Here is a 144,179-nt window from a genome sequence, read left to right as displayed (position 1 = left end):
TTGTGCACTTTATTATTATAATAAATTCAACTTTTGGACTTTTATCTGGTGTCTGGCGTCTAGTCTGAGGGTTCAAGGGAGCGATAATGCCCCCTATCTGTCACAGTACTCAGAAGGAAACTGAAGAGAAAGTGAAGACCTGAATTTACTCATTACTCATCCATTTTAGGCTTCAAGTCACTTGAATGTTACATGTATCAATAGAAAGAGAAAAAAACTATAATTTATGAATGAACTGACATGGCAGAGTTAAAACACTAACAAGCCATGAAATTAAATACAATCTGCTAGTGGTGAGGATTGGCTTCTAATTAAGCAGTTAGGCTGGAAGAAAAACCTGCAGCCACTGTGGCTCTCCAGGATAGGAGTTGGACACCCCTGACATATACGCTCACGGACATATTGGTCTTGTTACTTATCAGTTTGCTTTGCTGTTCCTTTTGAAGAACCAGCATTCGTTTCATGCTTCCAAATTGAAGCCAGTTCTGCTCAGTAAAAACAAAACTGTTTTGAATGGTAAGCAACACTTTCAGATACAGGGAATTCAGGATTCTTGTCCTAAGGAATCTACAGTTTCTATTTAAACTAGTTATGATCATGAGAATTATTTGTGGGCACATTTTCAGGATATTTATGCTCTTAAGTTTCTGAGACGGTTTCGATTACTCCACTCTAGGAAGCTCTAAGGATGTGTTTATAATCCATATCTTAGGAGGGCCATTTTTTTTATTTTTAATACTTGGGAATTAATTTCACCATGTTATTTTTCACATACTGTAAATGATTTTTAGTTAATATGTGAATTGTTTTCCATTTAAGTTATGTCATTCGATGCCATCATTTTGAGTTTTGTTTTTGGTCATGGTCATCCCCATTTTGTGTTGCAATGGCATTTTATTGTTATTTTTTTCAGCATAAAGGTGTCATTAGCAGCATGAGTTTGTCTGTTGTGCCACTATGGGGTGTCATTTTCTGGTGACTATCTAAGAATTTTTCAAAGTTCACAAATAAATATCTGTAGCAAAAGACTAGCAATCGAGACTTTCACTTGGTTTCCAATTTCAGAAGCTTAGCTTTGCATTTTAGAGTAGATCATGTTGTTCTGTTGTCTTACTGGTTCAGATACAATACAATACAATACAGTTTATTTTTGTATAGCCCAAAATCACACAGTAAGTGCCGCAATGGGCTTTAACAGACCCTGCCTCTTGACAGCCTCCCAGCCTTGACTCTCTGAGAAGACAAGGAAAAACTCCCAAAAAAAAAACCTGGTAGGGAAAAATGGAAGAAACTTTGGGAAAGGCATTTCAAAGAGAGACCCCTTTCCAGGCAGGTTGGGCGTGCCGTGGGTGTCAAAAGTAGGAGGTCAATACAATACAATACACAGAACAGAACAAATCCTTAATACAGCATAATAATAAAAATTTTAGAAGTACGGAGCAGAATTTAACAGTAGATGATATCACATAATAAGATTTGGATATTTTTTGAGTCCTGGAGACCTCATCCATCAAGCTGCCTCCCCATTTGGCCATTCCATTGCTGAAACATTGCTCGGCCAGCCAGCCATGAAAGGACCCCTTTTTCCCATGATTCCTGTAATCCTCCATCAGGGATGACTTTACCACAGGCAGGCAAACAACTTGGCAGGTGGGCCGTGGCACCAAGTGCCACATTTGACTACCGAGAACAGAAACAGAATAGGTGAGGGTTATTAACAAATTATAACAATCATGTTACTTATTTTTCCCTAATCAATATTCCATTTTATTCTCTGGTGCTTTAGTTTCATTAGTGGTGTTTTCAATACTAGTAAGCTCACACTCATAACACATACTGAGTTCTCCAGATAGAGGTCTTGTTACAATTTAATGGATAATGTAGCAGGTTGAACCTAAACTAAGACTATGTGGACATTACAAGACCAAAGTGACTCACAACTGCTTTTCTGACTTAATGTGACACAAACATGACGTTTTCAGGGTCATGTGGAAACAGAAATCTGATCTTTTCAAAACAGATTTGAGTGATTGTCATATGTGATCATAGATAAGATACATGGCCATGCAATCAGGATTCATGTGTTTTGTTGCCTGTACACAAGGGCTGAGTGATGTCATCATTAGCCAGCACTAGCAGCAAGGTAAAACAACAGTGTCCCACTATTGCCAGACCCCTTCTTGTACTCACACATCTTTTAGTGCAGCAGTACCAGCATGGCTGCGAAAACAGCAAAAGCTAGCCATGTGTCATTTTTTTTTATCTTCTTAGCCTAATCATGTACAGCTGACGAAATGTTTGCTCTCCTATAGTGCTAAATACTTTCCCTTTACTAGTGCATCCATTTTGTTGGTTTTAATACCACAAGTTGTCCTGTAAATATTTTTTTGTTGGTGGCACAAACATATCAATTAGTGCTGTTTTGGGTGAACAGATGCATTCACACTAATGTTAGCTACATGTCCCTTGTACTTATGGATGTGAACTGTCAAGATAGACTAATCCATCCATCCATTTTCTAACCTGCTGAATCCGAATACAGGGTCATGGGGGTCTGCTGGAGCCAATCCCAGCCAACACAGGGCAGGAACAAATCCTGGGCAGGGTGCCAACCCACCACAGGACACACACAAACACCAATTTAGAATCACCAGTCCACCTAACCTGCATGTCTTTGGATTGTGGGAGGAAACCGGAGCGCCCGGAGGAAACCCACGCAGACACAGGGAGAACGTGCAAACTCCACACAGGGAGGACCTGGGAAGCGAACCCGGGTCTCCTAACTGCAAAGCAGCAACCCTACCACTGCGCTACCATGCCACCCTAAAAAAATCCAATATAAGTAAACAATTAAAATTAAGCAATGAGGTTTGTAATGTGAATGTAGCGTAAAATGGTGGTCAGCATGATAGCTGTCTTATGTTATGTTTAACTTTTTCTCATTTAATGTTTTATTATTGCCATGTTGACCTTAACCAACTTATTACCTCAGGACAAGGAACAAGACATGCAAGTTGTTGATCATTTCTTGCCCTTAATGGTAGCAGACGCTACACACTGACATGTACTGTATTAAACTGAATGCTGAGCAATAGCAAATGGGTGGGCAGTTGGCTTGAGAGGAAGACTTGAGACTTAGTTCAAAATGTGCAAAGGCGTAACCCAGCGGTTCTCAAACTGAGGGGGGCGCTGAAGCTGTACAAGGGGAGCGTCAAACAAATGAACAAGACATCAAAATTAGTTTTTTACATTTTTATTTCAAGTTTAAATTTGCAAGCATATAATCACAACAAATGCATTATAACTAAAATTAAAATAAAACATTTCTTAGGCATAGATCAAATGACTGATGAGCGGCGCAGCGGCTGCTGCTTTTATAGTCGCGTATTTTCAATCCAGAAAGTTTGAGACGTATTGGTATCTGTCGCGAACATTCGCGTAACAGTAGATCAGGTCATAACGCGGTGCGACTGCACCATATTGCCAGCGTAGGCAATATTGCCAAATTGAGTTAAATAGTTTACTGCATGGGCAGCGCAGTGGTAGCGCTGCTGCCTCGCAGTTAGGAGACCTGGGTTCGCTTCCCGGCGTGGAGTTTGTATGTTCTCCCTGTGTCTGCATGGGTTTCCTCCCACAGTCCAAAGACATGCTGGTTAGGTGGACTGGCGATTCTAAATTGGCCCTATTGTGTGCTTTGTGTGTTTGTGTGTGTCCTGTGGTGGGTTGGCACCCTGCCCAGGATTGGTTCGTGCCCTGGGATTGGCTCCAGCAGACCCCTGTGTTCGGATTCAGCGGGTAGGAATATGGATGGAATTTACTGCATATTGGGTTATTTTCATGATACAACTAACAATGGTATAATATTTGTCGGGCGAAAGTACGTTCGTCTCGCGCAGACTGACTTCATCGGTGTCCTCATTTACGAGATTTTTAAAAATTAAAACATATTTCATCGTTTCTTTGCACAAAAAAATAATTAAATAAGAATAAATAATTTATTCTTTGTTTTTGGGATTAGAATTACTACCAAAAATGACACAAGGCATTTTAACAGTTATTAAAGCACTTAAAAAAAATAAATTGCAAATATTTAATCGAAGTTAGCTGAAAACATGCAAATCTTATGGAAGTAAACATGATAGGATACTGTGACACCGCACGAGTATCACACCTTTGTTAGTTGTATCAGGGGTTATTCTCATCTATTTTATATTATGCAGGGGACGCAGAATTATTCCAGGTGGAAAAGGGGAGCGCGAAATGCAAAAGTTTGAGAACTGCTGGCCTAACCTAACAGACTAAGTGGTTATAGTTGTTTATGTAATCATTTGTAATCAATACATAATAGATATAATTACTAATTATACTTTTGACACATTAAAAAAATCACAGTTTACTGGGAAAATGCCTACAGATTGGAAACTAGGTCAATCAAGACTGAGGGTAACAGAACCTTTTCCAATAGAGACGCTATAGTGGAAGTCATACCTTGGTAAAGTCTGAAGTAGTAGTCTAGGGAGCAAGTGTGTTACAACTGTGACCTTTATATTCCTCAAAGTTGATAAGCGTAAGAACAGGCAAATAAGAGTAGCAACAAAGATACAGTAACTGTGGGCCTACAAAAAAAGGATCTGATCAGAGGGATTTACGTTTTAAAGATAGGATGCTTACAAAGCTTTTCCATGATAAAACAAGTAGCATTTATAATTTCTTTATTGGATAATAAGTCAGTTGAATGAATATCAGCATGTTTTACTTCAAACCATCCATGCTCCTTCCTGTTAAGAGCCATTTGCTAAAAGGTTTTGTCAAGTATTTGATCTACCTGTTCCTTTGTTTTCTGCACACTCAATTTAAGACTCAATTTGAATGTGCAGAAAACAATGTCAAGGTTGTATGTCTGTCAAAACAAGATTACCATCAATATCAAAAAGGACATTGGATCAAATTATTTCACAGTTATAAATACCTTGGAAGGATGGTTGATGACTACTTTGAAATGAAGTTTGAAGTAACAGCGAGAACAGAACAGGAATGTTCTACACATATACAAGTGAAAAACACCCTTTGTTGAAGAAAATGAAGTCAAAAATTGAAGCTTTTGGATTCCAAAATGTTATATTTGGTCAATACTTGTTTGAGCCATGGATTCTTAAATCAGACACCCTATGCAAGAGAAATGCATTTGAGATGTGGACTTACATGTAGAAAAGGTTCTGTATAAATTGAATGACACAGTCGAGGTGGCAAACATAATAAAAAGCAGAAAACTGAAATACCACATACACAGAGAAAGACACAAAAAGTACAAGTACAATACATTATACAAGGAACGATTAAAGGAAAACATGCAAGAGAAGGAGAAGGACAACCTAGATGACTCATATAAGAAGCAGGACAGGACTTAACAAAGAACTACTGACACACACACAGAGACAGATGGAGATATGCCATGGTATTAGCTAACCCCAGTCCCTGAGAAAGCACCAAAAGAGTTTGAGTTCCACCAGGAGTTGTTATTATTTGACTTCTAGATTTTAACTGAGACTTGCTTACTTTGTTCTTCTCCTGATCTGTTGTCCTCACTTTTCCTAGCTGCCTTTTTGCTACCAGCTGATCAATGTAAGAGCTTGAGGCATCTAGTTCACTTACAAGTATCACCACAGAGGAAAATGTTCATTTACTTGATCTGGATATATACAATCAAGACAACTTCCTATAGGCTATCATAGTGGTCATTATTTGCTGCTATGCAATGCTTATTTCACAGCAGTCACATGATGGAAGGACATAAATAACAGGCAATTTTATGGTGCCATGCGTCAGAATTGTGTTTCATATTGCTGCCAAAGATCACTTTGAAGTCTCTTTTATCCGTTTGTACTTTTTTCCTGGTGTCCTCCTGTTTTTCAACATTTTTGAGATTCTTCACATTTTATCTAGTGTTTTTGGTTTGAACTTGCTCTTTTAGTTTTTGTCTTTGACCTCTTGTCTGTCTTTGTTATGATCTGTTGATGTAGCAGACTTGATTAATCAAAATGGTTGCTTGATTTCTGGTTTACCTGAGATCTCTGAGCATGGTCGGCAGTGCTTTGCAAGGGCATATCCAGTCTGCTCTTGTGTGATAACCTATTATAAGATTGATAATCACCTTCAACTTATTTTCTTTTTGCTGGGTAGGGTGCTCATCTGCAGTCACCCAGTGTATTGATGAACATGACAAAGAAGATACCACACGCCAAGGCCTTTAAATACTTGATGCAGGCGACATTCACTCTTGGTCACAACTCAGTGCAGTCAGCCTCTTCTAGTAGTATGTGGTGTTCCAGCACCCTAGGTAAATGTCATTATATTGACAATATTTATATTAATGCTTCCTCCTATTATATCATCAACAGCATTTCAATTTTCACCAGAAACTGAGTAAAAACTTAGGGACTTTCTTATTACAAAATGTATAATCTTAGCCTTGAACATCAGCCAATTAACCCTTTCCTTCCTCCTTGCCAGCATAATAACACCTATCGCTTTGTGTAATCAGAGCTGATAACAACAGTCTGGCTGTCTGGATTTGTTTTATCGCATTACGTCTGCCCTTCTGACAGCGTGGAATGATTGTACCTTACTCTGTAGAAATGGCAAAAGAAACAAGTGTTATTTTTTTTCCTCATTTTTAATTTTATTGGTTATTTGTCAGTTGTAAAATTTAAGCAATTCAAAAAGTATCAAAATTAACATTTCACAAATGTATGTCTCTTCCTTTGAGCTATTAATTATAAAACTTAATCTACTAATACAGAAAACAAAATAATAAAAGGAACATGATGGGTGGAGGGTGAATATTGTGAAAGACTTCTTTGCTTTCTAAAAACAAACATTTAGCAGCTTGCAGTCCCCCCACCCAGAGTGGACTGGGCAGTCTAATGGTCTGGAATCCCGGCAGATTTTATTTTTTTTCTCCAGCATCTGAATTTTTTTTTGTTTTTTTCTGTCCAACCTGGCCATCGGACCTTACTTATTCTATGTTAATTAATGTTGTGTTATGTTTATTTTTTATTGTTGTGTCTTCTATTTTTCTATTCTTCATTTTGTAAAGCACTTTGAGCTACATTTTTTGTATGAATATGTGCTATATAAATAAATGTTGTTGTTGCATATGTTGTATAATATTTACTTCCCTAAGCAGCTAGTATTTTTGATGAAATTTGTGTGTAAATGTTTTCAAAACAATTATTTCCAAATTTCACATTTTTCACATTAAGTATGGGAAAAACAAGTGTGGCTAGCCACATTCCTAGATAAGGTTATGTTCAGTCTTTGAGTAAAGTGCAGTTTCAGGTATTTCTCAAGGTTGCTTTTGCTATATGCTACTGCTCAGGCAGTCAATATTTTTTTAACCAAATAGGATGGGCAAAACTAAGAAATCTTTCTGAAATCATAAAATCCATTAAAGAAATCACTAATTGATTAATTATATTTTAGATCAAACAAAGAAACTCAAAAGAACTAAACAACTTAAAAATACACATAAAAAGAAAGAAAAATTCAAGTAATAAAAGACAAGAATAATAAATTAATAATTTGTAGTAAAGAAATCAAACTAGACGCCCAGGAGGACCAGAGGAGGGCTTGTACCTCCTCCAGACCGCGAGGGGGCGTCCGTCCTGGTTACGCTGGTGGCCTCGGCCTCTGCTCAGACCCAGACCGTCAGGCCGTCCAAGAGGAGAAGAAGGAGCCGAAGGGTGAATGCCGGTTCCTCCGACAGGAGGGGACGCTGCGCTGGGTGCGCGCGTCCGGAGGAAGGCCGTCCTCGGCGGTGGCAGAAGGAAACCCCTGGGCGGCTGGGCGAGCTGCCTGTGAGAGCGGACCTGCTGACATCAGAAGGACAGGCAGGGAACCTGCGGCGGAGGACCCAAACAGGCAAGTTGTGGGCTGTCGATAGGGGGGCGGAGCGCTGCCGGTACAGGGACCGACAGGATGCTCGGGGCAAGTATCCAGGCAGTACTTCTGGCCCTCCCTTTGCTTATTTCACAGGTTCGAAGCCATGACAAGCCCTGGACCCGACGTCGTCTGGGACTTGCTCTCCTGGAACAGGCCGGGAGGGTGATGGCGCCCCAGCTGGCAGGGACGATGGAGACAGGAGCGGCGCAAACCAGAGGGGCACGTGGGCGCCGGAGGGGGTGCAAAGACGAATGTCCCAGGGTGCCGTGTTGGACCCTGGGGACAGAGTAGGACCCTCTCTGGGGACGTGTTGCCCTTTCGGGGAGTGTCGCTCGGACCCACGTGTCTTCGCTAGTGGTGGGGCACTGTGATGCCCAGGAGGATCAGAGGAGGGCTTGTACCTCCTTCAGACAGCGAGTGGGTGTCCGTCCTGGTTACACTGGTGGCCTCAGGTAGAGGGCATGGAAGCCCAGCCCTGTAGGGGTCCGTGGTAACCGCCAGGCAGCGCCCCACTTCCAGACCATCATCTGCCACATCCAGCCGAGGCAGGAGCCCGGCCGGGACGCTCAGGAGGACCGGAGGAGGACCTGTACCTCCACCAGACCACGAGGGGGTGCCCGCCCTGGTTACGTTGGTGGCCTCGGGTAGGGGGCATGGAAGCCCAGCCCTGTAGGGGCCCATGGCCACCGCCAGGCGGCGCCCCGATGCCTGAACAGCCCTGGAGCCCAGCACTTCCGCCACACCAGGAAGTGCTGGGGGGAAGACGACAGGGAACTGCAGTGTCTGCGGAGGAGTGCCGGGAAGCAGCTGGAGCCCATCCGGGTTCCCATAAAAGGGGCCGCCTCCCTCCAGTCATTGGTGAGAGTCGGGAGGAAGCAAGACGGAGCTGGAGTGAGGACTGGAGGCGGCCAGGAAAGAAAGGCAAAAGGACTGTGTGGCCTGGACTTTGGGGGATCGGTGCTGGAGGCACTGGGGTGTAATTGCACGGTAATCTTGTAAATATTAGTGTAAATAAACGGTGTGTGGTGAAACTATGATGTCCGTCTGTCTGTGTCTGGGCCAGCATTCACAGCAGTTACCTAAAAAACAAAAAGGAACCTTCTTCAGCTTAGTCCAAAAGAGTCACTGAAGTTAACAACTAACCAAAGTATCAGCCAATAATGTCCTATGAGACAAACTGTACAAAACTGCAATAATACGACTAAAATGTTGATAAGTCTGAGAGGGGCAGAGACAAAGGAACTGAAAACACAGCAGCTAACACATGTTAATCCTACAGCAACTTGCTAAGGCAAGTCTTAAATAGTCCTCTCTGTATTACCCTCAAACGAGGGAAGAAATGTTTAAAAGACAAAGAAATGAGTTCTGGAGTAAAAACAAATTCCACATGGTGGAAGGCACTTCTGTTTTTTTATCAGTCATCCATTGAACTGAGAAAGGGATTCTTGATTATTCAAAAGGGGATACAAAACTTCAGAGATGGTGAACCAATAGAATGACATCTGAACCAACTGCTAAACAGAGTAAAAGATCCCTCATTAGAATAGTCCTGAAGATCCTACAAAATCCCCAACATTAAAGAGAAAAAAAATAGTTCCTTCCTTTAATTCTTTAACTTCCTTTATTTTCTGAGAACAAAATGGGAAACATTGCTATAAAATGCCCATTTTGTGCTTGTGCATTGTGCCTAGTAACAAGAACTGAGTGTTAAGATCAAGTCTAAAGAAAATGTGTAAGCCTCACCACTTCCAAGAATCCTAGTCCCAAACTGAAGATGTATACTTACAGCTTGCACAGACCCAATAGTGGGTGTGGTGGATGGTCGGGCCCTTACCTGGCCAGGACACCTTGATTAAGGAAGGACTCGGGGAGAGAGTACTTCCAGGACAGTTTTTCCCCTGGATTGACAGAAGGCAGTCCCCTTGGTTTCCAGCTGGCTTATGAGTCATGAGTATGGGGCCTGTGGCCACCGCCAGGGAGCACATGGACTCTTTCAAGGCCTTATTTGACCGCACCCGGAAGTGCATTCCGGAAGAAGCTCTTTGGGCACCTGGAGTCTTTCCAGCTGCCCTATGAAGAGGGGCCAGTTACCACCACTTGATGGCCAGAGTTGGGAGGAAGAGGACAAAGCCTGAGGAGGACTGGCGGTAAAAGGGATTGTGTTGGGCTGTGGTGATTTGTTTGCTGTGAACTGTAAATAAATCATGTGCTGGGTGCTAAACCTGTCTCCTATCTGTCTGTGTCAGGGTTAGGGCGCTGGGCTTTCACATGGGGTAAAGCCTCTAATGTTAAAAATATCCACAAAGGGAGGGAGCAAAAAATCATAAAATCCTTTGCCCCATGAAAACAAAACAAAACAAAGTACCAATAATGCTTAAGGAATTGTTAAGAATACAAAACTTTCACAGGCAAAAATAAATGAAAAGGAAAAAAAGGTAAAAATGTAAACCTGATAGCAACCAAATTCAAGACACAATTCAGGAAATCCAAAAGATGTTGTTATCCAGGGAAGCCATTTTCAAAATGCAAAATTAGAAGCCAAATAAAAGAAGGTAAATATGATGCTGTATGTGCCATTACCTGGGCTGCTTGCTCTTAAAGATCACTGGGGCCAACTCTCCAGTCGAATGGTCAGGAGGCCCCACCCCTCCTGGCTCACCATAAAAACTACAAGGAACAGAATTTAAAAGAATAAACACAGCAAAACTAACATCACACGTAAATACCAAATCAATATAAAAAAGTTACGTTTTTTTTGTCTGTCTGACTGTCCAAGGATCACTTGAGAATAACTCAACCAATTTAAATGAAACTTGATGTGCATATTTGTCCTGTTCCCTGTCACGGTTTAGGCTATTTATTTCTTAGCCAAGTCTATTGTGGTTATAGGAGGTGGGTCTTGGTGGCAGTTTGTCTGAGAAATTTTGGTATGCAACATATTTTTTCTTACATTTTCTATTCAAAATCAAGGATGTATACAGACATATTGTCGTGAAAGTTTAAAGATAAATTTAAGGAAGAACCGCTAAAAAGGTAGTGCATACATCACCTTGGCACCGGGGCAAACTTACAGAACTAAACATTTTACCTGAGGGTACATCCTGTCAGATTGAGCCATTCATTCTATAGAATAGAGAATATATTTTGCTACTTTTATTTACTTTTTTTAAAATTTTCAAATAATATGCCAATTGAACTCCAAGATCTCCCGAATACTAAAACAAAATGTCTAATACGGAATTTTAAAAGCCAAGAACAGCAAGCCAACTGTTTGAAACCATGCATTGAAAGGTATAGCTCTTTGCAGCACACATAATACAGTCTGAAATATTGACAAGTGACAGAACAGGACAACTCGTTTTCATCCCAACAATACCACTGATTCCCAATACTTTTATGTTTTCTTTTAAATAACTCCAATTTCTTATTTATATCTACTTTGCCATTACCATAAACAAATAAAAGAGTGAGACTGCAACTGAATATTGCACGCATTAATTTTAGACAAGCTTCTTTCATGCGTAACTAAGCTGTATGTTGCTTGCTCACAAGTGACGTCAGATTTGTGCTTAGATACACTCCACAAACTGCAACAAGAAATATTGCTTATACAGGTGCAATTGCTTGACATCTGACGTTTATTCTACCCATCATAGATTGGTAACTCAGCTAGTAATTAATAAACGTGATATTCACCAATACATAAAACATACATAGGATCACAAAAATCAAAGTAAATTTTTACAAAATAAGAATAAAAAGATTAAAAACAGAAAGCACACTTACATCAGGGATGAAACCAAGGCTATACCATAACACCAAGACATGATAATCAAATGACCTTAAAGATTATGTGTCACTACAAGCAACCATCAGTAAAGCTAGATAACACAAAGAAACCAAAATAAACAAACAAATTATTTTATAACTGGAAAAAAAAACTTCAGAAAATATTGATAAGGCCTCAGAGCCTCAAAACTGCACAATCAGTGTTTCTGCTATCAAGGGCTAAGCAGACTTCTCCCCAACACTATCTACTCCCAATCTTGTAAACCATTCCAGTCACCATCAGGGAATTCTGTTACCATAGGCCTTGTCCACCCTAACACAAAAACTTGTATTTTTTGTTTGTTTTGGCCATCCATCCTCACTTAAATTATATGTTTGACCACCAGAAATTAATCTTTTGAAGAATGCTCTCCATGTGAAAATGACAAGTCTTGTATGACAGTGTGGATAGGAAAAACAGAGCTTTACAGAACCACAGATGTATGACTGTCAGGCAGTGAGGCACATCATTGTCCATTGTCTTGTGATCCACATACAGTTGCAGCCTTTAAGTCTTAAGATAATCACAGCGAATCATGGAAAGTAGGCCACATGACACTAACTGTCAGACCTAAATATGCATTTTCTTCAGGCATCATAACATGGTGAAGAGCCACTTGATTGACATGCTATGAAGCTCATGGCTATTACACTGCCCAAGTCCAATAAGTAAGATTCAAGTGTTTTTGCTGTTTCAGTGTAGATGACCAATGTTTAGAAAATGATATGAAAATACTAGTGTCGACAGACAACGTTTGAAATGAATTCATAATTTTCTGATATATTCATGCTAGTGTAGACTACAACCTAGACTCAGTGTATCTTCAGTATTCCCAAAAAATCACCATGGGTTCAATATTTGTGATATTACCCCCCAAATCTTCAGAATCAGAATCACTTTTATTTAAGAATGGAATTGCATTAATGATTTGGGAATCAGAATCTTCAATGCAATTCCAGTGCTGATCCAGGACTCAAGTGACGCTACAGTTGAATTTAGCTTAATTGCATTAGAACGCTGCCTAGAAGACAATGCTGTACTGCCATTAGGATGGAAAAGGCAGCCATTGGAATAACCAAGGACCAGAAGATGAAACATAGCAGTTGTCAAAAGTAGGAAAACTGAAATGCTACCATTAAAACCAAAACACTAACGGAAACTCATTGACAAAAGAGAAACTGCTAAATGTTAGAACCCTAATTCACGCAAACTTTCTTCTAACGAATCTTACGTTTTAGATGCCACTAAACGTGTGGCACAGGTGACACCACATGGCATGACCCACAAAACCACATTCCAGTAAACATGCCATGAATCACAAGAACAGAACCACCAACTGTCGACACAGTAAAATGAAAACAAAATGGCATGGCAAAGTGAAAACATAATTAAAACATAAAGGTAAGTCCAGAAATTAAATATTTTAAATTAATCATACAGCAAAATTCACTGACATTTCAAACCTTTAAATACAACAAGTATAATGTCATACAGAGAAATCCTTGTGTGAACAATCACAAATGCACACCTTGTGACAATCTAACATGTAATCTTCACTGGCTCCCTGTGTCTTACAGAATCTAATATAAAATTCTACTAATAACCTACAAAGCTTTAAATAACATCGTGCCAAACTACATCAGTGACCTTCTCCATCACTATGTGCCTGCCCGCCCACTAAGGTCCTCTGATTCTGGCAATCTTGTTGTGCCCCACACTAATCTACACTCCATGGGTGACAGCAGGGCCTTCAGCTGTATAGCGAGTGCTCAGACTCTGGAATGACCTACCGAAATTAATCAGGTCAGCTGACTCCATGAATTCTTTAAAAAAACAACTCAAAACTCATCTGTTCAGGAAGGCTTTTAGCTCTGCCTGACTTTACTACCTTTCTCTCAGTTTACCTCCATGTCAAGATGCTCATGTAACCTGTATGTGTGTGCTGGACCATCAATTCTGTTGTCTGCTAGGCTTTCTCTGAATTTACTGTCGTAATCTTCTTTATTTATTTATTTGGTTTGTACTATGCTATATCCTGTATACCCTGCTGTTCTTTCTTATATTCTATAAGTGCCTTGAGCATGGGAAAGGCACTATATAAATAAAATGTATTATTATTACTTTTGCTAATTTGAAGTCTTTAATAAACTTCTTGTTGTTCAGTGCAGGTTCTACTTCAAAAAAAAAAAAGTTCCAAGCAAGCACAACCACTTCAAAATGCAACCACAATTCCAAAAAAGATGGGACAGTAGGAAAAAATGCTAATAGAAACTAAAAGGAGTAACCTGTAAATTTATCTTAACTTGTATTCAAAGAAAAACAGTATAAAGAGAAGATGTTTTATGCTTTACCTACCTTTAATTTAGGAATAATAATGATGTGACAATTTAACATAACAAGGTGATATGCCAATTTGTGAGGCAATAATGTTATGGTAAATAATGAGCTTCCAAATAAGAAGGAGAGTACAAGGCTAACCAAATTGCAAAGTAAATAATCCAGCACTGAGAACAATGTTCTCCAAAGTCAAATCAGTAGGATGTTGGAATTTCACTGTCTACAATGCACAATATAATTAAAAGATTCAATGAATCCTATGACATCTTGGTGCGCAAAGAACAAAGTCAAAAAACACACTTAGGAAGTCAGAAGTTTGAACAGAAGTGGCCAACACTAGGGAGTCAATGTAGTGAAATGAAAATAGGAGTGATATGTGCCCTCCTTGGCTAGTTGAAGAGCAGACATGCCATTGCATTTTGAATCATCTGCAGCGAGTTGGTGACACATGCCGCGAGAGAGCTGAAGTAGTCTAAACATGACAAAACCAAAGCCTGAACCAGGAGTTGTGCTACATACTCTGTCAGATACAGTCTGATCTTGTGGAATGTTGTACAGAGTGAATGTGCAAGACTGAGAGACCATAGTAACATTGTCCTTGAAGGACATCTGGTCATCAATCACCACCCCCAAGGCTGTGCCTGGATTTGTTGCGTGTTTGCAAAAATGAGCCAAGTTGAATAGAGTGCTCAAAAGACAGATGAGCTGGGATAACAAGGTGAATCGATTTTGCCAGATTGAGTTGGAGATGGTGTTCTTTCGTCCAGGTTGCAATATCAGTGAGATACGTAGAGATCTGAGCCAATAATGTGAGGTCCTCAGGAGGGAATCAGAGTTACAGCTTTGTATCATCGGCTAAGAAAAACTGTGGGACATAATGATAGGACCTAGTGCGGATGAGCATAGAGAACAGAGGAGAGGGTCGAGCACTGATCCTTGGGACATTCTTGTGCTTGCCAGGACATGTAGTAGGATTTGCCCAAGAGGTAGGATCCAAACCACCTGAAGGCAGTCCCGGTGATGGAGAGGGCAGCAAGGCTGTTGATTGTATCAAAGGCAGAGGACAGATCAATGAGGTAAAGGTAATTTCAAAAAGTAAACCATCAGATAAGATGCTGTGTTTTAATGCAATTCAGTGTCATCTTTTTCAGTGTAATTGAGTATAAAATGGGGTGAATAGAATTTAGAAATCACTATTTTTTGGTTTTATTAGCATTTTCCATACTACCCCAACTTTTTTTGAATTGTAGTTGCAGTTTGTATAATTGCTCTGAATTCATCCTTGTTTTTTATTGTGGTCCAGAACTACAATTGTAGCACCGTTCCTTCTCTGACTTGAGTGTGGAGACATACTGCATGTTGGTCAAACTCACAAGTAAATACGTTTACTACTAGTGCCACTTCCCAAGACTGGATGCAGGATGATCAAGAGCAGACACAGGATTGTTTCTTTTTGGTTAAGACTGCTACTGTGTACTATTCTTTTCCATTAAGGACAGCATGTCCACAAATTTAGATGAAAAAATATTGCCAGTGTCACAATTTAATCCATGACAAAAAGAAAACTGGAAAAATGTGTGGTGTAATAGCTTAGAGGAAGATTAGGAAAAATATCTAGACACATAAATTACTTACAGATAGAAATGATCTGCTGTTTAGCTGTGACCTGTTAAGAGAAAATGAAATCACACAAGCCTCTATTTTAAGAGGCTGGATGGGCTCCAAAGATATGAAACACAATCCAGTTACAAAACTCTGTATGCCATATAAATAGCAACAGGAAAACGAATGGCTTAGGGGAATTTCATAGGAACTGACTCTTTCTTTCTAGTGAAGTTAACTGAAATCTGTGAGATACAAATAAAACTGAACAAGTGAAAGGACACTCAGTAGTAGACCATCTGTTCAGTTCAGCATTGCTATGACTAGAAAATTATGTCAGACTATATGAAGTTATGTTTAATCAATCTGTAGATTTCACTCTGGAATATTTATGCAGTACTGACAATTTATTTCATTGTGTTCACAGCAAAAAAGGTGATTATAATAAACAATGAATAGCAAGAATTACTTGTGTCTTGTGTACACTTTTAAGTCTTGTACCCCCAGTACAAGAAAACCTTCACATATGATATACCATTTGATTCATCTTGATGTCTAGTGATGCAAGAAGCTGAGGTCTTTGGGGTTCCCCCCTATTTTTGGCCCTCTAGACTAGTGCTGAGAGGTATACTGGTTCATATTGAAGACCGTTTTTTATTTTTGTTATGATATAGTTTTTCCTTATACCGCAGTATCGGTTTAAATAGCCTAAACAACGTTCGGAATGTGGCGCTGCGGGAAAGTGTTTAAGGGGGGACCTTTTTCACTGCTACACCGCTAAACACTCTTGCAAAGGAGTATATGCGTGGAGGTATTGAGCGATGAAAATGAACAGAGAACATTCTGATACTGAAGCTGTAGCAAGCGATAAAGTTGAACATGATGACAAAGAAGAACTTTTGCTGAAAAGTCTGGAGATACTTTGGTTTTAAAAGGTCGGATGTGGACCGACCAACCAACTATTTACTGCAAATGCTGTAGAGCTAAAGTTGTCGCCGGAGGCCGGAGGTTACAACACAAGCAATTTGCTGCAGCACCTTAGCCGCAAACATGCTTTGGAGTACCATGAACGTATGAAACTAAAATTGGCACCCTCCACGTCCTCGGGTAAAACTGAAAAGCTAGAGGACACTCGAGTCAGACGTCACTTGAAGGCGTGTTTGCTAGAGGTGCTGCCTACGACAAAAAGAGAAAGTGGTGGATCAAGATAACCAATGCCATTACAATCCATATAGCTAACATGTCAGTGGACAGAGATTGTTAACATTAACAGAAAGTGTAGTTGGTTTACAAAAAATATTCACTTTTTATTCCTGTTCAGTGCAATACAACTTTTGACAAGCACCTCTGGATATTTTACTAAGTCTAAATGCCTCTTTGGATGGTTGAAAATATGTTGTCAAAATTTTAGTTTAAGTTGTTTGCAAAATTTGTTCAATAAAAAGGCTCAATATTTTGACTGCAACTGTCATGCAATATGATTCCTTCTCTTTATTAGTGCCACCCCCTTGAAAACTATCACTTTATGGGGCCATGCAAACCTGTATTAACACTTGAGTGCATATTAAAATGTTCTTTTTGTACAATATATAATTCTCATGACAGTGGAATTGGTTATTCTTAGCCAGTCTACTGCAGTAATTGCAGTGGAAAATGTGGGTAACATCCACTCATACATGGGAAAAAAAATACCGTCGAATACCATGAAACCGGAATAATTTGGAAAAATACCACGATATAGAATTTTGGTCATACCGCCCAGCACTACTCTAGACTCATAAAATTCTAATTTTTAGGCCAATTTTAGACCATATTTTGTGCAGGAAATTAAACTCTTATGACAAAAAGTAAACTAATAGACACCCAGCAAAAATAACTAGAAGGACTTGAAGTTGAGCAACCCCAAGAGTTCACCCCTTAATTGGATATGAGGGGTTCAAAGTTACTCCTTTACACAAAAGTAAAAAAAAAAATGGGGATCGGTAATACTGGCATGCAGTGTATTTGAACATAAATATGAAAATATTTCATTCTTTACCGGTCCTCCTAGCCCTCTAACAGCCACTTCCAGAAGGTGACAAATGACAAAATGTAAACACGTGTGGTATCATTCTGATTATTTCAAGGTCAGCGATTAAGAACATATTGTTATTTTCGATCCTTTACCAGAGATCTAGTCCTCTACAGACCTCTATCAGAGGGTGAAAAATTATACATTTCTATTACAATCAATAGTATTTAGATTAAACATTTAAACTCAAGCACATATTTTAATGTATCAAATTTGTGATTCAACTATTCTTGATTATTATGTACTTCTACCTTACATTTCTTATAAGCATCCTAAATTAGGGTGGCTTACGCTAGTTCACCCTTTTTTACTTTTCTATTGTTGCACTCACTTGCCATTAACAAGGGTTCCTGTTGATAAGCTAAAATAAAGAACAGCTGGCAATTCACGTAGGGTGTGTTAGTGTTCCTGCCTTATAGCTCCAGCGTCCTGTCTGTAAGGAGCTTGAAAGTTCTGCCCATGTCTGTATGTGTCTTTACTGCATGTGCTTTAGTTTCCACTCACAACCTAAAAACATGTTGGTTATTTAAAGAAACAAAGTAGACTAACCTTCTGTGAGCAAATCGTATGATGGTGCCATACAACAGACTGTTGTCCCATTCAAGCTTGGTCCCTGCCTTGCACCTAATGCTGCTGGGATAAACCCTGCCATCCTATGAGCTCTTGTTGGAATTAAGAGGGGTTAGAAAATCAACTAATGAACTAATTCATGAATTGATTGATTGAAATAAAAATAAATATATCTTCTAATAAATCTTCCTAGGGATGAGTAAAAGCAAATTTCTCTGAGGCACCCACATTTTTAAAGGAATTCCAAAAATCAAAATTATTAAGAAAAGAGTCCACAATGGGGACGTAAAGAATGGCAGAAGCAGCCAAAAATCAAACCTAAAATTAATACCTTTAACTGGCTAGTGTTGAAGGCAATACTGGAATGCTGACAGTACCTAGTCAGGGTTGAATCCCGTAAATGTCAAAAGGGACTCTGCTCTGTTGGGCCCTTGAGCAATGCCCTTAACCTGCAATTGCTGAGTGCTTTGAGTAGTGAGAAAAGCGCTATATAAATGAAAAGAATTATTATTATAATGATCTCAGACTGGGCTGATGGATCACCTTTCAGCATGACAATGACCTAAAGCATAGAGCCAAGACAACACTGGAGTACTTCAGGACAAGCCTCTGACTGTCCCTGAATTGCTCAGTCAAAGCCCAGGATTAAATCCCACAGAACACGTGTGGAGAGATGCTTCCCATCCATTCTAACAGAGCCTGAGAGGATCGGCCAGGAAGAATGGAATAAACTACCCAAATCCATTTGTGCAAAGCTTGTAGAGAATAACCACGAAGACTCATAGTTGTAATTGCTACCAAAAAGGATTATACAAGGTATTAAGTTAAATGTCTAAATACTTATATGAAAGAGAAATTACACTTCTTGATTTTTAATAAACTTGCAAACCTTTCTGAAAACATGTTTTCTCTCGGTCATTATGGGTTATTGAGTGTAGATTCATGGGCAAAAATGGGAAATTACTACTGTGGTAGATAGGGGGCGCTCTCTCTCCCTTGAACCCCTGTCCACGACTCTAGACACCAGGTAAAAGTCCAACAGTTGACTTTATTTATTCTCCACAGTGTACAAAACACACTCTCCACCACTATACTCATAAATCACACCAATACAATCAATAAACAATCCTCCAGCTCCCAGATGCGTTGCCACCCTTCCACCCAGCTCAGCTCGCCGTCTGGGAGCTCCCACAGTCCTTTTATATCTCCTGACCCGGAAGTGTTCCTAATCCCCAGTCCATGTGATTCTCAATCACTTCCGGGTCAGGTAAAAGTTCTTTTCTTCAACCCGGAAGCCTGTCGCTCTTCCTATGACGAACTTCCGGGTCATAGGGCATGAAGAAATCTTCGGTCCTCCCAGCAGCTCCCTCTTGTGGCCCCCATGGCATCCAGCAGGGCTGTGCATAAACTCCATTGTCCATGATGCCCTGCTGGTCTTCTAGGGACCTTCATGCTGCAAGGAGGGCTCCACCTGGCAGCTGGGGGGTATTGGCCGGGATAAACGGCCGGCCATCCTCCACACTACATTTAAAATGAAACACAATCAATTGTTAAGAAAGTGAAGGGGTCTTAATAGATTGTGAATCCATTGTTAGTCTTTCAGAGTTTTGCCAATCTAATTTGCATTAGTGAGGATACACATGGCAAGTGTGCCCATTTTGTTGTTTGCTTAAACTTTTTGAAATATACACAAACAGTAGACAGGACTTGTATGCACCACTTCTCTGGTCATTCACTCCATAGCCCTTGGGTAAATATCATTTAATGAGCCAGCAAGAGTCTTTTCCACTTAGCTGTATGTTCTTCTTCCTCAAATACTTAATTCCCTGAATTTATGCCACTTTACCCACGCACGTACGTTTTTCTTATTCATGTACTGAACTCTCAGACCTTTGAATTTAATAAAGAAAACTGAAAGGACTGCATTGTTACTCAATGTCAGCACTTTTACTGCCAGCTACATATCTCTTCTCTAGCGATACACTATCTTACCACTTCAGTAACAGTAAGTACAACAATTAAGGCCATTGTTTAGATAAATCTTTCACTTTCAGACAGTATGTCAGGGAATTTTCATGACTTTTATATGCTTTTTCCTAACAGGCATTTATGATTATCTTTTATCTACAGCCTGTGGCTTAAGTTCAGAAAAAGTCCACAGTTCAGTTTGCGAGAATACAGAATAAAGGCAGAAGAAACACATTTACCACCTAGGCTGTGACCCTATGCACATGGCAGTTTAAAGCTTAGGTGTCTGATGAATTACTTCAGGGTGTGGTTTAAATCGGGTGGGTGGCTGAACTGAGGCATAATCTGTATGCTCTTTTGTAGCCTTTCATTTTTTATCCTTACAACATTAAGGAATGACGCACTTTATTAAAAGCAATTGTGAAATTGGATGAAATACAAACCCACCACCACATGGGTCAAACAGGGTTGAAAGTCAGAATTTTTTATTAAAAAAATGAGTAGATAGATAGTGTGACAGATAGGGGACACTGTCGTCCCCTTGAACCCTCAGATCAGATGCCAGACACCAGATAAAAGTCCAATAATAATATTTATTAGGACAAAATAGTGCACAAAGCACTCTCCGCTCCACTATACTCATACAATAACCAATAATAATCAATACACAGTAAATCCTCCACTCTCCCAGAAGCGTTGCCATCCTTCCTCCCGACTCAGCTCATCTGTCTAGGATTTCCCAGAGTCCTTTATTGTCCATGACCCGGAAGTGCTTCTGAACCCTCAGCCCATGTGACTTCTTAGTACTTCCGGGTCAGATCAAAACCTCTTCTTTTTTTCATCCCGGAAGTATGTCATTTCCTCTGCCCCTGTGACCAGGACGTACTTCCGGGTTATAGGGCACATAAAAGTCTCTGAGCCTCCCTGCAGCGTCCCCTTGCAGCCCCTATGGTATCCAGCAGGGCTGTGAAGGAAAACTCCAATATCCATGATGCCCTGCTGGAATTTGGGGCACCTACATGCTGCCGGAAGGGCTCCATCTAGCGGCGTGGGGGTATTGGCCGGGATGAACGGTCGGCCATATCCCACAATAGATAGATAGATAGATTATCCCTAGTATGAAATCTAACATGGAGGGGAAGATCTCATGGTGGTGCTAAGTGCCACAGTGTGCAAAATACCTTGTGGTAATCAAGCTGTCTCCTTTTAGTCCTCCAGTGTTAATTGAATACAGAAGTCTTATTTTGTTAAACTGGAACATACTATAAATTGGCTGTGTTCAATGCTGTTATGTAGGATAAGCATATATTAAGCAGATACAAATCACATCATACATGGATACTCACTCAGCAAACCCAAGCCTGGAGTTTTGCTTTTGGTTTAGCTGACTTTAGTAAAATATATTAATTGTTAGTCATTGTCACAAACTCCACTCTGAGTCATAGCAAGGTTTGGGGCAGCCACCCGTATATTTGGTATCCTGGCTGCAAAGTTGCGAAAATGTAAACAGCACTGATGTGCACAAAACTGAGATCAAAACAGAACTGAGGGAATAGGGAAAAGGTGGAGGCTTTTAAAGGGGAACACAGGAAATGAGGTCAAAGGGGTCGGGCTCATGAGGGTCTTCAACCATAGGCTCGTGCTCGGACGTGACATCACAGGGGCCTGAGCCCGCAAGGTCTACTTCCATAGGCTCGGTCCTGGAAGTGATGTCAAGAGGACCAGGTGAGATCTCCCATGAATGGTCTGCAGGAAAGAGAGAAAAAGAGTCAGCGCACTCTGTCACATCCCGGTCTGACTCGGAACTGCCCTTACTCAAGCCCTTTAGCTGCCTCCCATGCGCATGTGTGTGACATCATTTACCTATTTATATTTAAACTGAGTAGCAGTTGCTTTAAGTTCACATGTATAAATACTCATGGCATTGAGAAATGGAACAAAAAAGAAATCCCTGTCCTGTTGTGTGGAATTTTCTAAAGAGTTGTTACCGTCAACAAAAACAAGTCTTGTAGTTTATTCTGTTTAATTAAAAATTAACTATAGTGTAGTAAGCTTGACCACTTTATTAATTATATACAGAACACTATAAAAAAGATTCAGTAAAGACAAAGAATAAAAATTGGGGATTCAGTAAGAGCTTTGTGACAGAGGATGGTGAGCAGAAAGTAGTCAGTGGCCAATATGGTCCACTCCTACACCCTGTAAAGTTATGGCTCTCATTTTGAGTGGAGCCTGTTCTTTCTGCCATTATGGTCATCAGAGTGTCGAGAAGGGGCTGGGAACAGTTGTCAAAGCAGCACTGGAGAGCAGAGTCAGCCACTGGTTAGAGCTATTCTTTTGTCTTGGTGATTACTAGCTATGGATTAAACATATATTTGTCATACCACTGACTTTAGGCATTTCCGTTTATTTTAGTCCCTGAATGGTCACCATCTTGATAGCATCAAGGTTATCATTAGAACAGCAGAAGGTCCCAGAGCTGTAAAAACAAGCCACAGTAATTCCTGTAACTGAAACCTAATCCTCCAAGCGCCTTAAATGACTTCAGACTGGTGGCTCTGACGTCACTGGTTATGAAATCATGCAAGAAACATTTGGAGAGGCGATTGCACAGTAATTACCTGCATGACCACAGTGCAACTAGAAATTATTACGAAAACATTATTGTGCAGCTCATGTAATCACGTAACAGTATAGAGAAGAGCATATCTCTCAATTTTAAATCAGATTTGATTATCTAGTTCCCTATACTGTTACTCAAGTTACACAATGTTCTCTTACTAAAAATAACTAAGGTACACTGCAATGCGGGGCAAATTACTATTACTACTTCTATTAGAATTGTAGTAAACATGTGGAATTTGCATGTTCTTCCTGTGCCTGTGTGGTTTCTCTTCCAGGTACTCCAGTTTTCCTCTAATGTCTCCCATTCAATTCATTAGCCTGAGTGAGAGTGTAAGGTTGAGTGTGAGCAGGTCCTACAGTGAAGCAGTGCCTTGTCTACAGCTCAGTCCTGCTTAGTGTTAGGAACTACCAGGATAGACTATGGCTCCAGAGAACGCTGAATTGAATGAAGCAGGTTTGAGAATGTTATAATAATAATAATAATAATAATAATAATAATAATAATAATAATAATGGACTTGCACCTCATCTGTGATGCAGGGATGGTTTCTGCCTTGTACCCAGTATTTATAAGGCAGGCATTGACCTTTGCAATCCTGATCTGGATCAACAGTGTCCCATAATGAGTTGAATGGAGGATAATAATAGTAATAATAATAAAATTATTATTATTATTTTGACACATTTTGATAATGGATCCATTACTGTGTCACAACTACAAGAAGCTGGTTCAAGATTCCAGCCTGGTCATTACTTTTTTGTATACGAAGTATAGGGAAAGTATTGTAACCGTCCAAAGATTCGATGTTGAGATTTTGATGAATCTCGATGTTCAGACTTCGCTGACTTTCTCGTATACAAAGAATAGAGAAAGTATTGGAATCCTCCAAAAATTCCATTTTGAGATTTTGATGAATCTTGACGTTTTAGACCTCAGTCCAAAAATACCATGTTTGGAATAATGTCTGTGTGTCTGTCTGTGTGTGTGAATGTATGTAAACACGTTAATTTGAGTGCACTTTCACTTAGGCCAACCAAATTTTGCATGAAACTAATAGGTATAAAACATAGATTTTTATCAACTTTTTGGCTATTTCTGCTAACCGGAAATGGTACTTTACCTTTTATTCATGCAGCAGCAGAGTCGGATTTATTCAACTTTACTTTTATAATAATTATTCAATATATTGTTAATTTGATTTGATTTGTTGTTGATGATTCTTTAATGTACATAATATAAAAATATAATCATCATTTTTCAGTTTACTCCTCAAATATCCATCCCCTTATCTGAGTATATGCGAAAGTCTAGGGGAGATGAGACCATTCCTGATTTTTTTTATTATGTAGTGTGTGTTTTCTGCACATTTACATGTGGATCAATATTGGTCTAGTCAGTATGGGTTTGTTGGAATTTGTCCTGTGATTGACTGTTGTCCTATCCAAGGGAGTTTCTGTTTCTTGAATGGTTAATACTGTTGCTTCACAATCTAGTATCCCAAGTTGATTATCTGCCCTGTTGACTGCCTCTGTGGACATTCTTTATTCTCTCCAGGTCTTTTTGGTTTTCTCTCACATTCCCTCTAATGTGAAGGTTTTTTTAACTACCTTAACTGTAAACTAAATAATTAGTTTTGAAGAAGATAGATAATAACTGTGATCTAGGGTTGGTTTCTGCCTTTAGTCAGTATTTCTGGGGCACATACCACCCTCTGCAACCTGATTGGGATCAATGGCATTTCACAATAAAAATAATAAATAAATCAAGCAAATGTGAAACACAAAGGCAAAAACAGTGCCTTGGTAGCCTTGAAAAGGGTATCACTAGCTTACCGTCAACTACGCCCAGGAAGATCAAATGCCAGAAGAGTTCAGAAGATTGCACTCCAAGGCGCAACACAAGTTTCTCATGTGAGATGAGTTATAAGTCTATGATCAAGGCCCACTTATCTAAACTAGCACTGGTGAATAAAGAACATGAATTTTAAATAAAAATAATTATTACAATGTGATTTTATTAGTAACTTGTGCATGCAAAGGTTACTGTCTTTCTGTTCTTTAATTCACAACTAGGAGACGTAATTCCATTGTTTTTGTTAAGTGTGACCTTTAGTTGTCATGAAAAGGTTTCCATACTAAAATTTTTCTGTGAGGCTGTTACAAATAAATACGATAGTGGGAAAGCACAAATGATTTACATACTGATACAGAAATAATTAAATGCAAGATCACAAGGACTGTTCCCTGTTCAAGATGTCACAGAGAAATTGAGCAGACCTTCTGTTCCAGGTGTTTCTGGTACAGGTAGTCCCCAGGTTACGGACATCCGACCTATGACTTACAAACGAGGCCACAGCTGTGACGCATGAGCCTCAGTAACTGCTGCTCCACATTTTCGGCCTGGGGATGCTGGAAGCTGTGGCTGGAGGGCGGCGATTTCTCTGCTCGCCCAGTGTAGTGTCCCTCAGATGGCTCTCAGCAGCAAGCGGTGACCCATTGTCCATAGTCACTGGGGTCACAGCTATCGCTCATGTGCAGGACGATGGTTCGCTGCCTACCCACTACGCAGCTGCAGCTACTGCTCCTGACTGGACGCAGGCTGGATGGAGCAGAGGGGAGCGTTTCACTGCCACACCCAGCACACATGGCTAGTAATGCTGCAAGCGCTGACCTGGTTGTGGCTGAATGAAGGCCATTGAGGGTGAACGGGGCGGCGGGGGTAACATTGTAGTGTGCCTCAGATGGCTGCCTGTTGAATTGGGGTTGGGCGATTCACTACCTGCCTTTGGCTGCACCGTGTTCATTCTTGGTGGGCGGATGCTGCAGACAGCATATTGTAGTGGAGGTGACTGTGTGGTGGGTGATTGATGAACCCCCCATTGCCGCCCCAAGTCATTCTCAATAGCAAGCCTGCTTGTACTGTTACGCACATAGCAGGAAGCTGTCTCTTGTCAGTACATCAGACGTGTTGATGACGGGTGCCTTCCTGCTGTGATAGCATGTACAGTGCTGTGCAGAAGAGCTCATCTTAACCTTTTGTCTTCACCCTTCAAGAATGTCTCTGAAACACAAATCTGATGCAAGTGCTGGTGATACAGTAAAGAAGAGAAAAATCAACACCATTGAAAATAAAGTAGAAATAATAAAAAGGTCAGGGAGAGGTGAAACTCCATCATTCATTGACAGAGCACTTGGTTACAGTCGGTCAACAATAGCATTTATTAAAATAATGTACCTGTTCCGACTTACATACACATTTAACTTAAGTACAAACCTACAGTCCCTATCTTGTACGTAACCCGGGGACTGCCTGTATTTGGTTGGATCATCAAATGCTAATTTTTCTTTTTTTTTTTTGGAATCATTTGACTGTTGCACTTTGAAAATCAGGCTCGTGCTTTCAAAGTAAGCAAAGATTGTAAAATAGCCATTCAGGATATTTGCCTAGTTCCAGATAACGCATTTCTAGGGATTCCGTATACTCAGAAACAGTCATAGGAAGCCAGAGTTGATGATAATTCAGCACCCTGTTGTTTGACAGGGTACACCACTGAGTTAATGACCTGCATGTAAACCAAAATTCATTTGCAGAGAAATTCAGGATCTCATGAATCCATCAGTGAGTCTAAAAGGCACCGTCATGACACAATTACTCCTGGACTTCAAAATGTTCTACTCACAAGCTCCTTCACTACAGGCACAGTCACAGTAGAGATTTTCCTCATTATATGTTTATTTCTAGAACATTCATCATTGATAGTCACAGGAAGATGAAGTTTGTTTCAGCAACACTGGACACAAGCAGAAAGCAAACAATAGGGTATACAAACTCAGTCATGCAAGTCCAATTTAAAGTTGACCATCGACTTAAAATGCGCTTCTTTGGGATGTGGAATCTCCCAAAACCCCCACATGGATACAAGAAGAACACATGAAACACCAAGCAAGCAGACAAGCAAAGCCTGATCCATGGCACTGAAAGGCAGAACCGATATGGCAAAATGCAGCTCTTTAAATCAACCACATATCTCAAATTACTTTATTAAAGACTGTGCACAGAATCAGCATGAAGTGAGCAAAAATGTTAAAATGTTATACAAGTAAGTAAAGTAAAGAGCAGAGTGCCTCTACAGAATATTGAGTGAATCTATGTGTGATCTGTGAAACCTCATGAAAGGGGAAGGACTCTCGTATCCATTCATTTTGCTGCTATATAACAAGCCATGTACTTCCAGTAAAGCCACCGATTAAACGAATGATTGCAATTTGAAGAAACAGTATTTCTACTTTTATCATTGTTGCTTTATACAATTTAGCCTTTACTTGCCCAAATAAACCCTTTTCAACTTTATAATGTACATATTTTTGAGAATTCTTGCCTTTCTAAAAATGTATTTGTCATATATACAAAAGAAAGATAAAATATTAAATAACTTGTTTCCAAGAATATATCACTGTTATAAAAATGTCATTGGATTTTTTATGTTTTGATTTTATTATCAGCAAAATAAGCAACAAATAGCTTTCATGGTACAATACTGTAAAGTAGAAAAGGAAAAACATTTCAATTGAGTTGAGGTGAATTAGACTAAACTGTCTGCAGTTTGTATTACAATATATGCATTTTTAAACAGATAGCCTTGTTTTATTTCATAAAGTATGCAAAGGAATCTTTCAGAATTGCCATCGAATCTGCTTACTGTACTGTATTTAGTGCTCACATTCCTCATTAGAAAATCATTTACTGAAACTGCATATAATCTACCTGATAGATAGATAGATAGATAGATAGATAGATAGATAGATAGATAGATAGATAGATAGATAGATAGATAGATAGATAGATAGATAGAGGGTGGAGACTCTTAAACTACCACCAATAGGTGGCACTGATCTGGATGATGCGATGGCAGCCATTCATGTGCCAGTACACTGTGCCACAAATTAGCTATCAGGGAATGAATAGATGACCAGAATGGACAAGGCTGTTGTGGGCAGTTTAGCCACTGGGGTGCAAAACACAATACAGTTTATTTTCGTATAGCCTAAAATCACACAAGGGCTCCCACAATGGGCTTTAACAGACCCTGCCTTTCAATAGCCCCCCAGCTTTGACTCTCTAAGAAGACAAGGAAAACCTCCCAAAAAAACCCTAGTAGGGAAAAAAATGGAAGAAACCTTTGGAAAGGCAGTTCAAAGAAAGACCCCTTTCCAGGTAGGTTGGACATGCAGTGGGTGTCAAAAAGGGGTAATTGCAATACAATACACAGAACAGAACACAAGTAATCCTCAATACAATATAATGGTGCAATTGAAATATTACAAGTACAGAGCAAAATTCAACAGTTGATGATATTACATAATGTGATTTGTATATGAGTGTCAGGGCATTGGTTTTACATGTCATCCAAAGGAAGGTGGCAATTTTCTCAGCACAGTGTCCCTGTCACTACATTGGGGCTTTGGGATCCATACACACACAGGCCACAGGGTAAGTGCCCTTTGCTGAATTTACCAACAACACTTCCAGAAGCAACCTGAGTTTTTTCTTAGTTAGTTTCCTATTCTGAAGTGTGGATAGTATGGCTGCTGGCACAGGGATACCAGTGTCTTTCAGATATACTCCTTAATTCAAACCAAAGTGGTCACAAAAACTAAACACAATACAAATGAGGATTGCGTTTTTAACATTAAAGCTGCATTTTGAAATATATTGTTTTTCTGTATGACTATGGTGTAATACATTCTAACAATACATTGAAAATAAAATGAATTAGTAAGATGACAAAATTTACACAAAATATTTTAAATTGAAATTTAGGTGCACTGTATAAGGATGTACATAGATGCTGTACATCTATACATTTAAACATAAATGATCTACTCACCATTTATGTGCACTTTTACAAAATGTCAGAGTGGCATAGTGACGCAGTGATTAGTACTGTCACCATCAGTTCAAGTTCAGCCAGCTCTTTGGAGTTTGCACATTTCTGCAGGTTCAGGTATGTTTCCTTCATGTATGTGGAAGGCTGTTCACAACTCCAAATGGGCTTACTAGACTCACACTTTGGTTCCCTGAGAGAATAAACATTAAAATATAATAGTCATAAAATGGAAGATGGAAAGATGAATATTAACCATGCAAAAATGTATACAAGCATATTTAAAAGATTATTACAATAGCATAATATATTCATACTGTTTAATATTTTCAGGTCGATATATATATATATATATATATATATATATATATATATATATATATATATATATATCATTAATGATTAAATGGCCATTTTAGTGCTGCTCACTCTATTACAAATGGGTCCACCGGCAGCAGACCCCAATAGCTGCTTAATCCAATTCTGCACTATGGTGGATGGCTGAAACAAGGTTGAAAACTGCCTGGACCAGGCTACCGTTATATTATGTTATGTATTATTATGTGAAATTATATTACATTACTAGAATCTGGAGCATAACTTACCATGTGATACAGAAGTAAAGGTAAGGGGTACTTCAGGTAAGCTGATTGTTGTTTTCTATATTTAAAAAAAAAATAGCTTTGTACTTCAATACATTCTTGTTTATCATGGCACTCCATATCTAGGTTGGTCAGACATAGATGTTAGAATTTCACTGAACTTTGTGTACATGGCAATTAATAACACAAACATGTTGTGTCTTTGGTTGTAGTGGTAAAGTTTTGACCCTGATCAGTCATTTTTTTGCAGCAGACATTGGGAGACTAGTCAGGATTAAGAGAAAGCTGAAGGGACCAAAGTACAAAGACATCCTTAATGACAATCTGCTCTGGACATCAAATTGGATTGAAAGATCGTGGGAAAATGACCCTAAAAGCAAACCAAAGACAACACAGAAATGGCTTACAGATAACTCTGTGAGTGTCCTTGAGTGGCTCAGCCAGACCTTGGACTTGAACCTCATCAATCATCTCTGGAGAGACCAACAATGGCATCCATCCAAACTGACAGAACTTCAAAGAATCTACAGAATGGCAGAAAATCCCCTAATACAGATGTGTAAAACTTGTCACAAAGCTTGTAGAGACTTATTCAAGAAGACCTGAAACTCTAATTGCTCCTAAAGAGACTTCTACAAATTAAGAAAGTATGGGTCTGAATACTTACGTGAATGAGATATTTCAGTTTTTTGACTTGTAATAAATTACAAACCTCTTTGTCATTATGGGTTATTGAGTATAGATTGATGGGCCAAAATGGCAAATTTATCCATTTAAAATTAAATTCATAATGTAATAAAGTGTGCAGAAAGTGAAAGGGTCTGAATACTTTGTGAACTCACTATACACAGTAATGGGTGGCATAGTTACAGCTGCTTCTTCATGGCTCAGGGTTTGAAACCCTTGCTCACTTATATTCTGTGTGGAGTTTGCATAATCTCTTTGGGTTTCCTCTCACATCTTCAAAGATGTGCTGGAGAGGTTCCAGCTGCTGAGCTGGGGTCCAGTGCCATGTCCAGGGTTGTTTACCGCTGACTCTCAAGCAAATTATGTAAGGAGGTGTTGTGTTCAATTATGATTTTAAATATATACTAATGTAAACAATGTTTAGTATGTAAAGCAACTTTTAACAGTGAACACCATCCAAATCTATATATATATATATATTATGTGTTTGCTTAACATAGATATTTTTTCAGTTGAAGCCCCGGCAGGTAAAGTGACCTAGTCAGGTTCACTCGGTCCAGTGCCTAAGCCCCTAAACCACAGATAACAAAAGACCCCTCCTTATATTTGTGGTGGCTATTTAGCACTTTTGTGCTTCAAGAAAAGAAATTATTTTGCATACAATTATCGTTATGCTCATCTTTGAGTTAGAACTAATCAAGCCAGCCGTCTTGATTTCAATGGACATTTGTTATTTTCTAAAGAAGTAGCCTACATCTTAATTACCTTAATAAATCTTCTAAAGAATATTATGACAGGGTTCTGCAATTGAAAACCTTTGTAAAAGGAAACAGGAAACAGGAAGCTAGTGTTTCAGCCAGTCCTGCCTGCTGACGCAGTCACCACAAGTAGTGTCACTTACCAAAAGTCAATTGCCCAAGTCCAGTATGTCCGGATACGGGGCTTCTCATGAAATGCAGGCTCCTCTTTGAGATCTGTTTAGACTGCATCAGCATTCTGCTTTTATTTAATGTCTCTCTGTGACTGTGTTTATGTGAGTGTATGTATCAATGCCTGCTCATTTACCAGTGTGTGTGTTTGTGTGTGTGAGATCTTAATGTGCATCTCCATTGTGGCTTTTTCTTTTTTTTTTATCTTTAAGGCGGGGGTTTTCCCTGCATCACGTTTTTCATGTACTGAAAGCGATTCAGTGTTCCAGTGGAAAACTTACAACTAGACCTCTAAAAATATTACTGTAAATGTTATTCACTGCGATTACTGTAAGTTTTAGTTCTGTTACTCGAAAGTTTGGTAGGCTTCCAAACTGACGTTCTTCAAGAGCTTGCACAGTGGAACATGAGGCAATTTATTTGTAAGCATTATCGAGAAGATGTTCCTAGAATGCTTCATTCAGGCCCTGATGATTAGCCCAGGTCAGCCTTTTATAATAAGACATGGCTGGTTGGTTCAACTGGACAGGAGTTTATCTGATAATGTATTGTTACTCCCCACAGTACGTTCAAATTTGCATTTATTTGCTTAGCAAATGCTTTTATCCAAAGCAACTTGCAAAAGAGGTCAAATGGGGTACTGTTTGGGAAAAAGTACAACGGGACAAGAGTACAACCTTGATTACCATATATGAAGTGCGCAGAACATAATAAAAGCAAGCTAGAATTCCTAACATTCAGAACTATCAGACAGAAATTCGCCAAACAGAAGAGTGTTCAGAAACTCCCATAACACATTGAGGGTGTCAGAATTTGAAAGGCAGGAAGGCAGCTTGTTTCACTATCTAGGAGCAATACATGAAAAGACTCTGGACAGAGATTTGATAGCATGCAGAGGTGCCATCAGCAGACGTCAGCAGACCTGAGTGGTTAAGAAGGAGAATAGGACCTCACAAGTGTCTTCATATATATATATATATATATATATATATATATACTAACAAAATACGTGCGCTTCGCAGAGGAGAAGTAATGTGTTAAAGAAGTAATGAAAAATAAAAGGAAACATTTTAAAATAATGTAACATGATTGTCAATGTAATTGTTTTGTCACTGTTATGAGTGTTGCTGTAATATATATATATATATATATATATATATATACTGTATATATATATATATATATATATATATATATATATATATATATTAGGCCCCGGCCGGGCTGGAGCCCGCCGGGACGCCAGGAGGACGTGAGGAGGGCTTGTGCCTCCTCCAGACCGCGAGGCGTCCGTCCTGGTTCTGTTGGGGCCACGGGTTGAGGGCATGGAAGCCCTTCCTGTAGGGGCCCGTGGTCACCGCCAGGCGGCGCCCGATGCCGGTTTATCCCGTGCGGTTGCCGGTCGGGCAGGAGCCCGGCCGGACGCTTGAGGACCGGAGGAGGGCGAGTGCCTCCTCCAGACAGAGTGGGGGCGTCCGTCCTGGTTAGGCAAGGGGCCTCAGGTACAGGGCTTTGAAGCCCAGCCCTGTAGGGACCCGTGGCCACCGCCAGGCGGCGCCCCGGTGCCTGATTATCCCGGGAACCCGACACTCCCGCCACACCAGGAAGTGCCGGGGGGAAGACTTTGTGTGGCACCCGGAGAGCTGCCAGGAAGACAGCCGATACTTCCGCCACGCTTGGCGTGGCTAGAGCCGAAACACCTGGGGCTCATCCGGGCCTTATTTAGGGCCGCCTCCCTCCAGTCATTGGTGGAAGTCGGGAGGCAGAAGGACTGAGCTGGAGAGAGGACGGGAGGCGGCCAGGACAAAGGCAAAGAGACTGTGGGCCCTGGACTTTGGGGAAATCAGTGCAAGAGGCACTGGGGTTGTGAGTGCACGTGACTTTGTATATTGGATTATTGTAAATAAACGGTGTGTGGGGAGCAAAATATGATGTCCGTCTGTCTGTGCCGGGGCCAGCGTTCACAATATATATATATATATACACACACATACATAAACATATATACACATATACATTGTGGAGCCGACCCGGACACAGACAGGCGGACATGTTGTTAAATACCACCACACGTTTATTATGTACACTATTTACAAAGATTATGTCACTCAGACACAGTCCCGTGCACACCACAAACCCCAATATACAGTCCTGGCCACTCAATGCCTTTCTTCGGGCCGCCTCCAAACTCCTCTTCTGCCTCGTCCTACTTCCACCCGACTCTAGCCCTGAATGAATGGAGACGGCCCCTTTTATCCAGTTCCCGGATGAGCCCCAGGTGTTCCCGGCATTCCTCCCTTGGCCACGCTCCAGCGTGGCGGAAGTGCCGGCTGTCCTCCCGGCAGCTCTCTGGGTGCCGTCCTAAATCTTCCCCCCAGCACTTCCTGGTGTGGTGGAAGTGCCGGGGTAACAGGTCCCCAAGGCATTGGGGCGCCTCCTAGCGGTGACCACGGGCCCCTGCAGGGTGGAGCTTCCATGCCCTGTGCCCGTGGCTCCCAGAGCAACCAGGAAGGCGGCCCCCACGTGATCCAGGCTGGGCTTTGACCCTCTTCCGGTCCCTCATGGTGTCCCAGCTGGGACGTTGCCCCTGGCATCCCTGACAACATATATACATCCATATCTACATATATACATATACACGTATATATATATATATATGTATACACAAACATATATATATATACACACACACACACACATCCACATATATATATATACATATCTACATATACACACACACATACATCCACATATATATATATACTGTAGAACCTACTTATATCCAAATAGAACTTGAAAAGATATATTTTTTCGAATCTAACCGCGTATTTTAGATCGACTTGACGCGCACTACATCGAGCCCGCGTGGTATGTGCTCTCGCCTAGGATTACACTGAGTATGGCTTTACCAAAACAATCATTGATGGTGAATAAAGTATCCATTATTCATAAAGCTTCAATTGGTGATCTGTTTTTCTGCGTTAACCTCATATTTTTTCATACTTCTCAAACCAAGGGGGTGTGAAATCGGAATTGTTCGTCACAGGGGGTGCGAGGGTAGAATGAATCGGGAAGCGCTGATATATATGTATGTGTGTGTATCTATACTAATAAAAGGCAAAGCCCTCACTGACTCACTCATCACTAATTCTCCAACTTCCCGTGTAGGTAGAAGGCTGAAATTTGGCAGGCTCATTCCTTACAGCTTACTTACAAAAGTTGGGCAGGTTTCATTTCGAAATTCTACGTGTAACGGTCATAACGGTCGACAACGTCTGCCATGTTGAACTTTCTCATTTATGGCCCCATATTCATGAAATTTGGTAGGTGGCTTCCCAACGCTAACTGAATCCTACTTACGTACATATATACGTCCATAGCCTGCAGCTCGATCACCGTGTGAGGCGGCGATGGGTCCCCCATCCCAACGCCTCCCACGTTGTTGGCTGCCTGCCTATATAAGGCCATCCATCTCTCCAGTCTCTACATTCCCTTCCTTGCTTTGCTACGGGATTCACGTCTCCCTGCTGATAACTGCAACCTTTTTATTTAATCCACGGCTGCTCCGTTATTTTATTGTTCATTTATTATGATTATAGTTATTGTGTAGGTATTTTAGACTTACTTTACATTGTTCAGGTACCCATTTCCTTTATCATTCCAACCGTACCCTCATTAACATGTCTATCGAGGTGATCACCATCGATCAAAAACTGTCACTTACCGAGTGGTTTCCATGCCCGGAGTTGGCACCTGCCTTTTCTGTTCTCTTTGTTACATATTGCACGGCCATATCAGGCTCACTCTTGATATCCGGAGGAACATTGTGTCTTATGTATTGAATGACTGGGACAGGTTCAAGGTGTGGACAGATGACGGTACAGGAGATAATTATACTACACAGGAGGACTAGAAGAGTGAAATGCTTAAGCCCTTCACCTATGGATCTGCATGTGAGTTGATGGCTGCCGCTGAATTGTTCGGTTGTCGCTTTCAAGTGTACCGAAATGGCCAAATATTTTACACCTTTCGACAACCACCAATGCCTCTTAAACATTTTAGATTCACAGGTGAAGATTTCAGTAGTGGACACTTTGATGTTTATGAATGTTTAAACTCTCAAAAGTTGGATGTGAAGTTATCGATGAAACCGGTTGTATACTTACAACGCTTGACAGATGCCGAATGTCTCTTCAACACAAGTCCTACAAATACTGTTGGAACTGAAACAAACCATGAAACTCAAACCGATTATGACAGCAGCAATCCAAGCTGTGAGATTTGAAACAAGATTACTGTTCACATGGCCAACTGTAAGTTACATGCTCAAGAGTAAGCTCAGCGCACAGTTCGGTCATGTTACACTTGGAGGGCCGAACTGACAACATGGTATACAAAGAGATCCTTAACAAAAAAATATTGGTATATTTTCCCTCAGTTTAAAAAGATTTAACTTTCTTCTTAATAAAAATTTTAAGGCAGTACTTTGCTGCTGCGAAGCGCGGGTGTTTTGCTAGTATATAATATATGTGTATATATATATAGAATGGTTGAAATAGTTTTTACTGTCAAATAATGCAAAAGAGTATGTGACACGTGTTTCGCCCTAATTCTGGGCTCATCAGGCGTACACACTCACTACACTCCCTCTCAGGAATCGAACCTCAGGGATCAGTGTCAGAGGCGAAGCCTCAATGTTGCGCCACAGCGTGTGGCTCGTTAATTTCATTACATTCAAGGCATTCGTAGTCTGAATCACAATCTGATGGATGGGTTACCTACCAGGTAACGCTTGTGGTTGGTCAGCAAGTCGGCTAATGCCACGGCATGTGGTTCGTTTATTTCACAGTATGTAGATCGGGGTATATATATAGCAAAATATCCACGCTTCGCAGCGGAGAAGTAGTGTGTTAAATAAGTTATGAAAAAGAAAAGGGAACATTTTAAAAATAACGTAACATGATTGTGTATGTAATTGTTTTGTGACTGTTATGAGTGATGCTGTCATCAAGGATTTGATCATCATTATTTCTTTCAATCAGGTTCGTATTTGGAGGATGTGTTGTGTTCAAGTTGCATTCCATGTTAGTCAACCATTGTAAAGATAAGAGGTTTCATTCATCGATTCCTTTCTTATTGCATCAACAAACAGCTCGTCTTCCTCTTTATTTGAGACATCACACACTGCATGCATGGGTTTTTTTTTTTACACTGTGTTCTTTCAGCTGGACATTGACTTCTTCCACCGTGTACTTTGTTTCCGCAGTAGCTGCACTTATGAATATGCTTGTATGTGTCACACGCTTCATATTGTTTTGCTGCCTTCTCAATTGTGTAACACTTTTTTGTTCTGCGCTTTTTGGAGCTCTTTCCACGGCTTTATTTAATGTTAGCTAAGACCCCGGCACTTAAAAGTTTCTCTCGCAGTTTCGCTGAGTTTGTGCCAAACACCACCCTGACCATCTCATCTTCCTTTCCATGAACACAGTCCTTCGCGGCAGAGTGTTTCTATTGGATTGCCACTGACGGATGGCCTTATATGGGCAGGCACTCAATTACGTGGGAGGCGTGATGATGCGAGACGCAATTCGTAACTCCGCCTCACACGGCGACCGAGCTGCCCGCTATGCCCGTATACAGTATATGAAAGTAGGTTAGGTAATCAAACCTAACATCATATTCATAATCACTGACATTGAAACAGTCTACAAAACGTGCTTATACCTGAAATGTGTAATTTTAACCTTCTGGATGAGACTCTTTGAGGGCCAGGAACACCGATAAAGAATCAACTCCAAAAATATTATCATAGCTTTAATCAGTAACCCCAAGATTTCAAAAAACAACACTTCACATGCCTATATTACCAGTCCCACAAGGAGTAATTTTTGACCCCTCATAATCCATTAGGGTGTTCCATTCTTCTCACTGAAGACCCCTATTGATTTATTGTAACCGGTTAAGGGTAACCGAGGGTGGCTCATTCTTCCCCTGGCAGCATTAACAGCACAGGGGAGGCAGCAGTCCTTTGCTGAGCCCACTCATTTACACGCCCACAGGTGGCCTATTTAGAATCTCCAAATAACCTTTGGGGTGTGGAAAGAAAATCCCGAGTAGACAGAGGAAGACCCACAGAGGCAAGGATAACATACAGACTCCATACAAACAACGACCAAGCATGGAATTCAAAGCCAGGGTGCTAGATTCTTGAGGCAGCAGTGCCTATCACTGTGCCACCCTACTTCATTCACTGCTAAACTCTGTATTCAAGCAATCCCATTGTACAATATATGTTAAAGTATAAAGGGTCACCAATGCCAAGAACTATCCTGGCAGCCCCTGGTACAAGGCAGGAACCATGGTTACAAGGTTGATTTCAAAGCTTGATTACAAATAGATGGGAATCAAAGGACAATATTCAGTAGTATCTGTCTGGACTATAGTCTCAGGCTCAGGCTAAGGTTGATAACCTTTAATTGCTTCCTTTGTCTGGAACTATGAGCTAAATAATAAATTTAATACTCTGTGTCCATCATACAGTACAAAATCTGTTTCAATTCATCTATTCATTATCCAACCCACTATATCCTAACTACAGGGTCACGGGGGTCTGCTGGAGCCAATCCCAGCCAACACAGGGCGCAAGGTAGGAAACAAACCCCAGGCAGGGCACAAGCCCACCACAGGGCACGCACACAGACTAGGGACAATTTAGAACCGCCAGTCAACCGATCCTGCATGCCTTTGGACTGTGGGAGGAAACTAGAGCACCAGGAGGAAACTCACACAAACATGGGGAGAACATGCAAACTCCATGCAGGAGGACCCAAGAAGCGAAGCCGGGTCTCCTAACTGCAATGCAGTAGCGCTACCCACTGCGCCACCATGCCACCACCTTTTTCAATTCAATAGCTGGAAAGAAACAAGTGGAGGAATGAGAGCACTAAGAAGCCTTAGAATTACATTAGGTGTTTTATTAATTAGCAAGAACTGGTTTCTAAATAAGACGCTGGCTGGTCTGAAAAAGACGGCCTTTAAGGAATGGAGTATAAGATACGCGATTTAGCTGATAATCTGATGGTTTGCTTTGCAGCACCATTATGGTTTAGTTACTGGTTAAAGAAACAAAATATAAGTGAAAAAGTATTCATAAACCATAAAAAGCAAGTCAAAAGCAAAACATTCCATTAGCAGAAGTAATAATTAAGACAGAGGTGCTGCAGCTTGCCAGGCCTGAAAACCCTGGTTCAGGGGGAGGTCTGGAGTCTGAGAGGTCTGCTATGTTGCACAGTTTTATTACAGCCATTTTTACAATCATCCCATCACATCAACTGAAACTGCTTCTGCCGAGTGATGTGGCAGCAGCAGGCCAAGCAGGCCAGCCCAGACTTCCCTGTCCCCAGAGGCCAGTTTTCCTTTTTTTGTCCTTACTGCCTATGCCTGGCTTCACACCCGACCCTCACCCTTCATCTTGCAGGTACCCTCTAATAAATCTCCTGGCTTAATCAGCTGGCTTTTTTCATCTATCCTGCATACAGAAAAGCAGAGTAGTGTCAAATGTATATTTATAAGAAACATAGAAATATTACTATATTTGCTACAGCTTTAAATGCTTGACTCAATTTTGTTGTTTACCTTTTCGATTGACATTTTTTTATGTAGTTTGCTCCTTTAATTTTACCCTAAAAGTAACAATTAACAATGAACAAGAAAAAGTGTCAGACAATAACACTGAATGCTGAAAAACTGCAACTACTTCAGCGCCAGGCTGATAAATGTGGTCATTATTAAATAAATGATGAATTAAATAACCAGATCAATTAGAAAACTGGAATAAAAACAGTGTGATGATTACAAGGTGAAATCACAGCCAAACAAGTAAGGAAATGTAAGCATGGCGGGACATTCAAGATGTACTGTAGCACTGCCCAGACGTCTGTCCACCACATTAGCTTTTCCTCTTTTCTTCTGACCCTGCAGTGAGTTTTTATGACACTCATTTTGTTAACTACAAGATAAAGGAAGTTTAGCAAAATTAAGTTTTCCACCCGGTTTGAGATTATTTTCCAGAAAGCACTCAGAAATGGATCACTTCAGACTTGCTGATGTGTCCAATTTAATAAATATATTATTGAATTGTATTTATTTTAAAAATTACAACCCATGTGGGTCTTACAGTAGGAGATGCATGACAGTCTACGTGCAAATTCTGCAAGTCAGTTCTTGAAAGGTTTTGTTATCACAATTTTCTTTATTACCTAGTTTTGTAACAGTGAATCACATTCAGAAATAACAATGATAACAGAATTGAATTACATGTTCTAGTAGTGTACCTAAAATGTTTTTAAATTCCATTTTACAATATTATGTGATTGAAAATGCGCTCATAGACTGCAGACTTCAACTCAAGTGATGAAAAGTCTTGTGCTGTTGCCAGTAGGAGATTTACAATCTGTTCCGTAGTCTCAAGCTAAAGTTGTTGTCTGCATCCAAGCATGACAGCGGATCACTTTGGCCGTTCAGATGCTGCAGTCGTGAGGTTGTTTTTAGTGTAATGTGAATACGGTGTAGACGCATAGTCACTGGAGCATAAAGCGTCACCGAGCCGTCTTTCATATATTTCTAAATGAGTTAAGTTGCTTTATTTATTTATTTTTTTACATTTACAGACATGAACAGCACGTCACTTACCAGCTTCGACTTCAAGGTGAAGGAGGCGTTAAGATGCTGCTGTCAGTGAAGTTCGTGCAAGATGCCGCGCAGCCGCAAAGGCGAACGCAGATTGGGTGAAGGCACAAGTAGAATGTTAACATTCTGCATTCTGATATAGTACTGGAATAAAAATAAAACACACATACAATATAATTACTACCGCATTGAATAAACAAAGAATATCAATATTAGTGAATTGAGTAAAAAGATAAACATACCTTCTTTATGTGGTAATCCTCACACCTGGCCCCGCCCCATCACGTGTCCTGTCCCGAGGCTCTTGCGACTGCAAGTCTTTCACTGCTTGGAGTGGCTGCATGATGAGCGAGTTAAAGGAAGAACATTTCAAAACACATTTTTTAGGTTCACCTTGCTAGTACCGGGTTGGAGTCCCCTTTGCCCAAACAACTGTCGTAATTTTACGTGGCATAGATTCAACAATGTGCAGAAAACATTCCGTAGGAAGTTTTTGTCCATGATAACATCACGTAGTTGCTGCAGATTTGATGCAAATCTCCCGTTCCACCACATCCCAAAGGTTCTCAATTGGATTGAGATCTGGTGGCTTTGGAGGCCAGCTGGGTGCAATTAACTCATTGTCACGTTAAAGAAACCAGTTTGAGATGATTTGAGCTTTGTGACATGGCACATTATACCGATGGAAGTAGCCATCAAAAGAAGAGTACACTGTGTCCATTAAAGGGATGGCCATGGTCAACAGCAACACTCAGGTAGGCTGTGGCATTTAAACGATGCTCAGCTGGTACTAAGTGGCCAAAAGTGTGCCAAGAAAATTTCCTTTATACCATTACACCAGCCTGAACCGTTGGTACAAGGCAGGATGGATCCATGTTTTTGTGTTATTAACTCCAAATTCTTACCCTACCATCTGAATGTCGCAACATCTCTCTATTTGTAAATAATCTGCTTTATTAACTGATTTTACTCTTACATTGGATTTTAGGGTGTTAAGAAAGCATGTTAGCTTAAAAGGATTTAAACAAACCGTCCATTACACTAGGTGTGAAAAGAAAACTTTTTTTTGTCATATGACTCAGTGTTGGTGAATCATTTTTGTGCTGAATTCAAATATCAAATCAGTTTTTCTTAATCATGAAATGTTTTAATGCGACACACGATTCAAATTTATAATGAACATATTTACACTATATGTACATGCTGGAAGTGCCTCACCTAAAAGATGGAAATGGTCTTGGCCTCAGGAATATCGCTCTTAAGGGCCTGGCAGTAGTCAGCTAGCACACTGGGACTGCACTTGCCTTGGTTTCGCTTTTCCATTTTAGAAATATCCTGATGGAGACCATTTATCATCAGCTGGTTATTGAAATGCTCATCTTGAATCAATTCTCTAATTTGAGCTACTATAAAAACTCTTTCTTTGATCTTGGCATCACTAATCCTATGAAATTTCTTACTTACATAATTGAAGTTGAGTCCATTTTGATCCATTGCTTTAACAAAGTTCTTTATAAGTACGAGTTTAATGAAGAAAATTACAAATGTTTACAAACTGTAGAAAAAAATAGTTTAATCCTGAATTTAACATAAAAAAAAATCTGTACACCTTAATAATCTATACTAATAAAAGGCAAAGCCCTCACTCACTGACTGACTCACTCACTCACTCACTGACTCACTCATCACTAATTCTCCAACTTCCCGTGTAGGTAGAAAGCTGAAATTTGGCAGGCTTATTCCTTACAGCTTACTTACAAAAGTTAAGCAGGTTTCATTTCGAAATTCTACACGTAAGGGTCATAACGGTTGACAACGTCCGCCATGTTGATCTTTCTTATTCATGGCCCCATCTTCATGAAATTTGGTAGGCGGCTTCCCTGCGCTAACCGAAACCAATGTACGTATTTATTTCAGTGGTATGATGCCACTGTCGGCCGTCATATTGAACATTTCAATGGTCTTTGTTACTTATGGCCCATCTTCAAGAAATTTGGTACGCGGGTTCCCAACGCTAACTGAATCCTACTTACGTACATATATATACGTCCATAGCTTGCAGCTCGGTCACCGTGTGAGGCGGCGTTGGGTCCCCCATCCCAACGCCTCCCACGTCGTTGGCTGTCTGCCTATATAAGGCCGTCTGTCGCTCCAGTCTCTACATTCCCTTCCTTGCTTCGCCACGGGATTCACGTCTCCCTGCTGATAACTACAGCCTTTTTATTTAATCCACGGCTTCTCCGCTGTTTTATTGTTCGTTTATTATGATTATAGTTATTGTGTGGGTATTTTAGACTTACTTTACATTGTTCAGATGCCCATTTCCTTTATCATTCCAACCGTACCCCCATTAACATGTCTATCAAGGTGATCACCATCGATCAAAAACTGTCACTTACCGAGTGGTTTCCATGCCCGGAGATGGCACCTGCCTTTTCCATTCTCTGTGTTACATATTGCACCGCCATATCAGGCTCACTCTTGATATCCGGAGGAACATTGTGTCTTATGTATTGAATGACTGGGACAGGTTCAAGGTGTGGACTGATGACGGTACAGGAGATAATTATACTACACAGGAGCACTAGAAGAGTGAAATGCTTAAGCCCTTCACCTATGGATCTGCATGTGAGTTGATGGCTGCCACTGAATTGTTCGGTTGTTGCTTTCAAGTGTACAGAAATGGCCAAATATTTTACACCTTTCGACAATTGCCAATGCCTCTTAAACATCTTAGATTCACAGGTGACGATTTCAGTAGTGGACACTTTGATGTTTATGAATGTTTAAACTCTCAAAAGCTGGATGTGAAGTTATCAATGAAACCAGTTGTATGCTTACAATGCTTGACAGATGCCGAATGTCTCTTCAACACAAGTCCTACAAATACTGTCGTAATTGAAACAAACCATGAAACCGATTATAACAGCAGCAATCCAAGCTATGAGATTTGAGACAAGATCACTGTTCACATGGCCAACTGTACGTTGCATGCTCAAGAGTAAGCTCAGCGCACAGCTTGGTCATATTACAACCGGAGGGCCGAACTCACAATGTGGTATACAAAGAGATCCTTAACAAATAATTATTTGCATATTTTCCCTGAGTTTAAAAAGGTTTAATTTTCTTCTTAATAAAAATTTTAAGGCAGTACTTCGCCGCTGCGAAGCGCGGATATTTTGCTAGTGGTTTATATAGTAAATATACCACTTAGAAAAGAGGACTCAAAAAACTATGGGTTGTAGAAAAATTCTGAGTACATTTCTAAAATCAGCATGAAAAAGTACTTTTGATACACCTCTAAGTTATTCTGCAACCAAAACTTTGCTGTCCAATGTTATCTAATGATTCTATTTTATCTGTCTATCCATCCAGCCATCCATCCATTTTCTAAACCCGCTTATCTGGAGCAGCATTTCTCAACCTTTAAGTATTTGCGACCCAAGTTTTCATAACAGTTTTAATCGTGCCCCCCTAACTTTTTTTGAAAGGAGCCCACTAATACCAGTTTGTTCTTTTTTAATTAATGATATATCATAGATTCATATTTGATTATACCTACTTAACTTTTATCAACATTTTCTAACTCTATATTTATTTTTCTAGTATCAGGATGTAGTTTAAGTTCATCTGTTTTGGTTTCAATAGATGTATTTTTCATATTTTTGATTCTTGTTTTCTATTTTTCACATCTTCGCACCCCCTTTTTGTTACTTCGTGCCCCCCTAGGGGGGCCTGCCCCACATTTTGAGAACCACTGATCTAGAGCATGGTCGCAGGGAAGATGGAGCCTAACCCAGCAAGCATCAGGCTCGAGACAAGAACAATCATTGGACAGGCCACCAAAAGTAAGTACTTATATGACTCTGAAACTAACATGAACTTTCCAGTTTTTACATTTCTGGATTAACCAAAATGTATATAAACAGCTTGCATAATTATGACAGGGGTCCAATGTAAAGAAGACACTGGCTGAGAAAAGACCTGCTGCCACAATGGGGTCGTACAGAACAGAACGAGATGGCACTACCTGATGAGAGGCTGCCTGACAATCTAAAGCAGAGATCTGTAGCACAGCCCATATGTTTGTCCACTTTCTTCAAGCTCTAACACATTAACTTTTTTTCTGACCCCTTAATGATGTTCCATTACACTAACTGTTAGAAACCAGAAGGTAAATGAAGTTTAGCAAAATTAGTTTTCCACCCAGTTTGAAATTACGTTCCAGAAAGCACTCAGAAATGCATCACTGAGGTGTGTGACACTTCAGCCTTGCTGATGTGCTCATTTGAGGAAATGTTTTACTGACTTGTATTTATTTTTCAAAAGTTATAACTCTGGTGGGTCTTTCAGCAGGAGATAAATGACAGTCTGCATGAAAATCCTGCAACTGGTGTGAAGAATTCTAGAACTCGGGGCTGAGCTCAGCCTCTGCTTCCTTAACAGAAGGCACACGGGAATGGCATGTGCCCCGCAGCTGTTAGCTAAAGGGTTTGAGGCCCTGTAGTTAGACATCCTGTGTTATGTCACCAGGCGGTCTGTGTTCGTTGAGTCAAAGAGTGAGCGGCCCGCATTACCCACACCCCCTACCTTGTCTCTCAGCTCCGACTCTTCAAAGGTAGCTCAGAGCTGATGAGCAGCGTGTGAGGAACGCTATGAACACTACGTGCTTTGCCCTGTAATGTCTATTTATAATGCTCTCATTCACTGAAAGCCAAGATACAGAATCAATCGTCTTACTGACATACTGCTGAAATTGTTGTTAGCGGGTATTCTGCTATTAATTAACACAAAATGCAACTTGAACTGCAGGCATCTGAAATATTGGTCTATGACTAAAGCTGTATCATGGGGTGCGTATGGGTGGGCAATTAAATGGACTGGCGACCTGCCCATAATGGATCTTAACTTGAACTGTGAATAGTATAAAACGGGTGTGTTGAATTTGGAAACATCCCTCATAATTTCTGTAATGAGGAACTGAGGAAGCTCTTTTGTGTATTCATTTTACTTTGAGGGCACTTTTGTGTCTATTTGTTCTTATGAGAATTTTTGGACGAATAGTGCCTTTTTGAGATAAAATGAAATGGAGGTTTCTGTTGCTTATGTGTAATGAACCCCATAAAAACCCCACCAGCTATACCATTAGCTGCATGAGAACTGAAGCTAAAAAAAAAAAAAAAAGAATAAAAAGAGACCAATGTGGGGGCATTTGGCGCATCCCTGGTCCCTGCAAGCCCAAGGTAGAGGTGAGGGGCAATCACACAGATTGATGTACTTCACACTTTTCAGTTTTGGAAAATGGATATCAAAATCAAATGCTTTACATTTCAAGGTACTGTCTACATCACAATGCCAAAACCCAGGCGACACATTCACAGAGTCCTGTGGTTTATTGCGTATGAGACCACCCGCCTAGCAGAAGCTCTGTGACTTCAGGCCATGACAGAATCTTAAGAAGACTTCCTTCAGTTCTTCTCTGTGACCTGCTATGAGGCCACCGAGGCTCATCAAGCAACTGACACCTCAAAAGATCTCCTGAAGCTGAATGTTGGGGAGCTGCAAGCTTTACCACAGTCAAGGAGGGCTGCAGTCTCATTGTGACATTTAGCACTTGGTTATTTTTTTGTCAGACTATCATACAGAAAAAGTTCATCTTACAGTAAAATCAAGAAAACAAAAATTAACAACAGTTACAGGAAGAGCTAAAGGAGAGTGTGTTTTTATGCTCTTTCCACTGCTCTGTCTGCTTAAAAACAAGCAGCGGCTGTAGTTTTCATTTTAAAACCCAATAGCCAGAGCTCAATGTTTAGTCAATTTATCTACTTACTGCAGTAAATTCTCATACCAAAGTCAAGGATTCAAAATGTATGCAGATCAATGCACCTTCTGCACACTGTATTGCCTTGTTGATATCATTTTAAATGGATAAATGAACCATTTTTGTCCATCGATTGACAGTCAAAAACCCATAATGAAGTCTGCAAATCTGTTCAAAATCAAAAACTGAAATCTCTCTTTCCTATATATTTTCAGACCCTTTGCAGTGATGCCCAAAGAGTGGTCAGATGCCTTAATTCTCCTTGTGTTGTGTCTAGACCTTGATTAGAGTCCACGTGTGACAAACTGAATTGACTGGACATTGCTTAGAAAGGCACACCCCTGTGTATAGAAGGTCCCACACTTCACACTGAATGTCAGGGCAAAAAGCAAGGCATGAAGCTCAAAGAACTCTATGTGGACCTCTTTGATCAAACTCTGGTGAGACAAAGATTAAAGCAAGGGGATAAAACTATTTCCAAAGCTTTCAGTTTCTCCAGGACCCCAGTGGCATCAATAGTTGTGAAATGGAAGAAGTTTGAACCCACCAGGAGTTTTCCTCAACCTGACTGTCCAGCCAAACAGAGTAGCCGGGCAAGAAGGGCCTTGGTCAGGGATGTTACCAATCTTAAATAGCTTCAAAAGTACATTTCTGAGATGGAAACACTAGTTGATAGGACAATCATCTCAGCAGCACACCATCAATCAGGCAATTATGGTAGAGTTATAGCCACTTTGAGTAAAAAGCATATGATGGCACTTTTATCCATTTATAATGAAATCTACAACACAATAAAGTGTACAGAAAGTGAAGGGGTGTGAATAATTTCTGAATCCACTATACATAGACTTTGTACCGGAAACAAAAGCCCCTTTTATTGGTCTCAAAGGACAAAAGGATGGACAGACGCTAGCAAGTAAAGCAGGACATAAGAAATCTGACAACCGAGACAAGGCCATTCAGTCCATCGAGCTCGTTTGTTTAGCTAGGATGTCCGAACATCTCATCCAGAAACTTTTCAAAAATAGTGAAGGAGTTCTGGCATAGGGAGAGCCCACCAGAACTGCAGGGCATATTAAATAAAGTAATATTTATTTAATTCAGTGGGTTTCACTGGGCTCTCTGACTCAAAAGTAATTTTTCCGACAATCAAAAACAATAACTGCATTTCATATAGTAATGCTTTGTCCATCGAGGGCTCACTTATGCTGTGAAATGGCTCCATAGTTACTGATGGGTCAAACAACCAGCATGTCTTTGAGTATCTCAATTTCTAGCCTTTTCAGGACACTAAGCAGTACACCTATTTTGTGTGTCTTAGTTCTCTTATACATCAATACAGATCTGTATTTTCAGATATTGTATGATGTTTAGCTGGTCAGGTGTTGGCTCATTTTGTGTTTCATTATTGGTTGGCTGCTAATTAAGGAAAAAAGAAACAATTGAGGGGGTCTGACTTTTAAATAGTGACTCAATTAAAGTCAAGGCAATCAAGTTGGTCACTGATTAAGAAGATGGTTAGAATGAAAACCTGCAGCTGCAGTAGCAATGCAGGATCAGTTTTGTAGGGGTTTATGAGAGCTGTAGTCTGGGAGGACAGCCAGCCCAAGGGGCGACAGGGTGGCGCTGCCCTTTCTCCCCTACTTTATGGGGCTCCTCTGTCTAAACCAAAAGGGCTTCTGAGGTGCAGTGCTGTGGCATTGGAAGAACTCCAGGATTCAGCATAAAAGCAGCCAGTTTACCTCATCCAGGGAGTTGGAGTCTAGAGGAGGGAGACAGGGTTTGCTTAGTAGGTGTAGGTGCATTAGCAGGTAAGCGGCTCTCTTTCTTCTGGAGTTTCGTTTTGCCAACGTGCTCTCCTCGCTTGTATATTAGCGGCGGGAGGAAAAGTGAAAGGGATACCGTTTTGCCAATGCAACAACTTTGTCTTTCTTCTGAGGTTTCATTTTGCTGATTTTGGGACTGTGTTTAGGCTGTGTGGCACGGGGAAGATGTGTCTCACAGCTGAAGAAAAATAAAAGTCATTGTACTTTTTATACGTGCCTCTGTGTCTTTCTGTGTCGGATCAGGCACCTATATAGCGCCTTTGTTACAAGATATATATAGATCTATATAGACTATATTGTAAAACTAGATGGTGCTATACCAGACACACAGACAATGACAACACATTTTAAAAACACCTAGAAGCAATTTAATTTCTACTTTTCAAGTATATAGTGCCCAAAGCACCTCCACCACAATATTTTTTGTATTAATCATACAATTCACTCCTTAAAACCTCCCAGCAAGCTCTGTCCTCTACCTCCCAACTCTGGCTCACTTGCTGGGTCTCCTTGACTCGGAATTGCTTTTGTTCTTCCTCCCACGTGACTTGCCAGCACTTCTGGGTCATTCAGGTTTTAATGACACAGAAGTACTCTGGGGCTTCCGTTGTCATAGTCCATTAGTACTTCCAGGCTAGGGGAGAATTTTTTCAAACTCCAAGTCCCATAGTGCACTGCGGGCATCTTGGGCACTGCTGCAGTCCAGGGAAGCTGCTATCTATTGTCTTGGGGGAGGCAGTGTCCATGATATGCTGCCTTCCCACATTCTTTTATTGCTGGGGGGTCCCGGCCAGGATAAACTGCTGGCCATCCCTCACAATATATATATATATATATATATATATATATATATATATATATATATATATATATATATATATATTGATAGATATTAGGGGGCTTTGTCCCCTGCGTGCTTCACTCGCCAAGCCCCCCTGGCAGGCACTACGCGCTAGCCTTTTTGCGGTTCTGCCGCTCGTGTATGGGGATGTGGATGTACAATTTAAACAGATTTTAATCTTCATGTGAAGTGTTACATTTGCATCCGTGTGATGTATAACTGCCCGTGATTGAATTTCGTTTCTTTCTCTCTATTAAATAAAATGATTTTTTCGAAAGTTTGGCTCTGAGATTTGTTAATTATCTTTGCAAAAGCTATTCTAATGGGAAACTGTTAATATTTTAATACGAATGGCATATCAAGATCTCCTTTGTTGTCTAATGTTATCTGTGGAAGATTTACTACATTACCTTTCCTGGATACAGCCTTCTTTCTACACTAATTTGTGCAGTGGAAGTGGAAGTGGAAGTTGTTGTTTTCATCTTCCACACGATCACCACTAACTGTTTCAGCAGTCTATTGATACACATTTAGCCATTTTGCCTTGTTACTGATCGACTTTTTTGGCATACATTTGTTTGTCTTCCTTGTTTCTAGGTGCTAGTATTGCCCGTGCACTCTTTTTTTCTGTTGATAACCCTTCATGATGAAATTCTTCAATAAGATTTGGGCATAATATGTCTTCTTTAATTGGAAACTTAAAATGAGTAAAACGTTAAAATGAATAAGAGCTGAGAGTTCAGGAAGTGTGTGTATATATATAGATGACAAGTAATACCCAGAAAGTTTGAACCAGAATGGCTTAGGCTAATTTTGTGGGTGAGCATACCCTCTAACGAACGCAATCCCACCCAGGAATGGTTCCTTCCTTGCCCTAATTCTGCTACACCAGACGTGTGTGATCCTAAAATGTGTTTTAAATCGTAACATCATTGAATAATCTGTGCTGCGTTTCCATGATGACACAGCAGATGATGAATGACATGGTGTAGGTGTGCTACTGTAGGGGACCTCAAGTGTACTGCAAGAAGGTGGGGTTGAGATGACCTGTATAACAGGGGACGATGTGTTACCATGGCAGGTCATAATTACAAAACTGGCACACTGAACATGATTCATGTGGTTTTCTAGGTAGTGCTACCATGGCAGAGACTTAAGGGAACAGGAACAGAACAGTCATGCGGCATCAAATTGATAATGCAGCAGTGTAGTGTTTTTTTTACAAATTAAATTACTGGCTGGTGAGGGGGCTATAACTCTGTTGTCTTCTTCCCTGTCCTTACAGCAAGAAGGTGCAGTCCCCCTTGTCTCTATTTATTCACAGCATGTCCCAGGCTTCTCTCGTCTGTGTCTCAGTGAGTCACTAATCAGCTTTAGTGAAGCCTGTTGCTGCAGCTGTTGTCCATTTTTAGCTGTTCAACTAGTCAGCTAGCACTGTTTGATAAAATCTTGTAATATTTATTAAATCTCATTTTTCTCTGTGACATACTAGGCAGGGTCCTGAGCTCTTGATGTTGTCTGTGTTGGGTTTACACATTCTCCCCATGGCGTTCCTCCCATATCCCTAGAGACATGCAGGGTACTTTCACTTCAACTCTAAATTAGCCCATGTGAGCGAGTCCAGTGTTGGACATGGGCCTTCTCTGTGGCTGTTTCCTGCTTTTCACCAGGAAAGACTCTGAATTGGATTAGCAGTGTAGAGAATGCTCTATTAATCTTTTCTTTGTGGTGTTTTGTGCTCCTTGCTCTTTATCAACTAAAATAAAGAATGATTCAAGCCTGTGTTGAAAGAGTTAACCTCAGAAGTACCATCTTGTCAGGACAGACTCTGCTTGGCTCAAAACTTCTGGTTGGCTGGTGTCCACTGACAAGATTTGCATTTTCATCTCTCAGCAGTCCCAGGAGAAAGTTCACAGCAAAAAAACATCAAAAAGAGGATGGGAAAGTGAAAGAGCCTCAGAGGTACTTGGAAACAGGAAGATCCCTAGAATATTAGAATGCAATGATGACTCTTGTGGTGAGCTTAGCTATTTAAAACCAAAACAGCACAGAAAACTGCTTCTCGCTGAGGGGATTTACAAGCACGAGGGACAAATCCGATCGAAATAACACATCAGTCCTGGGACGTTCCTGTGCGTTTGGGAAAAGCACAATTAACTACTTTATGCTTTTACTGTGAAACGTTTTAGGATCCTAATGTCTCAGGTCAACTCCAATCCATCCAAAATAAAGAAATGGCATTGCTTGAGATATCAGATTTAAAAGCTTCAAATATTATGAAGATATTAGTTCAGGTTTTAAGTGGCACAGCAGGTAGCACTGCGGCCTCATAGGTCTTTATCTTGGGTTTGAATTGTTGTCAGTGTGGAGCCTATACATTCATCCTATGTGTTTGTCCCAAAAGATGTGTGGGTCCTGTGGTCGACTGGCGCCCTGTCCAAGGCTGCTGGCACGGGTTATGACCTGAAGTAGATTAAACAGGTTTGAGAATTTCAGGGGTTCTCAGGTTTTGGCCAAGCAATCAGTTTTGACATTGAGTTTAGTTTTGTTGGTTTATCTCATACCTTTAGTGTTTTAAGTCCTGCTTCCATTTGACTACTATTTTTTGGATTGCCCTTAAATCTCATCCAGATTTCACTTCCATCTCATGATGAGGCAGACATGACATAAGTTCAAACATTTGAGACAATGCCCAGTTTTAAGTAGCCCACTACCACAAGTTCAGACACCAGCAGTGCATGGCTCATAGACACTGCTCAGTAGGGCAAACTAGCTGGTAGCCTAGAGCCACAAAGTTTATGTGGAGCGGCATTCAGTGACTGTTTTACTATCAGCGTGTTCTGGGTGTGTATCCAGGGAGCCATGATGGAATCCATTCACCGCCAAAGCCTGATGAAATGATTGTCTATGCTCCAAAATTATCAAAGGCCCCCTCCCCTCACTGAATCGATCAAGGGTCCTCTAGCTGAAATCATCAAAGGGGACCCCATCTCGATCTTCAATATAACCTCCATGTACAACAAAAGCGAAACCTCATCCCACAGCTCCACGATCAGCTAATATGTGCCTAGCAATTGTCTTCAAGACTCTGTGGTTTGGGCGCAATATTTAAACTTTTGCCTAAGGCAGTAAAAAAGTCTGCTCTACTTTTCAGAATGTCTCATAAAAATAAAAACAAGACATTAATAAAATTTAACTTTCTCAAAAATTGTTAATTTAGGAAATAAACCATAAAAACAGAATGCTTACAATAAGCATACAAAATGCACTAAATGTTACAATCACAATAATAAAGAAGCAGTGTAAATTTGGCTTTTCTGCTTGATGTTGGGGCCCATCTCTGTTACAATTCAGATGGAAATCTAAACATTTTGCACATCTTTTTGTTCTTGTTTTATTGATTATTATTATTAATGATGATGCCACTGCTGTGACACTTTGGAATGTGGTTACTATGTGGTCATGTTAGCAGGTCTTGGTATGTGTGTATGTATGCATGACACCATGGTGGCCATCTCCTCAAGTGGTTTTGTTTTGCACCCACCCCCACCATAACTTATCGTCTATGGGGGAGGAGTCAAAGCTTTAAAGTTGTCAAAAATTTCAATCTCCAGTTTTCGATGGATCTCGATGTTTTAGGGTCCCCTGATACATCTTGATGATGGGTGGGTGTCTTTTTGTGTGTGGCTGTGTCTGTGTGTCACAGTTTGTTGAGGACAGTCTAGTGCTAAAACGACTAGACGGAAAAATACTAAACTCAAAACTTAAGCCTGTTATGAGACGACAACGTGCTCATTAGTTTTTGAACCAAATCATGCAAGAGAAAGAGGTGCTCTAGAACCCTCAAATACCACAAGGCTGCAATTAATTATGAATTCTTCTTGTCAGTTGCTAATGTAATTACTTATTTTAGGATCAGACAGATCAGCATCAGAGAGGTAAATAATTACTGAAATGTTATACAGTAGAATAGTTTGGGTAACTTAGTTCCTGGGCTGCAAAGCCTACTGACACTCATGTCTGAATTTTTTAGTTTGGTTTTGACTTTTGCTTGTTTCTGACTCTGATCTTTCTTTGTTGCTTTAGGTTGTTAGTGTTTAGCATTCCTATGTTTCATCTCTGCTTAGTCTTACCTGATCTTCTTCTAACTTTTCACAGACCGAAGTAGTGATTACCAAAATAAGCAAGTCTCTTTTTGCATAGTTTTGCAGCACTAAAATTTGTTTCTTAGTGAATTTTGTAATTGTGAAACTCTGCAACATTTTTTGGGTTGTTTAAAGGTTTTTTTTTTTTATTTGTGGAGAACCTCATTAGGAAATAGTAAGTCAAGGCAGACACTCACTTCTGATCATGTACAGCCAAGTGAGCAAAGATAGTTTCTTGAATGCTCAACCATAAAGTCAAGTCAATTTTATTTATAGAGTGCATTTAAACCAACAGAAGTCAACCAAAGTGCTGTACAGTTTAAATAAATACACCAAAATATATAAATTAATGAAAAACAGTACTCTAATGCAAGTTTAAAAAGTTAAGGCAAAAAGCTAAGTTTCAGGCTTGATTTAAAAGCGACCAAAGCTGGTGCTGACCGAACTAACATAAAAGGGAAGACAACTCCAAAGCATAGCGGCAGCTACTGCAAAGGCCGGCTCCCCTCTCACCTTAAGTTGACGTCTCAAAGCTCATTCATTTTTAGCTTCTTCCACAAGCAAGTGTTTGGAGCCTGGTTTTTTCTTTTCTTTTGTAAATAATTGTCTAGTTTTGCAAAATGCTTTCTGCCTTCACAAAGAATACATTTTTAATTTTTCATGCTAATTAAGTCATGACATGGTGTCACTCATGGTTAATGACTTAGGACCAAAGAAAAAGCTGTGACTGTGTAGCAGAGCTTAAAAAGGAGTTTTACTATTAAAACATAGGGGTGACTGAAACAGCATTTGATTTGCATAATTTTGTGAAGCTGACACAATTGCAAAACACAAAACTCACTGAAGAGTTTTTTAGGCTTTTAAAGTTTTTTTTGCGCTGAAGTACAGGCAGTATTTCTTGATAAAGCCTCATTCACACTTTTCTGTTATATATATTTTACCTGTGTTCTATTCTGCAGCTGCATGAAGCATATAATCCATACCGTACGGGTAAAATCAATTTTATTTATGTCTCTCATTGACATCAACTTGGAGGAGTGCAGCATGTTTTTAAAAAATGTGAAATGCTGCATATTTTCCCACAAAGGCACACTAAAACACACCATTGTACTGTGTTTGCTCCACAGGAATACTAACTACACAAAAAGGAACTACACACCTTGACCAAATCCCTGCCCTATTATATGGAAGCCGCCTTGATTTCCGTTCAGTTCTTAGCATTGCACCACGCAAGCTGTATCAACCGCCTACTGTAACTTGCGTTCATGTTTCTTCGGTTATAGTCTTGAATAAAAGTGCACTTGTTTTGTTATACTTGTACATCAACATCTATATGTTACTTAAATAAAAGCCAGATCGAATGTTATTTATTTGGATTTAGAAACGTACTTCCTACAGCCTAAAGTCACAAGTACACTGCAGAGCTTCGTGTGTTTGAGTGACACGGGCATGCTCCAAAAATACACGTGTAATGCCATGAAAATTGCACGCAGACACTTCAGTTTGCAAGCATTGGTACGAGAATGCAGTCAGACTTCTTTTTAGGGCACACACACCGTCCAGATGTAAACACTAGCGTGGTGAGTCGCTTGCGAACTGAAGAGTCTATAGCTGCAGGTGGAAGCTGCCTTCGCTGTACTTTGTATATAAGAGTCAGATCGAATGGTATTTATTTGGATTTAGTTACTTACTTCCTAACGGCCTAAACTCACAAGTATAGCACGTCTTTATGTGAAAAAAGCAGTGTCAGATGGAGGGGAGGGGTAGGGTAGGGTCATTAACGTGACTGGGAGAATGAAAAAAAAAACAAAGCTAACCTTCACAAGTATCATAAATTACACCGGCTGTTACAGATATCAAATGTATGTTTTTATTCTAAAATAGTAAGAATACAAGCATCTCACTTCTTAAAACAGAATTGTCCAGGAGTGAACCCGTGAAGTTTTAATTACCAGTCAACAGCTGATACCATTGCACCACTGAAGCAGTCGTAATAAATGTGTGTCAATGTTGCACCCTAATGCGTGTTCTTTTTCTGCAGTTATATTTTTTAATAAAAGTGCACTTGTTCTGTTATATTTGTACCTTTTGTGAAAGTGTTTCTTTGATATTCGGACTTTAGGCTTTACACATTATACACTTCATGTCTACATTTTGTCAATTATTACTAAAACATGAAAAACATTTCTTTTTTTACGATGTGTTTACATAGATTGTTGTAAACACGGAACACACATGAAATGCAAGTGTTCCAAATAACGATATAGTATTTATAAAAGGTGTCATTTTGCTTGAATACTCACTCTGTACAACTCTAAGTAACTGACACGCAGGTAAATAGACTTGAGCTAAGAAAACTGTGTGGCGGTGGGGGATGTGATAGCAGACTGCTTGCTGCTTGCTGCTTATCAACACATTTAAAAGGACAAAAGACGCTGACGGAGAGGTGAGAAGCGATTTAAGGTGGGACGGATCCAAGAGTTTTTTCGTAGGCTCTGTAGTACTAGGTTGTTGTACCGTGTTAGCCATTACGAATGTAGAGAAAAGCCAAGCAAAATGACACCTTTTATTGGCTAACTAAAAAGATTACAATATGCAAGCTTTCGAGGCAACTCAGGCCCCTTCTTCAGGCAAGATGTAATACAGAAACTGAAGTTTCCTGTGTTTATATCCACACCCTAGGACAAGAAACAACAATGGTAAATTTTTAAATGAAAAACGGCAACACAGATGTTCCTGTAGCGGCCCAATTCAACAGCCATGGACACTGTGAGAGGGACTTTAAAGTCACAGTGCTTATGGGCAACTTCAAAACGCAGCAAGAGAGAAAAGAATGGGAAGTTAAGCTCATGTTAAAATTTAATACATTACAGCATGGCTTGAACAGAGACAAGAGTTTTATAGCCAGATATGAAGACTGTTTGCATCTCTCAGACTGACACAGACAACCTGACTACAGATCTGCATTGTTTTGAAAAACTCATCACAAACTTCAAAGGACTTTGTTGGACAGTTTTCTTATCTAAAGATCTTGACCATACATTGTTCTTCTATCTCCTGTTAAATTAATCTTAGCCTGAATGAACCTATTAATTTTTTACATTTAAGAGTTTTCATTTAAAAATTTACCATTGTTGTTTCTTGTCCTAGTGTGTGGATATAAACACAGGAAACTTCAGTTTCTGTATTACATCTTGCCTGAAGAAGGGGCCTGAGTTGCCTCGAAAGCTTGCATATTGTAATCTTTTTAGTTAGCCAATAAAAGGTGTCATTTTGCTTGGCTTTTCTCTACATTCGTAGACTCTGGTAATTCTAGTGTTAAAAGATCAGCGTTCCTAGCCAGCCGAATTTTGTAGATTGTGATTTAAGTCTTAGCATTCACAGTATTTACTTCTTTCACGATTCCTGCTTTCAGTTTACTGTTAGATTTCGATCTTTCTTTTTAGCTTTGCATTGCGGTGGGCTGGCACCCTACCCGGGGTTTATTTCCTGCCTTGCGCCCTGTGTTGGCTGGGATTGGCTCCAGCAGATCCCAGTGACCCTGTAGTTAGGATATAGCGGGTTGGGTAATGGATGGATGGATTTTTAGCTTTGGTTGTATCTAAGAATTCTTGGCTTTTGACACCCCTTTGTTTTGTTTTATTGACTTTGATTTCTGGTTCCCATCCTTGGCTTGTTGCTTGGTGTATTTTCCATCTTCCGGTTCTTAATTTTAAAATGAATGACTGGTTTCTTTAAGTTCCCTCATTACGATATTCTTAACTTGAATATACATCAGAATAACCAGTCTGAATGGAAGGTCACTGAAACAATTGCTGCATCAAAAATGTCTGCCTTGACTGTTGTGCAGATTTGTCAAAAGTCAAGGAATCAGTTGTAAGCCATTTATGTTAAAAATAGTTTGTTTGAAATAGTTTCATTTCTCTTTTCAGTTTATTTAGCAAACTTTTATTTTTCAAAGTATTTGCTTCAGACAGCGTAACTTCTGCAAACTGCCCTGCTGACAGATTCCTTCTAGGAGCTTTGTGTTGTTTTTTTTTTGGTTTCTTGAAGTCACTGTCTCTGACGATGCAAGGTTAAGCTCAAAGCTGGCCCGATTTCTTTCAGATTGTGTTCTGCTCTTTTAACGCCTCATGCCATGATTTCCAGTCACACTTTCTCATAATGTATGATTGCTTGACTTCTGCTAATTGCCGGCCAAACTGAAGAAGGCATGGCAGCAGCAGGTCCGCGAGCTCCACACACCTGAGGCAGGCATGTCATTATACTTTCATTTCCCAACTTCAGATTTTTTTCTTGCCCCCCTCGGAAAGCACCACAGATTCTGAAACAGAAGCTGACTTTAAATGAAAGTCGATTCCATGTGCTATTCGATTTTTGCTCTGTTTTTGCCTGCATCTTATGATCCAACCATCCAGTCTCTAGGCCACCTGAACCTGAAGCCTGTACCCGCATCAACAAGTGCATAAAAGGGAAAATCCTGCAGGAGGAGCAATTCTGTCTCCTAGAGTCTGCCACAAAATAACATCTATATTAATGCAGAGATGGGTAGGTGTTTGTGGCCTCTGAATAATTATCAGTTTGATAATTGAGTTGACTCTCCATCCATTAATTGTTTAGCTGTCTTCAAACTGTCACATGCTCGCACATGAGAGACAGCTTAAGGGCTCTGGTGACAGAAATTACCCACCAAACCAGGGGCTGGCGTCGTGGTCTATTGCCTCCTCTCTTCCTCCCTCTGCAGAACAGAAGACTGACAGCCACTCCACCACAGACATTACTTCCGTTGCCTGCCCTCCTGGGTTTGCCCCTTCCTGCTGAGTGACTGTATAACCCATGAACCGATCATCTTGTTCTGAGCTCCTACCTGGAGAGACATAGCTGCAAATTATTGTGTGTTGCATTCTTGTGCAGTCTTTCAAATTATATGTGGTAACCACAGAGGTGCCTCAACTCTTCCACTTTGTTGTGTCTCCTTTTTACAATATACAAGTGAAAAGCACCTACTGTGATTGCTGTGTCTGTCTGTCTGTCCGCATGAAACCACTTGGCTCCCAGTCGACCAGTATTGTTGAAATTTTGCACATTCATTTTTAAGGAAATTCAAGGAAATGTGTTGGGACAGTTTACTTTTCATTGAGATGTCTCAAATAGAGCGTGCTGTATGTATTCTTACATTTTCACAAGCTTCCATTGAACACCTTTGGCTAATTTTCTTACTCATCTATCTTAAGCAGAGAAACCTTCCATGATTTAAGCTGCAAATTACTGTTTCCGTTTTACCTTGAGAGGAGTTACTTTAACTTGTAGATTTGTTATGTGTTTTTCTTCTACTTGTTCAGCTGGACCTGATGGCATAACAGCCTGCAGTCGTGTGCACTGAAGCAAGTACACATGATGGGGCGGGGTCAGATGTGGGCGGGATTGGATGTCCGAGTTTTACTGTATAAGAAAGGCATAACAGTAGATGTTCATTTATTTATTCAGTTTGTTAAAAAAGATATTCTTTATTTATTTAGTTACGATATTATTGGTATGGTTTATTTATTCATCAGCATCCCTAACTGAATGAATGCAGGGGGAGGTCTCGCTAAACTCTAACTGTCTGGCTTCTGCAGCCAGCAGCTCACTTCTTCTGATCCTTGGAATCAAAGACATTAAGCGACATGATGTTCATGTCCAGAAAAGTAAAAAAATAAAAGCTAATTAACTCATGTGGACATGTTTAAAAATTGGATTGCTGATACTTCATGTGGGCGGCACGGTGGTGCAGTGGGTAGTGCCACTGCCTCGCAATTAGGAGACCTGGTTTCGCGTCCCAGGTCCTCCCTGCGTGGAGTCTGCATGTTCTCCATGTGTCTGCGTGGGTTTCCTCCAGGTGCTCAGGTTTCCTGCAAGACATGCAGGTTAGGTGCATTGACAATCCTAAATTGTCCCTAGTGGGTGTGTGTGTGTGTGTGCCCTGTGGTGGGCTGGCACCCTGCCCTGCGGTTTGTTTCCTGCCTTGTGCCCTGTGTTGGCTGGGATTGGCTACAGCAGACCCCTGTGACCCTGTAGTTAGGTTATAGCGGATTGGATAATGGATGGATTGCTGATACTTCATGTTGCAGTGATTAAATGTATACTCGGTATTTATATTTCACAATTAAATACCAAGCTAATGGCTGCTTTATCTAACGATTACAGCGATTCAATATTAATTGTAAACTAACCCCTAGGGGCTGACGGCTGGTTGGGCTTGGGTAGGCTGTGCCTCAGCAGCATCAGCCTGTGCATGTGGATTCTTGTGCATATTTAGTGAGCAGCACTGCATGCAGGACTTTCAAGTTGTTTGTTGATTTTTTTTTTTTAATTAATTTTGAATCACAGTGGGTCAAAACTGCAGAAGCCCACTCTGAGGGTAATGCTGGTGGACTGTATTATTATTAACTAGCCGAAGCCCGCTGTAGCATACGGCGGTGTAAGAATAGGAACGGAAAACTGTGAGAAAGGAATTCAGTATAACAAAGGCTTAGGAAACCACCGTCGCAGTATAACGAAAATAGCAAGGAGCAAAACCAATGCCAATGGTCGAGAGAGTACCTTCCTGTAGCAGGCTACAGAAAACATAGACATATATAAATACACGCCACATTCACTGTGTTGCCCAGTCGACATAATAAGTCAGCACGTCCGCCCTATTGCGAGTGGTAAAAGTGCCATTTAAACTAATACAGGTAGACGTGGAAACCGGGTTTTCTGATGAAAAAACAATAACGTTTTAAACAGTATCATTTACATACAACAGATTTTGGCGAATCGTTTACATGCAATTATTTATATCCATTTATACACTAATAATGGCAATTATTATTATTATTAAATAATTCCTCCCGTATAAGTAAAATTTTTCGGACTGCTTTCTTCAATCTTCAAAACATTTCTAGACTTCGTCCTGTTCTTATGCAACACAGTACTAAAGTATTGGTTAATGCCCCAGTCACCTCACGTATAGATTACTGTAATGCTACTCTATCTGGCATCCCACAAAAACGTATCCATCGCTTACAATTTATTCAAAGTTCTGCTGCCAGGATAATAACCTGCTGTTCTAAATCCACTGAACATACTACAGTACACCTATTCTCTCTCAACTTCACTGGCTCCCTGTTAACTACAGAATACAATATAAAATACCGCTCTTAACATTTAAAGCTCTCCACAACCTCACTGATCTCCTACAGACTGGCACTCGTCTCGCTCAGTCAGATCCTCATCTGCAGCTCCACTTTCTGTACCACACATAAAACTCTGTGCTATGGGAGCTTGAGCGTCTCTCATAGTGCTCCTCAACTCGGGAATTCTCTTCTCTCTCATATACGTCAGCTCGATTCAATAACACATTTTAAAACTACCCTCCAAACTTATCTTTTCAAACTGGCATACCAATTGAGAATTTTGCACTGTTACTGCCAGTTATCTTTGTTTGTTTGCTAATTATTGTTGTTTGATCGAGAGCGACGGTGGACGCGGAAGTAGGATTAGAGATGGCAGGAGGGGCTCTGTTGTGCGTATCCCATGGTCTTAGAGCTAGTGGGCGGGGCTCTGAGTTGGCGAGTGTGGCTCTCTGTCTTGCATGCTCTTAGTTAGAGTTGGAGGGAGGACTTGCGGGCGTGGCTCTCTGTCTTACGTGCACTCTCTGTCTTGCTTGCCCTTAGTTAGAGTTGGCGGGCGGGGTTCTGTGAGTTGCCGATCGTGGCAATCTGTCTTGTGTGGGGTGTAAAGTCAACGTGGCTCAGAGATGCATGTGGACTTATGCACAGACGAAAGCAACTGAGACTGTGTTTGGTGAATTGTTGCGTGCTTCGAGAGTGACGCTGGACTCGGGAGGACGGTTACAGTTGGCGTGCGTGGCTCTGTCATGCGTATCCCATGACGCAGTAGAAGGGTTAGAGTTGGCGGGCGGGGCTCTGTCGTGCGTATCCCGTGGTCTTAGAGTTGGTGGGAGGGGCTCTGTGAGTTGGTGGGCGTGGCTCTCTGTCTTGCGTGTACTCCCTGTCTTGCTTGCCCTTAGTTAAAGTTAGCGGGCAGGCTTTGGCGAGCGTGGCTCTCTGTCTTGCTTACCCTTAGTGAATTATATATATATACTAGCAAAATACCCGCGCTTCGCAGCGGAGAAGTAGTGTGTTAAAGAAGCAATGAAAAAGAAAAGGAAAAATTTTGAAAATAACGTAACATGATTGTTAATGTAATTGTTTTGTCACTGTTGTGAGTGATGAGTGTTGTTGTCATATATATATATATATATATATATATTTACACACACACACAAACATATATATATACATATCTATACATATACACATACACATACATACACACACATATATACACACAAATACATATATATACATACATGCACACACACATATATAAACATATATATACATATACATACATATCTACATATATACACACACAGCTATTTCAGTATCAGTGCAATACGCTGTTTGTTAAAACAGTTGACTCCGCTCTTACGTGCAATAACAAATCAAATCATTCAGTTGTCTTTGCTCATATGTCATTTTAGAGCTGGACGCCTGGCATCTTTTTTTGGCCACAAGTTCGTTTCTGTTTGGTGTGAGGTTCTGTGTTGTGGAGATTCTCAGGATGGATTGCAGGTGCTCATCAGTGAGGCGACTCCTGTGTGCTGTTTTGTTAGTCTTCATGACTGAGAAGAGCTTCTCACACAGATATGTGCTACCAAACATGCACAAGGTTCGAGCCGCATGTAGACGGACTTTTTTTGTTCTTCAAAGTCACCAAAGCGCCGTGCAAACTCAGTGCGCTCAGTTTATCAGCAAAGTGCGTATTTGGGAACACCGTAGTGACGACTTGGTTTAACATTACTTGGTAACAGGGAAAGTGGGGCAAGTGGTTGTGTCTCCCATAAAAGCAGCTCAATTGAAATCACTTTGTGATTGTGCACCGGTAAAAACGTCCGCTGAAGTGTCAGATTCTTATTTAATTCTTCTGCTTTCTGTATCTTCTGCATTGCATTCAGGTCTTTCAGGTTACCCTGATGTTTTGTCTCATAGTGCCGTCTTAGATTAAATTCTGTAATTACAGCCACATTAGCTCCACAAATGAGACACACGGGTTCAGTAAACATATACTCAGCCTCTCATCGAGTTTTAAAGGCTCTATTTTCAGAATCAACTTTTCTCTTCAGCATCGTGTGAGCTAGCTTCGCAATAACTTGCAGCATCTTAAGGTAGACTTGATTAACGCGGTAAGTGTTCGGAAGGCAGCTGAAGCGCTGCATTATGGGATCTGTAGTTTATTGTGTTACCAGCGCTTCATATACCCGGCTTTAATAACAATAATACAGTATATAAAATGATCTCGGGCGGATATAATTACACTGCCGGGCCAGATGTGGCCCGCTGCCCTTGAGTTTGACACATATGGACTAAATAGAACTTGAAAAGATATATTTTTTCAAATGTGATCGCGCAATTCAGATAGAGTTGACGCCACTACAGCCTGCATGCCTCAATAAGTCATCCTCCCCTCGCTCTTACTTTTTTACCGTTCATCTAATGAATACACTGAGTATGGCTTTACCAAAACAATCACTGATGGCGAATAAAGTATCCATTATTGAGTATGTAGATCGGATATATATATATATACATATATATATACCTGCGTATCGCAGTGGAGAAGTAGTGTGTTAAAAAAGCTAGAAAAAGAAAAGGGAACATTTTAAAAATAACGTAACATGACTGTCAATATACAGTATTTGTTTTGTGAGTGTTACTGAGTGTTGCTGTCATCAAGGATTTGATTATCATTATTTCTTTCAATCAGGTTCGTATTTGTAGGATGTGTTGTGTTCAAGTTACATTCCGTGTTTGTCAATCGTTGTAAAGATGACAGGTTTCATTCATCGATTCGTTTCTTACTGCATCAATAAACAGCTCGTCTTCTTCTTTATCTGAGACCTGACACACTGCATGCACGGGTTTTTTTTACACTGTCTTCCTTTAGCGGGACATTGACTTTTTCCAACGTGTGCTTTGTTTCCGCAGTAGTTGGATTTATGAATATGCTTGTATGTATGAGACGCTTCATATTTTTTGCTGCCTTTTCAATTGTGTAATTCGGTTTTGTTCAGCGCTCTTTGGAACTGTTGCTTTTTATCTGTGCACTGCGTCAGTTCACGTGAGCCGCTCGGTGTACATGCATCGAAGGTTCCCAGCTGTGCTGGTGCCATCTGTGCTATGTCCATGGCTGTATTTAATGTTACCTTAGTCCTGGCACTTAAAACTTTCTCTCGCAGTTTCGCTGAGTTTGTGTCAAACACCACCCTGACCATCTCATCTTCCTCTCCATAAGCACAGTCCTTCACCCGTGAATATTTACCCGTGGCAGTTTGCTATTGGATTGTCGCTGATGGACGGCCTTATATGGGCAGGCACTAAATTACAAACGCCAGCGGCAGCCTGTCTATGAACTTAATTTAAAGTGTAGGTTTACATCGTGCTTTGTTTCCGAAGTAGCAGAACTCATGAATATGGTTGTATATGTCACTCACTCGCTTCTTATTGTTTCGCTGCCTTCTCAATTATATAATGCATGTTTTCTTCAGCGCTTTTTGAGGTCTTCCTGGTTTTCTATGTACTGCGTGATTACGTGGGAGGCGTGATGATGTCACACGAAACTCCGCCCCCACGGCTTTGAAGCTCATCTCCATTACAGTAAATGGAGAAAACTGCTTCCAGTTATGACCATTACGCGTAGAATTTCGATATAAAATCTGCCCAACTTTTGTAAGGAAGCTGTAAGGAATGAACCTGCCAAATTTCAGCCTTCCACCCAAATGGGAAGTTGGAGAATTAGTGATGAGTCAGTGAGTGAGTGAGTGAGTGAGTGAGTGAGTGAGTGAGTGAGTGAGTGAGTGAGTGAGGGCTTTGCCTTTTATTAGTATAGATAGATACTGTACTAGCACTATTCATCAAATTCATTAATACCATCATCTTACCAAAACTACTACTAATAATAATGCTAATAATAATTTCAGTTAGTTAATTCTAAGAATAATGTTATTTGTCATGACCATCATCAAACTACAAAAAGTATTTGTGAGAAAGTGAGTGCTGCACAATTTTAAGTTATAGCGTTGTGCCGTCTCATGATGTCTGTTTTGTCCGTGTGCACTTGTCGTACTTTGCGTCATACCGCTCTGCTGTCTTGCTGTGATTTCACTTGTAATGTTTTCCATGTTGTGCCTGTTAATGATTAAATGTAAGTATATATAGTGTTAATAGAAAAAACTTGTTCTAAACAACTGTTTAATGTGAATAAGATGTTTATCACGTTTATCGTTAGGCATATATTGTCTTTCTAGTAAATGCTAGTTTGCCTTAAATACATTATGTGGTATCATTTGGCATGTGGCACTTCTTTGTGTTTAATGAGCATGCTTTTGATGAAGTTCGTTATGCAAATTATTTTCCTTCTGGTTCTGTTACAGTAATTTTTAGATTTGTTTTATATTCCTTTTTCAAAAACAGGCTGCTAACTTTGTTTAAAGCTGTCAGAAGCACTGTAAAGACAGTGTATTTTATTTGCTATTTGGTGAAATTGAATTGCTTTGTTTCATTATTTATTTTAAACCACACCTGCAAATAAATAATGTCAGATTTCAGAACTGCAGTTCTTTATATTGTACCGATACACCGAGATGGAAAGACTGAGACACACACCAAACGGAAGTTAATCCCAATAACAGGCATATTTATTTCACAACAAATAATTTACAGCAGGCTTCTAGCAGAATCAAACTCGCAAATGCCCTGTAAAAATAACAGTCACTTTACTAGGCCGGATATTCCACTCTCGCAGTGTCCCCGATCATCGTCCAGTGTCTCATGTTGTGTCCCTTTTCCTAGTCACCCTGTTATCATCTACAAGGCTGTATTCATAATGCCATGGAAGTCTCTTCCTGTCTTCTTGGGTCTTCTCGGACTTGAAAGGTATGAAGAGAAAGTTCCAGGGGTTCGCAGCGCTCAGCACACCCAGATGTCAATCACATTTACAGAATCTGCCCATCTCTGGAGTGACAATGCTGGCTTTTACAATATCCGGATGATTAGCAGTAAAGAATTAGATATCCTGTCAACCTCTGTGCTCAATTTATGACTCTCAAACTGGGGTCTCTATCTCTGTGGGCTGTCACAATACCACAGCAGAGTGGTCCCACCTCTATTACAGAATGAATTTGTTCATTTTTGGTTATATAACTAACTTTTCTACCTGTTTGAGGCAGGTTGAAATCTAAGTAACCATGACTCTGTTACAAACCAAAAGGTACAGGATTAGTGAAGTGTGATTCCTGAACAATTCATTCTTTTTGAACGACTTTTTTCAGTGAATCATATGAATCGATTCAATGGAGCTCATTGGGACTAGCGCCTACGCGCATGCGTATCCTGCATGACATTGTCATTGTCTTCTGTTGCACTGCCACTGCCTGCTACACAAGAGATGCCTGACTGGTCACTCCTTTGATTCATGACTCCAAGAGTCAGTCTAACAATTCTTGTTGATTTCATTTGTAAATGAATCATTACGAATTGCACAATTCTCATTCACTTGTGATTCTGTAATGTTATGTCTTATTTTAAGTATGCATCTCTGAAACAGAGCAATGGCATTTGGATTATCATGTTAAATATGTAATGAATTACAGTGGTACCTTGAGATACGAGTGCCCCAACGTACGAGTTGTTTGAGGTATGAGCCGTCACTACGTTGATTTTTTGCCTTTAGTTACGAGCCAAAATTCAAAATATGAGCCATCAAAGAGCTTGTCGCCGCACATTCCGAGGAACTGACGACAGAGGAGTTGATGGAACTACAGAAGCAGCAACATACGGAGGTTCTGCAGGAGATTGGTATCGCAGAGGAGCCAGAGGTGGAGGAGGTTATCTCTTCAAGTGAGATAAAGGAAGTGTTGGCAATGTGGGAAAAAGTTTCGGACTTTATTGAAAAGAAACACCCTGAAAAAGTTGCAATTGGTCGTGCAGTGGCGCTATTTAATGACACTTGCCTAACTCGTTTCAGAAACATTCTAAAGGGGAGGAAGAAACAAAGCTCCTTGGACAGGTTTCTATTGAAATGCCCTGTGAATGAAAGTGACAAAAGCGTGGCAAAAAAGAAAAAACTAGTAAAGAAGAAAATTAAGTTAAGCAAAAGAGAAGTGAAAGAAAAAAATAATACAATATGCTAAGAGAAAATACACCAATTTCTTTAGATTCTCTTTTATGTATTAGATTTTATTTTGTTGGTATGCAATATTTGTTCATTACAAATAAATTTTTTTATGTTGAAAACAATTAACAAAAATTGGGGTGTTTTTTGGGGGCTGGCACGAATTAATCTAATTTCAATTAATTTCAATGGGGAAAATTGATTTGAGATACAAGAATTTTGACTTACGAGCTCGGTCACGGAATGAATTAAACTCGGATCTCAAGGTACCACTGTATATGTTCATATATATATCTAATACTAGCAAAATACCTGCGCTTCGCAGTGGCGAAGTACTGCCTTAAAATTTTTATTAAGAAGAAAATTAAACCTTTTTAAACTGAGGGAAAATATACCAATAATTATTTAAGGATCTCTTTGTGTACCACATTGTGAGTTCGTTCATAAACATCAAAGTGTCCACTACTGAAATTGTCACTTGTGAATCTAAGATGTTTAATAGGCATAGGCGGTTGTCGAAAGGTGTAAAATATTTGGCCATTTCGGTACACTTGAAAGCGACAACCGAACAATTCAGCGGCAGCCATCAACTCAAATGCAGAACCATAGGTGAAGGGCTTAAGCATTTCACTCTTCTAGTCCTCCTGTGTAGTATAATTATCTCCTGTACCGTCATCAGTCCACACCTTGAACCTGTCCCAGTCATTCAATACATAAGACAGAATTGTCCTCCGGATATCAAGAGTGAGCCTGATATGGCCGTACAATATGTAACAAAGAGAATGGAAAAGGCAGTTGCCATCTCCGGGCATGGAAACCACTCGGTAAGTGACAGTTTTTTGATCGATGATGATCACCTCGATAGACATGTTAATGGGGGTACGGTTGGAATGATGAAGGAAATGGGTACCTGAACAATGTAAAGTAAGTCTAAAATACCTACACAATAACTATAATCGTAATAAATGAACAATAAAACAGTGGAGAAGCCGTGGATTAAATAAAAAGGCTGTAGTTATCAGCAGGGAGATGTGAATCCCGTGGCGAAGCAAGGAAGGGAATGTAGAGACCAGAACGACGGACGGCCTTATATAGGCAGGCAGCCAACAACGTGGGAGGCGTTGGGATGGGGGACCCAATGCCGCCTCACACGGTGACCGAGCTGCAGGCTATGGACGTATATATGTATGTAAGTAGGATTCAGTTAGCGTTGGGAACCCACGCACCAAATTTCTTGAAGATGGGCCCATAAGTAACAAAGACCGTTGAAAAGTTCAATATGGCGGCCAACAGTGGCATCATACCACCGAAATAAATATGTACATTGGTTTCGGTTAGCGCAGGGAAGCCGCCTACCAAATTCCGTGAAGATGGGGCCATAAATAAGAAAGTTCAACATGACGGACGTTGTTGACCGTTATGACCATTACGCGTAGAATTTTGAAATGAAACCTGCTTAACTTTTGTAAGTAAGCTGTAAGGAATGAGCCTGCCAAATTTCAGCCTTCTACCTACACGGGAAGTTTGGAGAATTAGTGATGAGTGAGTCAGTGAGGGCTTTGCCTTTTATTAGTATAGATATAAAGCAGAGTCGATGTATGTATATGTGTATGTATGTGTGTGTATGTATGTATGTATGTTTGGTTGTCCGCCATACAAATCTGCACCAGGCGTCCGATCTCCAAACTAGGGATGGGGCTCCTTTGTGACCAGGAGGAGGTTATGGGGTACGTTTGTTTGGGAAAAATGTTCATGGTGAAGCACAGGGCACCTTTTCACCAACACAACTTTCGGAACACGTCCCTGTACTTATCATTGCAACAGATGTTCACCGCGGCACCATCTAGTGGCAGCTATGGTCTCTGTGCGTCGCTCTTTACCCATGTTTCTTCAAATTGTCAAGAGATGGCACAAGTGTCCAAGTATCAGAAGGCCACCTGCTTTGATTGGGTGAAGGGGAACTGGCGTATAGATGTAAAAATGTCCAGCTCACACACCCGCTTTTCCGCAAGTCACACTCCCACACGCACTGATAGTGCTGTATTTCATTCGCCAACATCCATTGTATGCAAGCACGTTTGAACAGAGACTTGCCTTAAAAACACAGCATCCTTCACCCACCATTTTCCCCAGATGCAGCACTGGTTGTATATCACTTCTCTCTGTAGTTACCATCGCCAACGTCCGTTAGATGGCAGCATGGTTCAACACAGACAGTCCTTTCAAACACTTTCCGACATATTGTAAATAACGTAAATTCATCTCAATGTGGTCCTTATTCCGTTCATGATACCATATAACACATTATAATTGTCCTGCTTTTCGCTATTATACAGTACCCATGCCACCGAAAAAAAGACGTAGAATTGGAATGGCCACTTCAGATGCCAAAAGAAAGTCTATTTCAAAGTTGTCTAAAACGCCACAGCAGATGCAATCCAGAGTGGAGGAACTTACAATAAAATGTGAATCAGAAAACTGTTTGTTCTATTTCTACGTTCTGTTTCTATCATTTGGGAAATTCACCGGTTATACATTCCCAGGCGACGCGGTGTATTCCTGCTATTATATATATATATATATATATATATATATATATATACAGAGATTGTGGAACATGGCCCGGATACAGACAGGCGAACACGGTTTATCACCCATCACACACATTTATTATATACAATATTTGCAAATTAAGTCCCTGCCCAACCCAGTGCCTCCAGCACCAATCCCCCAAAGTCCAGGCCTCTCTTTCCAGTGCCTTCCTTCTGGCCGCCTCCACTCCTCTCTCTCCAGACTCCAGTCCACTTACACCCAACTCTCGTCTTCGAAGGAAGGGAGGCGGCCCCTTTTATAGCAGCCCGGATGGGCTCCAGCTGCTCCCCGACACTCTTCCGCGGACACTCCACTGTGTGGCGGAAGTGTCGGCTGCGCTCCCAGAAGCCCTCCGGGTGTCCCCAGTCTTCTTCCCCCCAGCACTTCCTGTTGTGGCGTAAGTGCTGAGGACCAGGGCTCTTCAGGCACCGGGGCGCCCCCCTGGTGGGGACCACGGTCCCCTACAGGGTTGAGCTTCCTCTTGCCAAAGCTGGTCTGATGCTCCATGCCACACACTGCCTTTTCACACACCCATCCAAGACCACTTGATAAGTTGAAGTTTTCCAGCTAGGTGGCCTTCCTGTCCTGCAGAGGCACTTCCCCGTATACTGCCATAAATTCCTAAGTCAGTGCTAAAGACTGTGGGTTGGAGTTCTCATGAATATAACACTAATGTTACATTTGATTTATCTGACTTACAAATAAAAACATGCAACTTATATACAAAATGTCAGAGAACAATATATATTAAACTAATGTACATATTATAAAATGATATGTCAGGAGTTCAGATGAAACAAAAAAAAATGGATTCATTTAAATGTGTAGTTTTAATGCAGAATTCATAAAAGCAGTGCTAATGTTTGGGATGCGCCATCTGTTGGATAGCAGAGGCATAGCAACTGAACAAACAAACACACATGCACACGGAGACGCTTGTCCTTTTATTAAGGTGGATAGTAATTAATAATAATCATCATCATAGTCATACTAATATTAATAATCCATTGGTTCATTGTCAGCTATAGAATTTATAGTGATAGCAGAATTCCACTCTGATATTTTCAGAGCCCACAAATAAGACCATTTCATCACCGGCCCGCCACTACACTGCTGCTATTACGTAGTGCCATATCTTGCCACTCAAGAGCTCATTGATGTCACTACAGTCATAACAGCCAAAATGAAACAAACGGACACAAAGAAGCTGACACCTCCACCCTGGCTTGACTAGCAAAGCCCTACGTGAAATTCCCCCATTTTCAGTTCAACAGAATTTAGAGCGACAGGAAATCAAAGTAAAGAATGACTTGTCTGCAAAGGGAAAGAAATAATTCTTCAAAAGATGAGTATCACTTCATTCATGCCCGTGGTATTTCTAGTAAGGTAATGCTGCCTGGTACACCCACAACCCCACTGTGCGGCTGAGACAGACAAAAGTAGGTTAGCTTCTCTTTCGCTGTTTTTTGTGCTTGTGAAAGACACCGATCAGTTAATAGAAGTGACAGCAGTGTGTATGTATGTGTGTGTGGGTGGCCGGCTGGCCTCGCCTGAAGATCAGCAATGGGTTGTATCCATGATTTGCAAAAATTGGCTTTAGTTTCTTAACGTTTTGAGCACATTAATTAGATCTATAGTACTTAACTTTACAAGAGTAGCCATTCACATAAAACAAATGACTTGATTTGTACTGTTAGTTAATCGTAGTTTTCTTTCAGCTTTAACTTCATAAAATTCTTCCACTGTGTGTTTTAATACAGTTTGCTTCTCATGCTTTTATTTTACAAAAATGTGTCATGTATTTGAAATCTGTCTTTTAATTATTTCTGTATGATATAAATAAAATGCTTTGCTTTTACCATTTGAACTGAATCACTAGGGTAGAAGATGGAGGGATGGATGGATAAAGAGAGATGGTTGGCTTGCTTTACTTTTGCTGCTATTCAAGGTTGAAACAACTTCACAAACTGCACGCTCAGATGAGCCAGAAGGTCGGCAAGTTTTCATTAAACTTCATGGACAAGCAGACTTTAATTTTCTCGACTTCTCACTCCTCATTGATATTTCACTATTTTTGTTTATTGACCACTACTAGTAATAACCCTCTTGTTCATTTTCAGTTGTACAATTAGTGAGTTTCCAATTTTTAAAACAACTTACAGCCTCGGCCATGACTGTGAATGAGCTGCTCCATCATCGCTCATCATGATCATCCATCTTATTGACAACTGAAACAAAGGAGAGCTCTGAACAAGAAGGTCAGGAGACCCAATGTACTCCCATGATCGTTGATTAAGCATAACAGCCTCAAACGCAGCTTATCAACAGACATGAGGAAAATGTGCAAACTCCAAAACATAATGCCAGGCTTGGAGTGAAACCCCCCCAACTGGAGCTGTGAGGTATACATCTGATTCAGTGGTCTAATCAAACATCTAATTCTAGACTTAGATTTGAGGATAATCATGGGGCTATTGTGCAGCCACAGTATTAGTATTGTTGTTATTTTCACTCTGTTTGTCCTTCACAGTAGCAACATAATGAGCTGGATAAACCAGTAAACCCTAACCTCCAAAAACTTCCTCCAGGTCCTCGTGGGAAATTTCCAGGTACTCCTTGGGCCTGTTGAGACCTTTATCCCACCAAAGTGTCCTGGGTCAGCTGCTCAGGCTTTTTCCAATGAACCAAACCTCCAAAGAAGTGCCTGTGGGCACCCTAATGACATGTTGCCTCAGCAGGTTCCTCTCGATTTGGAGAAGCTGCAGTTCTATTGCTGAGCTCTTCATGACAGCTCTCCACAAAGAACTCATTTTGCCTGCTTGTACATTTGACCTCTGACATTTTCAGCCACCAACGGAAGCTTAGTGAGGAGGGGTACAAAGACTGACCAATAAATCGACTGCCTCATCAGCTGACTTAACCCTTACTTCATTAAATAATTACCACATTAGGAAATCTGTGGCCTGCTGCATTGATTCATCCATCAACCTCATACTCACGTCCTTCCTCACTTGTGAACCAGACCCTGTGGTTCTTAAGCTGCTACAGTTTGAGGTACAGCTGCTCACCTCTTACCAGCAGGGAACAAGCCTCCTTTTTCTTGGAAGTGCCCACGACCTCAAATTTGGAGGTGCCCATTCTAATCCCAACCATGTTACACTCAGATGTGTACCATTCCAGTGTTTGAAGAAGATCATCGATAAGGGCAAGAAGACAACATCAGCTGCAAAAAACCTTTTGGCTCCTAAACATCAAACCTCACTTCTACGTTGTTATCCTGTCCATGGAAATCTTGAATAGGAGAAGAGACAAGATCCATCTTTGGTGGGGGTGGGATTCCAGCACTCAAAATGAACAACACCACACTCGCTTATTTGGCTGGCGCCTTTTTCCAAGGCGACTTTCAACATCTGAGATACAATTGGTTACATTTTCTTTTGGTTTCCCAACTGGAGCACAGGCAGGTTACGTGACTTGCTAATGTTCACACAGTGTCAGTACCAGGATTTGAACCTATAGCATTATGGTTTGAAGAACAATGCCAAAACCATTACAGCACACTGCCTGCATGTGTGGACAACCATGATATATCACCATGCACTGCAATTATAGGGAATGGAAAGGTTGTAACAGCAGCTCTGGAACCCCATCATCTTAGGAAACATTTCATCAGATATCATGGGGTACAAGGTCATCAGTTACTTACAAAGCACGTGCACACAAATTCCCAAGACCCTGAGTATTAATGCAAGGACAAGGTGTTGGCCCACTGCTCCATGACCAGGATGGAATCATCATTATTTCTCCTAGATCGTAAATTCAACTATCATGCAATCCCTCCATTCCAGCCCTTGGGAGAAACGTCTCCCGGAGACAGCGAGAAGTGTAATGCGTCTCGAATTGGAACAATCCCATTTGTCCACATTTAAAAAAAAAAATCAGAACAGTGTGCCAAACTTGAGATGCTGCCCTCACCTTCCACAGCACACTGAAACACTCTTAAGAGCATTCGTGAATCGTGGCCGTGAAGAGCACAGGCACAAAGAAGGATCCAACCACAGCCTCCTCTGAGGATTATCATCATCATAACTTTATTATTATTGAGGGGGATGCTTCTTGTCATCATTACGAACACTCATAATGGACCCCCAAACACATAGTTTGCAACCACACAAGTAAATCCTTATTAAGACAATACAACAGTTTAAAAATGTTTTAGTAAAGAAGTTGTTTTATTATTTTCTTTATTCTGCTACATATTTTATAAAAATGTATTGAAATCATTTTTGCACATAAAGTTTAGCCAGCATGTAAACATTACATAATCCCATTTCAGGTTATTCTAAATAAAACTGAATGACTACTTAGAGTAAAAGAAAAACATCAACAGCAAAAAATGAAACAATAAGAGAAGCTTTGGTGCCAATCTCTAAAAAAAAAAAAAAACCCAACAAACTAACAAACAAATTTTTATAACTGATCTTTTCACATTTTGTGTTTTTGGTAATTTCCAAGAAATGTGTAAAGCCTAAAGGTCCAGGTCTTTACCTCATCTGTTGTACCCACAAAAAAAAAAAAAAAATACACTGGAAGAAAATCAGATTTAATGAAAAAAAAAAACTCATCATTTATCTTGCATTCTGACAGAAATAAAAATAATAAATAAATAAAAATGTAACTAACATCCCTGAGATTTAATTCTAGCAGCTGGAGAACAGAAGAAGATGCCTAGTTGCCCCTACAAGCGCCTGCTGAGTCGAGTGGCTTTACACTTCTCCGCACTTCTGATGGCGAGCTGCACCACGCACAGGTCTGATCGTTTGTTTTATTCAGAAGCTTTAGTTTGGTGCAGAAAGGGACAGTAAACTGAGAATGAATTTGGGGTCTGCGTTTACTTGTGTTTTGTTATTTCGATTAAGGCAAAAAAGCTGTAAATGCATCCTTTGGAAAAAAAGTGTCAAACCTCCTTAAGAAGGAGGACGCACAGAGGAGGATCGGCAAATCCGCAGAGGTACCCTGGCAGCCTTCATTCTAGAAAATCCTGGAATTGTAAACCATACTGTCTATCTGACAACAGCAACATATGGTGACTGATTGTGTGATCCACATACTGCAAACAAGCTTCCTGAAAGCAAACTCACCCAGCCGATAATGCATACATTAAACATTTCACAAATGTAACTGGTTAAGGATACAAGTTGGTGAAACCAACAGAAAATGGTTTCCATCAAATCTGGTAATATTTAAAAATATATCTATATATAAAAACAGTTCAGAAAACACCTAAAAGTAGGCAGCAGAGTGGAACAGAATGTGTTCTTTTTTGAGAGAGGAAACCAAAAGTGGGACTGAAGTCGCCCCCTTTAGATATTTATGAATTTGAGTTGGTGTGTTTTGAATTCTTTTTCTTATCTTTCTGCTTCTTCTCTGTATCTCTGTGTCGTTGTGATGCAGGACAAGCTTGTCTTGTCATTTTATCTCAAAGAATTACAGAGCCGAAGCCCCCGTGTTCTGCCCTTGTTCTTGTAGGTGGTGTTCAACCTTAACTGCAAACACTCATTTTCCACATTCTCTTTAGAAAAATTCTTACTTAAAGTCCTCTGTAGAAAATGGAAAATGATTGCCACTCATGGATACATTTTGTTGTTTTTTAATCGTTAATAATAAAAGTAGCAGAGAAAAAATACACTTTCGTCTAAATGTATATTGGTCTTAAAACCAATTGTAAGAATATTACAATCCAGTTATAGTTCATGTTTTACATACCCTTATTCTAATACGGGATCTCATAAGGGACTGAGGCTGGAGAGTTGAGTGTAGGCAACAATCAACACCTCTTACGCTGGCATGGCCATTGCAGACTCACCAATGAACGGGTGGGGGTCACAAGAAAAAACATCACACACTCCTGGAGCTGGGCATGGATTGGAGCCTGTGCACACCATGTTGTGAAGCGGCAGTGCACCACCATGCCACCCGTACACTATGTCTGACTCATTTTGTTAAGACTTTGCCCTGCAATCTTTACTAATGCGGAGTGTTTTGATCAAAAGAGTAGGAAAAAATTGTTTTGCTTAATTGACTTTTCATTTTCACTACTATTTTACTAGCGTAAAAGGACTTCTTGATATGAACACAGGAAATGTTTTGCTGAAGTCGGTGATTTGGCTCAAACCAATATTTTGACAGTAAAGTTCAGACTTTTTCCCAACGAATGTAAAACAAATATATACAAATATATTTTTTATTTTTCTTAATGCCTGACCTGAGATTTATCAACAGTTATCCTTAAAATGCTACTGCTGGCAAAAATACATATTAATACCAAACTAACAAAAAAAAAAAAAAAAAGTTTTCAATATATTAGAAAAAAAAGTAGACTTTTGTTCATTAATAAATTAAGTCAAACACACACATACACAAAAATATCACAGTTCATTTCTAGAAACAAAATAAAAGTTCTATTATTTTACAAGGTTATGCTAGCAAAGCATAAGAAAATAAAGCAAGACAGGTTTTAGCACGAGTGCAAAATCCACTTTTTGGAAGATAAGAAAGTCTTTGGGACACTTGCATCTTTTGGTAACACTAAAGTCACAAACATTTAAATAAGTGTAAACACACATGCACGCAAGCACACACACACACACACACATATATATATATATATTTATATATATATATATATATAAACATTTGGTTCATTTAAGTGTCTTTCACTAGTTTTTAAGTTGCCACTTGTCACTTCTGATAAGATCCTCCTGTTCTATCCAAGAAATGAGGAAAAGTTCTTCTTACCAGGAAGCTCCAGTCAATGATTTTGGATGAAACACAATGGTAGTCCTCTCTAAAATCCTTTGGCTATGAATTTTCTTGTTTAACTGTAACAGGCCGATAGGACTGTAGCCTGCACATCCTCAGGACGGTAGTTGGGTTTTTTTCCTGGTAGGTCGGTGGCTGACAGTCTGTCTTGAGGAACGACTCTTCAGTCTCATCCTCCTTTCTTTCCTTCTTTTCTAAACTCCTTGTGATCCACCTTTCCAATTCTGCTAGTGTGGTCTTTTCCTCCATGATGGCGCTGTCAGTACTTGCATCTAGTTTGGCGATGAGCTCATTTACATGACATAGCTTGCTGCAGGTCTGATTGGAAATGTCCGAGGAAGGACAGTAGCCCCTCATGTGGAGCTGCAGACTGACCTGGTGGATGAAGGACTGTGAGCACAGTTGACACTTGTACAGTCGATCTCTGTTGTGCAGTCGCTTGTGCAGCTTGAGGTGGACATATTGGGTGAATTTGAACGGGCAGAGTTTACACTGGTACGGCTTCTCCCCAGAATGCAGTCGCAAGTGTGTTTTAAGGTTGCTGGTGCTGCTGAAGCGCTTATGACAAACCTGAAATGAAAGGATGACACAGAATTTCAGCTGAACTGCTGTGTATGAAGCTTCCATACTTTATATTGACCTGCACCAGCCATGAAATCCTATGCAGTGGTTTAGTCCTATCACTGTAGTTGAATAAATACTGAACTGAAACAATGCAGTAAATCCAGAAAATGTAAACCTCGCTTTTAAACACTTGTCCGATGCCTTTACAGAATGCTAGATAAGTTTAGGATACACTATGGCTTCTTACAGATCATTTGTACAGCTGGAGTTGATTGATTTACAACAACAACAACAACATTTATTTATAAGGCACATTTTCATACAAAAAATGTAGCTCAAAGTGCTTTACATAATTAAGAATAGAAAAATAAAAGACACAGTAAGAAAAGAAAATAAGTCAACAATAATTAACATCGAATAAGAGTAAGGTCCGATGGCCAGGGTGGACAGAAAAAACAAAAAAACTCCAGACGGCTGGAGAAAAAAATTAAATCGGCAAGGATTCCAGACCATGAGACCGCCCAGTCCCCTCAGGGCATATAGTCATTTTCTGAACCTGCTTAATCCAGTTCAGGGTTGCCAGGGTCAGAGGCCTTTCCCAGCAGCTTCAGCTGCAATGTACAAAACAAACTTGGATGGGACATTAGTGTGTCACACAGCACACTCATGTATACACCCACACCTTGGATTTACCAATTAACCCAACCAGCCAGTCATTTGAGATATGGAAGGCAAACTGGAGGACCCAGAAGAAACCTACATGACCAGAGGGAATTCAGTCTGACACTAGAAACCATTCCACCAATCAAGAGTTATCACTGCCTGTCTTTACACTGGCCTTCTTTTGAAGGATTTCTGTATAGTAGAAGGTGGACCACCACCTCAGTGTCACTGATTTCACCATGTCTTTGTGTTTCCTCTTCTTTCTTGCAGATGTCCAAAGACACATGTGCTGCCTACATTAGATTAATGTCAGCCCTGCCTCGGACCACCCATTTCCTATATGTGGCAAAATGTCCCTGTGACGAGATGGTGGATGGTTAATGTCATCCTCAATACTTCATCTCTTTTGACTAGAATTTCAAATATAATTTTCATTATCGTTATTACTGCCCTGTCCAGGAGTGTTTCCTGGCCTAAGCCCAGGGATGCCAGGATTTGATCTGGCTCTTTACAGCTCTTAATTGGATTAAGTGGGATTTGACATTTAACTGAATTTGAACCCCTGCAGTTTAAGGTCCAGTTCCCTAGATGCTATGCCATGTTTCTTGCTTAATAATAATTTTTAAATAACTAACCATGAAAGGCAGACACCTATTTAACTAAAATCATGTGCATTTGTATGCTTTGACATCTGTCCATTCTATTCGGATTAAAAAGAAAAATCCTTAAAAATCATGTAGACTGTAAAACAGACAAAAACCTCATGGTGATATCTAGTGACTGGCCCAATGAGGGTCATGGTTTGGTCAAACACAATGCGTTAAAGCCTTCTTTATATTGTGTTCATTTTAGAAGAGAAGGCTCACTGATAGGTGTGCCCAAAATTTCAAAAGAAGATGGCACTGGCTGAAAGGCAATCATATTGGACCCACTTATTTTTAAAGTGACAGGACTTGGCACTCCATAGAAGTCTGAAAAGCGTTCTGCCTACCTGGCACTCATGTGGCTTCTCCCCGGTGTGTACCAGATTGTGTTTCTGTAGGTGAGCTAGCTGAGTGAAACTCTTCTTGCATATAAGACACTGAAACGGCCGCTCTCCACTGTGTACCCGTAAGTGAACCTGCAAAAACAAATGAGAAGTGTAAGTCATGTTTCAAAGCTTTTAGAGACACATTTGTGCTCCAATCTACCAACAACAGCCTAAAAAGAGTTTTGTTCCATAATTGAAAAGAAATGTACAAGTTACCAATCAATAGCCTGGATGTCACAGTTTTGCTGCTGCTTTACTGATTTGGAGTTTACATCTCATGCTTTGTTGTTGTCTGTGTGGTGGTAGCACGTTCTCCCCCTTTCTAGCGTGATTCTCCTCGAAAATAGCCCCTAATTGGTGATTCCACATTTTTGCCCTGTTCAGTGCTCTTTTGCTGTCATATCCATTGCTGATGGGATTGACACCAACCTGTCCTCACCCTGAGTTAGATTATGCAGGTTTGAAAATGTACACATATAGAATATATCATTTGTGCTGCATCTTTATCAACAATAAAACAAAAAAAGCAGAAGAGTTAAAAAAATCATATTAAGGTGTTTAGATGTGTTTGTGATGGCCTCATTCTTGCCTTGAGCCTAATGCTGCCTGCTCCATATTGTGCTCCATGTTGTACTGTGCTGTTTAAAAAGTGAATGAATGAATGAAACCTTAGATGTTTCAGCTCCAGTTCATGATTTTTGATACCCTACCTGATAAAAAGTGAATGAATGAGTGATGGCTAATGGATGGCGAGGATTTGGCCTTGAAGCTGGGAGGGATTGCCTGCCCAGGACAAAAGCAGTGCTGAGTAACGAGGAGGGATCCACAAAAAGAAAAATTATGCTGAGGAGTTTGACTGACTGAGATGGACCTGCTCTTTCTTTTGAATAATTCATGGAACTGAGACAATCTGTGTGGTGACATGCACACACATAACTGGGATAAGGCAGCGTTTCTCAACCTTTAAGTATTTGTGAACAATTTTTATCGCACCCCTAACGTTTTTTTGAAACCCTAATAAAATGTATTCCTATATTTTTTGCTGCCGATACACCGCTACAAGTTTTATTATACCTACTTAACTTTTATCGACATATATCTAACTCTCTATTTATTTTTCTAGTATCAGAATGTAGTTTAAGTTAATTTGTTTTGGTTTCAATAGATGTATTTTTCATATTTTTGATTCTTGTTTTATTTTTTCACATCTTCGCCCCACCTTTTTTGTTACTTCTACTACTACAGGCTGCGAACCGCCGGGATAAGTTGTGTAAATCAGAAAGCTTGTTTCTTAAAAATCTGTGATTACCCTCGTGCTACTGAGATTGTGCTGCTGATCTTAGCACTGTACATTCAGGTCATCAACATAAATGGTTTCTCAGAGACCAATAACCAGGTGTCTCTACATGACATTTTAGAAACCAGATTTCTGTGAATGACCGAGTTATTAAGGCACATGTGAGCACACTGAATAACTGAACACCACCTAACATTTCAAGTGTTCTCACATGGAAACAGTTTTCTTAACACCTGTAGTCCCATTCTGGAGTGGCTAACAACCAATTAATATTTTTAAAATATTCTAGATGTTCCACGTCTTTACTAGAGTTTATTATAGTTGGTCCCTTATTGATTTCTACAATATTTTACATATTTAGGTCACTTCTTTTGGATTTATTTACTCCTGACACACATATGAAGAGGCAGTGGTGGCACAATAATATAATGCTTAGCTGCAGGAGGTAGGGTTCACATTTTGTCTAGGTCATGTTGTGGGGTTTGTACCTTCTCCCCCTTCCTGTGTGGGTTTTTACTCCTGGCACTCTGGTTATTCTTATATGCTCCCAATATGTGGGCATTACGTTAATTACATGTTCGCATCTATCCCATTACTGGTATGCATAAGTGAGTGAGCCAAGCATTTGACTGGCACTATATTCAGTGGTTGGTGCCCAGTGCTAGTGGGATAGTGTCCAGCCCCCCACACACCTCAACTGGATCAACCATGTTTAAGAATGTTATCTAATAGAATATTCTCAAACTGGCTAAATCAAAGTCATAGTTGTTGGGGGGTTGGAAGGTATCAGTGCCTATCCAGGAATTAGCCTTGGACAAGGTAAAAGTCCATTATAGGACACATCCAAACAGGGCCATCTCTTTGGGGATGTGGGAGAAAAAAAATAGAACCTGGGAGAAGACACAGGTAAACATGGGAAGAACGTTCAATCCTAGGATACTAGAATTGTGTGGCAGCAATAGTAATCTGATTTAAGACTGTAAAGTAATTCAAAAACCAGAACACACTCGTGTTCATAGCTGCATAATAACATAACTAAAGAAATCCATTGCATATGAAAGAAATAACACAACATAAAAATAATTCCTACATGATTGCATATATTAATTTTTTTTGTCTTTTTGGAAGTGGGAGGCTAAGGCACTGGGCTGGAAACCACCACGATGCCACACCTCGGACTCGCTGTGTGACTCTGAGGAAGTCAAATAGGTCAACATCTGGGCTTGACTAGAAAACACCCTGCACAAAATACACTTCTGTTCATTTACTCTAATGTGGGGAACTGCTGTCCCACCTAGGGTGGATCTTGTCTTGCACCCAGTGCTGCTCCAATAGGCTCTGCACATTCCAAATGACATTAAGCAGCTTCAGTACTCATAAATGGTGAGACGGATGATTTACCCTCTCTAAGGTTAGCATGAGTATCTTCCATACTTTCATATGAGAGATAGTGGTATCTTACAGTGGAAGCTGTGTACTAAGATGAGATAGGGGGGTAAGAACAAGAAGAATAATTAAGAATGTACTAAGCTGAAAATCAGACTGCCATTTCCATTGCATGGCTTGCACTGACTATGTAGTTATGGACAGATGTCTTATTCAGCCTCTCCTTTACTATATTGTATATTTCTGATGTCATTAAAATATGGAATATCTACAGTAATTCAACAGTGCAACACAAGCAAGTAACAGATTGACTAGTTTTCTTAGTGGAATGTAAATTACCTTCAAGTTTGAAAGCTGCCCAAAGGTCTTCAAGCAGATGTTACACTCGTACTTGATCTTGCCATTCTGTTTTTTCAAAGGGTAAGGTAGTGACCTGTAGCCCAGGTGAGAGGCAGCCTGGTTCATCTTTGGCTTGCTGAGGTTAATAGCTTCATTGTGACCCGCATCCGAAAAAGTAGGCTTTGGTGGCGGAGAATGCTCTGGAGTTGCAGGGGCCCCCCGGGGAGGTGAGCTGTTGAGTGGTCTCTCTTTCAGGCCCCCTGTTGGGGTGGTGAGTGAAAATGCGCTAGTTGGGGCAGGGATGAGGACATCTTTGTTGTGATTGTTTAAATGGCTTTGCTGGCTCCCCTCCTGATAAGTTAAAGAGACCATCAGGTTCTGCTGTGGCAGCAAAGGGTAAGGAAGTCCATCACTGCCTACAAAGCTGTTGTACAGGTGTGGCACTCTGGAAACCATGCTCATATTGTTCAAGCTGTTAACACCAGGGTAAGTAGGGGCATACTGAGGTAGCAGGAATTGGGGATAATGTGACGGGTGAGTGCTATAGGGGTACATGTATGGCTGCTGGAGAGACCTAGTTGGAGAGTACATTGGATATGAGATGAGCCCTTCTCCAGAGCTGTAGAGCCCATGCAGATGCAAGGGCAGCTCTTTGTTAGTAGAGGTAGTCAGATCTGATGAACAAAAGCCGAGGTCCGCATGGCTGTTTGGGGTTTTCACTCTTTGGTTTGGACTTGTTTTACACTCTGGGTCAGTTCTGTCTGAAAATGGACTTTGCGAAAGAGATTGAAGTTTTTTCCTTGGGCACTCCTCTGAATCCTGGGGTTTGGTTGGCATCTTAGCTGCATAAAGCTTGGAGCTAAAGTCCATTGCTTGGCTCTCAGGGGTGACAGGAGGTGTATCTCGTTCTAGCATTTCAACATCAATCTTTTCCTCCTCCTCCTCCTCCTCCTCCTGCTTCTTCTCATCTTTTCTAGATTCCTCCTCCATCTTTGTGTGTTTAGCTTCATATTTTTGGTCTCCATTTGAGAAATTGCGTTTCTGAGGTAACCAAGGTCTGATGGCTTCTAAAGTGAAATCCCTGCCGTCAAACACTGAGTGCTCTGTTGGGACAAAAGAAAAGACAACATCAAAAACTTCCATTTCTGCCAAGGAGAATACAAGATTGGGAAACCCATTGTGACATCTGAGTCACTCTGGCTTTCCATCAATTGCACCATGAATGTTAAAGCTGAGGTGCAAGTGGTCAGTGCATTAACAAAGACATTCAGCACACACAGACATATGTTAGTGTACTCTTGACACTTAAAAAGAGCTTTCTTGTCTCTTTGGCACTGTGGATAGTTAGTCAGGCTACAAAAGGATTATAATATTGATAAGGTCTCAGGAAAGATTTGATTTAAAGGTGCGGACCTCCTGTGTATTGCATACAAATAGCATCTGATATATATATTTATCTTGTAATTATATATATATATATATATATATATATATATATATATATATATATATATATATATATATATATATATATATATATATATATATATATATATATATAATATTTAATTACAGGATAAATCATCTTATTGTTATCTATTGGCCAAGCAAAAACAATGGAATTTCTTTGTGCTGTTGAACTGTGCTGTTGTCTTTTATACTAAAATGCCAGGAAAATAACTGAAAGTAATGACTAGCACTGCAAATGATACTTTTAAAATACAATAAGATATTATGGCAGGTGTTGGTACCAGTCACTGCAGAGATTTATTTCATTAATTTCTTTAAACATACAATTTCAGAATCTAGTGTTTTCCTTTAAGGATTGTTGTAAGCCAGAGCTGGATGGCATGCTAGTCCAGTAAAGAGCAAATCTGTGCAAACATCCACACTTATTCAAAATGAAATGATTAACCCATCATTAATTTATCTGGGAACTGAAAGAAGCCAAACTCCATGGAGAAAACCTCTTGAATCAAACTATGTGCAACTAGTGGCCTACTGTACACGTTTAGGCAATAATGTCAATATTTGTCTTAATGTAATTGGCAGTCTTATATAATTTTTGTTTGATTACTTGGATTATTCAGTTCTGGATTGCCAATGTTTTTTAAGTGTATAAATTTATTTAATTTTTGTCTTCTTGATCCATGGAATAAGAGCACCTTTTGTGTGTGTGTGTAAAGTGACATCTACATCAGGCTTAAAGTCTCAATTCAGTTTACCATACAATATTTCCATGGTGACACATGATCATCAAGTCTGTCATGTGGAGCCAAAGCCTAACCTGGCAGAAACACATACAATGATGGATTGTACCTGAAGGCACAACAACACAGTAAGGTGAGTGTTTGCATGAGAACTTTTTAACTGTTCATCTTCAGTCATTTCAGTTCTACTTTGCTCTTTAAGAGAACCACAGAAAACAAAGTTTGAGGCAGAAGTTGTGGTAACCGCACTTTGGTTTTCATACTCGCCTCTGTAGTATTAAACTTAGACCAGCTGAGTCATACAGACAGCATTGTATTTGAAGCTGACAGTCTTGACAGAAAGAAAAGGAAAAAAAAATCCCAGCAATGAATCTATCTATCTATCTATCTATCTATCTATCTATCTATCTATCTATCTATCTATCTATCTATCTATCTATCTATCTATCTATCTATCTATCTATCTATCTATCTATCTATCTATCTATCTATCAGGTAGGTTATGTGTAGTTTCAGTAAATGATTTTCTAATGAGGAATGTGAGCACTAAATACAGTACAGTAAGCAGATTCGATGACAATTCTGAAAGATTCCTTTGCATACTCTATGAAGTAAAAAGAAGACTATCTGTTTAAAAATGCATATATTGTAAACCAAACTGCAGACAGTTTAGTCTAATTCACCAGATGTGGTAGAGTGGTGTTTGATGTAGGGTTTGTTTCTGCCTTATGGCCTTTGCTGCTGGCATGGGCTCTGGTCCTCAGTGACCGTCAACTGACATAAATGGTTTTAGTAAGAGGATGCATGTGGTAAATGTTTCATTCTTATAAAATTCTAATATTGTTTCATGTAGTACACTAGGATTAATGGAAGGCACTACACAGAACTTAAAAATCACTGGTTATGCTCTGCCGTTGTTTGTAGACAGTAGATTGAATTTTGTGACTGTAAATACTTCTTTAAATGAATTTTAGCAGGCTTTTGTATCACTCACCTTATGCGTGTTGCTTACATAATGTTAAACTGCATCAGAGCACGTTGCTACCTACTTTTTTCAGAAATATCAATGGCCAGGTCATGTCTGTACAATTGTATTGTATATGATTTTTTATTTTGCAGTTGTAAATCTAGTATTTATAACCTCTTACATTCATTGTTTTGGATCTTTAATTATTACATCTTGCCTGAGAAGGGGCCTGAGATGCCTCGAAAGCTTGCATATTGTAATCTTTTTAGTTAGCCAATAAAAAGTGTCATTTTGCTTGGCTTTTCTCTAAGACTTTTTCTAAATGAAGGCAAAATGTTTGTAACTATATACTAATGTAAGTTAGCATGCAAGTAACTGTCATTCTGCAAGAGGTTCAGATTTAGATGAAGAGGCTAAGGGTCAGTCAGCTTTGTGGAACCTTGTGAAAATTGTCAGTCAGAGAAGTTACTTATCACTTATCTACCAAAACTTCCCCTCTACTCTTCAAGCTATGATCATGTGATCATGTGATGGTCTTAAACTTACACAGAACAGTCCCGATAAAACTTTCCAAAGTTCACCTCTCCTTGTAGTTTTAGATAATTAAATAAAATGGTTGTATTTTTAGAGGCCCCTGGCTTTTTTCTACCCCAAACAGATATTTAGCCAGTCTATCAGGTAATCCACAACTGTAGCTAACACTTCTGCGGTGGGTTGGCACCCTGCCCAGGGTTGGTTCCTGCCTTGTGCCCTGTGTTGGCTGGGATTGGCTCCAGCAGACCCCCGTGACCCTGTGTTCGGATTCAGCGGGTTAGACAATGGATGGATGGATGTAGCTAACACTTATACCAGTAGCAGTCGGTGTAAGGCCAGAACCATTGAGAAACAGGATATTAGCCTATTGCTGGTAACACGCATGCTCACCTTAATTTGCATAAATGAATAAAAATAATTTATACATCTTTTTGTTGAAGATAAAAACAAATAAATAAAATAAATGAAAAATACATAGATAGAGAGACCAATGCAAACTCCACACAGATGGTGACTGTGCAGAGATTCAAGTTCTGAATGTGTAGGGTGGTGACAGCCACTGCTCAGCTACACTGCTGATAGCGGAGTTCAAAATTGTGATGTTCTTTAATGGGATAAGGAAAGAAATGCTGAATTTCCAAGACTGTCTCTCTAATTTATATATACACATAGATTACCACAGCCGCTTGTACTGACTATATGTAAAATGATTTCTGCAGCTGTTGTGACTGGAAGGGTGAAGGTTTTGCCTCAAGAGGCTTCAAGGAACGGCACACAGTTCCCCGCCACCCTTTGTGGCCTGCCTTTTCAGAAAAGAAACAAACTATTTAATTAAGTTATGGCTAGATCTGCTGCTACATGAAATCCCGGCAGTCACATTAAATTAGGTCTACTTCCAAAGAGAAAAAAATCTTTAACCATCTGGGGCTTCTGCGTTACAGGCTGCCACATACGACAATCTGAGTCGTTGCTCCTTGTTACAGGAAGGCTGCTGTGATTGCGGCTATGTTGAAGTTTAAAGAGCAAAGCTAAATACCAATTGTGTCTCCTTGGTCCTGAAAATGAATAAAGCTGTGTTTTCTGCTTTTAAACTGCTCTAAGGGTATCTATCCTCTTGTTGTAGGTCTAAAATAAAAAGCCTGATTTCCACAGATTAACATTTTGGCATCATTTGTGTAATAGTGAGCCCCGAAATGTTACACTTTCTTTTAAAATATCTAGATCCATAGATAGCCTGCTGCTATATATTTTTTGAACCTGCTTAATCCACATTTTTGATACTGAGAGTCTGACAACCTTTAGTGATTCTAGATTAAAAAATGCATACAGAAAAGAGAATTATACCAGTTAAGGGCATTTTCCAGCAATCTGGTTTATAATATATATTATGTATGTTATACGTATGTTTCATTTGCATAGGGATGCTGTGGTTTTGAATTCCTGATGTACTTTAACAGCTGAATGGACTCCCTTATATCCTGACTCAACATATACTAAACAAGTGTTTGAGTAGTTATCCTCTAAGACTCTCTGGACTCCAAAATAAATTTCTGCCCCATGATCTTGGTAAAATCTAAAGAACTGGCTATTGGCCATTTGATCTGGAAAAACAGGCTTAGTGAGTTGGCCTGCATGAGGAAGTAGATTAAGATTACACTGACTTGATGAAAAGAACAAGGTATTCAGACTTCCCACAAACACACAAGGGTGACAGTGATTCATCGGCCCTACATATCTCAGTGCTACGCTTGCTCATCATGAAATTTCACAACCACAGACTCATCTGTTCCGATTCTGATAAAACACAGCTTTCTCTTTATTGTAAATGAGTTGTAAATATTGAATGTTTTCAGTTTTCAATTGAATCAAAAATGCCAAACATGGCTTCACGCGTGTCTGTGTGTGCATGAAAGAGATGGTGGAGTGGAGGAAGACAGGGAGATGGAGGTGAGGCCCCTTCTTTGTCCTCGACAGTGACTAATAGCAAAACGGAAATATGTTCTCTTCTCCTCTCTTGCTGAACCACTGTTACTCTCTCAGCAATGTGGCCTTGGAGGTGATGTGACTCTTTCCTTCTTTCTGTCTCAAGTGGCTTTGATGTGTAACACATCTCTGAAAAGTTCCCCTGGTAGGACAGTGTGGCTTCACTATTCTTTTGCTATTTCCGTGGCAAAAAATTACACGATAGTACAAGTGGCTTTACGGTTTAATGAAATTCACTGAAATGGCTGGTTTCTGCGCACCGGCTTGCTTTTTCATTTTTTATTAAACTAAAAAAATTAAAAATAAAAAGTCACCATATTGTGTACTTCCTCTCACTAAAGTATCCTGATATTTAGTGACTGTGCAAAAATCCTCTTGAATGTGTGACCATGCTTATTTTCAGTATGACACACACACACACTCACACGACTTTGACATTTGAGCAAAACAGGAAACTTGAATGAGGCTCTTCAGCCTATCTTGCGGGTGGAGTGTGCAGGTATCACAATGAGGCAGCAGGCTGGTTTTGGTCAGTCTTAAGTGCACTTGTTTGCTCAGGTGGGAGGACGAGCGGACAACAGTAAAGGTGTTATAACAAGCTGGAAAGGTTTGGCCTCTAAGTTTGTACTTGGGTGACGAAAATGACCCTTTCCACCACTTTTAGGTATTTGCTACCACTCAACAGGCTTATATTTAACGTGAATCCATACAATAAATATCCAATAACCCTTCATGCATTTCAGGGTAATAAAAGGCAGAGCCTGTATGGGTAGCATCAAGAGCAAGGCAGGAACTATCGATAACTAGATGGAGTGCACAATATCATGTGCACTGGCTCCGAGTTATTAGGCCTGACCCCTATCCTGACAGTACTGAGCACAAAACAGAATCAATCCATGGATGTGGTGTCAGTCCATTACAGGGCACAGCGAAACACACCCTCACACTCACTGATATGGGAGCTAATTTAAAACAATCAAGTAACCAATTATATAGTACATGTCTTTTGGATGAGGAAGGAAACCAGAATACCCAACGATCCCAGTACAGATATTAGGCTACATTTCTTTTGGAAAAAATACCTTTGTAACATTAAATGTTATAAATAAAGAATTAATCAATAATACAATTCATTATTTCATGTTATGCTATTAAATTATTTGTTTATGCACAGCTTTAAGTGCTCACTATGAAGAAAGTTATATTCAGCTAAAAGAATGGCGCAATAAAGCCCATAACATTTTGTATCTCACTTCAAAATCAGACATAGCAACTTTTACATTTTTTAGTGACATTCCATCTTGGCTGTTTGATGACACTGTTTTTTTTGATTTGCCTTACATTGTTTCACTGTTTTGTCACTCTGGTTCTTCCATTATAATAAAGAATCTAAAATATTCACTACTAAATAATATTAACGTAGAATAACATCATTTTTCTAGAAGAGTTTCAATCTCATCTCATCTGACTGGTTAATTCAAACTGGCATCACATGACTGAGTGTGGGCATATGCATGTGTCTGGGTGTGACAGCGGTTCATGCCTTGTGCCTAATGCTTCTAGGATAGGCTCGAGGCCCTGAAACCTTGAACTGCACTTCACAGATTTCATAATAGATGGGTGGACTGATGTGAGTGAGTGTGAATGTGTACATGAGTGTGTCCTTAAATGGACTGCTGTGACATCCAGGTCTGTTTCTACCTTGCACCCAAAACTGCCAGCAAAGGTTCTAACAGTTATGATCTTGTGAAACAAGATAGTGAAACAGCAGACATAATAGAAGAACACTTTGAATAAGATCAGAGTCAGACATTATTCTGTACAATTTAGCACCAGATGCTTTCTTCACGTGAAGAAGAAACTGTACACTGCATGAGATCACAGAGGTGCAGACTACTTTAACAGTTATTTTGTATTCTTGAACAGCACTTCTATACTAATGCAGTGTTAAGTCTTTATATATATTTAGTCTACATTAAGTCTACAAGATGGAATTAATAGCATTGCCCACTGGTGACCACAATATACAGTAACAGATATCAATTCAGTTTGGCAGGTCCCTTGCCTTGAAACCCTGTAATGGGAATAACAGGTTTGGGAAAATTAACTTTATTTAGTAAAGGAGAGTGGGTCACACTGGGCACAGCTGAGAAACTAACACATATGAATATATCTTGCGATAAAATCTAAATCTTATATACAGCAAGTATTTAACTAAATTCCATAAATGGTGTTCATTCATTCTTTTTCCATGCTGGTTATTCAATAAAAGATTAGAGAAAGTTGTCCCAGGAGTTTGGATGCACGACGGCAGCAAGCCATCACAGAACACACTCACACCCAACACCTGCATTCCCTTTTACAGGGCAAGCAATATAAAAAATAAAATCATTCTACATCTCACTCATAAGATTATATATACACTAGTCCCAAATAAATGCTAGGTAAAACTTAACTCATGATTGAATATATGTTGACTTGACTGAAAAAGTAAAATGTTTCATTAGTTTGTAAAAATGCTTGAACACTAGTGCTGAGAGGTAAAAACAGCTAGAAAATGTGTGCAGTTCTTACAATACTGTATAAGGCAAACAGCACAGTTTCAAATAAGAGAATGGAAACCCCAGACTTGAATATTTAGGCAGGCAGTTGGAGACAAGTGGGTGAACCATATTTCCAACAATAATATCATATAATGTAAGAGGGGTTCAAAAATCCAGAGCCCTTATGGCTAGTCAAAAGCACTCAATGCACTAGACCTTTAAAGAACCATCTTATCAGCTCTGGTGCAGAGTTTCAGGACAAGCAACAGCTCTGCAAATCTTATAAACAAAGTTATGATTTTCCTGCAGAACTTTCACAGTTATCTGCAGACACATTGAGATGTTTGACAGTTCAGCTGGCATCTTATGACTCACTCGCCCCTACTACTACAGTAAATAATTTAACAGGACTTAGCAGATGGTGCCATCAAGAAAAGTGTTACTAGAAGATAGATGATATATATCATTACTTAGCCTCACAGCAACTTTTAATGATCTAAGTTCCAATTAATTACATGACATAACTTCACTAATAATGAAGGATTAAGCCCTTCACTGCAAGACATTTCCATACTTTAACTGCCCAAGGAAAGGAAGGATGGCACTTACTAAATTTGGTTGTGAGCTGCTCCCCAACAGACGGATTTTTGAGACGTTCCAGAAACTCCTGGTTGTACCAGACAAGAAGCTCGCTGCTGGGTTCCACAGGCTTGATGGTGTAAAAATAGACATCTTTGCCATTCTGACAGGCCACCAAGTTTTGTTCATGAAGGGAACGTGCTGGGTTCACATAGCGCATCCAGTTACTCCTGTGAATGTCATAGCCGTCTATAAAATGCTGAAAATGCCCTCCTGAATAGATCTGCGGAAAAAGAAATAAAGCATTTGAACCTTGGACACCCTGAGTTGAATTCTGCTATAGTATATTTGCAGACTTCTTCATTTTGCAGAGTACACCTTAATAAAAAAAAACTTGAAATTTTTATTTATAAATAACAATAACAGAAAAATACAGTGCTTTGAAATAAAAAATAAATATTGAATAAATATGCAGAAATAAGCTTTCATTGAACTATTTCTTTCCAGAAATAATTACATTAGAAATCTAAAAAAATGAAAATAAAATTCTGATTGGAGATTATTAACCTCTGCCATTTAAAGTCTGTAATCTCCTTATGCGTCCTGGTCCAGCTGACAGCACACATAAATAAATAATGGTGGTGTTAAACTTTGACTGAAGCCTCCCTGTGTGTATCTCTCTCTCTCTCTCTCTCTCTCTCTCTCTGTGTCTCTGTCTGGCTCGCTGTCTCTCTGTTGCACTCACAATCTTTCTCTGCTCTGAGTAAAAGTCATTAGAATGTGGGAATATATCAGGCGTAATCATGTGACACTGTACTGTATATGTTTGCATGTCATAAGCTGTGGACTCGCCTTTCACACGTAATTGAAATGAAGAGCAAAAGTAGAAGTAAATGAACAGGAAATAAAACCAGTCGCTCAGCAGTAGTGGCTCTGGGCCAGGGGATTTTTTTTCTTCTTTTCTGTTGACATGCTTCAACCTGTTTACAATAAGAAATCCACTTCCAGCGTTCAAGGATCATTTCCTGACTTCTTGTAACAAATGCAAAGGTGAAATTCTCCATACGGATGTGATGATTTACAGCATTTTAGTAACAAAAGCCCACCCCATGGATTATTTAGTTATTTAATGTCATCTATAGCTTGATTTAATATTTAATAGAAGCTGAAAATTAATAAAAAAGCAAAACTATAATTTATATCATTACTGTATTTTGTAAATATATAGATATGTGACATATGGTGTAAGTGTGTAATTTGCTATATTCCAAACCCTTCTTGTGTATTGTGCCAGTTCTGAGCCATCACTATATGAAATGTATACAAAATGGCCTGCTTAGCAGTGCTATGAACTTCTGTGCCAGATTTGATGGCTGTCAATATTCAAAACACAGAATGGGGGCTCCAGGATTAGTATTGTGAAACAATTTACAAACTGCCATAAGATAAACACAGGAGTTCATAACAGGAGAATTGTGATGAGGCCTGCCTGCAGTGGAATAAGGCAGCCAGTCATGCTTGATCTACTGAATAAACGTCAAGACTACACAATGCAATGAATGCAGGTATACCAGAGGGTATAGTTATGTGTAACTGATATGGAGGCCATTGGGATGCAACACGGATGTCCTCATTTTATCACAGAGGGCTTCTGCTTTCTGGCTGTATTGCTTTTGACTATATAAAGAATACATTATATTTCATATAAATAGGCATAACATTCTCAAATCAGTTTAATCAAATTCGCCCTGGCCTGTTTGGAATTGACAATTTAGCTGACAAATATGTCTTTGCAGATGTGGGAAGAACAATTGAAGCACACACAAAGACAAAAAAGACTTATCCTATAGAAAAAGGAGAGGACTCTCCCAGAGAAAGAGCAAAGATGCTTCTCATGCTGATTTACGAAGCCATGGTCACTGGGGGTCTGTCTTGAATGATCAGCCAATGACATCATTACAAGATTACAAGAAGAAAGTATTAGCTTGAGAGCAGTCAAAGAAGAATCCCCAAAAACATTACAGGGAAGTTAAACTTTTGCATTCCAGTGCTCCTGAATCATTGGTTGCTAATTTAAGGTTGATCTCAGGCAGTGCTTTCCCAATGAGCGAAAACAAACAGTACACAGTCCCTGACATACTGGAGTTGTATCATGTTGTCGTTTGAACAGAATCTTGCTGAAGTTTTACTGAAGGCTTAGTGGTGCAAGGCAACCAAGGGGTCAAGGGGTGAAACCTAGTCTGCCATTCCTTATCCAATGAAGGACCACGTCTGATCCAGAAAGTGATTCTGTGGCTTGGTTGGATGTGGCCACAAAAAAGTGGTTTACAACCACCTCATTCCTGAAGCATGCCGAGTCTGGAGATGGGAAGAGAGTTTGGGGGAAACGCTCACCAGTGGGATTAAGAGGCCCTGGTTGTGAAAGAGATATATAGAAGCACAAGATGAGACAGGAGAGTGTTTGTAAGATGTGGCAGAAGTGTACTCATGGATGACCATCCCACCTGGTAGAGGGGAGTGCAGAAATCTGTTTTGTAGGTCTGTAACAGGCAATTGTTTTATTTTTTGTCTCTTCCTACTTTAAGTTCTCCAAATGTATAACTCTGTTTGGTTTTATTATTTAAAATGAACAGATTTTTTAATACTTTTAGTTCCTTTGTATTAATTTGGATCTGTGGAAAGTCCACAAGAGCTGCCTCCTATAATTTGCAACATATATATATAATATAGACATACATACTGCCATGGTAATGGGGCATTGGGTTAGTGTTGTTACCTGAGAGTTTCAGGGACACTGGTTGATTTTCTGACTGACAGTTATTGACTATGTTCACACCGGTATTCGCCCACATTCCAAGGTATTCAAATTAGTAGCAGTAGTGTAATCTTGTCATGTGAAAGTTGAATTATCTAATGACTCTTAATTGGGCATGTTAGAAATGTACATGAGGCTGAGTGCATGAATGAGCCCTGCTATGGATAGGATAAACCTGATATTATTGTTGTAGTTACTATGTAATAATAAACTTATCAGGTTTCTCCGCTTAGAATTAAAAATATGTATTTTATGGTCATCGATTTAATAAATTTACACAGTAAAATCACAGAAATGGTTTTCTGTTCACAAAGCCTTTCTTTACACTACCTCATAGTTGAAGTGCTGTACTGGGCTTAACAGATATTAGAAAGGCATTACTTCTTACTAAGTATGCAACATTCTGCTTAATATTTACATACTTTCTTCTATTTTAATACTCACTATTTTAACAATTGTTTCTAATTTTAGTGAGAATTATGAAGAATACAACAGATGGACATTTCATTCTTTTGCAATACGTAGTTTAACTGATCTGACAATACAAGTTTAGAAGACTACACCTAATGATTATAGGAATAAATATGAGAGAGCTTTAGCAACTAATATTATACATTTTCAAAAAGAAATTTCACTTGTAATGTTAAAATATAAGGAATAAAAGAAAAACAAATTGAAAAAATAAAGATGTGGAAACCAAGCAGAAAATCATCCAGGTTCTGTTTATAAAGGGCATTTGTTTGTTTGAATTTATTTTTTAGTCTTTTATCGGGGTTCCTTTTTTAATGTTTTTCTTTTGCCTTTCAACTGTATTTTATGTTTCTGTTATGTCCCAGTATACACTATGTAATTTAAAAAGCTTTGACTCAAGGCTCCACGCACAATGACTGAGTTGAAAAACTATAGATTTCAAAAGATAATATTGTAATGTGGGTGTCAGGTCCCAAAAGAGGGACAAGAATATACCTGCAGATCTATTCATGACAAGACAAATGCTGTCAGTTAGGAACCACAGAAAGAATGACGCATCAGAGCAATTCGAGGCAGATCACTGCAAGAATGAAAGTGGTAAGCGGAGGGGGATGACTCAGCAGCTCAAAGTGAACTGAGCACAGCCCTACCCAAGAAACGGAGCACAATCCTAATGAACTTATGAAGTAGGAAAACAGAATCTGCTGCTTCGGGGGACCGCGGCTTTATAATTTCAGAAAGCGAGCCAGAAACAACCACGTAACAGGAAATGAGATGAATTAAAGGGAACTTTTCAAAAAGTCCTTGTCAGCAAAAAATAAATAAATAATATATATCTATATATATACATTAGCTCAATGCACACATTATTGATTCTGATGCTGAATATAGTAAATTATTGAGGTCATATAGAGGTTTCTTAGTAATAAAAAAAATCCTAACCTAATAATAGAAGCTACTGAATTACAACTATAAATTTGTTTCATTCTGAAATTGATTAAACATTTGTAAACAGTATATCTTTATTAAACTATTTTTTGGTATAGTATAACATAAGGAAGCCAGTACAGGATTTAAATTACACATTTTTTAAATTAAGATTGCAGTTTGTTCTGGTCAAAGATGGATAGATACATACATACATGAACAGAAACACACACATTTACAGTATGCAAAATTGACCGGAGATATACTCAAGTCAATGGGCTCAGCCTTTATTTGTGTTCCACATTACTTGGACTGATTCATGTAGCCATAAACTAATGTGAACTCATTTCTTTAGCTGTTTCTAATAGATAGATAGATAGATAGATAGATAGATAGATAGATAGATAGATAGATAGATAGATAGATAGATAGATAGATAATAACCACCAGGGAGACCAAGCATTCTGTATATTATATAATGTTATTAATAAAATATTAACAAAGGGAGGGGGCTACATACAGGGAGGCATAAACATATTAAATAAAAAAACAGAAACAAACCCCTACCTGTCCAAGTCAGCCCACCTAAAAGTTCTGTTTGGTGGAGTGCCTTCAGCTCTTAACCACTTATTAAACACATTCAGCTCTACTTTTTCCATTTTCCAAATCCTTTCTCATACTCCCTAGCCTCTTTTCTTTCCATCAGTTGCACTTTTACCTCCACTCTATTCCTCACTGTGAGTTTACTGAATTGGATTTAGTGATTAGAAGGGACTTTTAAGGTCAAGCCAGAAAACACTTCTAAGTAATCCCCAGGAATTGCTTACACAGGAAAAACCTGGAAAACTCCTAAAACTGTTCCAGCAGAGTTACATCTAGTGACCTCAGATGCCCCTGCAATTCTGGATTCCAGATTTATTTTAATGTTCAACATCTGCCTTGTATCTGGTATAGACCTCTGTAATAAATGGACCCAAAGCTATTAAAACTTTTTACAAAAAGTCAGTAAAGAGGGATGAGTGTAAGACTAATAAATTGTTGCAATATTATGTTCGCTCTCTGCTCTGTGTACAGACAGACAGCTCAGCTCAGTGGCAAACAGTCAATACATCCTCCTGGCAAGGCTTTGTCAGATGGCATCATATTATAGTGAGATTAAAAATTACTATGGACTTTAGATATTACAAAAGTTTGATGCAGAACTGACAATGGGGTATAAAAACAAGCTATTCTTTGTAGAAGTATCTTGTTTTAGACTTTGTTAGTTTGTTTACTTCCTATTGTTATTTGAATTTGGATGCATAATGCTATCACATTCATCGAATGCCACAGATCGAGTGACCATTTCCAGAGTCCTCCAAAAATGCTTTAATGCTGACAGACTTGAACAGTACATCAACACATTTAAAGATTCTTTAATCTCACTTAAATGACAAATCTTATAAAATGAAATATTAACTAAGAAAAAGTTGACATGAATGAATTATTAAATGGATAAAGGAAAGTTGATACAAAACAGATGGTACTGTATAAAAGGTTGTGTTTGCAGGCTGTGGTGTCTGCCAGCATTACCCACTAGTGTGTGCTCAACTGGAAGTACAATAGATATTGTGTCAATAAACAGTGAAGAACAAGACTATTTCATGAAAGGGAGGAGAGCAAATGTTTTGGACTGTGCCAATGGGACAGAGCATTGTGAAGCTTGTCAGCAGGTAAAGGTGTCACTTCAATGTTTTTTGTTTGTCATATGAAAGGAGAGCACAGGGTACAGCAAATGAGGATACTACTAGTTTATTTTTCATGGTATTTTTTTTACTTTCATTTAGCAGCTCCTCATATTCTGATGTGTCCCACATTGATTGGCTGCTAAGATGATGTGACCCTCTAGTACTTTAACTATGCAATATAAAATGTAAAACTGTGATGCAATGTTGTGAGGAAATTGCGTTCATTCTCTCAATGTGATTTGTAGTCTTATAATTTGACACCATGGGTTTCAGCAACCATCATTTTTACATTTGACATGCTCTCCAACTAGTAATCATGTTGAGTCCTGTAAGATTATGGGACCCTAATACATGCATTCCCTGTAATATATAAAAACATATTATAAATCTGAGTGAAGAGCTACTTGTGACATTGGACATCTTTGTAATGTTACAGCCCTATCTTATTCCTAAGAGGTTTGGTATATTTAGCAACTTTTTAAAAAATGACTATATTTCTGTTGTCTTCTGTTCATATGTAATGGCTTTCGTCACATTTCCTGCTTGCCAACTGATATTGCTCAACTGGAAAAATTCCAGATCACCTTATTTTTTGTCATGGCAAAAGATGTGTTTATTATCTGGAACAGGCAATAAAATTAACTTTTTTCAACAGACATCTGTTCAGCTGTTCTACAGGATACGGTGGACTTCTTTGGATGTCACTGGTCTTCTCCAGTCTTTAAAGCAAAGTAAAACCTAGCAGTTTACACCTTTTCTTTTCTTTTTTTAATTTTATTAATTTTATTGTAATCATTCCGTACAAATAGATCAATTTTTTTACAAAAAATAGGATTGAAAACAAATCGAACCCCATCCCTAGTTTAGACCTTTTCTTTTTGTTTAGTGTGTGCCTATCTATATATATATATATATATATATATATATATATACAGTAGACAGAGATTAATGGGTGACATGATTGAAATGTGTGAAATTATTTAAGGAATTAGTACCGTGGATTGAGGCTGATACTTTAAAATGAGTTCACCAGAAACACTGGGGCACAGTTGGAAGCTTGCTAAGGGTATATTTTTCTTCACAAAGAGAACTATAGACATATGGAATTAATTACCAAGTAGTGTGGTGGACTATAGGACTCTAGGGACATTCAAAACTAGACCTCAAGTTATTTTGGAAGAATTAAGTGGGTAGGGTTGGCGAGCTTTGTTGGACTGAATGGCCTGTTCATGGCAAATGTTTTTCTAATGTTCTAATGTACATAAAAGGGACAGTATGGTCATGAGGTGCTTAGTGCCTAATCCTGTGCCTACATTTTGTGTGTAAAATTTACACACACACACGTACACACATATATATATTATATCATATATATATATATATTATATATATGTGTATATACATGTATATACACTGTATATGCAGTTTATGTCTGTGTGTATTTGTCCTTTCTTCTTTTAAAGAAAAGAATTAATATATCAAAAAGGGGTAGGTATTATTGTGTATTATGCTAATGATAGAATGCATTATTTAATGCTTTGTTTCATGGAAACTTAATAATGTGAGTCATGACTAATATCTTTTCTTTTACAATAATGTTTGGTAATTATATTGTTCTATTCCAAGTATTAATATGGTCTTAGCTCTTTGTCACATATATCTATTACCTAATAAAATAAAGATGTTAGCTAATGCTGTTGGTTGAAGTTCTCACTATACACAGACAGAAACCAAGACAAAACAGGAATTGACTCAAAATAATAAGCAATACACAATCGCCCCATCACTGTTTCAGGCTCACAGACTCATCCTCTTCCCACTTTGCATTTATCATATTCAGTGCTGCTGTTTGCATGCTAACCTAGCCACACTGGTATTATAAATGTCAGCATTCACTACATGAATTCCTAATGCTGATTAAGAGAGCTTGTGATTACGTTGCATAACGCCACATCTGAAGCACTGTGTGGCGTTTGGGTCTCCATATTACAAGACACAAAAAAACTTAGGAGTAGTTTAAGGGGACAGCTTATATAGGCTGTGAGGACCAAAGAAACTGAATCTGTTTAACATTGAAACATAACGACTACAAGTGTTTTTACTGTAGAGGTTGGCTCACCTCATCCCGGGTTATATGGTTTCAGGACTTCCCACGGATATGCAGGACTTACATAAAAGTATAAAGACGATTGAGAACACTAAGCAAACACAAAGGCTGATACAGCGGGACTGAGTGTTGGCTGGGCTCAGCACCATCAGCCTACATGTTATTTCTTGTGTGTATTTAGCACGCAGCACTGCATGCAGGAATTTCGAACCTTCTTTTTTGAGAATATTCTAAAATTTTTAAAAATATTGTTGAGCCGCAGAAACCCGCGGATAAAGTTGGCCAGTAGTAAATTCTAAGTAACTGAAGTTGTTGATGACTGTTGTTTTAAATTAAAAACATAAATACGCAGAAATAGGTTGCCTACATTGAAATTTGCACAAATGTTACAGACTGCTTCTTCACACAGAGAACTTCAAAGAGACTGAGCAAGTCCCTTAATAGTGTAGCTCACTCTAGCAATTGAAGGCAGGGCTCTTGACAATGAATAATGGGTAAGGTCTTCAAGTCCTTATCATGAGTCTTTTGAGTTTGCTTGCTTTTAAAAATATTTTAGCAAAAAAACATTCATGCTACACATTTTGAGCTAGCGAGTGTATAGAAAGTATGCGAATTATGCAACATGAGTAAGGTGCGATTTTTTTTTAATTCTTCCATGCATGTTTATCACAGTGTTGCCATTATCCAGCACTGGTCACCATTTGTTTTTAACAATTTGAATTTTCTATATGTCTTTTCTCCACTACAACATGAGATTACATTTTTTTTCTCTGTCTCCACTACAAAGTACATGGGGTAAGTAACATAAAAAAATGACTGTACATACTGTACATAATTTAGGTCAGTACATAATAAACACATAGGCAGCTTAATAACGCTAGACAACTGAATGGATTTCCATGTAGTTTATGAGCATTTTTTATCACTTTTTTTTTATTTTTCGTCATCTGGAATCCAACAAGGTTGCAAGGCAGTAATGTCATCATGACTTTGCCTGGTGTGTGAAAACATGTGGTGTCACAGTGACATTTTCCGTATAAAGAGATACTATATAGAGTAGAATCATTTGTCGAGAGTTACTTGAAGACTTGAAGAAATTAATCTGATGTTTTGCCTTTCACCAGCATTTTCATTTACTTCTTTTGTTTTTGTTGGCGGTATTTGTGCATGCAGGTTTGTGTTTTGTTTTTGCTACTTTTTTCATGATGGTTCTGTTATTTCTGCTCATTAGTTGCATATGAAAGTCTTCTTATTCCACAGATTCAGTGGGGTAAACTAAGCCCTTGGACCTCACTCCTGCAGCAGAGGCATGGGTGTTATTTTTCAGTAAGCAACTTCTTGTTGGATGACCCATGTAGCCCAGAAGGAACCAATTTCAACAAGATGTCTAAAAGGCCATGTCAAAGGTGAAGAGTGAGGGTATGCTGCAATACTAATCTTACCAAAGAAACAGATGGGAAAGATCCAATCCTTTACTAAGATAGGCTAATGCTCTGTAACAATATTCACAAATGATCGTAATCCATTTCAAGGTACTTTAACCTCTCTTAACAGCATCAGGTAGCATTGCTGAAACCAACCCTGGACATTGCAAGGGTCTCTCCCTCACACACCCACACAGGGAACATTTAGAATATTCAAGTGTTCTGATACATTAACTTTTGGGCATGTGGGACAAAACTCCCAGCATCTACAACACACGGACTCTACACAAACAGCAAGCAGGTACACAATGTAAGACCAGGATATTAGGTCCATGAGCAGCAGGCTAACTACTGAGCAGCCCTACCAACTGAAAATGTTATATTTGACTTTTTTTACTGCATTGCCCCATTTATAGTGGTTTGTGTGTTTAAGTTAGCAAAGATTTAGAACCAGAAGCAAAAAAGTTGGCTGTTTTAGAGAATGAGGATATTTAAAAGAGCCAGCTTTGTGACATTATTTGATAAAAAAAATCAGGTCCTTAAAAAATTCTCATAAAATGGTTTGTGTTAAACGCACAAAAGCAATCACTGAGTAATAGGTAGTCAGACTTTGGCATTGCACACTGGCTGAAAGAAAAGCAGAAGTGTTTCAGAAACAATCTCACTGCATTTCATCAAAAACACATTGTGGGTAGTTCTCTTACATCATATTGACATGCAAAGTAACACAAATAAAGAAACTGCAATCTGAATGTAAATCCATCTCTTAAGTAGGAGTGATTCCGGAGTGTACGTAAATTTTGGATTACAAGGAATATGTTGACCTAAACACCTTGATATATATGCATGGAACAACAAGGTCATTTTAGACATAATGTAGGCTTTTAAAATACAATAGGAGAAGCTTCAGCCCACATATAAAAAACGCAACAGCTGAAGGTTTTTAAAAAGTACTTGAGCTCAGGAAGAACACATAGTAGTAACTGGTAGAAATAAAAACCTTCAATCTGTTGATAAAGTATGTTACTCTTTCTATCCTGTGGGGTATATTCTGCACTTCCCAATTCCTAAGACCATAACAAAGTATAGTCTTTCTTTCTTTCTTTCTTTCTTTCTTTCTTTCTTTCTTAACTTGCCTTTTAATGATTGTGCATTTATTTATGGTGTTAATAGAAATAAGAGTAATCGAGATGAACGCCAGATTGATAATTTCCTCATCGGACTAGCTAAGTTAGCCATTTATAAATCCAGAAAAGAGAAAGTGAAATCAAATAAACAACATAACACAATAAGAATATTTCATGGATGTGTAAAAGCCAGGTTGTGTTTGGAATATGAATTGTACAGAATGACTGTAAGTGTGAATTCTTTTGAGGAAAAATGATGTGTTCATGAGGCATTTTGTTAACTTGAAGATAATGAATTGATTTTTCTTATTTGAAACATAAATTAAGCATTCTTTTCTTTTTGGGGTGAGTTGAGGTTTTCTTTGTTTGCTTTACTTTTGATATTGTAAATGATTTATTGAGCATCGATTAATAAAGTTCAAATCAAAATTAAAAAAAATCTTTCTGTCTTTCTTTTCTTCTTTTACCTATAGAAACATCACTAGAAAGTGTCCCCTTTTCTTCGACAAAAGATTAAACACCCACAATGTCCTGTACCTGGATATGGACATTTGGGTCCACCTACTCCAATCCTGAAATTCTCACTGCGGTTCCATATTCACCTGCTTGCCTGCCTACCAGGAGCCATTACATTCTTTTTTTCATACTTCCTATCCCCTTCTCTCTCTGGCTGTTTCTCTAAAATCATGCCTCTGTTCCTCCTGGAAGATGAATCTTTGCCTCCTTAATTGTCATATGTCTTTAAACACTTTACTCACTTCAAGCCAGGGACTGGCCCTACATGTATTGTAAGGACACCAAGCTAGAATACATTCTAGTGGCTCTTGTATTTTTGTCATATCTTTTAGGGAGGCTGCACGCTGTCCCCTCTGTTGAAGGAACATCATTAGACACAAAGCAGGCAACAAACCTGGAGGAGATGCCAGTCTATTATAGGGCACTCTTAACTCTTCTGAACAGACAGACAGACACAAAGACACAGACACACACACACAGACACTTGTCCCTCTATTAAGTTGTACATTTTAATATGACTTTCTCAAACTTGGTGTAAAACTTAATGTTATATTAGTTAACTATTTAATATACTTAATTGATTCCTACTTTATCCCTCTCTAATGCTTATTAGGCCCAAATAAGTATTTCTAATGCATCTTATTGTTTTTATAATTTAGCTTTGTTGAAATTTTATTTTTACATACTGTATACATATGGTATGTTAATTGTTCACTTTACAACAGTGACCTTTTATTAAATGAACCAGTTAATCATAAAGGAAATAACAAGAAATTTAGTTATTGTAACTAATGACAATATTTACTGTAACCAGCTCCCACACAAAAGTACGCAGCTATGATCTGGGAAAAAAGGAAGTCAGGAAAATTTCTTTCAGAGTCAGACCTGTGAAACAGTCGTGATTTATACAGGGAATAACAGTCTTCCACTTCTGCAAATGCAATTCTTTGCTTGCTTACAGCAGTAAGAAACATTCCCATTATGTCCTTTCAGCACCACAATGAAGATGTCACAGTGGACCACAAGATCCACCAACGGGAACTACACATTAAGCTGTCTTCAGATTGAGGAAACCTAAAGCTGTCATTTTAAACTTTCACAGGCAGTATATGCTGAGAAGACTGCAATCACAGCAAAACTAATAACAGCAAGAAAATCCTCCCATACTCATGCAGTATCATGCAGAAAGTTATACCATCTACAGTGTTTTCGGCATGGCCAGCTAATTACAAGAAAATATAAGTGCCTAATGAACCATTAAAAAGTTTGATTATTTTTTTTATATTATTGAAAATATTTTTTTGATCAGGGAAAGAATTTTATAGCAATGATCTGATGAGTATTCATCTATTTATTGGCTGCAACAAATCCTAATTCGAAGCAAAGGAGAATGACAGACTGTCACAGCAATAGGATGCAAGACAGCATCCAACTCCAGGTGGGACCTCACACTCGTCACTCCCACACTCGCTCACAGGAGGGCAGGTTAGGGGTGCCAGCTAACCTCAAAAACATTGACTTTCACATGAGAGACAAAAAGTGCAGAACCTGAAAAAAAACAAACCATGCAGACATGGAATCAACTTGGCCAAGATTCAGATTTTAGTTGCAGAATCTGTTAAGCATTAAAAATATTCAGGTACCAAATCCCTATTAGGAATAAACTGTATATATTTAATTGCTTATAACCCCATTAAAATCCATGTGATATTGCATTATCAGATATAATTTAGTTTAAATGTTATATAAATCAAATTCTGCAAGACTTTAATTTTTAGATTACATGTTTATTTTGTAAGGTGTGCAATATTGTTTCTTACTAGGTTGTTTTGATGACATGCGTACCGTGCTATAATAGAGTGACACCCATACCATAAAGACAGCAGATAAATTGTCTATTCTTCAGTCTAACCATCAATTTGCCCATTTTCTTTTTTTTTTTTCTCTTTTCTTTCTTTGATTTTGAAGCAGATAACATTCCATACAGTCAAGACAAACTTAAAGGGGCAAAACAAATTTCAACCCCCGCCTGCGAGAAAGAGAGGAGAGCCGATAACAAAATGCTTCTCTATAAAATGAACAAGAAAGGAAGGGTAACTTTTTCCCCAAAATGGAAGCTTATTCTAAAATGTTATTGATCCTACCATATCCAATTCTAGATCACAGAGCGCCAGTATCTATCTTTACAGCTCTCGACACACATTGGGAACTAACCCTGAACAGTGCCCTTGCCCTTAAATCTATCTATGAGTACATCTGTTCTTGAAGAATCTTTTTTTTTTTTTTTTTGCATTTGATGGAAATTCATCTTAATGAATTTGCTAGGAATTAGTCACAGGAAAAATGACACGTGTGTATGACAGGGTGTACTGGTCTCTCTTTTTATTAATGGCATCCTATGTGGTAAAGCTAAGACATTATCAATGTTCCTTCCAGCACACTCCAAAACAGGTTGCATAAATGTTGTGCTGCTTCTTTAGGTCAAGAATCTATGTGATCTCAAATGACGACTCAGAGATTATAGGAAACATTTCTGTAGGAACCCCATAGGTTCCTCATAAAACCAAAAAAAAATACAAAATACTAAGCAACTGGCATACTAAACATACTAAATGAAAGTACAGAATGTTGTCTTTGTTCAGTTCACCTGTTAGACCATTTTACAATACAACACATGGATTATCACACCGAAAATACAATATCTGTGTAAACAGAACCTTTTAATAATTAAGTATACCAGAGAGTATATTTATATAAAAACCTGAACGAAAAATTATATAATATCCTTAGTAAAGTCTTAACATAAAATTTTCTTTAACTAATAGTTTGTCAAATCTGACAATCAGGCTTCAGCCACTGAGAACTCAGTGTCTGCTTTAAAGTCTTCTCCTATTTTTTAGAAAATGGTTTAGCTATGAATTCCACTGAGTTTGGACTTCCATGGTTTTCACAAAGTCCTTGAATTGTGATGTTGTTCTTTTTATATCTATCTTTAAATCCTTTTAATTTACCACCAAGCACTTTGCATTCAGATTCTACAGCAGTTGCTTTTTTATCAACAGTGGATGTCGATTGCTCTACTTCTTCAATACTAGCCGTAAACTTTTGCCTAACTTCTTCTAGATGAGCACCAAGAACTCTGATTTTATCCTCAGTTTTCATGAACATAAAATTTTCAAACCCGCATAATCCAATTCAATTCATGAAGGGTCAAAGCCTATCTTAGCAGAACAGGACACAATCCATGAAACCATTCTGGACAGGATGCCAGTGAATCACTCGCTATAAAAGTAATGTCATAGTAATATGTGCAACATTAGAGAACAATTATTACAATACTTAACAAAGGGAACCGTTTTAGAACTATTAGAACATTAGAACAATCTAGACGAGAACAGGCCATTCAGCCCAACAAAGCTCACCAGTCCTATCCACTTATTTCTTCCACAAAAACATCAAATCGAGTTTTGAAAGTCCCTAATGTCTTACTGTCTACCACACTACTTGGATTTAATGTTTGTGCGAAATTTACTCTTAACAAGTTTCCAACTGAGTCCCCATGTTCTTGATGAACTAATTTTAAAATAACAGTCTTGATCCACTGTACTAATTCCCTTCATAATTTTAAACACTTCAATCATGTCACCTCTTAATCTTCTTTTGCTTAAACCGTATAGGCTCAACTCTTTTAATCTTTCCTCATAATTCAACCCCTGTAGCCCTAGAATCAGACAAGTCGCTTTTCTCTGGACCTTTTCTAGCATTGTTATGTCCTTTTTGTAGCCTGGAGATCAAAACTCCACACAGTACTCAAGATGAGGCCTCACCAGTGCATTATAAAGGTTGAGCATAACTTCCTGTGACTTGTACTCCACACATCAAGGCGCTATATAACCTGACATTCTGTCAGCTTTCTTAATGGCTTCTGAACACTGTCTGGAAGTCGATAGCTTAGAGTCCATTATGACTCCTAAATCCTTCTCATAAGGTATACTCTCGATTTTCCGACCACCCATTGTGTATTTAAACCTAACATTTTTACTTCCTATGTGTAATACTTTACATTTACTGACATTAAATTTCATCTGCCACAAATCTGCCTAAGCCTGTATGCTATCCAAGTCCTTCTGTAATGATATAACGGCTTCCAAATTATCTGGTAATACACCCAGCTTGGTATCATCTGCAAACTTAGCCAGCTTGTTACTTATATTCCTATCTAAATCATTTATATATATTAAAAATAGCAGGTACAGGTGCTCAATACATAATAACAAGAAAAGTAGTCAGATGGCAAAATGGGTAGTATAGAAATATGGCCTGAAATAACAATGGCTGCATTGTCTACACTCTGTACTATTGCTCTAAACCAGGTCTACATTCATACTGCACGTAACAAAGAAAGTGGTCATCTTATGAGACATGAAGTACAAAGTATTAAATAAGAAGAAATGAAAAATGCTAATCTTGCACTCTGTACTGAAAGAAAAAGAAATTGTACTGTGGTGTATTTTAGGAAGAAAGTAAACTTACCCTCCAGAAGTACTTCCTGTTGGCATTCTTTGGAACATTGTCTTTGGTATAAATTTGTCCAATCAAAGGGCCAAATCGAGTTCTTTGTGGGATGTACTCTTTGCTGAAAACTCCAATTACCTGAAAGAGGAGAAAGCCATTCATTCAATCATCTTCTTCTGACCTCTCTTTGGGTACTAATTCTAAACAAATCATCAGATATATAGAAAAACAAACAGTTATAGTATAGAAGACTACTAATAACATAATTGCATTGTAAAACTTTCTGAGCAACCCTCAGATTGACCAAATTAGTGTAATGTCTCATTAAAAAGTACATTTATTTTATTTTTTTTATAATGTAAAGCTGAACACAGCTATAAACTTGTTACTGGAATAGAGTTTAGTATTCCAAGCAGTAGGCAGAGAAACATTGTCAAAGCCCCAGTCATCATGTCAGCATATTCTGTTTTCCAATGTTTAATATTGGTATGCACTTGACGCTTATCCTTCCTATACAAATTAATTTTCATGCTTCTGATTACAGGAGACATTAAGCTTTTATCATGTCTTCATTATCTAGTACTCGGGATGGTTTTACAGATCAAGAATTGATGAAAATGAATCAACAGCTTAGCCTAGTTACCTTGTGGGAGTCTCTCCAGACAGCCCCATCTATTCAGGAAGTCCCCACGTAAGTTCATCCAAAGAGCACTTTGGTCAAATGAGAGTAGCTGTCCCTTTACCCTTCAACATGTCCCATCCTACTACTAACACATCCATCCATCCATTTTCCAACCCGCTGAATCTGAACACAGGGTCACGGGGGTCTGCTGGAGCCAATCCCAGCCAACACAGGGCACAAGGCAGGAACCAATCCCGGGCTGGGTGCCAACCCACCGCAGTACTAACACATTCTTTTACAAAATCCATGCAGAGGAACTAATTATTTGGTGAAATTGTAAAATATTTGTATAATTAAACTCTAAGATTTAATAAGATATGATTTTCTTTATCAGGACTGATATCATTATTACAGCTATACTTTTAGGACACCACTTTCAAAGTGCTTAGTGCCCCACTTTTGAGTCTAATTTAAAAAAATACAAGGTAACAACATTAAAAATAACAAAAATGATTAATACACACATATGCATATCTTTGGAAAAGGCAGTACATGTGGGTAGTAAAAATGCAATTAGCTTTGAAAATTAAAGGACATTTAATAGCAGTAGTAGTTTAGTTATAAGTACAGAGTTCAGTGAAATTCTTATTGGCAAGACCGATCAACATGCAGCATGTCGCACACTTTTTGTGGCATAGACGAGTTGTTAACTAAACTTAACTATTGACAAATACACACGAACGTGATGAAACAATTCTGTAAGTTTAAAATTTCTGAACAAGTGAAATAGCGCCTTGAACATGGGAAAGGTGCTATATAAATAAAATGTATTATTATTATTATTATTATTAAAGTGTATATAAAGTGTAGGAAAATGATATGTCAAGATTAGCATGACAAAATCAGAGCACAGCCTAGAGGTATCTAGTGGCCCTACAGTAAGCCAAAGATTTCTGTTCTCTTACACTTTATGGAGTGTGTTATCCCTATCAATAATCAAATATATAAAGTACACAAACTTGTTTGTACAAATAATGGGCGGTCTTGTACATTACTATTGCTATAATATATTTGTAAATCTAGGTAAATGTTTCAGCCTGTCGTTATTGAAAGTTTCTACATAAGCATAAACTAATATGGATTGACTGGATTTGCTTTCAGGATCGGAGCATTAACCCCCTATAAAATATGCAAGCTAACAAAATAAAAAACGAAAATTGAGCATAGCCTTTCAAAAGATTTGAATTTACTATGACTATAATTTACGTCTTCATTTGCATAAATAACTTATTTCATAAGGTTGATCTACAAATAAAATAATTAAAAAATTGAAGCACTGTGCAAAAGCAAAATGCGATAAAGTCATGCAAGACACATCTTATAAAGTTCTCTGCATGCCATATGTAAGCATACTGTAGTTACCAAGGAATTGTCAGGCTTTGCTTATATTGATCAAACCGAAACAGCTTTGTTCACTCTGTGTTTAATTACATGAAAGTACATACTTTTGTACTATGTACTTACATACAATAAGTTGTGTTCTTGTAATGTATGTAAATATTGTATGGTTATGCATTTTGCTGTTGTGCATTATAGTCGTAGATTTGTTCACATGCTTTGAAGCTGCATTTTGCCAACAGTGATATGCAAAAAATAAAAAACGAAATTGAAACACATTTATTTTGAAGGAGAACACACTTTGTGGAAATTCACACATGAAATAAACGGTCTAATGGAGATGTTTAGATTGAAGTTATCAGCATCATGCAACAATGGGTAAAACATTTTTAAAATGGCAGTAAAGGCACTAAAGAGAAGCCTGTAATGGCCACTTGCATATTGCCTATTCTATGAGTTACAAAGAAAAAATGAATACAGAGAGATCAACACACAACTATCAGTGGAATAGAAGTTAAGACTGGAAAAGGCACCATGAGGTTCAGTTGTTTACAGACCAAAAATTTACTACAGTGGGAAAAATAAACTGGTAGAGGAGTAAACAAAGGTTTGCTGACTTGTTTGACATGCAGTAGGATAGTACAATTAATGTGTACATCACATTTCTTACACCCCTCAAACATAGGTAAACATTTATCATTCATTTTCCAAAGTTGCTTATTCTATTATAGAGCGCTTTGAGTAGAGAGTAGTGAGTAAAGCGCTATAAAAATACAAAAAATGTATATTATTATTATAGTGTCACAGGATTTTAGAGCCTCCTCCAGCAGCATCAGACACATGGTGAGACCCAACCTCAGATTGCAACAGCAGTCTATGGCATGGCACACTAACACACACATCCATACTCACTCATGCCTGACCTATGTTGAAAATCTAAGCAACTTAACACACATACAGTATCTTTGGGTTTGTGAGAAAAAACCTGCCTGAAGTGGGGGCCTCAGTTGCCTTGAACGCTTGCACCATGTAATCTGTTCAGTTAGCCAATAAAATATGTTATTTTGCTTGACGTCTCATTGTATCCATAATGGCTAACATGGTAGAACCTCCTACTACTACAGACATATACTGTAGGTGCTGAAAAACAAATATCAGAAAAAGAAGGCTTGTAATCAGTTTCTTAACATTAGTTAATCAGTAATCTGCTCATAAGGAAGATAAATTCTGCTCTCTCCACTAAGGGATGGAGGCCTTCTTTGCCTTATCAACTCCTCTCCTCCCAAACTAAGACCGAGTTAGTTTATTAGTAGCCTTTTGGCTTATAAATGTCAATATATTGTGGGGTCAGAAAATCAAGGCAGCCATTAAAAAGGACATCAAATATCTGTTCTCCAGACTGACAGGTCAGGATGGCCTTCTTTACACCATTCTTCACTCCTGCTGTATGCCTCCCTGGTGTTGGAAATACCTCTTGGTTTTTACCATTAGCACTGAATGCAACAAAATTTTAGATGACAGTGACCCAAAAATGAATGAACATTCTTGATAAGTAAGGCATGTGTGTAATGTTCATTTACATTACTTTTTATCTTACAGCAGTCCTGCAGAGACATTAAATAAAGCAAACAAAATAATGAGCACAGAATGTAATAAAGTAAACTAAATAGATAGATAGATAGATAGATAGATAGATAGATAGATAGATAGATAGATAGATAGATAGATAGATAGATAGATAGATAGATAGATAGATAGATAGATACTTTATTCATCCCAAGGGGAAATTCACAATTAAACATGCCTTTGATTATGTATTTCCCTTTCTATTATTACTGTCTTTTAATCTTCAATTAATTGGTCACCATCACTGTATACGAACGTCTCTGTTGAAGTGTTTGACTAAAGTGAAACAGAAAGCTTTATTTAAGGCTTGCTAATTCTTGTAATAATTCCAATATGACAAATAAAATATTTCCTATTATTACTGTTACTATAACAGCCTCATATTTTACAATAACAATTGACAATTACAAATTCCCCAAAAATATAGCTTTCTATAAAATTTAATTCCATTGATTTATTCATATGCAGCACCTATGCCTATTTTTATAGCATCAAGTGAAGGTCACAAGCCATTGGTGGAAGAGTGTCCAGTCAATAACTAGATGCACTTATTTACCTACTTCCACTTTACTTCCCCATCCATCCATCCATCCATTATCACACTAATCTCTTCCATCGCAGTGTCACAGGGGCTGCAGTCTACAGGGCAGCAGTAGGTATGAGGCAGAAACCAACTCCGGACAGGGTGACAGTCCATCATAAAGTACACCCACTCATTCACTTATTCAGATCTACTTAATCTATCTATTCTCAAATCCGTTTAATATATTTCGGGGTTGTGGGGTTACCCCAGGAGCGCTGAGTACAAATAGGTACACTGTGTGGGGTTTATAGATTTGCCAATGGATCTAACATGTGTGTCTTTAGAATGTGTGAACAACTGGAGTACATGAGGAAATGGGGAGAACTTGCAAACTTCAAATAGATTCTCGCCAACCAACAAACTAAATAAGTGTCTGTATAAGGGTGCCTTTAAAGTCTAATTAGGAATTGAAAAACGTTTTAATGGTGTAACTTTAATGTTTAAATTTAAGGGGGGCACTGTCAGCAAAATTAGCTATAGTGCTGGAATCATACATATGGTTTTTTATCTGTATGTCTGTGGATCTCACTTTTAATATTTTGCAATAAAATGAGGTAGAGTCGTAATTTTTCCCTGTCTTCCAGTTGAAAGATTTTTATCAAGAAATTGAGCATGACTCAATTTCCTTTTGTCTTTGTGCTTTGTGTGCCATTTATTGACTGATTTCCAAAGAAGACAGTGGTTTCAAAGTTAAACTACATATCTTGTCAAGAAATGACTGAACATGTGGTTCGCTCTTAAACAAGGACCCCATCACATCATACACATGCATGAGCAAGTACGACAAACCCTAGTAACACATGGCATCATGGCAACCAAAATGATATAGTTAATTTGTGGAGCAAATGAAGGATAAATAATACATAAAAGCAATAATTGTTAAATCATGACAAGAGCTTAACTATAGTACTGTATGCTTTTTTTAAAAAAAGATTTTTTTTTCTGGAGGACAAACGAAGATCTTTCAAAGAGTGTAGGAAGTGCATTCACCAAATTCTCCCTGGAACCTCAGCTTCCTTCTTGTGTATTTCTTACATTTAGACCATAACTGTAAGTATAAGTGCTATACCCTACTGTGGCAGTTCTCAACCTGAAGTAACAAAAAAGGGGGCACGAAGATGTGAAAAAAAGAAAACAAAAATATGAAAAATACATCTATTGAAACCAAAACAAATGAACTTAAACTACATTCTGATACTAGAAAAATAAATATAGAGTTAGATAAATGTCGATAAAAGTTAAGTAGGTATAATAAAACTTGTAGCAGTGTATCAGCAGCAAAACATATAGCAATACATTTTATTAGGGTTTCAAAAAAACGTTAGGGTGGCGCAATTAAAACTGTTAAGAAAACTCGAGTCACAAATACTTAAAGGTTGAGAAACGCTGTCCTACTGATCTCAGTGAGTGCAATCAAATAGAACTAAATCAGAAAAGAGGAAGTCATACTGAAACTCACCAATTTAAAGAAGTATTGCTGACCCTTCTGTTGTTTGTCTTAAATTTTATTTGTTTATAGGTTGTAACTTTCAAGAGAATGTGTGGCAAGACATCGCATCAAGCTTGTGATATCATTTTACTTTTTCATCCTTATGGTGGCTGCACCACAATTACTGCAGCAGATGCAAATAAATCCAAAACATCAACTGGTACATTTGTGAATGTTATGTGATCCTTTTTTTATGTTGTTTCATTTATGTTTCTAAGTTTGTGAGTTAGTCACTCCTGTGGTAAGACCTGTGTATTGTCATGTGAAAATCAATTGCATATGTACAGTTGATCATCAGTAAAAGCATCTTGTGCCAGCGTAAGATGTCAAAAAGTGCTGTAACGAGGGAACACTTGGAAAATGTATACGTAGTTTTATCAACTATTTATCATATCTCTACATTTTTTCTCTGAACCTGCTACGTGCTGTATGTTACAGAATGTTAGGGATGACTCTATATTACTGTAGCAGTATTTGGCATAACAGATGAATTAACTCCAGATGACACATCGGTCCATCACAGTACTCAACTAACATAACATTTCAAACCATTTCAACACCAGTCCATCATAAGACAAATTCATGCAAAGAGACATGCTTACACTTATATTTGGACTAATTAGGAGTCATCAGTTTGCCTGACTTGCACATCTTTAGGGATGCAGGAGGAAACCAGAGTACCTAGAGGGAACCTACGCACATACAGGGAGAAACATATCAACTCCACAACAAGCATGATTTGTATTTAAAACACTGAATTCAAGAAGCCATCATAGCACTTGGGAATGGACCTCAGAATTCAAGTGCTTTGAGGTGGCATCACTGTGACACTAACACCACTTCACTTGAGTCAATTTCCCTGAAAGTATGCAGTATTTGTTGCTCAATGAGTGCCTATTTCTACCATCTTCATTAAATGCCAGTATATCAAAAGATGAAGACACTGGGCAAGTAACTTCAATTCAGCATTTTTGCTGAAGTAGAAAAATTAACATAAAATAGGAATGGTTTGGATTATTGCTTTTAGAACAGGTTACAGTTCCCTGAAAATCTGTAACAGCAAATGGACATTTAGAAGAAGAAAGTATTTTTGGATGTTTGAACAAGACTACAGTGTTGAAATGAAAGAGCAATTTTTGTGAGATGGATATCTTTTTGATGGTGTTTTAACAAATATTACTAGGTAAACAATACATTGTACTTTCCAAATGATGGTTTCTTTTTAAAAGACATTACACTTGATATTGTTTTGTTTAATTTTCTTTGCATTCTAGCTTGAATTTATAAAGTAACCCACCCTGAAAGTGATCTGCATAGACATTCATCCATTATCCATCTCAGGGTTATGAGGACTGAACCCTTAAAGCCTCCACACATCTGACTTCAATTCCCAGTCTGGTCACTGTCTTTGTGGATTCTGCACATTGCCTCCATGCCGACATGGATTTTCTCAGACACTAACCGGACATGGGCTGTCAATCCATCACAGCAGCTCTCACACCCTCAAACCCGCTTAATCAAAATGGGATTGCTGCATCTTGAGCATATCCAAACAGATGTTAGTACAATGCAGGAAACAACCCTGGACAGGTTGGCAGTCCATTACAGGGCCCACACATGTACACATTCACAATTTCACAACCTCAAAACACACACACAGTCATTTTTGAGCTGGAGGAAGAATATTTTAGAGTCCTAGGTTCAATACTCCTGCTAACATTGGAAGAAGGTGCAAACTCTGTATAGAACGGCCTCAGGAAGTATAAACCAGCAGTCCTGCTGCCTCAAAGCGTGAGGTGAAGGAGGCAGCTGCCCAGGACCCTACGCTTTTCGAAGCACTGAGCCAGCAACTAACTTCAGCAATCCGCAACCTTCTAAACACATACATAAAAATATAAATACATACATGTTTAAATATTTTAATAAAGGGACACACAAAACTAGTCACAATGAACCCTAAAAGGAGTAGGAGAGTCACTGTATTTTTCAAAACTGGACGCACATCAGTCCAGCATTAACTTTGTCATGAGTCGTCAGTTGCAAACTAAAAGTTATTAAGGAATGTGGCATAACTAAACTAGCTTGGGAAAAACTGCTGATGGAAAAATAATGAGCACAATCAGAGCCAGGGAAATATTATTGCAATGGGTGTGAGAAAAGAAAAAGGAATTGAATTAGGGACAATAAAAATGTGGCACTAAAGGATGTTTTGAAATTTTAATTGTAATAGCCATAAGCGATGAAGAAAAGAACATTGGGAGTGATCTTGATGACAGTAATGTTAGTGTGACACTAGAAGGGGCTACACAGACTATTAAAGGTATCTTTTCACCATCTCAGTGCTTCTCCCTGCTGCCACCACTCCATACAAGAAGTCTGAAACATTCAGCCCATGACAAAGACATCAATCCCACCTTGGGCCCTGTTCACCACTTGAGATGATGGTCTTGTTGACTGCTCTGCCACATTGCTGCCCAAAAATAACCTATTTAAGGTTAGACTGTCTACATGAACATGAAGATCAGCTAAGAACAATTTTTCTGCACAAGGAAATGCATGGGCAATGGTGGTATGAATCATAGAGCACACTGTGCTGTGCTTTCAAAATGTATCATGACTCAAAGAAAGCATGTGTTGCTCAGTTATGCAAGGAGCAAAGGCTTCAGTGATAACAACACTTTAAGCTTGTTGGTATCTGCCACATCTTTACGACTTTGAGTCATGCTTTTACTATATTTAGAGTGCCCTTATATTTTTGATCACTTGTACCCTGACAGAACTTAAAGATCTTATAAAATGTCACTCAAAACTGGTGACCCTTGGCAGGTCTTCAACAAATCAAAAATGGTGTCATGTTTTGGCTCATTCATTCTTCCTCTAATAATCTCTCTACATATAAAATCAACGTCTGACTGTCTGTATGTCTGTCCACTTTTCACAAGAGAACTACTTAATGGATTTAGATCATGATTTTTTCTATAATTTGCCTGATGATTTAAAGGCAGAAGTCTACGTGACCATCATCATCATCAAGCCCTTCAGTGAGAATCCTAAATCCAAAGAGGACTGTTTCATTTATGTTAGGTAGAATGCCCAGAGGGGACTGGGCGGTCTCATGGTCTGGAATCCCTACAGATTTTATTTTTTCTCCAGCCGTCTGGAGTTTTTTTGTTTTTTCTGTCCCCCCTGGCCATTGAACCTTACTCTTATTCGATGTTAATTAATATTGATTTATTTTGTTTTCTTATTGTGTCTTTTATTTTTCTATTCTTTATTATGTAAAGCACTTTGAGCTACTGTTTGTATGAAAATGTGCTATATAAATAAATGTTGTTGTTGTTGTTGTTGTTGAACATTCTGGTTGATTTTGTGACATCTCTCATTTCGCTAAGAATCACAGTTTGCTTGCAGGAGTGATATATTCGTGCCAATCTGAGACAGAGGCTGTGGGCCGAGAGGAGGGGGGAAGCGTGACGTCAGGAGTGGGGAGCCGGGTCGGGCCCTCTTCACTGCCCTTTTTCACTAATACGTGGGCGGAGCCACCTGGGCACGGCTAGTTTAATATATAAACTATTTCAAAAAATAATTTTTTTGGTTCAAAGATGCCCTTTAATCACAAAATGTGAAATCATGTTACAAATTGATTAAATCACTTATTCATTTAATTAAAAAAAACAGCTGAAAGCTTAAACTAGGACTAGGTTACTATGTGAAAATTTGATTCACATTTTCCAAATGAAATGTTTCAAAATCAGACTTGATAATGGAAAATATTGAAATATGTGTATTATGTTTTCATTACAGCTAAACAATGATAAAAGAAGGTGTGTTTGCATCTTTGTATGTCTAATATGGAAAATTAAAGTAGTGTATCTGTTTTTCCACCTTATGAGATTACATCATCAGTTTTTGTACTAGTGCCAACAGTTGTAAAGACACACTAAGGAAAAAATCAAATCCCAAGATAATAAGGCGAGGCCCTGGAGTGCGTAGAATTACGTGAACCTCATCTCAGCATGACCCTAAAGGCAAACAGCATACATTTCCAATAAGCATGTAATGCATAAACCTAATTACCAGTGCATAACATGCTGTTGGCAATAAAAAAGTGATTCATCAAAGTTGTAATTTCAACCACAGTAAGCAATTAATAATAAGTACATAAAAAAAGCAACACTCTGGAGACAAATCTGAAAACGTACAGGGTGTGCTATAACCTTGGATGAACATACAGTATCTACTGTTAGGTTTGTTAGCAACTTGTATTCTTGTATTTTAAATGTCAGGATTAGCAGTAAAGGGGTGTGCAGCAAAACAGCTAATGGCAAACAAGTGTATAATTTTAAATAATAATATATTTATAAATGTATTCAAATATCTATCTAAAACTGGCACCCTATATAGAGATGGTTTCTGCTTTGTGCCCAAAACTGCCAGGATACACAACTAAATACAAATCTAAGTCAGTATGGTATTACAAAATTAATGGAGAGTGCCTCAAGGTAGAAAGCATTAAGACCATCTTTCATTATTATTATTATAATGAACACCATCTGATGGTGCTTTACAAGTATAGAGATATTGCACATTTGTTTAAATGTACTCTAACAACTGACCAACTCAGGAGTCCATGGTGGGTGAGTGGGACACTGGCAAGAACTGAAGAACATGAGAGTTATATTGGATGACTACATGCTATTCTGTGAAACCCAGGTAGCATGCCAGTCCATATTCACCTGACTTTTATAAAATGTCATCATGTCATGACTGCAAAGTTCCCAGTGTATTCCACTTGAACCACTCAGCAACTCATTCCATGTATCTACAGCTTTTTATATTAAGAAAAACTCTCTAAATTTGGGCAAAATTTAACTGGACTTCTGTACATGTATGTCCCTGTTTTAGTGTTGAAGAATTAATTTTACAGTAAAGCCATACTAAGTCACAATGTAGTTTTCAATGCCTCAGTCATACCAGCTGTTAATCTGTGCTTGTGTTGATGACAGCATGTAACTCCTTCTATCTTCCTTCAGAGCTCATAACTTCATATTTCTGGAGTCAGACAAGCACTTTATTCTAGACTTGCTGTGAATGGGCCAAACTAAGAGGATAAAGTCCACTACAGGCAATACTGCTTGCTATAGCCTTAGGTTATGAGTACAATTCAATAACCCCAAAGTTCTATAATATGACTAAGCATTGAGCTCTATGTTTTTCTTATGGCTGTTGTTAGTCATTTCCCCTGCAGTTATTGAAAATAAGTAGAATGAGCAATGGGAAGCACTAATCTCAAAGGTTGCACTGGATCAGTTAATGGAGTAGAGCTCATTTTTGTTATGAAAGATGTTTTGAATTTCACCCAAAAATTCTATTAAGAGTTTTTAAAGGATCTAAATTTAAAAAGACGGACATCAAAAATATCACTACCAAAAACGAATTAATATCAGTATCTCAATTCTTGACAGCAGTAAATTTCCAATACTGGGTTTTATTGAGCTCTGCTAGGAAGTAAACTTATTAAAAATGAAGATAGATTCAATTACTGTGAAATAAAGAAGTGTTTTCCTTTAAGAATTCATATTTAATTAAAAAATAAGCACTTTAGTGTGGAAGGGATAAACTCTATAAATTAAATAAAATAAATACTGTAAATAAATTTTGTAAAGAGTTCTTATCATCAGCCCTGACTGATCTTTATTTGTTATTTATAAACATTTCAACAATTAATTAACATTCTCCACATCCTTTTACAAAAATTTCTCCTCTTGTTACAAGATGACGTCTGTTGTTCACAGTCTATCAACAAACTAAAAATGTAAGCACTTCCTCCAGTGTCAACCAAGACAGTCCTACAACATCCATGCCTCTGCAACATCGCATGGACATCGGGGACAGTGCCTCTGGATTGGCATACCGGGGTGGTGGTCCCTACAATTGGTCTACAATTGATCGCCTACTAAACCCAGGTAACTCAAAGGAATGCCTCCAAAGTTCTTCCAGTAAAACCTGTGAGGCTATCGCTGTATTTTTCAATCAAAAAATTAATGATATTAGAAATAACATAGTATATCCCTCCAACACTAAGGATCCTCCTAAACCCCAGCATCCTGTTATAAACAAATTAAACTCTTTCACTAGGATAGATTTACCTGATTTACAAAAAATAATCTCTCAATTAAAACCCTCCGCCTGTGTCCTTGACCCGATCCCAACAAGGTTTTTCAAAGAAGTATCAGGTGTGCTAATTGATAAATTCTTGACATAGTAAATTCGTCATTAGATACGGGGGTCTTCCCAGACTGTCTTAAGACTGCTGTAGTTAAACCCCTTCTTAAGAAACATAATCTTGACCCCTCGGCTCTTGAAAATTTTAGACCCATCTCTAACCTGCCTTTCTTAAGTAAAGTACTGGAGAAGGCAGCCATTATGCAGTTAAATGACCACCTCAATAAACATGCTATTCTTGATAAATTTCAGTTGGGTTTTAGAACAAATCACAGCACAGAAACTGCACTCGTTAAAGTAGTAAATGACTTGCGGGTAAATGCAGACAGAGGCCATTTATCTGTTCTCATCCTCTTAGATCTGAGAGCTGCATTTGACACCATTGATCATAATATTCTTAGAAATCGCCTTAGTCAATGGGTGGGCCTCTCTGGCACAGTCTTAAATTGGTTTGAATCCTACCTGACTGGGAGAAAAGGTTTTGTTAGTTGTGGGAATTACAACTCGAAGACACATGATATCAGATATGGTGTTCCACAAGGCTCTATCCTGGGTCCGCTGCTCTTCTCAATCTACATGCTTCCGTTAGGTCAGATTATCTCAGGGCACAACGTGAGCTACCACAGCTATGCTGATGACACACAGCTGTACTTATCAATAGCTCCTGATGACCCTGATTCTATTGATTCACTAACAGAATGTCTGACTAGTATCTCAGAATGGATGAATAGTAACTTTCTCAAGTTAAATAAAGAGAAAACTGAAATCTTAGTGATTAGCAATAATGGATGCAATGAGGCTATTAGAAATAAACTGGATATATTAAGATTAAAAGTCAAGACGGAGGTAAAAAGCTTAGGGGTAAATGTTGACTGTAATCTGAATTTTAAATCACATATTAATCAGATCATTAGGACAGCATTTTTTCACTTAAGAAACATAAGTAAAGTTAGACCTCTTATATCACTGAAAGATGCTGAGAAATTAGTTCACGCGTTTGTTTTCAGTCGACTAGATTACTGTAACGCACTCCTCTCAGGACTACCCAAAAAAGACATAAATCGTTTGCAACTAGTGCAGAATGCAGCTGCTAGAATCCTAACTAGGAAAAGAAAATCCGAACACATTACTCCAGTTTTAATGTCACTACACTGGTTACCTGTGTCATTCAGGATTGACTTTAAAATTCTGCTTATGGTCTATAAAGCCTTAAATAATCTCGCCACATCTTATATATCGGAATGTCTGACACATTATATTCCAAATTGTAACCTTAGATCCTCAAATGAGTGTCTCCTGAGAATTCCAAGAACAAAACTTAAAAGAAGTGGTGAGGTGGCCTTCTGCTGCTATGCACCTAAAATCTGGAATAGCCTGCCAATAGGAATTCGCCAGGCTGATACAGTAGAGCACTTTAAAACACTGCTGAAAACACATTACTTTAACATGGCCTTTCTATAACTTCAGTTTAACTTAATCCTGATACTCTATATGTTCAATTCATCATAATAACTATTCATGGTGGCTCTAAAATCCGTACTGACCCCTACTCTCTTTTCTGTTTCTTTTTCCGGTTTCTTTGTGGTGGTGGCCTGCGCCACCTCCACCTACTCAAAGCTTCATGATGCTCCAACAATGATGGACAGATTAAAAGGCAGAAGTCTACGTGGCCATCATCATCATCAAGCCCTTTCGTGAGAATCCTAAATCCAAAGAGGACTGTTTCATTTATGTTAGGTAGAATGCCCAGAGGGGACTGGGCGGTCTCATGGTTTGGAATCCCGATAGATTTTATTTTTTCTCCAGCTGTCTGGAGTTTTTTGTTTTTTCTGTCCCCCCTGGCCATTGAAACTTACTCTTATTCGATGTTAATTAATGTTGATTTAATTTGTTTTCTTATTGTGTCTTTTATTTTTCTATTCTTTATTATGTAAAGCACTTTGAGCTACTGTTTGTATGAAAATGTGCTATATAAATAAATGTTGTTGTTGTTGTCCCCCTCTTTAAGAAGGGGGACCAGAGTGTGTGTTCCAACTACAGAGGGATCACACTCCTCAGCCTCCCTGCAAAAGTCTATTTGGGGGTCCTGGAAAGGAGGGTCCGTCGGCTAGTTGAACCTCATTTTCAGGAGGAACAGTGTGGTTTTCATACTGGTCGTGGAACAGTGGACCAGCCCTACACCCTTAACAGGGTCCTGGAGGGTGCATGGGAGTTTGCCCAACTAGTCTACATGTGTTTTCTTTACTTGGAAAAGGCATTCGACCGTGTCCCTCGGGGAATCCTGTGGGGGGTGCTCCGGGAGTATGGGGTACCGGACCCCCTGATAAGGGCTGTTCGGTCCCTGTACAACCGGTGTCAGAGCTTGGTCTGCATTGCTGGCAGTAAGTCAAACCTGTTTCCAGTGAGAGTTGGAATCCGCCAGGGCTGCACTTTGTCACCGATTCTGTTCATAACGTTTATGGACAGAATTTCTAGGTCCAGCCAGGCCGTTGAGGGGGTCCGGTTTGGTGGACTCAGGATTGGGTCACTGCTTTTTGCAGATGATGTTGTCCTGTTTGCTTCATCAGGCCGAGATCTTCAGCTCTCTCTGGATCAGTTTGCAGCTGAGTGTGAAGCGGCTGGGATGGGATTCAGCACCTCCAAATCCGAGACCATGGTCCTCAGCCGGAAAAGGTTGGAGTGTCCTCTCAGGATTGGGAGCGAGATCCTGTCCCAAGTGGAGGAGTTCAAGTATCTCAGGGTCTTGTTCACGAGTGAGAGAAGAATGGAGTGTGAGATCGACAAGCGAATCGGGGTGCCGTCCACAGTGATGCAGGCTCTGCATCGCTCTGTCGTGGTGAAAAAGGAGCTGAGCCTTAAGGCAAAGCTCTCAATTTACCAGTCGATCTACATTCCTACCCTCTCCTATGGTCATGAGCTATGGGTAGTGACCAAAAGAACGAGATTGCAAATACAAGCGGCTGAAATGAGTTTCCTCCGCAGGGTGTCTGGGCTTTCCCTTAAAGATAAGGTGAGAAGCTCAGAGTAGAGCCACTGCTCCTCCGCGTCGAGAGGAGTCAGATGAGGTGGCTCGGGCATCTAATCAGGATGCCTCCCAGACGCCTCCCTGGTGAGGTGTTTCGGGCACGTCCAACCGGGAGGAGGCACCGGGAAAGACCTAGGACACGCTGGAGGGACTATGTCTCCTGGCTGGCCTGGGAATGCCTTGGGATTGCCCCGGAAGTGTTAGAAGAAGTGGCCGGGGAGAGGGAAGTCTGGCCATCTCTGGTCAAGCTGCTGCCCCCACGACCACCTTCATGTCCTCTCTCACCACATCCATAAATCTATTCTTAGGCTTTCCTCGTTTCCTCTTCCCTGGCAGCTCTATCTTTAGCATCTTTCTCCCAATATACCCAGCATCTCTCTTCTGCACATGTCCAAACCAATGACTTCTCACCTCTCTGCCTTTATTTCCAAACTATCCAACCTGAGCTGACCTTCTAATGTACTCATTTCTAATCCTGTCCATCCTTGTCACACCCAATGCAAATTTCAGCTTCTTTAACTCTGCCACCTCCACCTCTGTCTCCTGATTTCTGGTCAGTGCCACCATCCCCAACCCATATAACATAGCTGGTCTCACTATCGTCCTGTAGAATTTTCCTTTCACTCTTTCTGATACCCATCTGTCACAAATTACTCTTGACATTCTTCTTCACCCACTCCACCCTGTCCGCATTCTCCTCTTCACCTCTCTTCCACAATCCCCATTACTCTGTACTGTTGATCCCAAGTATTTAAACTCATCCACCTTCACCAACTCTATTCCTTGCATCCTCACCATTCCACTGACCACCCTCTCATTCACACACATATATTTTGTCTTGTTCCTACTGACCTTCATTGCTTTCCTTTCTAGAGCATATCTCCACGTCTCCAGGGTCTCCTTGACCTTCTCCCTACTCTCGTTACAGATCACAATGTCATCAGCAAACATCATAGTCCACGGGGACACCTATCTAATCTCATCTGTCAACCTGTGCACTCTAGCATTAATGGTAGGTCATTTCATAATGGTATGCCCTGTAAATTGTGGCTTATAAAGAAAAATAGATTGAAATATTAAAGCATTCCTTCATAAATGTGACCCCAAGATGGAATGAACTTTCAAAGTTCCTGTAACTCATTTTAGATAGTAGATGAAAGAAAATTAAACAAGGACTGTAATAGATTCTAACAGTGACACAACACATTTAGTTTGGGAAAACTTATTTTACTTAAGGAATTTATTTAGACGTAGACATATCCTTTCCTGGCATCCTTATGTACAGCTAGGTTCACATTTTAACTTCTAATAAAGAAGATTTAAAAATGCAATCTTTATTTTATAGGAGGACCATCATAAGATTCTTTATAAAGCAAACATTAGTTAAATAGAAAGTAAATGAGATAATGAATAAACACTGTAGGCATCCCAAAATGTTTTTATGTCAATTATCGGGGCAGTGGTTATTTGCTCTTGAAAACACTATATCATTTTAAAATAAATAAAAACAAAAATACTCATACAATTTAAATAATAAGGAAGATTTGTGATTTTAAAGTACGTCAGTATTTTAAGCAAAAATGGAAGCAGTTTCTTTTGGCACAGTGCTGCATAATTTTTCAAGTATTCGTCTGGTAAAAACATGTAAAAACATCTTTTATTTTTAGCTGTTTTTTGTTCACCTTCCTGGCCAAGTGATCCCACACAGCTTCAGTTATTTTGACACTGGGGCCACTCTAATGCTGTTAGTGTTATCATAATGTTTACAGTGTTTTTTGGGTCATCATCATGCTAAAAGATGATGTTTTTTACCAATAACTTGTTTTCCTGAATGTACATCAAAATCAAGTAAATCAAAATCTTTTATATACAGTATATGTTTATCGTGTGGCCCTAAATTGAAAGAAGCAGTTTTACAGTTGGTGGATTCGTCTAGTACAGAGTTTTGGAGACCCGGGCCCTATTCTGGCAGCCATTGAGGGGGTGCAGGTCTCTTTCAGAGCATACTGGCATATTTGGTCAATTTAAAGTTAACAGTCTGATGGAGGTGTTTTTGGAATTGCAGGAGAAAGGCCATTATCTTCCACAGTCCACAAACATTGCTACTTTAATGTTAAGTATGTTATTAACAATAGTAAACTATTTAAAAAGTCCCATTTAAATATATTGGTTTTGTCCTTTTCAAAAAATCTTATATGTCTGGAATAAAGACAAAAACGTTATTTTATTCTAAATATTGGATAAGGAAGTCTTTACTATTTAGAAGGCCAAGTTTGATCAGTCTTTGAGGTGTCAGTACAACAAGAATATACACCTGTACAAAGCTGCACAGAGCATTTTAGAAGCAGAAACATTAAAGTAAGATGTGTGATCGGCAACAGTAATCAGTCATGTACAGGAGAAACAATAGAGGCCTAGACATTGACTGGAGATACAGAGTTATATATGTAATAAATGACTTTTTATTGATGTACCTAAAGTGCATCCCAACTATTGGCGTTACTGTTATACACAGGGCAAAGAGGCAATTTAGAAAGCACCATCTCACAAACTGAGTTGGCATTAATTGGTTATAATTGAGCATTTTGGTTGTAAATTAGTGGTACATAAGACAAAATGCATTAAATTATTCAGGGCACAAACTACTTGGGGATAAAACCTGCAGTCATAGCTGTTTGTTTCTGAGTGGCCAGAATACTTAATTATGGCAAAGTCCTAATTTTCATAGCATTTAAAATTGATCACAGTACTTGTCCTAGCCTGCAATAACTTTTCCACATTGTCTGGTTAGGAAGACAAAAATTTCAAGGGAAGGAAGTTATACTCACTCATGGAACTGGAGAAGGGCAAAATGTTGCATGTTAATTAGCACATGCAAGTAAGAAAATCACTGTACTCTGTACACATGACAAGATAGATAGATAGATAGATAGATAGATAGATAGATAGATAGATAGATAGATAGATAGGTACTATATAATAGATAGATAGATAGATAGATAGATAGATAGATAGATAGATAGATAGATAGATAGATAGATAGATAGATAGATAGATAGATAGATAGATAGATAGATAGATAGATAGATACTTTATTAATCCCAAGGGGAAATTCACAAATTCACTAATGATCCTGTAAGCATATAATTTTGTTATCATGGAAATTTTAAAATCACTTAATTGTAATATATTGCTTACATACTTTATATGCCTACCTTAAAATCACACATAGTTTTTCAGGACTAAGCATTATAAATACAATGTCATCTTTGATAAGAAAGAAATTATACACATAATTAGACAAATTATAAACATGTTTAAGTTGATATTGAATTTGTGCTAAGTGACAATAACCCTTTTTAAAAGTCATATTATTTCCGATAATAATTTACTTTCCTTAATAGCATAATTAGAAACATATTTATAGAGTAATAATAACTGATCCTTATAATGGCTACCTAAAATAAAGTGTTACAAATGCTGTTATGGATTTAAAATATAATTGTTTGGTTCCTTATATATGCAGCACAATACAGTACTAAGTTTGAGGAAAGGCAGAGTAATAATAAATTTGAAATGTCCAAAACTTCCCCCAAAATGAGGTGTTGTAAAAATGTATTATTTATAAGTTGATTCCAATGCTGCTCTGTGAATATCTTTTTGTCCGTCATTAGATAAGGCCATATGCTAGATGAGCCTGACATTTTTTTTTAATTTGCTATGCACATCTAGCTCTTTTACAATCATAAGGCTTAATATACAAACTTTAGAAAGCCACCCAAAAGCAGTATGTCTGGGTCTGTTTCACTGATAAGATCTTACCAGATATGTTTTTATAGTACATCATGGTGCATCAGTCATGTCTGCCTGTTCTACTGTGGATTTGTGGTCATTTTTTATGTGGTTGAGACACTGCATTCCATTACAGTGAGATTTTTGAACACCAGCATCCATGAGTGCAAAAAGTAGTTTTTCAGCTTTGTGAGAATGTGGGCCAGGTAACTTTACAATTCATAATTTAAAAGATACAACCATCATCCTCTAATGCAAAAAAAATGGGATTGGAAAATATAATGGGTGGATAGGTGGATGGATAGATAAAGATCCCTGATTCAAATTCTTTGTGATCCATCATACAGGGAGATCTGTGTGCCAAGATGTGTTTTAAACATGTACTAGAAATGCTCCTTCTATAAAGTGAGATGAATAACTTGAGATGGTGTGGCAATGTAGTGAGCACATCCCAAGCACCATGCTTGGCTGTTTGAGGCATGTTTCACTGGAAGAACATCCAAGTCATGCTGGAGGGATCATATCTCATGGCCAGAGAAGCAAGAAGCCACTGTGACCCTAAACAGGTCAAGCAGTTGTAATGTGAACTGAAATTCACAATTTAAAAAGTTATTGTATTTGTATGTTATTTCATAATACAATTTTGCATGGCTTAACATTAATGAAGTACTTGGCTTTGAAAGACTAGACATTTCATTGTCCTATTTATAGTGTATTTGTTTTTTTATCTGCTACCAATATTTATAGTAAAAACTTCCAAAGCATTTTAAGATGTATAGCTATGACAAACCATAAATGTTAACAATATAACGGATGGTAAATAAAAAAGTAGCTTTCAAACCATTGTGTACATGTCGACATAACTTTCACAGATTATCTGTTGTGATAATCTCGTATTGATTTATGAGGACTTCCTTCCATATGATTCTCAATATCATAGGAGCACCTGCCAATGGATATTGTTCTACGGAACCATCTGTGTCAACCTGAAGGAGTCCGTTTGAACATACAACTCCACAATAACAGAACGAACAAAACTAAACAAAACCTACTTGAGACTGCCTGCTAGCTTCACCTGGTTATGTTTGCTGCTAAAACAAGGACAGGACTCTGGACCGTGTTCAGTGCTATATTTTTGTGCACCACACAGTATTTAGGATCTGTGTTTCATCATGATTAGGTCCCTAGGATATTACTCAATCTAAAATGTATTGGACAGTAGCATGCTGACTAACGAATACACAAATTTCATAAACTTCCTTACATTGGGACCAAATTGATTATTTATATGAAAATTGAAATCCCTTATTACTAAAAATGTTTCATAACTGGTTAATGTAATAGATAACACACGTGATAATTCACTGATAACATTTGTTGAACTAAACATGCTCAGTGAAACATACTTGAGTCTACCTCATTAAGCCAGTCCTTGAGCTGTGCCACCCTAGTTTCCTAGTTATGGTGTGGTGTGAAAATGTTATCAAAGATTGGATATACATGTTAACAAGATGCAAAGACAAAACTAGCTGTCATGATAATGCAACTTTTCATGAAAAGTACATATTTGTATAATACGTATAATACTTTGCTACACTCCGTACCACAGCTCAATGCACAGAATGTTTCTAAAGACATTCACAATGTTGTTTTGGCAGCTATAACATTTAGTCACTAAGGTTAACATATTCACTTCTATAAAAGTCTTTTCAAGGGTCTTTACTGGCAACTAAAAGCCTACATAGATTAAATGCATCTACATACATTCAGTGTATATGGAATGTTTTTAGGTCATTTATCCCAGAATCACAAATCAAAGAGTTTATTGCTCATATTATAAGACCAAAGCAATAGGAAATAAAGCAAATGGAAAAAAAAGAAAACCAAAGTAAAACTTTGAGTAAGAAAAATAAGAAAATAAGGTCTATTATATTTATATTTGAGTTATCCATCCATCCATTTTCTAACCCGCTGAATCCAAACACAGGGACACGGGGGTCTGCTGGAGCCAATCCCAGCCAACACAGGGCACAAGGCAGGAACCAATCCTGGGCAGGGTGCCAACCCACCGCAGGACTATTTGAGTTATTTTGTTAAAGAAGGATATTTAAATGTGATTTTTACTCTTTATTACATATTGTATATAGCTGCCAGCCTATAATTGCCTAAGGTTAAATGTATTTGTGATTTATATAAAATTGACATCCATTTACAATCAAATTATGCTTTTATCACTGTTTATATGAATAGTTATGCCTTTAAATAAGGAAATGGCAGGCAAAGGCCACAGAAATAAAGCTTCAATGGTAATAAGAATGATTAGGTTTAATTAATGTTTGTTTAAGGAACATATTTTTTTGGAGAAATTCTTTCCTTGCGCAATTCCTAACAACAATGACTATTACTGAATAATTCTGCCCACACAATTTTATAATATACTTCTGTGTAGCTTTTGGTGTTTTAAAAGGGTGGATTATTCTCAAATTTAAGTCATCTGTAGACATTTACTATTTTTGATTAGGTTTTAACTTTGGTTTTTTGATTAATTGATTCTTTCTTTCCCTGAACCTGCTTATTTCACTGAGGTCTGTGAGGGGCTTGAGCCTTTTGTGGAGACACTGTGCTCAAAACAGGAATCAAAAGTAGATGGCCTACCACGCAATTGAATGTTTTCATTCTGATTTTAAATGACTGTCTATCTCTACTTTTCTTGATCTTGATTGTGTATGCTTTTTGTTTCTTTAACAATTTTTAAATAACATTTTTCTCAAGGTAAATAAAGTTGAGCTGCATTTAATGTATAAAATGTATTAAGTAACTTAGTTACTGTATAACATAACAATTTTCAAACTACTTGATCCACTTTCAGACCACGGGGCTAGAGTATACTCCAGCAGTGTGTAAACTGAGGCGGTGAACAGCCCTGGGCAGAATGGCAGCCAGTTACAAAGCCAACTTGTGCACACTCACGCAGAGACAGTTTCTTATTGCCATTTAACTTCACATGCACATCTCTGAGGACGCAGCAGGAGAACCGAGGTATCCAGAGGAATCCCATACAAACAAAGTACAAACTCCACACGAACAAAATACAGCCAGTGGATTTGCATCCCAGTAATGTGATCCACGAAACTTCTGCCCTACCATGCTGCCCACAATAATACACAGTAATAATGGTTAAAAGTTGTTTTAGTTTTTGTGTACTTTTGTATTTATCATAATTTTGTAAAATATCGTTAAACATATAACATTTACTATCACTTAATTAAAAGTTATGTTTATTTTTTCTTTCCATATTAATGATCAATTGATAATTTTTGTCTTACGTTATAACATGAAATGTTCATCATCTTACAACTCTGTATAGTTTAGTTGCTGTAAATAACTACAGTCATCCATCCCAGTATCCTGATTCTTAACCCTTCTCTCATATTCCAAGATGCTTATACAGGGTGGTCCAGATCTAATTATGCAAATCCAGATTGTCTGGATGACTTTGTTTTATGCGGGGACGATTCCAGTTCGGCGCGAAGATGATTCTTCATGTCGTCAGTTCAGGATTTTTCGGGTGATTTTCTATGTAATAAACTTAATAAGTTATAGCGGAATGAAAATTGCATAATTAGATCTGGACCACCCTATACTGTGTTAAACGGCAACTGTAAACCCACCAGTTTAAGTGTTTCTCCTGTTTTCACCCTTTGCTGTCAGGATTGGCTTCTGCTTCTAGTGCCACTGCTTTGGAACAGGCAAGTTTAGAAAATAGATAACTTCAACTTGACATTTTATTTGCCTTTTAAGACAAGGAAATTAGAATTCAGATTTGCAAATGTTATTTTAGGAATTAGGAGTTAAAAACAATAACATGGCATGACTGCAATTCAAAGTTGCTTTACAAAGGAAAACCACTGAAACAATTTCCACTGTCAAGGAAACGATGCATGTTTGTTCTTTTAATTTTATACACATTTAAATGCCAACAATGTTGTTATGGTCTTACAATATGTTCTTGGCTGCATGGTGAACAATTAGATTCATTAAGTCCCTTTTATATATGATTGTTCATTCATTCATTTCCTAAACCTGCTTTTTACTATTCAGGTTGGAGGGGGCATGGGCCTATCTAGAACATTATTATCACTTAAATTGATAGTATTTATCTATACTAATAAAAGGCAAAGCCCTCACTGACTGACTGACTCACTCACTCATCACTAATTCTCCAACTTCCCGTGTAGGTGGAAGGCTGAAATTTGGCAGGCTCATTCCTTACAGCGTACTTACAAAAGTTAGGCAGGTTTCATTTAGAAATTCTACGCGTAACGGTCATAACTGGAACATACTTTCGACCGTATATAAGGCCATAGCCTGCAGCTCGGTCGCCGTGTGAGGCGGAGTTGCGTCCCACATCATCACACCTCCCACGTAATTGAGTGCCTGACCATATAAGGTAAATATTCGCGGGTGAAGGACTGTTCTTATGCAAATGAAGATGAGATGGTCTAGTGTTTGGCTCAAACTCAGCGAAAGTGAGAGAGAAACTTTTAAGTGCCGGGTCTTAGCTAACATTAAATAAAGCCGTGGACGTTGCAAGATCACACAAGAGAGCGGCTCACATGAATCGGCTGTGAACGCAGTACGTAGAGAACAAAGAAGAGCTCCAAAGAGCGCTGAACAAAAAACGCATTACACAATTGAGAAGGCAGCAAAAGAATATGAAGCGAGTGATGCATACAAGCATATTCATTAGTGCAGCTCCTGCAGAAACAAAGCACAGTGTAAACCATAAGTTTAAATTAAGTTTATAGACACGCTGCAGCTGGCGTTTCTCATGCCAACGACGAATACGATACTTGAGAGAGACAAGTTTAATGAGAAGACACGAGGATTTTAAAATGGTTCCTTTTCTTTTTCATAACTTCTTTAACACACTTCTTCTCCGCTGCAAAGCACGGGTATTTTGCTAGTCATCTAGTATACGTGTGTTTGCCTGGTATGCAAATTCACAAGTCTGAAGTTATCTCCACAAATTTTTGTGCAAATTACCCATTTGTACAGGGGGAGACTATAGGCTATTTTCCTTCAGAAACGTTTCCCCTTGGAGATTTATTTAGTGACCTGTGCCCAGAGGTGGCATATTTGGGACTAAGCACGAATATGCAAAGTGGCTGACCACTGGGAATTTATTTAGTGATCGTACTCGCACTTCATTCCTAAGTGGGTAGTGCTGGGTACTACAGATAGTTATTATTATAACATCTGCAAAATTAACTAATGAAATTCAGGCCCAAAGGAAGCCGGAATCTATCCTGACAGCGAGGAATGAAAAGTCCTGCAGTGAACGTCAATCCATTTCAGGCTCCATACACATACACACATGGGCTGGTTTATATTTATATTTCATTAATAATCACTAATTAACTTAACAATGATAACCAGAGCAGCATTCAAACCCCAAGGGCAGAGTATGCAGATCGCAGCCAGGCAGTGACCAAGTGTGAGATTTGAAGTTAGGGTGCTGGATTCATGATGTAACAGCATTAAAAGGGGCAGCATAGCACTGTTCTTATTTTTACATTTTTGAGGCTTCTGCTGTAAGAGGCTTAAACATTATTCTTCATCATCATGTCAAATGAAGATATTTATTATTTTAATACTTTTGTTTTTCATGTATTGGACTGCTCAATTCACACACATAACTAGTTTGCTGTGTACATACGAATTTTAACTGATATTCTGAAAAAGAAAAAAATATTGTTTTGTGAATGGTGCCAGTTAAAAGTTACTCAGAATCATAAATGGCTTGTTACTACAATTCAGAGCTTGTAAAACAGTCAAAGCCTTACCTCATTAGTTTCACTGTATTTGAAGATAAGATTGCGGGGTATGGAGGACTCAGCTTGGGGAAGGCAGGAGCTGGAGTGAGAGTCACAGGGCTGGTCATTGACAATATAGGTGCAATTTTGTACAAACTCTTCCTCTGTCCATTGCAACATGTCAACCACGTCCTCCTTTTTCTTCATGGTAGTCAGTTTCTTTGTATGTGGTCTTTTTTTTCTTTCTTTCAGTTTTTATTCTTAAGTTAGTCTGTTGCTTTTATATGTCATATGGTTTAAAGCTTTTAACTGAAAAAAGAGAGAAACAAAATTCAGTAATTACAAAATGAAAAATAACGATGTGGCAATCTGCTCTACATTTTCAACATATAATTTGCTAAAATTATTGATTTTTTACAAATCTCTAAAATCTTGCAATTGTCAATGTTTACACTTCATGTCTGTCCCAGTGTATATAATGCATTTTGGAAGCGCATACAATTTACATTGAAAAAATGACCAATGGTACAAAGGGATAAGGGAACAGAAGAAACTTCCAAATGTGGACTGTATGAACTAATTTCGTTTTTGAAATCAAATGTTGAATATAATAAAGTTTTAGTAAAAAAAAAAAACAGAGAAAACTACCTGGTCTAATACATCTGTTAAATACATATGCATAAAAAGCAAAGTTTAAATGCAGTAGAAGAAGGAATAGTTTTGCTCTTGTTAGCAATACAAGCAATCAAATATCATCTAATGTAATGCAATCACAAGAATAAATATATTATTGTGCATTAGGATGACACCCTTATCTAGATTGACATTAATTGAATGGTTCTGGGGCAATCTGTCTTCTTCTCCTTCTTCTTTCGGCTGCTCCCATTAGGGGTTGCCACAGCGGATCATCTTCTTCCATATTTTTCTGTCCTCGACCAGCTATGTTATATGGGTTGGAGACGGTGGCACTGACCAGAAAGCAGGAGACAGAGCTGGAGGTGGCAGAGTTAAAGAGGCTAAGATTTGCACTGAGTGTGACGAGGATGAACAGGATAAAAATGAGGACATTAGAGGGTCAGCTCAAGTTGGACGGTTGGGAGACAAAATCAGAGAGGCGAGATTGTGTTTGTTTGGACATGTGCAGAGGAGAGATGCTGAGTATATTGGGCGAAGGATATTAAGGATTGAGCTGCCAGGGAAGAGGAAAAGAGGAAGGCCTTAGCGAAGGTTTATGGATGTGGAGAGAGAGGACATAAAGGTGATGGGTGTAACAATACAAGATGCGGGCTCTTGGTCAATCTGTAAGGCAGAGGTATTCTTCCCAGGTCAGAAAAAGGATTATTCCTTACCATCTGGCATGAGACACTTTGAGATGTTAGAAACAACACCTCCTTTATTATATAGTAGGTGGCCATCAAGACCATTAAAGTTGTTGTTCTCTGCTGCCTGTTTTATCATTTTTGATTTGCTAGAGAATTGAAGCTATTGTAAGAATGATGGAAAGCATACAGTTTGGATAGGAGGTGGAATTGGCGGGTGGTGCTGGATGAATGTGAGCCAAAATAGACTATGAGCATTTACAAATTTTCCTGCCTGTGACACACATTTAATTATGCTATACTTACACCTTATGTTTGAACTTTACTTGAAAAAGGGCTTTCTCAATTGTTCTTAATGTTCTGGAGCTGAAACCTGTTCCATTTTACCTACAGTATAGGGAGCTGACATAAAGCCAGTAACACAGTACTGAATATGAGCTTTGTGTTAGTTATTACTTGGTTATATGTTGTCTAACTTTAGGCAATAAATGATGCCAATCAAACATACAAAAGTTATGTTCAAGCAAAAAGCAAAATTCAAAATGCTTGTTAATTACACAGCATAACATTCTCAAACCTCAATATCCAAGGCAGGTTGTAGTATACTGGGCTCAAACAAGCATTTCATAAATTCTGCACAGCACTTATGCTTCATATTTAACTATATAAATCCTAAAATACATGAGAGTAAATTAAACTATAAAGGCAATTTATTTACATATAAAACTAACATTCCTTATCTTAGAACACTCCTAAGGTAATCATCATTATACCTATTCACACTTAAACATACCTTGCCAATATTTGGACCTTTTTGTACTGAACAGTTAAGGGTCTCCTGTTACTGAATAAACTTTTAACTGGATTTCTTTTCTTTATTCGGTCAGTAAAATGTTATGATCAGCTTTTTTATTTTTTCTATCTTCATTTTTCTCAGGCTTTTTTCAAAAGTGCAACATGTGGAATATGATATTTAAACTCAAGGAATGTATTTCTGCCATTTGTAATGTTAAAAATGGTTGTAGCTCTTCCACTGTGCCATTTTGTTTTCTCTTAGGTGCTGCCACTTGGAGGAATTTGTGTTGACGATTGCTTCGCTGTTGTTGTCAACCAGAAGTGTGCAGTCATGATATCTCTGAATCAAACATATAAAAGATCAGTGTCATACACTTTCTGGTTGTTTGATATTGTAGGTACCATTGGACTTTTCAGTGTGGTTTTTCTTTACTTAGTTTACTAATTAATAATAATAATAATAATAACAATAATAATTCTTTACATTTATATAGTGCTTTTCTTACTATGGTTCTCTCTGTGTGTTTTCTTGACTAAGAATTTTGGTTTAATGCTTGGGGTTGGACGTCACGGTTTAATTGATTTATTGGTATTGAATTTGGCCTGGCTTTCAACAACGTTTACTCTCCTGATCTTTACAGTAAAAAAAAAACAAAAAAACCTGCCTTTAACTTTGGGTCACAGAATCATAAAAATACAAAAATTCTCAATGAGTCTTAACCATGTGCAGCACAGCGACAAAGCCATTAGCATGACTGTTTATGATTGCAAGAGTCTAGATTTAATTTGTAGAGTCTTCTGGGTAATTTGGTTCCTTCATACACTTTAGTGTCAGAACAATTGGTGAATAGTGATGAGCGAACATTGCAGAGTTTGCTGGGAAATCACGGGAATGTTTGTGCTATTTGCTGAACCTGGTAAAATCCATTAAAGTCAATGGGGAAGGACTAACTGAACTAGATTTGACTGCATTATAATGGTGCAGTTGTCTTTAAAGTGCCCCTGAGAACATCTGCCAACTATACTGCACTGATTATTGTGGTCACAAAGGTGACCCAAGCTGTGCTGCTGCAGTGCCAACCACCGCACCACCATGTATTTCTGAGATCAAAGCAGAAAGAACGTAGTCGGAGACTTGCAGTCATATATTTAGTCAAAACAAAGCAGGAATGCTGAAATCGTAGTCAAAAATTAGGAAAAATACATAGGTCTTTTTATGTTGATTTATGTGATAAACTATTGCTTTGTGTGCTTTACAGAAAACAACCCGGCAGCCATTTGCCGCCCCTGTCCCCCAGCACTGTCGCTGTGCAGCCATAGACTGCTAACACGCTGCGACAGGGCACTGCACGCAGCAACACATGTTTTATGTTGATTTATGTTAGAAACAATTGCATTGTGTGCTTTTCAGAATATTGAGTTTATTGAAAAAATATTCATCCCTGGGAGAAAAGGAAAAAAATCTGCTGTCAAAAGAGGCAGAAAACTCAAAGTGGCATATGATGGAAGCCGTTGACTCGTTCTATTTTATGAAGTCATTTGGAAAGCTTTCTGTGCTGATGCTTTGCACTTTTCCTTCTATAAAAACGTCTTGTAAATAGTAATAAATCTTTCATTATTTTTATTAACTTGTAGATTCTCCTGTGTTTTTTTTATGGCTCCTTCAAGTTTTGTTTTCATTGTGCATGTGCCTCCCTCTCTTATATTGAAGTGGAACTCAGACATCGACCTGCACATTTGGCGAGTGCGACAAGCACATTTAACTTCTTATTTATGCTGTGTCTGTTTCATAAAAGTAAAATGTGAGAACTTCCATTATTTACTTATCTGTTAATCTTCTTCAATTAATTTCACCTGCTATACACATTATTATTGTGCCTTTATGGCTTTACATTCTATAGCATTTGTGTTTATGGAAAATGTAAAGTAACTGGTATGAATACTGATGCTATAGTAGCTCGCCAGCTGCCTTAGCACCTTTGGTTTCCATGAAGTAGTCATGTTCTGTTTATATCTGCATGAGTTTTCTCTGCTAACCCCAAGTTTCTGCCAGTGTTCAAATGTTCAGTGTGTCAGCCAGTAGACTAGTAATACTAACTATGAGCATGATCATGTGCTCTTCATAGTGCCAACCACTGCGTGACCATGCTTCCTAGAGATCAAAGAAGAAAGAACGTAGTGAGAGATGTGCAAGCTTCGTAACTAGAAAGCAATCCTTTTGTTTCATGTAAACAAAGAAAAAATGCCAAATAATAATAATGGATCTTTAAAACCAGGAAATTCAAAGAAATGAACGCCAAAGAGAATAATTTTTAATCCAATCTCACTATTTTTTTCCAAGTGTCCCAAAGGGCTAGGGAAGTATCTCCCAACTATGCTGAACTGATTATTTTGGCCAAAAAGGTGACCTGTGCTGTGAGGCAGCAGTGTTAACCACTGCACAACCATACCTCCATGAGGCTGTACGCTAACAAGATGGGTAGGAGAGGGCATGGAAGAGGAAGAGCTGCACGCTGGCTGCCTCTGGGTGTGAGCTTCTGCAGCCGAGGACAGCCTTCCACTGGCAGACGCTGATACAAGGGGTGCCAGGGAGTGGGAGTGGGCAACACATAATGAAGATGAACCGGTGGAGGCCTGCCAGCCCTGCTACAGCAGCCTGTGGTGGTTCTTCATATGTTTGATGAGGGGGGTAGTGCCCATATGGGAACCAGGCTGCCCACTGCATACCTTCTGCCGGCAGAGGTTGAAGACCGCAGTAGCCTGATCCTCTGTCAATATGCTAAAACAGATCCAGACGTGCAACGTTCATAGCACCACCCTGGTTGCCTTGGTGTCGGCAATATGCAGAACATCATGGATCTAGGTGTCTGCTTCTGGCTGCTGCCTACCAAAACAGGAGAGTGCCTAGCACTGGGTTCCACTGCCCCCTCACTTCCTTTGGCACTACAGCCTGCCCACCTCACATCTGGAGCCGCTGCTCTGTGATTGGGTAGGTGGCACCCAAGGTATGTCACTTTCATGCTCCTCCTGGGCTTCAGACCCCAGGTCAACAGAGTCAGCAATAAGAGGATTGTGCAGCTGCTCCTCCTTTGCTGTCACAGTCTGGTCCTCAGCGGGTGATGGACTCCCCCTGCCCCACTGTGTCGCTGTAGCTGGTGGAAGCTCCAAGTCCTCACTGTGTTCCACCTCACATGTGCCTAGCACCTCCCCCAAAAGCTCCTGCCCATCACTTTCCAGGTCTCTTATTGCCTCCTTTTTGACTTCTTCCCAGAGATCCCCCAAGGTGTGATCAAAGAGCAGGGGGGAATTCCTCCTCAGAGGGACCTATTAAGGATCTGGAGCCCTGGCCACAGCTCGTTAGCTGCACAGAGTTGCATTGGCGGCACAGCTGTTTGCTGCCGCTGCTGGCCGTCTCCACAAGACTGACAGGTGTTACTGCAGGCGGCTGAGAGGACCTGGATGAGTTGGTTATACCGCATCCTCGATTAACTCCATGGCCATAATGCGAAGTTTGAAGCTTTAGGTATAGAAAAAAATCTGTAGGAACTGTGAGATACCGCTGACTTGCTATGGAGCAAAATGCCTAAGGTATGTTTCCAAAATGTTTGAGTATTTAATATCACAGAAATCAGGGTGATCTGGGGTCAAAAGAGGAACCTAACCAGCACTGGACTGGTGTACCTAATAAGGTGGCCACTGAGTACAAGCTGTGACAATTTAATTCATGGAATGGCTGTGTAGCGTTGCTCATTGGGCAATGCTGGCAGAATCACGTGCCTATGCATGTCTGAAAATGTTTCAACTCATGTATACATCAACTCCAGACCAGTATAATGTCATTTTTTGAGTAGCCAGCTGTGAAAACAATACAAGCAATACAAGTCTGTGTGTAAGTTTAAGCATTAAAATGAGTAACAGAAAGATCAGCAAATGTGATAGTGAAACGTTGGAGATACTGAAAGTGGAATACGTTGAGGATGCTATGAAAAGGCCAAGTGTCTTTGAGTGGCATATGGGTTTCAAGGAGAAGAAAGAAAAAAAGGATAATTTGAAGGTAACAGTAGCCACTATTGCACAAATACACACACATTTTTTCTATATGTTCATTCTTTGAATTAAATTGGCATACCTTGTATATCTGTTCACATTGTTTTTAGCCCAGTAAGCAGCTTTAGGTTAAACATATGTAACTAAATGGCTAGTTCAGATGTTAAAAATGGAAATAAAAGGGCTTTCTTTACAAGTCAAACCCCCTGTGTTATAAGTTTTTGTGTAGGATTTTCACTGAACATAGTGATGATCTTCTGAATGTCTGAGAGTTTGTACATTCATTGTGACAAATCAACAAAAATTTAATAAAAGAAAAAATCAATTATCCATTTCCTGAGTCCCTTGAAACCCTGAGTTGGATTGGTTTGAGAATATTTTACTATTTTGTGTTATTTGCATTTACCTAACACAGTCAAAAGGTGGTGGGGTGCCTATGACAGCAGCACTGGGCGTAAGACAGCACACATCTGTGGCTGGGATGTCAGTCTATGAAAAAACAAATACTTAAGAAGGAAATTCCTTATGCTCACTTTTCACATAGTGGTCTTTGTACCAGATACTGTATTTGAGTTTTACTTTTCATTATGTTATGCATCAGAATGAAAGTTGGCTGTCAGAAGTGAAAGTGCTTGTGTTTTACAAAATCACATTGAATGAATGCTAAAGGTATCACATTTTCTGACACTCTCGCTTCCTATAAGTAAAAAAAGAAGTCAAAGGTAAATCCATGTTGAATAGTAAAAGGAAAGTAATAAACACTTTTTATTACCAATAAAAATAATAATAGTTGATTAAGAATAAAGAATTAAGAATAGATTGAATATTGATTAAGAATAAAGTCTTTTCTTGTTTAGTGTAACCAACAAGGACATCTTTAAAGAAATTTCTTTTCAATTATAGGCTCCAGAGGTTTAACAGTATTACATACACTTGAAATCGCAATGACTAGACAAGCTGGGGTCAATCAGTTGGGCAGTAAGACTAGAATCAATTGAGCTAGATTGTAACCTTTAATGTTTAAACTAAGTTTAACTTTTAATCTATTAGTAAAGAGTCTTTCTTTTATTGTCAAGCAAACCTGAAACCTTATAAGTAATCCATCCATCCATTATCCAACCTGCTATATCCTAACTACAGGGTCACAGGGGTCTGCTGGAGCCAATCCCAGCCAACACATGGCACAAGGCAGGAAACAAACCCCAGACAGGGCACCAGCCCACCGCAGGGCGCACACACCCACACACACCAGGGACAATTTAGAATCGCCAATGCACCTAACCATCATGTCTTTAGACTGTGGGAGAAAACCAACGCAGACACCATGCGAACTTCACACAGGGAAGACCCGAGAAGTGAACCTGGGTCTCCTAACTGCGAGGCAGCAGCGCCACCGCGCCACCCAGTATAAGTAATATATGTCATATATCTTAAATTTAACATGTTATCATTGGATGCATGTGCTACAGAGACACCATGTCAAGAAAACACTCATCAATACAGAATTAGTTTTTTTCTGGAACATATTTTAATGTTAAAAATTTAAATGTGTTCCTTCAATAAATATTAACGTTTGTTTCAACCACCTTTGACTCTAAGTACAGCTTGAAGTCTTGGTGTCTGGCTTTGTTCCCAATCATGAATGACTTTTTTCATAATTTTCTTGGCAGAGGTATTCTAATTTTTAGGAAAATGTTTGATGATGGCCATTATCAGTTTCTTAATCGGTTTGAAGTCAGAACATTGACCCAGTTCATTGCAGGATATTCACCTTTCCACTCTTGAGCCTCCCCCAGTGTCTCTTTGTCTCCATATTTGATATCATGGCCTTGATAAAAGATAAATCTTCTTCTTGGTCAGCTTTTTTTGGCAGATTTCAACAAACTCTGTTTTAGAATGTTCCAGCATTGTACTCCATTTTTCATTACGTTTTAGCAGGTTGCTCCCTATGCCCATGACTTGGCTTAGGCAATGTTCAGAAGCTGTGATGTGGCCCAGTCTCTAAAATGAGAGGCATCCACACAATCTGATTGTGCTGTCAGAATCGTATTTCTTGGTGTATGTTTGTAGCACACATAGCGCTTTCATACTGTATTTGACCAACAATCTCATTGTTGCTCATATGAATATAGCGGATCCTTTTCTAAAATCTAAGTTCAGATGTTATTGCCTGCAGACAATTGTTTTTGAGTATTGGTTTTGCCAATAGAGGCCAGGATCCTTTACATTTCTTGAAAACACAGCAGATGACTGATACACCAACTCCATTGTCATCCACCAGGCTCTTGAGGTATTTCAAGGTGATGATTGGACTTTTAGTGATTCTCCTCTCAAATCTTCATCCTGCTGAGTTTTCATAGACATTTTTTTCTGACACTCTGTCAGTGGTTGTGATGCAGCTTTTGTTGACTCCACTTGATTATTAAGTCAATTGCAACAAAAAAGGAGATCCAACAATATGGAGAAAGTGTGCAGTTTTTCCCTAAATTATATATTTTGACTTTTTTATTTCTTAAAAAGTTCTTTATTCTTCTTTTACCATATTTCATGATAAAAAATAACAAAAAATTGCTAAGGAGATGAATGTTTTATGCATACAATGTGAGACTGACTACAGTGGAGGCCAAGGGGAAATAACTTCATTACGACGATTAGAATGACCATCAGAAACTAGGGGTTTGAATACTTATGTAAGAAGCCAAATTCAGTTTTTAACTTTATTTAATAGATAAGCAGACACATAGCTCATTTTGTTCCTAAAATTTTCTTTTTGAGTATGTCAGTTTGAAGTAACAGTACAGATAGAAGGCAGAGAAACTGTGATGTGGTGCCAGTACATCATAGGACCCACTCATATGCAAACTAACCCTAAAACCTGAATGGGATAGCGGTCCATTGCAAGATTGAGTCATGCATACACCCACAACAGCACTCTGTCACATCACAGCATTGTGCTAATTTAATATCACTAAAATGCACGTAGGAGGAAGATGTTCACAGTCTAAACAAAGTGCTTGTTAATTGTTAATTCCACACAGAGAGTACTGGTCTGTAAATCGCATCCAAGTGCGTATAGCTGTGCAGTACCTCAGTGACAATTGCTATGTCATGGTACTGTCCTCTGTGACTATATCTATAATGTACCCCAGTAATGCACATGTATACCCAGATACACATACACCAACATTTTGCACACATTTATACAGCGCATACACCCACCTGCATGCATTCATTTCTACTATTTCACAATCCCTCTGAGAAGACTTCAATGTACCACCTCTGCTGAAGTCCTTTTATCATTCTCATCTTTTAAAATTAAGCAACTAATTATAGATGTGTTATATGCTTTGACTCACTAAGACTTTGCAACACTTGCTTAAAACTTTCTGTCCTGATAGATACTGCTTTTCAAAGCTCTTAATTTCGAGACCAAATGCATAACACACAGTGCATTAAATTTCACATTCATCAAAATAATTACATTTCTTACAAAAAGCATCCAAATAAATAAGTAACATTTAAAAGTAAATACAAGATGAATTTGTTAAATCAAAACCAGTAACACGGCATTGCAGCTCATAGGCTTTATAATATTTGGATTCGATTTTGTAAACGTGCCTCACAAACAGACCTGGCAGCCCTAGAAACTGTTACTACAAGCGGGTTTACGCCATCTGCACAGCCAGCTTATGCCAGCTTCTCAACAAAGTACAATCTTCAAGTCATATTCAAGTGCACATTGAAATTACTTTTTAAACATAAATCCACAATTGTACCCTGACTAACATGTAAGGAACATAAAACTGTGATTAAACCATGTTCCATAGGTAATTTAAGATTAAGGAAGTAAATTATACTAAAACGAACAAAAAAGATCCCCATTTACTTTGTCATTTGTAGTGTTTTGGCCCTAAAACACCTCTATGTCAAGTTAACCATCCCTAAAAAATAGTATAAATACGGGCGACATTAGAAAATAGATAATCATTTTATACAAACAAATAGGAATGAAGTAGCCATGCTATAAATAATGAAGATCTTTATCACATAGCTATTAATAAGGTGCAAAGACAAACCCTCAAACAAGCTCTTAAAGCCAAGAGATGTTTAAATGAAACTGTTAGTGAGATATTCTTAGAGATGCTGCTTGTGTATTAGTATATAAAAATCTTTTAAAAAATGTCAGGTTACTGTGACAAATAGTCAACATCACTTAGTCACATTCAGAGATACAGTATGCCAAATAAATAAATGCCAATAAAAAATGCAAAGCACATTCTCTTTGTGCAGCTGTTGATGCAAAATAAATGTGCTTTCATGGTATTTTAAAAAGACATTTTTCATTATGTTATTTTTAATGATTAGAGACATACAGTAATTTATAATATATGTAGGAGCAACAGCTAAACTAGTCATTGTTAATACTTGCATCACTAAATAACTACATCTATCTTCTATGTTTCCTTTTTTTTGTTACGCATTTGAAAATTTCATATATTTAAAGACATTTCTGTAGCAATCCATAACCTAAGAATTTAATCATATTAAATTAGACAACTTTACTTTGTTTACTTTGTATATGAACTAATAATAAGAGCTTAATAAAACAAACGCAATGTTCAAATATAAAGTTAGGCTAACCAGTTTACTTAGTTGGTAAACTGCAGTTTTTGAAGCACTGAGTAGAACTTAATAGAAGCAAGTATAAGATGAACAGATGGCTTCTTCATCATTATTGTCGTTCTCCTATGCAACCGCTATACAAAAATAGATTAACCCTGCAGCCGGCGCCCTGCTTACCCTGTCAGTTTGTCACTGTCTTTGGGTCAGCTCTCGCTGCTCTCCTTCCATACCCCCTATGACTTTCATAAACCCATCCACATTGCTCCTTGTCAGGTTCCAGACTCTCACATTAACTTTTTCTACCTCAGGACTCTCCCTTCCGTCCACCTGCCACTGCCGTATACTCCTAACCTTTTTCTGGGCACCAACTCAAAATAACAAAATCCACAAATCAGGAGTGGCTTGTGAGCACATGGTGACATCTCATTGGTCAGTGTCTCATTCAAATGACCAGGATTACAACAGATAAAGCAGCTGAATGAAGTAAACTGTCAACCTGAGAGTTAAAAATACACACATACAAAAAAAAAAAATCCTGGTCCAGATGGGAGGATTTAGTGTCTGCTAGGACAACAATAAAGCACACTGATTCGCTTAACGAACCGTCTGCTGGCACTTGTTCTTTTCTGACCACAACCTCTCCAATTACCCCAAGTGAGACAAATGACCTACATCACAAACAAGTGGAGAGCCTGGCCTTTCAGTGTCCTACATTTGAATATTAGACTTTATCAGAACTGTCATGCTAGGTGACCACAAATGTCTCCAGGAAAGTAAAGATTGATGATAATTACAGGCATCAATAAGTGTGTCTTAAATACAACTTTTCTGTCTTTAATGTGCTTACCATCCTGGGTCTGAACTGATGCAGAGTACACAAAAAATGTGATATACTGAGCAGACGTCTTTCATCTAAAAAGTCTCTTTTTAAGATCTTTCTTTAATTTTGTTATTTAATTGATGACAATGTTAAATCCCAGCTTACATTTCTCACTATAATTAATAACTGGATCTCAGAAAAAGGCTAAAGTGAATTGGCTAGCATTAGTAACTAGTTTATGAAAGCCTATTATTACATTGCATACAGTATTGTTTGCTGAGATTTTAATAAATATTTTTAATAAAAAAAATCATCAGATGATAAAAAAACATGATGTTTCCTACTATTAATTTGGAGAACACATTTATACCTGAAATTGGGCAACGCATCTGTAGTGGAGCAGGCTAGCATACTGGGTTCAAATCCCAGCCCTCTCACTGTCTTTAAGTAGGTTTCAATTTCTCCCTGCACTCTGTGAGCTTTTTTTATCCTAAACACACACTTGTTAGGCTAATTTGTGACACTGTCTCCTTTTGGGTTTATGTGTGGTTCAAGTGATAGACTGGTACCCCTCTAAGGGTATTTTCTGTTTTATTTTTTTTTGTTCTTAATTTTGCCTTATACAATTTCTTGTATTAGGAATTTGTTAGTTGTCGCATACCCCTTGGGGTCAGAGCGCAGGGTCAGCCATTGTACAGCACCCCTGGAGCAACTGAAGGTTAAGGGCCTTGCTCAAGGGCCAAGCAGAGTAGGATCTCTTTTGGCAGTGACAGGGATTCGAACCGGCAACCTTCGGGATACCAGCGTAGATATGAAAGGCACTATATCATAGATAGATAGATAGATAGATAGATAGATAGATAGATAGATAGATAGATAGATAGATAGATAGATAGATAGATATGAAATGCACTATATAAAAGATAGATAGATAGATAGATAGATAGATAGATAGATAGATAGATAGATAGATAGATAGATAGATAGATAGATAGATAGATAGATAGATAGATAGATAGATAGATAGATAGATAAGAGGGTTTATAATATATATATATATATAAATAAATGGACTGCACTTTTTGTACCACATTTAAAAAAAAAAGATTTTTATTTATTTATTTATTTATTTTTATTAATTTTATTACAATCAATACATAGCAATCAAGTTTTTACAAAAAAAAGAATTATGCTAAGAACAGATCGATCCCCACCCTTGAGAGAGAGAGCAAGCCAAACGGTGTAAAATTTAAGGCTTTAAAAATACCTAAATCAACAAATTCTCTGTGCTTTATAAAATCATTTCAAAATATTACTGATTAGATCCTGCCATGTTTTGAAAAAGTCTGCACAGATCCTCTAACTGAGTATTTGATTTTTCCAATTTTAAATAATATAACACATCAGTTTCCCACTGACTTAAAGAGGAGAGTTTGGGTTCTTCCAGTTTATCAGAATAAGTCTGCGTGCCAACAGTGTAGTGAATGCAATCACAATTTGTTTGTCTTTCTCCACTTTAAGACCCTCTGGAAGAACCCCAAACACAGCTGTTAATGGGTTAGGAGGGATTGTGAGTCCAAGACTGTCTGAGAGGTAATTAAAAATTTTTGTCCAGAATAATGTTAATTTGGAGCAGGCCCAGAACATGTGACCTAGTGAGGCTGGGGCTTGGGTGCAACGCTCGCAGGTTGGATCATGCCCTGGAAACATTTTGAGAGTTTTAGTCGAGACAGATGTGCTCGATATATAATTTTGAGTTGTATAATTGTATGCTTTGCATATGGAGCTTGAGTGAATTCTCTGCATTGCTACTTTCCACTCCTTTTCTGATATATTAATTGAGAGGTCATTTTCCCAGTGTCCTCTTGGATCTTTGAAAGGAAGGGATTGTAAAAGGATTTTATATATTGTAGAGATGGAGTCTAACTCCTTGAAATTGAGCAATAATTTTTCCAGCGTGGATGAGGGTGCAAGATGAGGAAAATCTGGAAGGTTCTGTTTAACAAAGTTCCTGATTTGAAGATAGTGAAAGAAATTTGTAGCTGGAATGTTAAATTTGGAATGTAATTGTTCATAGGATGCAAAGACGTTGTCTATATAAAGATCTCTAAGCAAGTTAATTCCAAATTTTTCCAGATATTAAAACTGCATATGTTTGTGAGGGTTGAAAGAGGTGGTTCTTTTGCAGGGTTGCCACAGAAAGAAGCTTCTCCGTCTTAAAATGCTTTCTACATTGGTTCCAGATTCTAAGTGAGTGGAGCACAATTGGGTTATTAGTGTATTGCCGATAACGTGTGTTTATTGGAGCACAAAGCAAGGAATACAAAGAAGTACTGCAGGATTTTACTTCTATTGCGGTCCATGCCTGTGTATGTTCTTCTATTTGTGTCCAGGTTCTTATCGACTGTATATTTGCCCCAGTAATAAAACTGGAAGTTAGGTAGAGCCATGCCGCCTTCTGCCTTTTGTCTTTGTAGGGTCGCTCTTTTGATGCGTGGATGTTTAGAATTCCAAATAAATGAGGTTATTGTTGAATCTAATTGCTTAAAGAACGATTTATTAATGTATATTGGTATGTTTTGAAATAAAAAGGAGCTTAGGAAGAATATTCATCTTAACAGTGTTAATTCTTCCAGCTAGTGTGAGATGAAGGGTTGACCATCTATGCAAGTCTTGTTTAATTTTTTCCATGCAGACAGCGAAATTTTGTTGATAAAGAGCTTTATGTTTACTTGTGATGTTTACCCCGAGGTATTTAAACTGTTCTGCAATGATAAAAGGAAGGGTGTCTAATCTAATATTATATGCTTGCGAATTCACCGGAAAGAGTACACTTTTATTCAGATTAATTCTGAGACCAGAGAGCTTTTGAAATTCTGTGAGTGCTGCTAAGACTGCAGGCACAGAATTTTCTGGGTCCGATATATACAGTACCATGTCATCTGCATATAATGAGATTTTCTGTTCCAGTCCTTCTCTGCTAATCCCCTTTATCTGATCAGTATTTCGACAATGTATTGCCAGTGGTTCAATGGCAATTGCAAACAGCAGTGGTGACAAAGGGCATCCTTGTCTTGTGCCACGCTCTAGTTTAAAGTAGTCTGAGCAAATGTTATTGATGCAAACTGAAGCTTCTGGGTTAGTATACAGTAATTTAATCCATGCACAAATGTTGGGCCAAACCCAAACTTCTCCAAAATAGTAAAAGGTATTTCCATTCAATCATGTCGAATGCTT

General features: G+C 38.8%; 1 protein-coding gene across 2 annotated transcripts; it reads right to left on the bottom strand.

Moving 5' to 3' along the window:
- Positions 1-74,271: 74,271 nt before the first annotated feature.
- LOC120517612 (PR domain zinc finger protein 1-like) lies at positions 74,272-129,560 on the bottom strand. Of its 2 annotated transcripts, XM_039740026.1 has the most exons (6): positions 129,369-129,560; positions 104,781-104,900; positions 89,164-89,416; positions 80,318-81,420; positions 77,257-77,385; positions 74,272-75,608 (listed from the first exon to the last, which is right to left on the bottom strand). In XM_039740026.1, the coding sequence occupies exons 1-6, from the start codon at positions 129,543-129,545 to the stop codon at positions 75,078-75,080; spliced, it is 2,313 nt and encodes a 770-aa protein (XP_039595960.1). In that variant the 5' UTR covers positions 129,546-129,560; the 3' UTR covers positions 74,272-75,077. The 2 variants fall into 2 exon arrangements, with proteins under 2 accessions (XP_039595960.1, XP_039595959.1); XM_039740025.1 differs by lacking the exons at positions 104,781-104,900; positions 129,369-129,560 and adding an exon at positions 89,701-89,895.
- Positions 129,561-144,179: the final 14,619 nt, after the last annotated feature.

The sequence above is a fragment of the Polypterus senegalus genome, chromosome 17 (assembly GCF_016835505.1).
Source record: "Polypterus senegalus isolate Bchr_013 chromosome 17, ASM1683550v1, whole genome shotgun sequence".
Classification (NCBI taxonomy): Eukaryota; Metazoa; Chordata; class Cladistia; order Polypteriformes; family Polypteridae; genus Polypterus; species Polypterus senegalus.
This window is presented reverse-complemented; position numbering and strand designations above follow the sequence as displayed.

What these genes read in the sequence shown, in the direction of transcription:
- LOC120517612 (XM_039740026.1), bottom strand. Translation starts at nt 129,545, where the DNA reads ATGAAGAAAAAGGAGGACGTGGTTGACATGTTGCAATGGACAGAGGAA. An exon ending in AATACAGTGAAACTAATGAG is followed by an intron (nt 104,901 to 129,368) that starts GTAAGGCTTTGA and finishes CTCCTCTTTCAG; the next exon opens with GTAATTGGAGTTTTCAGCAA. An exon ending in ACAGGAAGTACTTCTGGAGG is followed by an intron (nt 89,417 to 104,780) that starts GTAAGTTTACTT and finishes CTTTTTCCGCAG; the next exon opens with ATCTATTCAGGAGGGCATTT.